This window comes from Phaethon aethereus, assembly GCF_964289735.1.
Source record: "Phaethon aethereus genome assembly, chromosome: 28".
In the NCBI taxonomy this organism is placed as follows: Eukaryota; Metazoa; Chordata; class Aves; order Phaethontiformes; family Phaethontidae; genus Phaethon; species Phaethon aethereus.
The window spans coordinates 850,344-992,274 of NC_138604.1; the positions used below are offsets into that span (position 1 = coordinate 850,344).

A 141,931-nucleotide genomic window follows, 5' to 3' on the forward strand; every position below is an offset into this window, starting at 1 on the left:
TAGGTGAACCTACAAACAGTTCCTGCACAACTAATCTGTATCAGTTCAAATAAACCCCATAGATTTAAGGAAACCAAGCAGGAATGGTTCATCTGGTAATCACCAGCAGTAGATTCCTGATTTTCACACCAGCACAAACCTGCCCCAAGGTCACAGTATGCAATAACTGGAATATTGTGGGCCTGTCTGTAAGAAACATGAGCCTTTGAAAGCAATGCTCTGAAGTGCTAACTGGCACCCAACCTAACAGACTTTGGAAGGACCCTTACAGGCTCTCCACATTTAAGTCACCTCCAGCCAAAGTTGAGCCATCACCTTCAGAAAACACCTCCAGGCTTCTTTTCCTCTGTAATTTAAACAAGTATTGGAGAAAGAGACACCTCTCCAGCTATTCTGTTGAGGCATGCTTCCAGTAAACCTTTAACCCTCAGCACCATCAGCCTGACTCCGTCAGACAAGCCTTCCCCAGAATGCAAAAACAAAACGCATCCATGCCTAAGGACATACTAAATACCCTGCCCAAGCAGAAGGCTCACCCTGCCTTCACCAGAAGGCACACAGGGAACTGAGCTCCCCCTCAGCTGAGCCTCCAGAAACCCACCTCATCTCAGGCAGCGGCTGCACTCAGGACCTCTGTGAGAAATGTAACACTAGACTAGCCCCTTCCCAGCAGCACCACCACCACTCAAAAAGACAACCCGCCCCCCCCCCCCCCAAGGTGGCCACCCACAACCTTAGGCAGAGAGCAACAATATCGGGGGCGGGAGGGAAGGGGCAGCAAAACCCCGCAGGAGGCGAGGAACAGAAGAGCACCCTCGCACCCGGAAAGTGCAAGCCCGCACGTACTGACACACCCACCCGCGAAAACCGCCAGCGCCGCCAGCACCCGCCCTCCCCCTCCGCTTTTATAAGGCAAGGCGTCGTGTGCAAACAGAGGGGCGGGGCTCCCCCCCCCCCCTCCCGGCATGAGGGCCGTGCGCAGCGCCGCCACATAAAGCCCCCTCCCTCACCACCCCCACCACCCCCAAGCCAAGACGGAATGGAAGTCGGCGGCGGGGTTGGGTTTAACCTACACAGGCGCGTTAAAGCAATGCGTTGTGGCTCTCTTACCGCTTTAGCCCAACTAAATACAGAAGTGATTCACAGCAGGTGTCGTTCACTAAAGCATTTTTAAGCCAGCGTGTAGGCCTTATGTCAATGTAATTTATGCTTCAATGTAAAGAAAAGGTTTTAATGAGATTGCAGTCTCAACCAACACTTTATACATGAAGACCTTTTTTCCTTCAGAATTGGTTTTATCTCCCCGTTCGAGGCAAGCACTGTACTTGATCGCAGGTTGTGCTGTGTGGGTGCGATGGCAGCTGAAAGTGCCAGTGACAGCATCTGTATTTCAGTGTCACGACCACCAGAGCTTGCATCAATGTGAAACCACGGCCAGTGGCTACTTTCCCTGCCCGCACTTTGGCAGCAGCGGGATGGTCCATATCTTCCACTCCCAAATAAGAAACAAAACAAAAATAAAGAGCAGCCAGCCTGGGTGAGGGCCTCAGTGGGATGATGGGAGGCCAGGACACTTGGCCTCCAGAGACACTGTCTTCAAGGAGATGAACCGCGCCTGAAGCTCTCCTCCAGCAGCAGGAGATGTGTGCAGAGCTTTGTGATCACCCAGTCAGCTCAGGGGATCTAGGCCCTGCTTCCTAAATAAACTAGACATATTAAATAGTGAAGGTGTGGGAGGGAAACATGGTTTGTGAGAGGTTTCCCACCTGGGGGAGCCCTTGAAACACCATCCTTTTCACAAGCAAATGTTTCAGTCCTGCTTTTTTAGCAAGAAGAATTCACCATGCCACAGGCAAGCAAACTACGGCATAGCTGCCAGGGACAGCAAACGGGCAAATTTGAGCGTCAAACAGCTGGGCTGTATGAAAAGGGAGCTGAAGCATTTTGTGAAAGGTACCCACTTGGGGGAGCACCGCTAGATGGCAAAGTACCAGCTTAGAGCCAGGCCAGCTGGAATTCCCTCTGCCACCTATTCCTGCCTCCAGATACACATACAGGATTTTCAGACAGTGAAAGTGATCTTTAATTCTTCAGCGAAAGTCTACAATTCCATCAACAATGCACAGAGGTAAAGTGATTTCTGTCTCATGGTCACAATACTCAGTACTGAACTGGAGGGAGGAAAATCAGAGAATCACAGAATCATTAAGGTTAAAAAAGGACCTTCAAGATCATCAAGTCCAACCGCTAACCCAACACCACCATGCCCCCGAAACCATGTCCCGAAGCGCCACATCCACACGTTTTTTGGACACTTCCAGGGATGGTGACTCCACCACCTCCTTTGGGCAGCCTGTGCCAATGCTTGACCACCCTCTCAGTGAAGAAATTTTTCCTAATATCCAAACCTCCCCTGGTGCAACTTGAGGCCATTTCCTCTCGTCCTATCGCTGGTTACTTGGGAGAAGAGACCAACACCCACCTCACCACAACCCCCTTTCAGGTAGTTGTAGAGAGCGATAAGGCCTCCCCTCAGCCTCCTCTTCTCCAGACTGTACACCCCCAGTTCCCTCAGCCGCTCCTCATCAGACTTGTGCTCCAGCCCCCTCACCAGCTTCGTTGCCCTTCTTTGGACACGCTCCAGCACCTCAATGTCTTTCTTGTACTGAACACAGTATTCGAGGTGCGGCATCACCAGTGCCGAGTACAGGGGCACGATCACTTCCCTACTCCTGCTGGCCACACTATGTCTGATACAGGCCAGGACGCTGTTGGCCTTTTTGGCCACCTGGGCACACTGCTGGTTCATGTTCAGCCGGCTGTCAACCAGCACTCCCAGATCCTTTTCCGCCGGGCAGCTCTCCAGCCACTCCTCCCCAAGCCTGTAGCGTTGCATGGGGCTGTTGTGACCAAAGTGCAGGACCCGGCACTTGGCCTTATTAAACCTCATACAGCTGACCTCTGCCCATCAATCCAGCCTGTCCAGATCCCTCTGCAGAGCCTTCCTACCCTCCAGCAGATCAACACTCCCACCCAACTTGGTGTCCCATCTGCAAACTTACTGAGGGAACACTCCATCCCCTCATCTAGATCATCGATAAAGATACTGAACAAGACTGGCCCCAGAACCGAGCCCTAGGGAACACCGCTTGTGACCAGCTGCCAGCGGGATTTAACGCCATTCACCATGACTCTCTGAGCTCGGCCGACACATTTCTTGTGTCCAAGAAATGAGCAATGTGGTGCAAAGGTAGCTACTATCAATCTGGGTAAGAGAAATACACATGGGGAGGGGGACACACTTTTTTCTGTACTGATGCTTTCAAAAGGAAAGACTGATACTTGAGTATGTGAAGTACCTCAGATCACTGAGTTCTCCTCACATTTACAGTTTTCATCTCAAAAAATGGGGATGGAGAGGGTAGATTAAAGCTGTAAGGGACCAGAACATCAAGTATTTGTCCCTACCTAGTCAGTCTGATCTGCTTGGTATGGCAAGGGAAGGAAAGTCCTTGGTCTTCCCTTGGAGAGGCAGGAGAATTCATGGCAGGTTCTCGCTTTGGGAAGGACGGCTTGATGTGTGATAGCTGGAGTACTGGAGTGGCTGCAGGCCACTGGGCTGTACAGATCCTCCCCTGTCTGCACTAATGCATGCTTTGGCCTCCTGACAAGGCAAAGGAGAGGCACTGGAGCTCTGTTGGTACCAACTGCCGAGCAGTCTGAGCTGGAGTAGCTCTGAAGGGGGGTGTCACATGCGGTTGGGGGGAAGGTCTAATGCACTGACAGTATTCAGAGCTGCTGGAGGTGGATGCACTAGCCCAGATGTGTTGGGATCACCCTGCATGGCTCGACCTTAAGGAGAAGGAGCTGTGGCACTGAGAAGCTGGTAAACAGCTGGATATCTGCACGGCTCGGCCTTGAGGAGAAGGAGCTGTGATAAACAACTAAGAAGAAGCGAGGAAAACAGGAACACCTGCAAGCAACAATCCTGACTGTGTGAGGGGCGCGTGGACAGCGCGTGATATTTTGTATATAGCCAATTGCAATAGTGTGTGTAACAAGTTGTAACCAATCATGAGTGTGTGCGCAGTGACTAAGCGAAAATTATGATATATATTGGAGTCAGACAAGACAATAAACGGCTTCGGAATATAACTCTCATAGAGTTGTGAAGTCCATCCTTCTCCCGCAACTGGTGACCCCGACATGATACGATCTCTGGGATCTCATCGTTGAACACCGGTCGAGCGCAGAGGACGCCGCAGGAGAAGCCCGGTTGGAAGAATTGCAGTCAGCGGGACTGACGCAAGGAAAAAGAAAAAGGAATACGTTGCAACGGAGAAGCACCCAGCGAGGTGAGGTGAGCAACCGGGGCGGCATGGGGCAGAACACATCGCGTGAAGAAGGGGCGATAGTCAGACTCCTGCTGCATATGCTCTCTAAGAGAGGACTGAAATATGATGAATATACACTTAGAAGGCTTCTAATTTGGAGCCGAAAGAAAGGGTACCCCCCCGATCCGTCTGTGGCGTTTAGGGCAGAGACGTGGGAGGAGATAGGAAAAATGTTATGGGAGCATATTGAGAAAACTGCTGCAGAGTTAGTGACGGCGTGGAAGTTGATATTAACCACATTAAAAACCTTAAAGGCAGAGAGAAAAGCTGCAGCTGATGTGGAGGAGGCTGTTAAACTGCTTTCAACCAATCCCTTCTTAACCGAGTCAGAGGGTCCGGGACCTTCAGCGACTCCGAATGCACCGCCTGAGGTGCCAGATGCACCGGGTGAACTGGCCGCATTAGATAAGTCAGAGAAACAGATCTACGATGATATATGTGAGGGCAAGACGGGACAAAGCTGCCCAGAACAATGTACTCAATGTTCCTCTGTGTGCCCATGTGAAAGATTGATGGGGCGGGCTTCACCACCCCCGAAACCACCCAGACTTAACCAATCAAAAGCCGTAGTTTTGAAGCCCTCAGCCGAGCCCCTGCCACCTTTACGGCCCCCGTTGCCTGATAGCAGCGACGAAGAAGAGCCTGTTGTAGAGACTATAGGGAGGCAAGAGCCTAGAATGAAAGGCGACCCTAGAGAGCGGTGGAAAGACGTTTTTTTAGGAGCGATGAAAGACGAGGAAACAGAGTTACCGATGGCATTTCCTGTTAGTGTACAGCCTCACGGGCCCAATCGCTGGGACCCATTTCACTGGGACTTGATTAAGAAAGTGCGGAAGGCAGTACAAAATTACGGCTTGCAATCACCTTTCACGCAAGCTCTATTAGATAACATATTCACGGGAATGATTCTTACACCATGGGATTGTCGGCAGATGATAGATATGTTGTTGACACCAACCCAAAGGTTATTGTGGGCAGACAGATGGTATAAACTCTGTATGCAAGAAGCCCTGAGAAACCTGGAGCGTCAAGACGGCGATCCACTCCAGAACATTACTATGGAACAAATGACAGGCCAGGGACTGTTTGTGGATGTTAGATTGCAAGCTCAGCTGCCCTTAGAAGCCTTGCAATTAGTTGGGCGACTAGCATTGAATGCGTTGCGAACAGTCCCTGAGGAGGGAAAGAGGCAACCATCTTACACTCAAATTAGACAAGGGAGAGATGAACCATATATGTCTTTTGTTGATCGTCTGAGAGACACTTTGAATAAAGTGTATACCAATGAAGAGGCAAAACTAGCAGTGTTGTTGAATTTAGCAGTAGAAAATGCCAATGTAGATTGTAAAAGAATTTTGTTAACTTTGCCAAAAGAAGCAACGTTAGTACAAATGGTAGAAGCCTGCAACAGAGTAGGCTCTGCCACACATCAGGCAGAAACACTCGCAAGTGCCTTTGCAGCAGCAATTAAGCCATTTATAAATGGAAAAGGGGAGAAAAAATGTTTTAATTGTGGAAAAACAGGCCATTTTAGAGCTCAGTGCAAGGCCACAAGGAAAGAACCTAGGCAGATTGAGACAGGTCATAAATCCTTCCAACAAGGACCCTTTCAGCAAGGAATAGGCCCAGCAGGAGCACCGTGTGGTCGATGTCAAAAATTTGGTCATCAAGCCTCAGAACGTTGTTCAAAGTATCATCGGGATGGTATGAAATTGGGAAACGGGCGACCGAGCACGAAGGCACCCCACACGACGACACAAATGGGGAAGCACCACCAGGCTGCTTGGCAAGCCTCAGCGCCCAAACCAGAGGGAGCGCCGGAATGGACGTGGAAACAACAGTAGAAGTTACCTTATGGGACATGTCGGTTTATGATGTCCCGACTAACGCAAATGGACCATTAGGATATGGATTGAGTGCTTTGTTATTAGGACGATCTTCAGCAACAAAGTAGGGACTTTTTGTTCTACCTGGAGTCATTGACGAAAAAGGCCATATTGTGCCAACCACTAGTCCTTGGAACACACCTGTTTTTGTGATTCCAAAGAAAAGTGGAAAATGGAGACTATTACATGACTTGTGAGAAGTCAATAAGGTATAGTGGACATGGGAGCCTTGCAACCAGGGCTACCATCTCCCTGTATGATACTGAAGTATTGGAAGCTTTTGATCATAGATCTCAAAGATTGCTTTTTTACAATCCCTCTGCATGAAGATGATGCCAAACATTTTGCATTCTCAGTCCCAAGTACAAACAAGGCGCAACCCATGCAAAGATATCATTGGACAGTATTGCCACAAGGCATGAAAAATTCACCCACGATGTGTCAAATTTATGTAAATTGGGCTTTACAGCCAATCAGAAAAAGGTGGCCTCAATATCTCATCTATCATTATATGGATGACATATTGTTGGCCGGTGATCAATTAAATCCGGAAGAAATGATCAGGGAGCTCGTTGAGCTTTTAAGACAAAGTGGGCTGCAAGTGGCGCCAGAAAAGATACAAGCTGAAGCGCCTTGGAGGTACTTGGGGTGGATGATCACTGAAACGTCGGTAACCCCCCAGAAGGTTGAATTAAGAATTCAGATTAAAACATTAAATGATGTACAAAAATTGGTAGGAGATGTTAACTGGATTCGACCTATTTGTGGGATCACAAACCAAGATATGGAGCCCTTGGTTCAGCTCTTGCAAGGGGATAGCAGGTTAAACTCTCCTCAGCAATTGACCAAGGAAGCCTGGGAAGCAGTAGCAAACATTTCTGAAAAGGTAACTCAAGCATTTAGTTCTAGGATAGACCCCTCGATAGGGATCACTTTGGCAGTAGTCAATCATGAGCGACATCCCTATGCGCTTATAATACAGTAGATAACAAAGCTGGAATCAAAAGCTGAGAATTTTAGAGTGGGTCTTTTTACCTCAGTAGCACAGAAAAACCATCACCATGAAAGTAGAGTGTTTTGCAAATTTGATTATGAAAGGGCGCAACAGAATTATTGATATGTCGGCAAAGGACCTGAAAACGATTTTAATACCATTACAACAAGAATATTTGACTTGGGCTTTGCAGCACTCGGTTCCCTTCCAAACTGCATTAGCAGAATTTGAGGGTGACATTTAGATTCATTATCCATCACACAAAATGTTTACCTTTAAAAAAACCAAAAAAACTCCCCAAAAACCCCCCCAAAAACAACCCAAACATGAAGTAGAAGAAAAATCAAAGTGTAGTCAATATCCAGTTCAAGGTGCTACAGTATTTATGGATGGTGGTGGGAAAACACGCAAGGCAGCAATAGTATGGCGAGAGCATGGCGAATGGAAAGAACGGGTACTTGTCGTGCCAGGATCAGTTCAAAAGGTAGAACTACAGGCAGTAATTGAAGCCTTTAAATTATGGTCTGAAGAACCTGTGAATATAATTACTGATTCTTTATATGTAGTTGGAGTACTCCAAAGATTGGAAGGTTCAATCCTCAGACAGGTACAGCAGGAACAGCTATATCAACAATTCAGAACGCTTTGGGTTTTACTGCAGAAAAGACGACATCCTTATTACGTTATGCATATACGCAGCCATACCAACCTTCCAGGGGAATTGGTGGAAAGAAATGCAAGAGCTGATCGGCTGACTGCCGCAGTATGGGCTGAACCTGCTCCGGACCGTTTAGGTCAAGCACAAGCCTCTCATGCCTTTTTCCATCAATCTGCCAAAGTTTTAGCGAGACAATTTAATCTAAGTGCAGGTGACGCTAGAGCTATTATACAGACTTGTGCTGATTGTCAACAAATAGGCCCAGGAATCGCAATTACAGTTAGTCCCCGACGATTGCATTCGCTACAACCTATGGCAGATGGATGTGACACATGTTGCTGACTTTGGAAGATTTAAATATGTTCATGTTTCAATTGATTTCTATTCTGCAATAGTTTGGGCCACTGCACAAACAGGAGAAACTAGTAGATATGTACAAAAGCATTTGCGAGCTGCATTCGCAGCCCATGGTATACCCCTACAAATTAAAACCGATAATGGTCCTTGTTATGTAGCCCAGTCAACCCAAAGTTTTTTTGCTCAATGGGGAGTGACACATGTTACTGGAATACCACATTCCCCAACTGGACAAGCTATTGTTGAATGAATGAATCATTTCCTGAAGTGTTTATTGCAAAAACAAAAAGGGGGAGAGGCTACCATACCACCCCAAGAACATTTGAATAAAGCCTTATATGTGTTAAATTATTTCCGTCTAGCAGAAGGAGAAACATGTAAAAGGAATGACAGGAAGTCTGTTTGAGTTAACACAAAATGTGCAAGTAAAAGTTAAAAATTTGGAAAAGAATATGTGGGAAGGACCTTTTCAACTGCTAACCTGGGGACGAGGTTATGCTTGTGTCATTGCAGATTCTGGAACTCGTTGGGTACCCACAAAATGGGTAAAACCATGGGTGAAACAGTCACCATCGTCATCGTCGGACACATCTTGACACTATCAGGTGTCATCGCAATCTGGATGCCACCTCAGCCAAAAGAAAATGTATGGGTAAATCACACTGAAATTAGCAGTATCATGAGAGGAACATGGAAAGCTTTTAGGGCAAACCGCTCTATAACTACAAATCCTTTGGTAAGATATAATATTGGTTTTCATAGCTTTATACAAGCACTTTTTCCATCACTAGAAGTAGCTTCTATCGCTAGGAGTAGTACAGCTAGAATTGTTTACCTTGTAACATTCTGCTATTAATTTAAGCATAGTTGATATGTGACTGCTGGATTATGGTAAGATGCCGTGTGAACAAAGCCTTACGAACCAATAGACGGGGTGGCTGTGGCGCGTGCAGCACGTCTGGCCAGCGGGCACATGCGCCATAGGTTCCCTGTGTTGAAAGGTGACAACCGAGGCGTGTTCCGACACTCGCTGGCCACGTGTGTCGAAACTTGTTCCTTGGCAAATGTATAAATACCGGGATTTCCCGAAGAGCAGGGGGATCGGTGTATGGCAAGGCCATCGTTGCCTCCGTGGGGACGCCCACGTAAAGCTGGCACCTACTGACTGCTGGGCTGAGTTCACGGCACAGGACAATACAAGCATGTACAGATGGTCCATCTTCCTCACAGTCCTTAGGTTGCAAATGATCCATCAGGTTTTGTTTTTAGATAAACAAAAAGGGGGAGATGTTGGGATCACCCTGCATGGCTCGACCTTAAGGAGAAGGAGCTGTGGCGTTGATCTGCATGGCTCGACCTTAAGGAGAAGGAGCTGTGGCACTGAGAAGCTGGTGAACAGCTGGATATCTGCACGGCTCGGCCTTGAGGAGAAGGAGCTGTGATAAACAACTAAGAAGAAGCGAGGAAAACAGGAACACCTGCAAGCAACAATCCTGACTGTGTGAGGGGCGCGTGGACAGCGCGTGATATTTTGTATATAGCCAATTGCAATAGTGTGTGTAACAAGTTGTAACCAATCATGAGTGTGTGCGCAGTGACTAAGCGAAAATTATGATATATATTGGAGTCACACAAGACAATAAACGGCTTCGGAATATAACTCTCATAGAGTTGTGAAGTCCATCCTTCTCCCGCACAGATGGCTTACTTCCACAGTGCTGTTGCTGCTGTAATAACAACTGCAACATCAGTTAATATATGGAACCATCCCTTTTCCCTCCTGTCCCCCTCATCTACCACATGTTCTCATCTTTGTTGTATCAGAAGCATCAGGGATGCTGGGCAGACTTACCACTGGAATACACCCCTCCCCACCACACAGCCTTCACTCAGCTGATACCTATTTCTAGTGGCCTAGCATAGGTGCTGCTTGATGGTCTTTTGTGAGTAGTTTGGGGCTCTTGCACAACTTGCCAGTGGTGTTACTGGGGTGGGTGGGTTGTGTTTTTAAGCTCCAGATTGTTTTTAACTTGTTACCAGGTTGACTCCCTAATTCAGCTTCATCACCTTGAGGACCTGTGGTAGGTAAGGCAGAGCCTTCACTACTCCTGCCTGTTCTCCACATTCCTTTAACAGCCACAGCGCTGCGGGGCCAGCTGGACAGCCAGAAAGTACAACCTGGCCTGCCTGCCATGTGCCCTTGCTGCTGCAGGATTCCCTGGACCAGTCCCTACTCTTGGCATAACAAATGGGATGTCCTTTATTACTGTAGGCACCACAGTTTTACTCGGAAAAAAGAGGTGGCCCTGCCTGAGCAGCGGGGTTAGATCAGAAGACCTCCAGACGTCCCTTCCAACCTCAACCAGTCTGTGATCATGTAATTCTGTGTCCCCGTTTCCACTATGTGGTGACATCTTGGAGGCTCTCCCTGCCCCACAGCCTTCTCAGGGAGTGAGGATTGTGTGTGTGTTTTAGGGAGCAGCCCCCTTCTTACTGCAGGACCAAACCTGGCCACACCAGTGGGTGTGGGGTCATGTGGGGACATCCCTCTGTGACCCCAGTCCGTGTCACAGAGCCCCTTCTCATCATAAGCCCCAGACCCTCCCTTCACTTCTCTGCAAGGCCCTGGCAACCTCTCAGATCCAGGGGACGTGCAAAGTCTCTCCTGTACCTCAGAGACTCAGAGGACAAAGGGAGAGAGTGGGATAGTGCAGGAGCTGTTTGGTAAAGCACAGGCAAGGACATTGGAGAGGGAGTGTTTCCCACTAGGAGACATCAAAATCCTTCCCTTGGCAGCCTTGCTTGCTGACCCAAAGCAAGAACATGACAAACGTGGAAGCGCTGATCACTAACATCGAGCTCTGCAGCAAGGTTGATAGCTACGGCATGGTCACATTTCCCACCCTCAAGAAGCTTTCCTTCAGTGGTAAGGACTTTGGGAGCTCTCCGACGAGCATCACCACAGACAAGCTGAATGGCACAAATAGTTGTGGGAAGTGGAGTTTGTCCCTAGGGGGGAGGCCCTTAAGGACACCCTGAGCCCCGCGGAGTCCGGTGCACGTAGCACCTTCCCCTTGCTGTGGTGGAAGTCCCATGGATGGGTTTCCCTCAGCAGTGGGTCACACCCAGGGCTCTGGCTCTGAAGGGAAAGATGTCCTGCTGGAAGAAGACCGAGGCCAAAGATTTGGGCTGTGTCACAGATGGGTTTATCCCATGAGCCTTGTTGAAACACACTTGCATCTACAATCTGCTTGTCTACAGATGTGCTGACGGGACGTGAGCTGGCTGACTTAGAGCTTGACGTGTCTTTCCCTTGCTTTCCAGATGTCGTTACTATTTGGAGCACTGTGTCTAAGCATGTTCGGCAACAGCTCCTGCAGAGAAAGGTGGGATCCTACCCTACTCCTCCTCTCAGCCCGATGGCTTCAGGGGTCACAGCATCCCTGTGCCAGCAAGTGCCATTGTTCTTCCCAGAACTGCATTGCCATTTACAAATTTGCCACAAATGTGCCAAAGACCAGCTTCTCCGTAAATTGAGACACATTAAATAAATAACTAAATAACTAAATAAATAAAATCAGTACCATAAAATACCTGTTTTATACATATGCAATATATAAATACAGAAATAAAAGTCTGGTTGAGGTGTGCAAAAGTGTTCTGCACCAAGAGTCGGCCGGGCACAAGGTGCGCCCCTTGCAAGCTCTCACAGGTCCTCACTTTGCTTTTCAACCTACAAATGCTTGCCCTTCTCTTCTTTTTCCAGCCTCAGGCTGTCAGCATAACAGGACTGGGGACGTTTTATATCCAAAAATGGCGCTCTCTTGAAAATGGCGAGGTGCACACATTTCAGAGACCTATGTTTTCACTGTCCAGGACTATTGCAGAGATCCGTGAGCTGCAACATGCTTCTGCACCTGTTCCTGGTAAGAACAGCAATGAAATTCTTTGTTTTCCCCTACGTCCATATATTTGGGGTTTATACTGGTTGCTGTTTAGAGGTGTGATAAATGATTTAGTCCCAAACAGGATTCCAATTCAAGTTTACAATTTATTAAACGAATAGAGGCAAGCAAACAGTGCTGGGTGCACCGGGAGTCTCCGCTCCACCAAGACGCACGCAGTACAGTTCCTGTTCTTGGTTTATATCCTGTCTGCTAATACATATTCATGAATAGGCGTGTCATCTTCTTCGGCGCATGCCCTCTTCTCCTTCTAGAGTCTTCTCGAATCTTCCTCGGCGTGCCCCCAGGATGACCCCAAACTTTATGCATGCACTTTACAAGTTTCTCTTTACACAATACTATGCGGTCAGTGGTCAAACTGGTTTGAGCTGATATACCAGCAAAGTAGTTTAACTTTCTCCTGTAAAATACCCCTTTTTATGGTGCAGGAGAAATCCATAAAAGTCCAGAAGGTTACACTTCATCACACGAATCAGATGAACATATTTCACAGAGGCAATGATGGACAGACACATCAGAGGCCTTCTGAAGGCCCCGAGAGCAACCTCTGTGGGATGACACAAACAGCCCACCAAGTAGTAATGCCTAGAAAGGGGCCATTTCTTTCGTACTAGTTTTTATTAAGGCTGTACAAAGTTAGACCATCTCTCCATGATCTGCTTTAGCAACTGGCTTCATGCCAGCCACGTTATTGATTTGTAGGATGCCTGCTGGCTGATGGTCATTTATTGGAACTGTTTAGCATAAAGCTGTTGAGGTGATGCTGATGCTTTGTTCTTGTACCACGTTGGATTTTGTTGAGGCAAATGCCCACAGGCCCATAGAGCTTTTTTTATGCAGAGAAGTCAAAAGAGGTCAAAGTCAGCTGTGAAGAGCCTTGAACGAGAGATGGAAATGATAGCTAGCACAGAAAACTGACAACAGCCAGATTTGCTGCCATTTCTGACCATTGCTGCCATTGCTGAATCTGCAGTGTGCCATTGATGAGGCCTGCACAGCATTAAGAGCTTGATGGTTTATTTGTGTTTATATCCAAATCTCCCCAGACCAGGAGTGTGCTACATGTGGGCTCAGCTCCATGGCCCAGCACGCTCCACTCTTCCCGTGGGAACCAGCCCCATTCTTCCCTCCTTGTCCTGCCCTCCTCTGCAGTGTGGACGCAGATGGCGAAGGTCCTTGGACACAGATGGCCAAGGTCCTTGGTTCCTGTATCTGTTTAGGGAATCATGGCTGCAGCTTGGCACATCCATTAATGGAGTGATTTGACCTTAACTTGAGGAGGGGCCTACATCAGCTCCTTTAAGGAGCTGCACCAGGTGGTTAGACCAGTCAGTGCTATAGCAGTGTATTTTGCCTGGGAGCTGCTGGCACTTTCTTTGAGTCTGTTCAACTGCTGCCTGAGTTACAGTCTTCCTCCTCTTTTCCAGGCGAGATTAAGAAAGTGTCTGTGAGCTACAAGAAGATCCACTCAGATGTCCCCTATTCTGAGGAAGTCGTGCAGAACTGTGTGCAGGAGACCCTGAACTTTCTCTACTTCATCCTAAAAAACAGACAAGACGTGAACTTCATTTTAAAGGATTTTGGCACTCTTGCTATCCGGGGAACAGAAGTGACAATGGCATTTTGCAAAGACTTTTTACTAAGCCTCAACGAGTCTACATACGTGGTAGAGAAGTTGCTCACTGTAAGTTTATTGTTTTTCCAGTGCTACTTAGGGTGGGTTTGACATCCCATGAACAGACTGAGGAACTAAGTCCTGCTGGCCAGCTGTAACCTGCTGGGTCACTTGGGCTAGGCATGGTCTGTAGCAGTGAAAGCTTTCTGTAGCTTCTTTCTTTTATTTGCTGTGGTTCAAGGTGCTGGACAGGTACGCAGTACTACTTTTGGTGGGCAAGGGAAAGCGCTGAAAGGGCCTTGCCATGAAATAAGAAAAAGGCTAAAGCAATGGCAGGGGTGATGGTGTCCACCCAACACTCTGGACATGAGGCTGAGGTGCAGAGACAGCAAGGCCTTGCTGAGACCAGCCCCTCGTGGCTACTGGCACGCTCTTGGTGTAGTTCTTCTGGCCTGACGGAAGAGAAGGAGCCGGTGGCTGGGTTCCTCCATACTGCAGAGGCATGCAGGCTCTTTGGAAGTCTTTGGAAGGATTCTGGGGATAAAACCAGCTCAGAACCATTTGCTCTCGGTTCAGCAATAGTTAAAGCAAGCCACCTCACTGCAACCAGCAGCCAGGAACCCAGGCTCATAATGGGTCTTCCCTTGTGTTTGCCTCCATTGACTTCTTCCCTGGTAAACAAGGAGTCTCCTGCCTGACACCATCAACTCTTGTCCTTGCAAAAGGGCTGGCAATGTTCCTCACCCTAGCAGATTCTATGCTGCGCAGCTTTTTTAGCAGGGGGCTGAGGCACTTGGCCAGAAGTTTGCTGAGAGGCCATTAATTCTTGGAGCTATGGAAAGGCCATTGTGAGCAATGAGTTAGTTTCCCTGGAGTCACATCAGATGTTCCTGTCCTTGTTGCAGAAGAAATGGGTGATATTGGACAAAGAAGTCACTCTTTCTCCAAGCCATTTTGGCCATGTCCACCAGTTTCCACAGTGAGTATATTTGTTTCTGCAGCCCTTGTCTGACCAAGCACAGATGTGCTCTTTCCACTGGTAGAGACTGCCAAAACATTTAACAGAAGTAAGAACCTTCTATTTCTGTTGTTCTGAATATAACATGGAAAGCTCCTCTTAGAGGGTGGATCAAAGACCAGATGCATGCAAGTCCTCTGTCTGTGATATTTCTGTGCCTTCTGTGAAACTCAGGTGAATCAAAGTATCTCCAAAACATCTTCCTGAGTCAAAATGGCACAGGAGGACTGAGGCAAAAAACCAAAACATCTGTCTAGCGAGGGGCTGCTGAGCCGTTCCCGAGGCCAGCACTGCTCGGTGGTTCCCTTAATGGCCTAGGACGTGAGGCTGGCTCTACAGAGAAGCCCTTTTCTCAGAATGGTGCCTTCCTCCTGCTTCCAGGTTTGAGATGAGGGCAGTGCCTCGAAGAGCTTCTCTCACAGATGAAGAGATATTTACAGGAGGCGAGAGTGCTTTGAGCAGCACGGGAGTAAGAGGTAATGTTAGCGACTGATTCCTGGCAGATATTTGTGCATTCGTCTGTCTTCATTACTGATAGGTGTTTAGGGCCCAGGCTACAATAGATGCCTGGGATGGCAGACGCACCCTGTGTGCCTCTGTTTACCTCTCTTGATTGTCTCAAGGGACTCGTTTTGGAGCAAGATCCCAGGGGGCCTCAGTACCACCAACTGCAGTTGATGGTGTTGAAGTATGTCTTACCCCTGCACTCCATGACCTGGAGGATACCTCTTCCATTTCAGGAGTTTGTTTGTGCAGGGAGGAGTAAATGTTTGCGGAAGTAGATCAGCACTGTGAATCACAAACTGCCTTGAGTTGTGGGATGCTGGGGGGGTGGTGTATCTCTTGGAAGCACTGTGGCGTGATTCAATAGAAAAATCACATAGAGAACAACTGTGCAAAGGTTGCTAAGCTGTGCCAAGACCTCACTTCTCTTTTAAAGTTGGGAAGTCTATCTCCTCAACCTAAATTTCTCAGGAACATCAGAGCTATAATGTATTTAAGTTGAATGTGCCAGGATAGCAAATTTTTTTATACCAAACATGTCTGCAACACCAAGAAATTGTTCCTCCAAAAGAGACTGTTAAGCACCAGGACCCGTCTCCCCCTGAAGGCCACTGTGTGCAGAGGAAAGACTAGCCACAGCAGGAGAAAATCACATCAAAGAGAATAATGTGGCTATCAAGTGCTGAACAGGATCAAGGGCTAGTGTCAGGAAGGGCTTAAGATCTCCCTCTGAGAAAACAGGTCTCAGAAGGAATGCCAGTGAGGCCTCAAACAGCTTCTAACATTGCAGAGCAGATCTGTGCCTCCTCCTGCCTGTTCTAAGAGGTTTTCTCCTTTCATGCTTGCAGCAGCTGTTCATCGCACATTGCACCTTCTGCAAAGGCGCGTTTCTCCAGACCACTTAGCCAGAGCTGAGATGGAGGAAGAAGCAGAGGAGAAGACAGAGGGAGGAGGGCCTCCTGGCAGGTGAGACTCTGAAAGGACTCAATTAGAGTGGTCTTGTGCTCTAGTGCTTGTGCGGGATGTTTTATAGGTTTATACAATAATGGAGGTTGGAAGGGCTCTTGGGAGGTCCTAGTCCAACTGGCTGCTCCAAGCAGAGTTAGCTATGAGCTCAGGGTCAGACCAGGTTGCTCAGGATGTTATCCAGTCTTTCTTCAAAGCTTTCAGGGACGGAGACTACCCAAGCTCTCTGAGAAACCTGTTCCCTTTGGACCCAGTGTTTGTATTAACTCAGGGCCGTTAACACATGTCACCACACAGTGCATTTCCTTGCTGGATGGGAAGTCCCACAGTATTTGGGACTGCTTTGCAGTGGTCCATGTAATGGCCAGGAGGGGGATGCCAGTATCTCCAGATGCCTGTCATTGCACAGGATGCAAATCCTCTCATCTTCCATCAAGAGGGACGCATGAGGTTGCGTGTCCCGGAGCCTTCCGTATGGAAAAAGCTCATCTTGATTTCCTTGGTGGACATCTGAGCATTACAGCTCAGGGTTATCCCTGTCTCTGTGGAGGGGAAGACAATTGGGTGAAGCTCTGCTGCTGAAGCAGGTGAGCAGCGTGAGTACAGGATGGAGAAGAAACTCTTCCTGCACTCACCCCAGTGTATACTTTCAGACTGTTGCCACAATGTGCAGGCACAGAAGGAAGGCAGCACAAAGACACTCCTTTCGAGAGCCCTGAATTGCCATTACCTACTTCTGAAGAACAAAGGCAGACAGGACAGGTATGTAGTATGGATTGAGGCAATTGTTGTGTCACTTGGTTGTAGAAAATCAAGTGGGAATATCTTAGGAGAAATAGGTGCATAAAAAAATACCCAGATACTGATGCTGAGTTGCTGTCGTACTGTGGCTCGTTTTCCCATTGTTACCTATGTTTGGTATTGTTGATCTCAGAAAAGGAACTGTAGCCCTTTTCAAAAGTTAGCTCTTTGGTGACTTAGTTCATCGGTCGTGGCTGTATCTGTAAGAACTGTCTGTCGACAGAAACTGCGAAAAAAGGGAAGATGAGGGAGAGAAGAGCATTACTTAAAAAGAAAAGGCAGGTGAGACTAACAGCTGCTATTGCATTTGTGGATTCCTGTAGAAAGGACAGTCTGTATTTGGGCTGAACAATAGAAGAAAACTGGAGGCGTCCATGGCCAAAAGGAAGGAGAAAGAAGAGAACACAAAAGCAGGAAGGGTCACCTTGCCAGCATTGCCTCAACAGCAAGCTGAGAGAGAAAGCAACAAGATGCAGAGGGCCCAGGTACGGGAGTATCAACAGAGCAGCCTTTTTCTGGTTGGGGTGGCACTGAGTTGGGAAGGTCTTCCCACGTCCCAGCAGCATCACTCCCTCCAAAGAGCACTGCGGCCGGCTGTGGTTTTCGTTCTCACCTGCTCACTGCTGTGAGGGAGAAACTGCCAGTCGAGGCCAAGGGGCAAAACAAGCAGCTGGCCATGGTGAGGGCATCAGTGGGCCTGCTCCATCCCTGGAAAGGAGGCCACCTCTGCCCGGGTGCCAACTCTGGAGCTCAAGCAGGATCTCTCCCAGTCACATGGCCTGAGCCAGCTCCAGACAGCAGTGTGGAGCGGGAGAGCTGTCTCTCCAAGTAGCATGGAGAGCACTCTGGCCATTCTTCATAAGTAAAATGGCCGACACGTTATTTCAGCTGCTCCTTGGTGTCAGGGACCCAGCATTCTGTGAAATGGCAGGACCCACCTGTTTTCGTGCTACTCTGATGGCCCTGTCTCCACCCCACCCCACCCGGTCCAGCCCGAAGCACGTCAGAACTGGAGGCCCCTGCCCACTACACACATGGAGGCCCCACTTTTGACCACATCCTACCACATGTGTTTCCCCACTGTTCTGTGATGGGCTTGCTGTTGTTTTTGGAAACAACCATACCCACCTGACTCCAACTCTCAATTCTGCAGGAAGCGCATCTGTCACATAAAGCAGCGGTGTTAGCTGCGAGGATGTGATTGAGGGTTTGACTAACGTCGGGCCAGAGGTGGTCTTGGAGCATGGTTTCCAATTACACCACTGGAGAAATATGCATCCAACTTTTCCCTTTAAACTGAAAGCAAGTAGGCCCCACAGGGCCATCCAAATCTAGACATCACATTCTTTTTGTTCCACCTGTGGCAAGACCAGCTTCTCCCTTTTTGAAACCAACTTGGGCCACAGACTTCTGTCATGTCTGTCTTGCAGCTGACCCACGAGGAAGAAGATAGCCTCAGCTCCCCCAAGACCACCTCTGATACAGAAGAAGGTCTACAAACAGCAGAGGCTTGGATTCAGGCGAGGAGGCAGTTTCGCACTGAGCTGGAAAGCTTAGGGGACATTGAAAAATGGCTGACTCAAAAACCTTCCCTCAGCAATCAAGAAGAAAGATGCTGGCAAAGAATAAAGGCACACAGAGCAGACAGGAGGGCTGCTGTCAAATCAGCCATGACTGACAGCCTGGACGTAAGTACGGAAGTGCATGGGAAGTAGCACCTGCTGTCAAATCAGTAGAGTGATGCTGCTTTACCCCAGCTGATGCCACACTGACAGGCATGGTGCTCCTGGATAATGGTGATCTCAGGGTATTTTATAAACCTTTTCAGCTCTCACCACCAAAGAGCAGCCAGCCTTGGAAGAAGGGTAGCATTCCCCTTGTTTGTGCACCATATCCCCAGGCTCTTGTCACACTGCATAACCTCCTGCAACAAAAGAAGCTGAGGATGGTGGACATATTCATAAAGGCTGGTATGGACAGGAAGAAGATCAAGAGAGTGGACTTCATTAAAATCATCAAGGAGGTACGTAGGGAACAGAAAAGTAATGAACTGCTGCAATTCTGCCCTATTTTCCTGCATGCCAACCCAGAGCAAATGGAAGAGCTTCAGCAAGGGGCGTTTTTGCTTGCCTTACTCTCAGAGAATGGCTCTGACAACCTCTGAAAAGCTGAAGGGCAAAGGGAAGGGAAAGCAGCAGAGATGCACCTAGAGCGAGTCCCAGGGGGGAGTGAAGAAATCCACTGCCTCACAGACTCGGAAGACAGTCACTGCTCAGTAATGTGGCTGTTGGGATCCTGCTGTAGGCTCTGAAAGTGGCATTGAGTTTCCCAGCATTGATGCTTGGTTCTTCCCCTACGAGGCTCCTACATCTCCCCACCGCTCTGCCTTTCAGTACATGTTTGCACAGCACGGCTCACACTGGGCCTCACTTTCAGTGAGGAAGCGTCACTGAACGTGCCGCAGCATTACAAAGCTGTGAAGAACACGTTCAGGTTTATTAGGGTTTAGCAGTTCAGATGTTAACTGATATTCTAGTCTGAGCCAAAACATCTTCCTGAAACCCAGAGGGCTGGGAAGTTTGTCACAGTAAAAGCCGAGAGCTCTGCAGGGGGCAGCAGAAGACCGGTCAAGTTGCGAATGCTTCATAAACCCAAGGAAAACTCAGCAGGTTGCCTTTGTGCCATGCTTCCCTGCAAAAGCATCTGGAACAACAGCAAAGCTCACCCCTCCCATGCTGGGGGCAAGCCTTGACCTTTTGGTGATTCCACTGTCATTTTCTGTTCTGGTTGCCAGACCAAAGTTCCCATCAGCGACAAGGATCTGGAGGATGTGGTCATCTTCTTGACTTCCTCAAAACCAGGGAATTTTATAAGCCCCAAAGATCTCATTGACTGTCAAAAGCAGTGGCTGGAAATGAGAAAAGGACAATCCCAAGAGACCAAAACAGGTGAGAGGAGAGCACTGGTTGGGAAAGCATCTCTATACAGACAGGAAATGCCAAAGTGAGTCCAGAATATGGCTTCTTGAGACCATTGTCCTAGAGCAGTGGCCAGAAGGAGACTTCTAGGGAAAAGCTGAAGAATCCGGAATATGTGCAATACTGTAGTCAGTCCAATTGCAGCAGACAGGTTATCCAATCTTTCAGGTTGGGATCAAAGTTTGAACCCTGCAGCTTAACATACTGTACTGCATTTTGTTTGTTAGCATTCATGATCCAGCTCATCCAAAACAAGACCCTTTCTTCAGCTGTTGATGGCAGCTGGAAAACACCAATTCAGAAGAGCTTATTCTTTAGTAAGCTCTGTTGGGAGTTCCAATGACCACAACGTGCCAACACCCTTTGTGTTAAATATGGATCAGGTGTTCCTTTCTGCTACACTCTAACATGGCTTCTCTGGGCTTTTTCTTTGTTTTTTAATCTCTGCTAGGAGTAGAAGCTCAGTTCCAGAAAGCCACCTGCAAAACTGCCACTTGTCCACCTTCTGCTGGGGGCACAGACAAAGGGATGAAGCCTACCAAGCCTGAGAAACAGTTAATACACTTGGAAGTTCCACCAGTCAACACCGAGCCAGAGCGACGACATCTGAGCTATGATGAAATGGAAGGGACTGGAAAACTCTTAAGAGACAGGAGACGGTGGGAGAAGGTACTGTGTATGGCAAGAGAACAAGCACACCTGCATGCCTTGGCAAATGTGGGATGGGTTAGAGGACAGTGCAGCAGTAAAGGAAAGGGCAAGGGGTTACTGTGAGTATTAGCTTCTCAGTATTCCCTTGGCCACATGGTGCCTTGCAGCTGAGGTGCTACAAGCCATCTCAAACGATTCGTTTGGCTTCTGAACACTCTGGTGAGATAAACACTTCCTCTGGATGACTGGCAAGAAGAAGAAGAAGAAGAGGAGGAAGAGGAGGAGGAGGAGGAGCTGAAGCAGTTTCTCTGTCTGGGGACAGAATCATTGACCTGTCCACCAGACTGTGATTTGTCCCTTAAGGTGCTGATAAGCACTTTTGTCCTGTTCACTTGCGAGGCTCAATGCAGGACAGTCCAATGGAAACATAACAGTGACTCACTCATTCACTCAGTCCCATATGTCTTCTTTGGAGCATCTTGTGTTGGATGAACTCTGGCAGAATCCAGGGCTACCTCCTCTTTGCCTGTGTGCTGCCTCACAGTCACCAGCAATGGCGAGAGCCTCCGGCTCCCTGACACAATCGGAAACGAGAAGGTGACTGCAAGGCTTCTTCATCTGAGGCACCTGTGCCCGGTGTGCTGTTCTTCTGCTAAGTCCTCCAGGAAGTATCTGTTTGAGGACCCAGCTCTGGCTGGGAACTGGACTCCCAGAGGAGTGCCTGTCCCTGTGATCCCATTGCAGGGTGCCGACTCCTGTTTGCGCACACTTTTGAGATGAATCCCTGCCTGTAGGTTCTCTGAAGGGAACGCAGCAACTCCAGGGCCCCACTGGATGCTAATCAGGACGTGCCCTTTACTTGCAGAACAAAGACAGCCTGATAGAACGGAAAGAAAAGTGCCGGATGGTGAGATCTGGGGATGGCCCCATTGATGAGCATTGCTTGCCGTCAACTGTAGAGGCTGACTTGGGAGAACTGGTTGACCGATATCGCAGGAATGCTTTCATAAGCTATCTGAAGAGCTCCAACCGGTGCAAAGAGCGCAGTGTTCACATCACTGAGCCAACGCTGCAGAAAGGTAAGGCAAAGACCAAGGGCCTGATCTCAATGCACTAAATCTGACAAGTTCGTGTCTCTTCCCAAGCCCAGAAGCATGACTAACGTCAGGGGGCACTGCTGATGGAGGATGTTTGCAGCCCTTGGAGGGCCATGGCAGATGCTGCTGGTTAGGATCAGCAATATCATCAGCAGGGCCAGAGCAGGGCTGAGATATCAAAGGGTGCTGCAGATCAGGCAGGACCGTCCCGCATTGCCCCTGGGATGGTAGCCAGGTTCAACTGAGAGTGCAGCTCACGAGACAGGTTCGTGGTAATGGGGCCGGGAAGGTCAAGCCGGGAAGTCAGACCAGTGCCAGGATCAGCAGGTCCATAGCCAGGAACAGACATGGCTGTGGCTGAGCTGCAGACTGCTACGGCTACAACATCTGAGCTGATGGGCTCCTGATCCCAGGGCGAGGCATGACTCTCTTCTCTGTGCACTTTGCCAACAGCCCTGCTGCATCCAGGAGACAAGATCATCAAGGAAGGAGAAGAGATAAGGAAGATCAGGCAGCCTGGAGGATACTACAGCACAGGACGTGATGCTCCATCATCTAGGCACACCTCCAGATCAGGAACTGCATCTGGCAGCCAGGCCAAGGAGGCAGACAATAGGTTTGTTCAAAGAGTGCTTAAGATCACTTCCCTCCTGCTGCCCTGCTGTGTATCACCCCTCTGTGCTCAGTCCCCAAGGCATCAGAGGCAGTACTGAGGTATTGGAGTGAACCATTAGGATGCTACACGGGAGCAGTGAGCGACAGCAAAGAGGCAGATCCTTTTCTCAGCTACATGGCCACTCCTGTGTTTTAGCTAAGTCATTGGGTTGCAGCGGTGCTGGTGAACAGTTTGCGGTGCCTGGCAGGAGCCTTGCAGACTAGCTGGGACTAGCTCTGTGCTCTGAACTACAGAGGTGACAAAACTTCTCCTCGGGCAGACCCAACACTTGTCTGAAATCTCCTCAGAGAAGTTTATTATTGTGGAAGGAAGACAATCCTGAAGATCTGAACTTTGGATGGCTGGAAAAACCTTTGGAGAGAAAAAAAACGTTGCAAAGCAGAGCACAATCTTCTTTGTTTCTCTCAGTTAAAATGTTTAGATACTACAGTGATGGGCAACATACCAGCTCTTAAGATAGCTTCACAGGCTGGCATTTCCACTGTCAGTCATGTCTAATAAGGACCGACACAGTCTGCATGGGTCTGGCAGATCTTCCCAGAGCCTGTAAGCCCAGAGAGCTGGTTCTTGTCAGGCTGACTTTTGCCCTTACTAAGAGAAGCAGTGAAACTGTTTATTTCTGTAAAGCATGCTATTCTCTCTTACATTTTTTTTTTCTTCCTTCCCTCCCTCCCCTTTTTATTGCACAGGCATCTTCAGAGGAATAAGATGCAAAAGTCAAGTGACAATAACTTCTGGCCAGGTCATCTCCTGGACAAGCTATGCCTTTACTTTCCTGAAAAGCAGCACGACAGGGCACATGCCTTGTTCAGCTATGTTCATCCAACCAGGCCTGCTTACCATGGCATCTAAAGCCCTGACTGCAGCTAGTTCCTCAGCGAGCCAGGACACTTGGCCTCCAGAAACACTGCCTTCAAGAAGACCCATTCCACCTGAAGCTCTTCTCCCAGCAGCAGCAGCAGTGTGCACAGCCTCAGTTGGCTCAGGGGATCTGGGCCCCACTTCTGGATAAAATAAAGATATTAAATAAAAAAAACGTATACTCAAGCTGAAGGTGTGGGAGCTGGGCTGGCCACAGAATACAATGCTCAACTGGGAGCTTTTCTGCTTGCCTCGTAACAAAAGTCCTCAGCACTTTGTGACATATAACGATCACCACGATTCCTGAGCCCAAGAGCTGCGGCTGAAGTAGGCAGGATCCAACCCTTCCCCTTGTGGCATCTGGCACTGCCAGTTCCCGAAGTCTGACCCTGTCTAGGGACAGGGGGACGCTGGGGGCTCTGTGGAGCAGCCATCTGCAAAACACACGTGGCAGGGCTCAGAGGGTCGCCAAGTTGCTGAGCCTCTAGTTCAGTCCCAGCAGAGATCAGACTGGAGGATCCTGGTGAAGGATTGCAGGAACCCCAGTTATGAGTGCAAAGAACAAAGCCATCATTAATTAGTTAATGCAGATAAATGACACTTCTGCAGGAGCCTGTCACAGCACTTGGTGCCACAATGGTCCCCTTCCCTTGTGGCACCTAAAGAGTCATTACAGGGTCAGCATTCATCAGTCCCATCAGGGGACAGGGCCAGCTCCCACTGCCGCCCTTGACATGGCAAGTCCCCAACTGACTCCTTCCTGGCTTTTTCCCTCAGGAATAGGGTAATAATTTGGAAGGAAACCATTTTTGTGGAGAGGTTTCGCTCATGGGGGAGCCCTTGAAACACCATCCCTTTCCCAAGGAAATGCTTCTGTCCTGCGTCTTGAACAGGGATTCACCATGCCATGGACAAGCAAACTATGGTGTAGCTGCCAGGGACAGCAAACAGGCAAACTGGAGCATCAGACACCACATACAGGATTTTAAGACTGGTCTGAAACTGATCTTTAACTCCTCAGAGAAAGTCTCCAATTCCACCCACATTGCACAGAGGTAAACTGGTATCTGTGTCATGGACACAGTACTTTGTACAGAACTGGAGAGAGCAAAATGGGATGCCCTTTATGACAGGACATCAGAGTTTTGCTTGGAAAAAAAAGAGCCCAAAGACCCTCCCAGTGCCCCCCAATCCCTCCAAAAGGCTCTCAGTACAGCCCAGTGTTGCGTTAAGAGGCAGAGCAATTTGGCAGAAACTAAACCCCCTTGCTTTCCAGTCGATCCTCAGATATCAGAGGGACTGGGGGTGGCTGAGCTTAGGTTCTGAGTGATGCCCAAAGTCAGCATTAGCAGTCCGGTCGCGCCCAACACCTTCGTTGGACTATCACGGGTCCGGATGCACTACTAACATCACACTACTTGCTCAGCCGGACACCTCCTGGACTAACACGGCCGCACTCAGAGCTACGGTCGCGTTCAGGGACAACACACACACGGCTGAGTCAATCAACAGTGCGATTTATTGAAGCAACAGATACACAGGTTCTTTGGATTGCCGGTGATAAATTCACTGTCTGCAAAGCACGTGCAAATACCAAAAGTATGAGTAACGCTACTTGGCTATAAACGCGTTAAAAGATGTAAAGTGACTCTATAGAGATTTCTAAGTTTCCCGGGGAGGCACTTGGTAGGACCAAGTGTTTGAATCTTACCCAGCGGCGTCCCGATGGGGGGGGAGGGGGTAGAGAGGCTCAGCCCATCGACTGATCCCAGAAGTTAGAATAGTACACGACGATGGTATCTTCCCTAACATCCAGCCCTTAAAACACTATTTTATAGTATTTTACTTTGCAGGTGGAGCTTGAGTGACTCTAGTCATACATACCTTTCTCAGGATTGGTGCAGAATTCTCTCGCTTCGCATTTAAAGGTACAGACTAGGAAAAATTCAGTGCGCACACTCATTGAGGAGGGGTCGCACCTTGGGAGGGTGGTAACTTTTGAGAGGGGTGTGCGTTTTAGTATTACAATGATATTATAATTAGCAAAGTTCACTCCAAGTACAGCACTTCATCAAAGTTGACAGGTCCTCGGCCCAGGACATCGCAAGCGCAGCTTATCGATGTACATACTGTGCATCCCTAAACTCCCCTGTTCACAGAGCGTGGCCGCGATGTCTCCACTTGTCCTGGTTTCAGCCAGAGTAGAGTTAATTTTCTTCATAGAAGCTAGCGTGAGGCTATGTTTTGGATTTGGGATGAGAAAATGTTGATAAGGTGCTGATGCTTTGAGTTGTTGCTAAGTAGTCAAGGACAGTCCAGCTTCTCATGCTGGCCTGCAGCGAGCAGGCTGGGGGTGCACGGGAAGCTGGGAGGGTACACAGCTGGGACAGCTGACCCAGGCTGGCCAAAGAGATATTCCATACCATATAACGTCATGCTCAGTATATAAAGCTGGGACAAAGAAGAAGGAAGGGGTGGAGGGACGTTCGGAGTTATGGCGTCTGTCTTCCCAAGAAACCATTACGCGTGACGGAGCCCTGCTTCCCTGGAGATGGCTGAACACCTGCCTGCCCATGGGGAGTGGTGAACGGATTCCTTGTTTTGCTTTGCTTGCGTGCGCAGCTTTTGCTTTACTTATTAAACTGTCTTTATCTCAAACCATGAGTTTCCTCACTTTTACTCTTCCAATTCTCTCCCCCGTGCCACCGTGGGGGAGTGAGCGAGCGGCTGCGTGGTGCTTAGTTGCTGGCTGGGGCTAAACCACGACAGTCCTTTTTGGCGCCCAACGTGGGGCACGAAGTGTTTGAGATAATGACAAGTTTGATTGGAATGTGCTAGATGATAATATTTATAGTTGTTATTGCTGTTTAGCCATTAATTGCCAGGCCCCTGTGCTTGCCATGGGTTTGCCTTCCCTGCATGTATTAGCGTCCAGTGCTCGTTAGTGGCTGCTTTTTGCTTTCGATGCTGCTGTACTGCTGATCGTCTGACTCTGCTGTGCCTGGGAAGATTCTGATAACAGCAATGGCCTTGGGCCTGGGCTGGCAGATGGCCGGGGTATTGCTGGTTTTTTTTTTTTCCTGTGCTGCTGTACTGAATAGGCTGGAACTCCACTGTGAACTTGAGTCGAAGGGACTGTGACCTGTGGGTGAGTCCATGTGGGAGCAGGACACCCCGAAGCGTCTGTGACCGTGCGTAAGCCCATGCCAGGAGCAGGTATATCTCGAAGCATCTGTGGCCATGGTTATGTCTGTGCCGCAGCAGGTATACCTCTGATGGGATTGTGGCACACGGATAAGTCCACGCTGAAGGTACATCTCGAAGCGTCTGTGGCTGTGGATAAGTCTATGTTGCAGCAGGTGCACCTTGAAGCATTATTGGTTGTGCATGAGGTCATGCTTGGAGCACCTCAAAGTGTGTGGCCATGGAGAAGCCCTCAACAGTGCAGGTATATTGCTGGAGGAACTGGAACTATGGGTAAGGCCACGTTGGAGCAGATTTATCTCTGGAGGTAGTGTGGCCCGTGGAGACGGCCGTTTTGGAGCAGGTGCACCTCGAAGTGACTGCAACTGTGGATAAGTCTATGCCACAGCAGATATACCCCTGGAGAGACTGTGGCTCACGGAAGGGACTGCAGTCTGTGGATAAGTCCAAGCTGGAGCAGGGGCAAGGGGAGGAGTTCATTGCAATGTTAAACCCTATGGTCCAGTACAAAGGGCCCAGGGGTGGAGATTGTAATGGAAGTACCTTTAAACTGTTGTAACCCACGATTTGAGTTGCATGTTATAGGAACTACTATAGCAGGAACCACCTGAACAAATGGAGGACAAGCCTTACAAGAAGCAGTGCCAGTGCAGCAGTGACCTGACCTGAGCCGGCTTTGGTGCCCAGTAACTCCATGCAACACCCCACCTCGCCTGTTCTGAGTGACCACCATAAGGAATGGAGCCCAAAGTCATGGACTAAATGAACTCAGCAGATATTTCATGGACATTTTGGAGGGAAGTCTATGGACTAAGGGGATGATAATCTGTGTATTATATTAAAGGATGGGAAAGGGGGGTGGTGGTTAATGAGGTTATATTGGATAGTGTGGTACCTGAGCATAACATAAATGGTATGGAATAAGGGGTGGATAATGTCCTGGTTTCAGCCAGAGTAGAGTTAATTTTCTTCATAGAAGCTAGCGTGAGGCTATGTTTTGGATTTGGGATGAGAAAATGTTGATAAGGTGCTGATGTTTTGAGTTGTAGCTAAGTAGTCAAGGACAGTCCAGCTTCTCATGCTGGCCTGCAGCGAGCAGGCTGGGGGTGCACGGGAAGCTGGGAGGGGACACAGCTGGGACAGCTGACCCAGGCTGGCCAAAGAGATATTCCATACCATATAACGTCATGCTCAGTATATAAAGCTGGGACAAAGAGGAAGGAAGGGGTGGAGGGACGTTCGGAGTTATGGCGTCTGTCTTCCCAAGAAACCATTACGCGTGACGGAGCCCTGCTTCCCTGGAGATGGCTGAACACCTGCCTGCCCATGGGGAGTGGTGAACGGATTCCTTGTTTTGCTTTGCTTGCGTGCGCAGCTTTTGCTTTACTTATTAAACTGTCTTTATCTCAAACCATGAGTTTCCTCACTTTTACTCTTCCAATTCTCTCCCCCGTGCCACCGTGGGGGAGTGAGCGAGCGGCTGCGTGGTGCTTAGTTGCTGGCTGGGGCTAAACCACGACACCACTCCGCTCCACCCTCCATGTAATCCCTCCCAGAGTCAGCACACCAGGTGCCCCCGATGTTGCCAACATCCAAGGCCGTCCAGGGAGTCTCCACGGCACAGACCCGTTGCACAGGAGTGCTACGTTCCACCTGGTTTCAAGGCTGTTCTTAGAGGGCAAATTTCCAAATTGCCCCTCAGCGATTACTCCACACCCAGGAAGTCCAAAAGACATCTGCTCCTGGTGACTTACAGCGACCTTTTCTTTGGAAGTGAAGCTCAAGAGAGAGAGGGAGAGACCAGGCACCTGCGCAGTCCCTCCAGCACCGCCTCTTCTCCACACCACCAGCACACGGGCAGGCCTGAAGCGTCTTGGGGGACCTGGAGCAGAGTTGGGGGCGGCGGGGAGAGGAGTTCACAGGCCCTTCGGCGCAACGTGGCCGCACCTCCCCCTGCCCTGACCGGCCCCGGCTTAGAAGCGGCAGCGGGCATGCGCCAGGCGGTAAGCGCGGAGAGCGACTCGCGCCAAGCCGGCAGCGGGCACTGCGCTTGCGTCAGCCTCCCGGCTGCAGTACCGGTGTGCGAACAGCTGACGGCGCCAGTGTGACGGACAGTGGTGCGCATGCGTCAGCCGCGCAGCTTACAAGTAGCGGTAGGCCGCCTGCTAGGGGCAACAGTGCGCATGCGTGAGGCCCCCCCTTCCCCCCGCCTGCAGTGTCCGGAGCGCGCGTGCTCGACGGCAGCCACCGTATTCGGTGACGTCATCGGCGGTAGCCCCGCAGTGTGGGCCCTCTCCGGCCTGTCTCGCCCCGCCTTTGCCGCGGTGCTGCGCGGTCCGTGGGCGGTTTCCCGCCGTCAGCCGCAGAGAGGACCGTCCGCTAGGAGAGCAGGGGCAGGTACTGCGTCCCGTCCCGGTCCTGTTCGCCCGTCCGGTGTCGGTTCTGTGGTTTAGCACCTGTTTCACAACCACAGTTTCAGGATGTTCTGAGAAGACAGCCAGCCCGTGTGAAGCCTGGGACCCCTGGGGCCAATTGTGGCAGGAGGTCCCAGGTCCTGGTTGCCACCTGGCCCTTCTGCGGGAGCTCTGAGACACGCTGCCCAACCTAGCTGTTGAAGAAGCATCAGTTGAGCAATGACACCTGAATGTGGGTTACAAGTGCAGGGCTTGGGATCTGCTCCCCAACCACCAGCCTCTCTCTTCAGGGAGATGCAATTCCCCCATTCAGGGGAGGGATGCAGGCCTGAGGACAGAAGCTTTGGTTTTGGGTGGGAAGGAGTTGGGGTCCCAGCAGGGCTTGAAGAGCCTCACTTACGGCAAGGCCTGAGTTCTGGCTGGCTACCAGCCCAGCTCCAATGGGAACATGTCACTGCTGGCCATTGTCTGCCAGCGGCCACCTGGGGCCAAGCCACTCCAAGAGCACAAGTCACAGTTTCACAGGATGTTGGCAAGGGGTATTTTTCATTGCTGTTCGTCTTTCCAGCACACTTGGCAGCAGCAGCTCTGCTCGTGCCAGCCCGGTTGCGCCAATGGATGCCATGTGCATCTTCTCCCCAGTGCTGAGGTCCTGAACTGCTCCCAGCCCACCAGAGATGTCACGCTTCACGCAATAAGCATGGCAGAACGCTGCTACCACAAGCATCCGCCCTGTCTGTGCAGCAGGAAAGCCCTTGGAATTGGATGGGACCAGCAAGCTGGCAGGATGCAGCTGACAATCACGCAGGATGGAAGGCAGGTGGCATGGGAGTCTTCGGCTGCCCAAGGACAAGGCGCTGAAGCTCAGCCTGGTGGTATTAAGGGGACATGCTCCTGTGCACTCCGCTGCCGGGACTTCCCTTCTCAGGTGGCCAAGAGTGGAGCTGGAGCCTGCGAGCCTGCAGGTCGGAAAGCATTGCTGGCACTGCAAGAGGTTTCCAACATGATCTTCCACTGGTGCTGACCTCGGGGAGCAGCTCTTTGCAGCGTGGCTGCGGCCCTGGGGGCTAGCTCCCCACAGGGGCTGCAAGAATTTGTGTGCAAAGGCTGCCATGAAACAGCTCCTCAGCTGCATCTCAAAAAGACAAAGCAAACCTGAGTTAATGGCAGCTCACAACAGTCACAACTGGGACAACTGGAGCTGGGAGCAGCAGCGTGATGCGGAGGCTCAGCACATCTCACCTGGAGCCCCAGCCGCACAGTGTCCCCCTCACACCCCTGTCCATGGAGGTCCCCAGGGGAAAAGAAGCAAGGAGTGAAGGCGGGGGAAGGTACCGAGAGCCTCGTCACAATCTTCAGCTTCTGCATGCTGCAGGGCTTCGCCCACACACGGCCTGAAAGAGCCCGGCTCTTCTTACCCATCTCCGTGACAACGCCAGGAATAACAGCCACAGCCAGTGCACACCACTCGGCCCTGCCACAGAGCCAGGCGCCGCACGAGCCCCAACATCAGACAGGTTGAGGGGGTTCTGGATGCAGGAGCTGAAGCTTTGCTCCCTGCAACCCTTGCATCATCTCAGCCTGCTGTCCTCAGTTCTTCATCTCCAAGTCTGCTTCCTTTCTGCCCAGCTGCAAATGCCACTGGCTCCCACCACCCTGCCTCTCTTGCACTGTCTGGGGCGCGCCACTGCACCCCATTGCTCACCCACCTCCTGGGCACCACTTCTGTGGCATCTGGCAGAGCCAACTCTGTGCCAGCAGCCTTATCACCTGCCAGCAGATCCTGGGCCCACCCACGGCAGTGCCTCTCATTGCATCCCTCCACCACAGGAGAGTGCCCACCACCTTCTGCTCAGCGTCCTCTACGTATGGGGTTTAATAAGGCCAAGTGCAGGGTCCTGCACTTTGGCCACAACAGCCCCATGCAACGCTACAGGCTTGGGGAGGAGTGGCTGGAGAGCTGCCCGGCGGAAAGGGACCTGGGGGTGCTGGTTGACAGCCGGCTGAACATGAGCCGGCAGTGTGCCCAGGTGGCCAAGAAGGCCAACAGCGTCCTGGCCTGTATCAGACATAGTGTGGCCAGCAGGAGTAGGGAAGTGATCGTGCCCCTGTACTCGGCACTGGTGAGGCCGCACCTTGAATCCTGTGTTCAGTTTTGGGCCCCTCACTACAAGAAGGACGTTGAGGTGCTGCCATGGCGGGGGGAGGGGGGGGGGGGGGAAGTACCTCCGCGCTCCCTCCGTGCCCCGCGCTCCCTCCGCTCCGTCCAGCCCCCGCGCTCTGCTCCAAAATGGCCGCCACCGCCCCCTAACGCCTCATCTGCCTGACGGACAGGGGTCTTGCCCAATGGGCATAGGGAGGCGGCCACGGTGGCATCATGCTTGACCAACCAGTGCCCGCGGGGGACGGGGAGAGTGGCGGGGCGGGGCCGCCCCAACTGAAGCGGCCACTTGCCAATGGGAAGTGAGTGAGCGCCACGTGGGCGGGGCACAGGGGCCAGGGGTTGCCGGGCCTGAGCGCGGCGCTTTCCCTGTGAAGGAGCGGGAGGCCGGGGCCAGCGGCACCCTCACGCGCCCCCGGCCTTCCTCCTCCCGCCGGTCCCCCACCTTCCAGGTTCCCCACCGCGGCCACCCCCAAGTGCTGCCGGGGCTGGAAGAGCTGCTGGGGCCTTCGGCACCCACAGCAGCGCGAAACCACCAGCGCAGGGCCCGGCGGGTGGCGGAATGGGGGTGAGGGCTTGACGCGGCTCCTGCCCTCTCCCAGCCCCGCAGGCAGCAGGGATCCCGGGCGGCAGGACGCTCTGCCAGCCGCAGGCCCCCGCCGGGCGCGTGTGTGCGACACCCCGGGACCACACTGCAGCACCGGCTCCCATCGAGGCACGGCAGGGGACAGGCGTGTGTGCGAGGAGGCGGCCACCCCTGCCCACGGATTTTGGGGACCCCCTGGCAGCATCCACATGCAAAGGGGATGGGATGACCCTCGGGAACCCGAAGCAGATGGAGGGCCAGGAGGGAACAGGCCCATAGGGAAGCAAATGGATCCCAGGGTGATGCCACCTGCAGCCCAAGGTGCCCCCCAGGCCTGGGCCACGCAGGATGCGGGACACAAAATGTCACTCGGCCCCGCTGCCTGCAGACACGGCACTTGGTGCAGGCAGGGAGCAGCAGCTGGGACCAGCAAGCAAGTTCATGACTCAAGTGCCACCGACACCTCTGCGGACCCAGAGTACTCCCTCCACCATGCCAGAGCCCTGCCAGTGCCCCTTCAAATGCAAACCCCGTTATTAGAAAGGGCAGCTGGACCCACCACAGCTACAGACAACAGATTTAAATACCCAGGACTCCCTCAGGCTGCACAGAAAGACATTTAAATGAACTACAGGAGACTGAAGTAGTGGAGACGGGGGGAGGGAGGGGGGGTGAAAAAAAAATAGTCACAGTTTAACTTTTCCCCTTACTAGAAAGAGTGGATGTGCGATGGGGGCACAGCCCGGGGCAGGGCTACATGGTCTTTGCAGAGCTGCTCCTCGATGGCGACACGTGCCAAGGGCTTTGGGCTGCCCTATGCCAGCCAGCACGTGGGGTGGTCCCAGCCCCTGGGCACCCCTGAACCTGCCTCCTGCCCACTCCCCTGCCTGTACCCTGCCCCAGGAGGACATCAGCGTGCTCTGCTGGGGATTCCGCGCTGCCCAGGCAGCTCAAAGGCAAGACCTGTGTGTGGAAGAAGGAGCCATGGAGACAGCTGGACAAGCTGGTGCACCAGGAGTGCAGGCTGCTCCACAGCCCCATTTCTGCTGGTGTTTGGCCCATCTGAGCAGCTCAGTTTCCACACGCAGAGGCAGGGCTGGGCTCTGCTACCTCCCAGCTCTGCATTGGCGCAAGAAGGAAACCAATGGGCAAGGAGCACCAGAAGGGGAACGAAGAGCCCACCTGCTGCTGCAGGAACTCCGTGCCCAAACAGCCCTAGCTTCGTGTCGAGGGGGTGAGGTTCCCCCACCTGGTTTGGGGGGTTCAGGGGCTTTTTAAGACTTATTAAAGGCTGCCAGGACAGCCCAGATCATCTCTGCACCCCTGGCTTTGGCAGCTTCCACCTCAGGGTCCATATCAAGGAGGTCCTTGGTCCTGTTCATTGCCACATCATACTTGTCATCTGCCAGGCTGGCAAAAACGTTCTCCAGCACGTCTGAGGAGTGGGCCAGCACCAGGAGAGCCAGCGTCCTGCGGTCCATGCGGTGGGGATCATTCACCCACTGCTCCAGCACGCTCTCCTGGAGCTTCTTCACCAAGCGTTGCTTCTCGGTGGCGTTGCTGACAGGGTGGGTGGTCATGTCGAAGAGCAGGAAGTTCTGCTTCTCTGTGGTGAGAATGCCCTTCTCCACCAGCGCCTTGGCGAGGCGCTCGCGCACATTCCTCAGCTGGTACTGCAGCTTGAAGGGGTTCCAGGTCTCCCCTGCAGAAGAGGAGACCCTGTTCGACACTGGGGCAGCATGGCTTTGCCACCCAACCCCAGTCCCAACTGCTTCCAGCCCAGGACCATCTGTGCTTGCATGGACACCAGTCCCCGCCGCAGGAACCCTCTCCCTCCCCTTTGCCTGACTCTGATCCACTTCTCCCATCAGTCTAAGCTGGCAAAGCTCCCAGTGGCCACAGGGCATAGCAGCCTGGGGCAGATCCCTTTGGAAAGCCCCTTCTACCCAGGACCTTGGACCCCAGACTCAGGGAAGACTCAGCACGAAAAAAGAGGCAATGAGGAGCAAGGTCCAAGTTTTCCACTGAGCTCCCAACAAAGAAGACCTGGAAAACCATTCTCTGCCCCCACATTCAGCCTTCCTCTGTTCTGCTGTCAGTATTCTGCCCACGTCCAATAAAGCAAGGGGATGGCAAAGCCATGGAGAGGGGACAGGCGGCAGGGACAGGCCCCAGGGGAGCTGGAAAGATGGTGGCTCTAACTGACCCTACCAGTGAGCAGCTCTATCCAGGTCTGCACCGTTTCTGCAGACTCTGTGGCCTTGATGTGTCGGAGGGTCTCATCCAGCAAGACATCACCAGTCGGCGCATCCGACTTCAAGAGCACCTGGAAGGACAAAGTGGAAACGTGTCACAAGGCTGGACACAGACCTGACACTCCCTCCCTGAAAGAATGCCACCAGCCCCGGCGTGCAGTGCTGCCTTGGCAAAGGTCTCTGCCAGCTTTGGCAAAGCTTGCTGCCAGTGGGCTCAGCTGGGGTGAACAGAGCCCTGAAGCCTGTCAGGCTGCCAGCCCGGCTCCTGCGGCACCTTCACCTTCCTCTCCAGCAGCCTCTTCTTCCTCATGGAGAGTGGCTCCAGGCGGATCCGGCCACGCAGAGCCAGCTCAATGAGGATGCCGCCCCGCAGGCCTGAAGAGATGCAGTCATTCCAGAAGGAGGTGTAGCCCTAGGAGAGAGGGGATGGATGGAAATGGGAGAAGAGACATGGGAGGGGGAGCTCTGCCAAGCCCCTCACCCCTCCTGGCCTGCTCAGGCGACTCTCCCAATTCCCATTAACAGCTCTGCCTCCCTGCTCTGCCTCCCAGGCCAAAGGGAGAAAAGGGCTTTTCCCACCAGTTGAAAAGTGTCCGGCAGCCCCAACTAACCCCCTCCCTGCCCAAAACCTACCTGTAAACATTGAGCAATTCAGGCTATGCCCTTCCTGCTGCACCCACAACCACACAGCACACCCCTGCACCGGCCAGGCAGCTGCGCCCAACCCCGATCGTAAAAAATCCAAGCGAGAGTGGGAAAAGCGGGGCCCCTGCCCCTGCAAGCCCCTGGCCACAGAAGGATATTGCTGCTGCTGTGGGGCTGCAACGAGCAACGTCAACTCTGCTCTGCCCTGCCTCAGCACCTGCTGCAGGCATGCCTACGGGCAACGGGAGGTGAAATCCGTCCTTTTCCTTGCAGAAAATCCCCACCAGCTCCAGGCATGCCCTGAGAGTAATTAGCTCTACGGAAAAATCACTCATCAGCCCCTGAAGAAGAGCTTCCCCACTACCCACAACGCTGCCCCACGGGGCACAGCGGTACCAAGCCCCAGCTCCCACCACAGGGCACAAAAGCTTCCCCAGCCCCTTGACCACCCCACCCTCATCGCAGCCCCCCCCAGCTCAAATCCGCCCGGAGACTTCTGCGAGGGAAGAGAAGATCTCCAGCCAGGAATGAAGGACAGGAAAATACACCCCACCACCCCCCCAGAGCGGGCACCTTGGGGCTGGGGTGCCGCGGGGGCAGTGCTAGGGCTGCTGCTGGCCAGATCCGCTTGGACTTGGCATGTTCCACACCTGGCCTCAAGCCCTGTTCTCCGAGTCCACCACGGAACAGGGTTCTCGTCCCGGGAAGCGCAAGCTCCAAAATCATTAAGGCATTTGACAAAGCAACAAGAAGGTGCAGCGGTCTGGAAAATACGACCCACAAGGAACCAGCAATTTAATCGGGGTTTTCAGTCCAGGGAAGAGAAGACGGAGGGAGAATAGCCTAAAGGGGGTCAGACACATAAAAGGTAGCAGCAAAAAGGAAGGGAATGGCCAGTTCCCACTTCCACCGTGCATGGGACAGAGTCCTGGGCTAAAATTGTAGCCAGAGAGATTGGAGCTGGTTCCAGGAAGAAATAACCATCCGGACAAGAAAGCCCAGGAACGGTTCGGCCCTGGAAGGAGGGGGCAGGGAAGGGAAGTCTTTGTCCCTTGAGGTTTAAATAACTGATTCAACTGATGCTTCTCAGGAGTAAGCTGACCCTGGTTTGAAGCAACAGGACAGTGTAGGCAACCTCTCTGTTTCCTTCTTCCACATGTCTTTTATCCCCTGGTTAGAACAAAGCCCAGTTGTTCCGGCCCGCTCACTGCTGCATCGTGGCACAGACGCAGGGCAGCAGCCCTTGGATTTCAGGGCAAGTGGACAGCAGGGAGAGGCTTGTCCAGGCAGGCAGCGGGTTTTTAAGATGGGCCCAAGGGAAAAGGGGAGCCAAGCAGCATGCAAAGTCACAACATGCTTGTTTGCAGGGGGACACCAATACACCAGAAATGCTACGGCCTGTTCGTAACTCCCTTTTCGTTGCTTTTTTTCCTCTGGAGGGAGTGGGGGAGGAGGAGAAAAAGGGCAGGTCTAAGAGCTACCAGGAGACTGCAGACAAAGCAACTTAACAAGCCCCCTTCCTAAGGAAAAAAAGCTGAGAACATGCAGTCCTCTTACATGGAAGTTTTTACAGTCTGTATGGGTAAACTCTTGTCCCCAGCATGTCTGTTTATACAGTGCATCCGGACACCGTATTGCCCAGCTCGCGTAGCACAGAGAACCATAAAATAAATTAAAATCTTTATTTGCTTTCTTCATTTCCTTGTGCGGAAAGACAAAGCAACCTTTCATCCTTGCCCTACTGATTTCCGTCCATGGGAGACGCACTGTTTTTTGCATGCACCCTTTAGGAACAAGTTCTCCAGAAAAGGGTGTGGAGGTGAACGAAAGTTTCAATTCACTGGGCTGAAAGGCACGTTACTCCTAGAAAATTTTAAGGGGTCTGAAATCAAACAAGTCAAAAGCTCCTGGGTTACTTTCAGCTTCTGGAATCAGATTAGTTAGAAATTACAGGCTAGTGTGCAGCCAGTTCATCCTAGACGGACATACTGGTTACTTAAAATAATGAAATTACACTGCGAGCTCATTGGATTTGGCTAAAATTGTCTTGGTTTTTTTCCAATCATCAAACCATGAGTGAACAACAGAGCTAGGAAAACCCAATGCCTGGGAGTCCAGCTCACGGCCAGGCTACTGCTGCCTCTGGTCTTCCTTTCGAGATGGAGGAATGTAGAAGGCCAGGGGGGGAAATTATGACATGTTTTTTTTCACAGCTGTTGTGCTCTCCTAACTTCCTGGTGGCTGAAGGACCGTTCCCAGGAATACGTTAACCAAGCCAAGAACACTAAACATAGCCCAGGAACAAAGCAGACCATGTCACGCTCCTAGGCTGCTCTCAAATACTTGCTCAAAAATTATTTGCATGACGTTCTCTTTATAGCCCTGCTCTCCTGTTACTTCCTATTCAGCTCAGCAAGTCCTAGATCTTATCTGGGTTCATTAAACAGGACAGCTACAAGCCTCGGTCACTCACACAACCCTCAGCCCTCCCCTGCCGGATCTTACAAGCGTGATCCACGTCGGAAGCCATGGCCTGAGCAGGTCTATGGGAGAGCAAGGCACCAGCTCAGACTAAGCCAGCAGCAGCAGGGCCCTATGTCAGGCACCTCGCAGGGGCTTAATTTCAACCCAGAGAAACAGATGAAGAGAAAGTGGCCCATCCACCACAGCTTTGACAACCACAGTCTCTCCTTTCCTCAGCGTGAGAGACGGGCTCATTGGAAGAGTGCTCCTGGAGCTGAAAAACCTGTGTTCAAGGCTCTCTGCCATTATATCACAAGAAGCACCCTGGGCAATTGGTTAGCTTCCCCCTGGTCTCGATTTCCCCATCTGCTTGACAGGAATAGCAATATCAGATTCTCCCAAAGGGATCAAGATGATGCATGCACTAAAGAAGACAAGGCAGGTAAGAGCCAAGCAGCTCAGAGAACTCAACACAAGATGTCTTCTCCTTTCCCCACGGCTCGTTCTAGGCAGAGTTGAGAAACGAGTTTCCACCGGCTGAGAAGCACGAAACAATTCAGTTTGATCAGGGTCCCGTTCTGCCAGAGAACAACCCCCTGAAAATAACTGCCTGTGAAGTCTGTCTGCTGCTGCCAAGGAAAGCCATCAAACCGGCACACGTGGGTGAGATGAGTGCCCAGCAAAGGGCTTCCCATCCAGCCCCACGCCCCGCAAGCCTGGAGCTGCACAACACCACTCTTGCCTGGCTAAGGAAACTACCGGCCTGAAAACAGAGATGCAGCTCCTACGTCCTTTACCATTGCTGTGTTCAGGCCTATCCTGCACCTACTTTCAACTCCCAGTCCAGCTGCCTTCCCTCGCCTTGCCCTCTTCTGCCCTTGCCGTTTATTCGCATCAATTTTTAACAAAGTGGAAACAGCGCTCCAAGCATCCCTGTGTTTCAGCTGATGGTTTCAGATAAGAAAGCGCACTTGGGCTAGGGAAGAGGACACTTACCATCTGACGCACAAAGGTGAGGCTCCTTTTACCCCATGTCTTTGACCCTGGCGAAAAACAAGCCCACCTTTGCTCTGCAAATGGCAGTCGCACAATACCATAAGGCATCCCTCGCCTCCAGCCGCTTCTCACAGTCCCTGTGGCAAAGCTGGTGGGACAGTACTTGCAAGCAATCTCCACAGATCAGTTTAAACTACAGACAAAGGGGGTCTGCACTAAGCAGGCTGGCTTTGTTGAAGCGGATTCAGAGGAAATCGTACAACCCCTTCTGCTGCTCACCGAGAACCTCACCTCCAAGTACACCAGCACAGCGCTACCACCACTGCACATGCAGCCATCAGAGACGCCTGCCTTACCTCCTTGTCCTTCAGCCCCAGAAGCAGCGCCTCCTCCATGAGCGTGAGGCGGATATCTTTGGGGTCCTCAGGATCATCCTCATTCAGGTCTCTGTCCACAGCTGCGTCTTCCTCACTGTCAGGCTTCTTGTCCGAGTTCCTTCCCACCTCAGCACGTCGTGCTCGGTGCGTTAGCGTTGTCATCTCCCCCCTCTGCCTGGGCACACAGAAAACCAAGGTCTACCCCATTTCTAAAAACCATGGAGTACGACAGTGCTAAGTCCCAAGACCCAAAACCCAGGCTCCAGGGAGGCACAGACAAGGACAAGGGACACTTGCCCCTTCTACCCAGGAATTTTCAGCTCCCCCGACAGCTGTACAAGAGTCACTCACAGGGAGCAGCCAGACCAGGTGCTTGAGGAGATGACTGCACATTGAAGGCGAGGGGGTAGATCTAAGCCACAGCCGAATCCTTTCACTAGGGGACCCCCCAGCCGTGCACTCGCAACAGAGATGAGGTCCCGCACCCAGACAGGACGTGGGACACCTGGCAGCGTCCCAGGGCCATGCAGAAAACCAGCACCCTCCTTGGCACGACTCTTTCTCACCTCCGCCCTGTGCAACCCGCTTGCAGCTGATTCCTTTTTACGGAGGTTAACGAGCTGCACATTCAGGTTCACACTGCCAGGCTGCCAACCCCAAACCTCCCACGAGCACCCGACACCCCACTCAGCAGTAACGAGATCCCACAACAAATTCCCTGCGACATGTACAACAGCAGCACGCGGAAGGAACAGCCGTGCCCCTCCCCGCACGGAGTTTCAGGGCTGAGAAGCAAAATACGGTTTCGCATCTCCCCCAACCTTACCCCTGCCCGGCGAGTCCGTGCCAAACCTCCCCCACTCCTTTCCCTGCGACCAAACTTCGGGGCCGTGCGGAGGAAAAGCTTCCTGGTGGGGCAGGGGGAGGGCGGGAGCGGCCCGGCGGCTTCCTGGGCTCCGGTAACCCAGCCCGCAGCGAGGCGCCGGCAAATGGGAGCCCGCACGGCCGGGAGCCTCCAAGGAGCGCAGCCAGCGGGGGGATTTCCCCTCCTCCTCCTCCTCCTCCCGGGGAGGAAGGCGGTGCGCGTGGAGCGTGTGCTGGCCCCGTGGGAGGCGGCGGTTGCGGCGGCGGCCGGACCGGGCAGTTCTCTGCTGTCGAAATAAACAAACGGGTTCGCAACCAGCCGCGGGCAGCGCCCGCCATCGCTCAGGAAATCCCAGGGAACCGGTTCAGCGCGGTGGAAAGAAACGCGAGCGCCGGCCTCGCACAGCTGCCTCCCCCCCCGAGGCCCGTTTCAACCTCTTTTTGTCCCCTCTCGCCTTGCTCTGGCGCGCTGCCCGCGCCCCAGCACCCCGCACAGGCGCGGCCCCAGACAACCGCTGGCCGGAACGGGAGCGAGCAGCCCGCGCCTGCAGAGCGAGAGCCCCCGGTGTCCGCCAACCGCCACAGCAGAGACACACACAGCAACCGGAATGGGCCCAGCGTTTTAATTAAGATAAAGACATTCTTGAAAGTAAAATGTCAAGAAGAGTCCAGCTATCCCCACCTGAAGACAGCAACAGCTCTTCATGCAGAAACAGCCTCACTCCAATTCACTTACAGTACAGAGAAAGTAACACTGTCTTGTTCGGAAAAGAAATGGCACCACATCCAACTTCTGCAATTAATCATTACATACACATTTCTTCAAATAATCTCACACCATTGTAACAGATGCCTGCCCGGTTAATACTTCATTTGTAATTACACATCTCACAGCTGTACAGAAATCCCTATGTTTTGGCATGAAATAATGTAACTGAAGGTATGAAGAATGCTTGTTTTTCACTTGAGTCTGGTGCCTTCAGCCTGGAAGAAATGCAAATAATCAAGCCCCCCCCAACTGTCCCAGTAATAAAAGCAAAAAATGTAGTATTGCTGTAACTATATGTAACAATATAGTCCTCCTGAACCCACTCAGCAAAGCTCTGGAAATCAGCCCATGACTTGAGGAGGTTCCAGACAAGGAGATCCTCAGCTTTGAAATACGGCCCAAAGTTACCCATGAAACCTCATGTGGTGGGTAATTAACATTATACAATCACCATCAGGCCTTAAACACATCATAAACAGGGCGTTCAATCCCCCAAATCCCCTTTGTTACAGAAATTATCAGTTACATCAGTAGTCAGGTACCTTCGGTCTTTCCTGATGGGGTACAACCTCCTAGAAGAAGTCAGTTCTGATGTCTTCAGCTAGGCTTCTTAACAGATTCTTTCATTAAAATACTCACTATTTTGACTACAAAAATGGAACAGAAAAGATACCTAAAAGATATTTAAATATGAACATTCACATTAAACAACAAAATGGCAGTGGTGTGCAGAACTCCAAACAAACAGCAGGAAGACAGGTATCTAAAACCGCTCCTTCGGTTCACTGATCTTTCTCCTTTTTGGCACCACATCCTGACTAGATGAGAGTTCAAACTGATGAACCTGCCAAGGAAAAACAAATATTGCATTACAGGCTGACACACAGCAGACTGTGGCCTGCTCCATGGCACTAGCAAGTTTAACATGAGAAAAGCCCACCCTGGACAAGACATCAAGAGCTGCATGTCGAGCATCCAGCTCAACCTTGCTATTACTTGGTCCCTGCCCAGACATGCTAAGCCTGGAGTAACACCTGGGTACTATTTTCTGTCAGAATTTACCTTCCCTCCAAACTACTGAAGGAGGGCTGGGATGCATTTATGCTGTAACAGCAGGACCTCATGTGTGTCACAACTTCAAGAGAACATAATGAAAGCCATTCCCCTTCCACAGAGGCAACACACCTCAAGTCCAATTCCATGACCAGCTGGCAGCCACCACAGTGGCCCCATCTGCAGAGTGCAGAGCCAGGCAGCACCAGGTGAGCTTCGCACAGCAGCAGAGCACCCCACACCAACAGGGGAGGGGGCTCAGCACCACACAGGCTCACCTGAGTTTAATCCAGTTATTTTTGACTTGCACACATGTGAGGAGATGACAATTCAGCCTTTAGCTCTGCTGTTGAGTATTTAAAGCAACTATGCTTTGTTTAAATTCTAGTATTAAGTTCATTAAAAAAACCCTTTTCAAAAGAAACAGTGATAGTGAGCATTTTTTTTTTGGCATCAGTGAACAACAAAAAAATACCGCATATGACCTTGGGCTTGGAAGTAAAAAACCCTCTATTCTGCAGTGAGCAGCACCTTTATAAGAAGATTGAATCTACTGGCTTTATTCTGAATTTTCACATCTCCACTCCATGCCTTTGTTGCGAACTCCGTTAGCCCTTTTCACATGCAGCTTCCATACATAGATATTTTTAAAACACAGACCAATTTATCTTTTGGATTTCTTTAGAGCATTCTGCTGAGGAATAAATTTTGCATGCTCCCGAGCCCAACTTCCATCAACCTTTACAGAAATAAGGCAACTATTAGTTTAGGAGAAAACTACTGGCAAAAGTTGAGCTGCACTTTACGAACCCTTACACAACAACTACTGCACTAAAAATGAAGGAAGGGCTTTCCTGGGCAGGCACAGGAGGGGTACCATTTTCCTTGGCCTTGACACACAACTTCCCATCCCGACTGTAAACGAAGAGCACTTATTTACTAGAACGGTAACATTCACCCCACATCTTCTGAGAAGAACCTACCAGTAACCCTGAACAGGCGCAAGCTGAGCGTTGCTGACACCTTGTCAGGGCCACCCAGAGCCTCACAAAGCTGAGGCCACCAAGCTCAGTTGGTAAAGGCAGCGACTTGGGGGCCCCCAATACCAGCCCCAAAGGCCAAGTTCCAGCCTGAAGACAACTTCTGCTCCACCTTGTGCAAGGCTGGAGGAATTTGGCTCCCTGAAAGGAGCACTGACTACAGGACTCATCTGCTGCAATGCAATTAAGCGAAGACAGACTGGATTTTTCTTGGTATGAATGAGTCAGATGAGGTTAGAATTTTGGCCTCATGTATTCCAAGTAAAATCACTAGCAAGCATATGGTACACCTGGCTGGGGATCTCTGCTGACACACACTCCTACCAAAAATGCCTTAAACCCGCAGGTAATTTGGCTAAATGCATTCTCAAGATGGAAGTCAATCCTAATGAATTTTTCTCAACCTGTGTTAACTGCATCAACACTCAGCTTTTAACTCTTTGGAACAGATTTTTTTTTTTGACACTAAGAATCCAGATGCATTGAATTTAATGGGAATTTTGGAAGTTATGAGAAATTCATTCTGTCAACATGAATTATAAAGCTTAGTGTTTTATTCACTGTTTAGAACAGGAAAAGGCTTAAAGAACAGAAATAGAAAGAACAGAACTAGATAAAAAACAGTACTAACAGTGCTGGTTTGAAATATCTTTCCACTTCTTGTCCTGCTCTCTGACACATTAAGTTCAGATGTCTTACTTGCCAAATGATCAACCTAAAAATCAGAAAATGTAAGTTGCCTTGTGACAGCAGTAAAAAAAAATATATTGGAGGCTACAGCAGGGTTCAGTGCTGTAGCATACAAAGAGCTCTGGCTCTGCTCACCACAGCATTTGAGCTGAAATTTAAATACAAGAGTATACCCACTGAAGTCAACAGCAGCATTTACAGCTGAATGTGTCAAAGAGCCCTGACAGATCAAAGCATCAGTTATTTTTGCACAGTAAGTCACTCAGTTACCTAGGGCTATTCCGTTTTAAGAAGTCTTAAGGACCTGCGTTTGAAGTAGTCCTCCACATCTATACACCATTTTGATATAGGCAGGGAATATAGCCCGAGTTTTAAGTCTGAGTAGTAAACCTGCATTTTAAGTTTTAATCAACCTTTAAACAAGGCTTGGTCTGTCAGAATTCACAGAGAAATTTCTATCAGGCAGAGTGTTTAGTTATGGCAGTTTATAAACATGGAAATTGCATTCACATTTTTCTTAATTCATCAGACCAGCTGTTTGGTTTGAAAACTGTATGACGGGAACAGCCTCTTGTTATTGCTTTAGAATATTTACAGTGTTTTACAGAAACAGTTAAGTAAAATGTAAAGGCATTATTACTGGCTGCGGTAAATAAACCTTTAGCAGATTACCTATTAATCACTCGAAGTAGGAAAGAAGCTTCACAAGAGCTCTAGTAAAAATTTAAGGTGACGGAGTGCAGTTTTCATACCTGAGGATTAGAAACACACAGATTCTGGTTCCCTCCAGCCTTTGTAACTTCATCTTCTTCACAAGTCAAACTTAGTTCTATAAAAGAGTTGTCAGTAAAGCACACTGTCAACACCAGACTAACAGCCTCTTAACTGCTGTTTTGCCACAAGGAGCACATGTGCTTTATAAACACGGGGAACTGGTGCTTCAAAAGGGCTCCAATTCTCTGTCTGCAAGTCATTAATTCCACAACTATTACACTCTTACATCTTTAATTCAGCGATTTCCTATCACAACTTCCTATCACAGGAACACAAGAGATGCTTATTGTTATGTAGTACAGATTTATGCACAGGATCTTTGGAAGAGTGGGCTTGATCCCCAGACTCATTTATATACCGTACTGCTAAAGGCTCATCTACATTGGGATTTGCTTCCAAGCTAAAAAGCCTCACAAACCCGTTTTGCACTGCAGAACGGGCAAACGGTGCCACAGGGCCACGCTGGCACAGCTTCTGCATATTCCGAACTCGCTGCCAGCGGATGGCTCCCATTTTGTAACCCAAGCGAGCACTCTGGCTGCAGTGCCTGTAGCTACAGTTCCCCTTGTCACTGCCTGCAGCTGCATGAACAGGCCACGAAGAATAAGCAGTCAGCTCTGGAGGTTTTTTGTTGTTTCTAATCCATGCTGGTTTTTCCTAGGACACAGATAAAAGCATGTATTGGTTATAGACGACTATGCTTCAGACTGAAGAACATCGGGGTGTCATGCTTTTTCCTGTGTCTTGTCACTCCTGTAAATAAAACATTACACCAACTCAATAAGACAAGGAATTTGCTGCATTTTTGCATGGTTTGGGAACTCCTAAGAATTTCTCAAAGCACCACATACAGCTTTATGGGGTTATTCCAGTTCTGCCTGGAATAACCTATGCCCACCAGCATCGTCAAGATAAAAATGCTCATCTACACATGCTGTTTCCTACACGTTTCCATGATTATTTTCAAACAGCGTGGAAGCGTTACCTGTTTTTGCAAAGCTGCACATTTCTAAAAAAACAAGATAAATGCCACTATTTAAACACACAGCACAGTGTTCAATGTTGGGCTTGAATGACAGGACAGTCCAACTCATTTTAAAAAATCCAGGCTCAACTTGCTTTGTCCAACTGCCTTCACAAGCACTCAGACACCATGGTAGCCCCAACAAGCCGCTAGTCTTGTTCAGGTTGAGAGGACCAAAAGCCTCAGCACTGACACAGTTGCCACTTTCATAGTTCTGTAGAAAGCAGCATGTCAGGAAGTTTCTGCAAAAACTTAGCGTTTCTGAAGTCTGCAGAACCAGAGTTGTATTTCAAAGTAGATGCAAGCATTCAGAAGAGCGAACAGAGCAAGCAGCAGCACTAATGGGCATTTCTTCTAGGAGTGCCATATATTCATTATCTCCACAGAAGCCTCAACCTCTGCTACAGAAAAAAAACATTTTATATAGGCTTCTCATCCAAATAAAAGACTGTATTTGGATTTTGGTCATAAAGCTTGTTTGTTTACTTCAGTCTTGAGAATTCTGTTCCTTTAGCTATCCTATTTACATCAGCATATCAGAGCACTTCTGAGCATACTTATCTACATCATCTCTACTTAATCTTCTTCCAAAAAGGGCACTTATTTCCTCTTTGGACCTTTCTTTGCTATGTTTGAAGTGCTCTATGTACAGCACATGGGTACCAGTATAGTCTGGCTGCTTCCTATATGGCCTCTCCAAGATGGGGAGACCAACAAGCAGCAATTGATTCTTCAGTTCATTTGGTAGCAAAGCTCAATCTTTGAGCTCCTGGGCTATCTTGGGGAATCTGAAGATAAATAATCTACTTTTCATCCTAGTGTCTCTAAAATCTTAGAAGGGAAGCTTCTGCTCGGAGTCCCTGAGGACAGTTTGCTGTCTCATGTTTTGACTTTGAGACGGTCTGGGTCTGCATCTTGGAGCACAGACAAAAACACAGTAGAGAGGTTCCAGAGCATGTTTCTGGTAGTAGCTGCAGTCTGGGTGGTGTAGCCAGGACAGTTACTTTATTGGCACTTCTGCATTCAGAGCTCAGTGGAGGACATTTATATGATTGTAAGCAAACAGTACAGAACCTATCTCTTTATAAAGGCAAAGAAAAATCCAACAAAACAGGTGCTGCTGTTTTTCATCAGAAAGGATGAGCGGGTACTTCCTAATGTCTGCACAGCAGGAAGGGCATAACGGTTTATTTGATAACAAGGGAGAAGGCAGCTTTGCCTTGCAGTGTTAAGAGTCCTCAGAGTGCTTCCAAAATAGAAGATTTCCTTTATACTCTCTGCAAAACTCAGTTCAATTTCTTATTGAAATTGTTACATGAAACTTTTTAAAATAAAAAAAAGAAAGTGGTTTTGGTACCTTCTTGAGAAGTGCTGCCTTACAGGCCTCCACCTGGAATTTGCTTTTTGCTGCTACAGTTTTACACTGACAGATTTTACAGTGTTGGGATTTTACTTGAGGAAACTCAGTTTGCTGAGATTCATACTAACAAAAATGCTTTGCTAGAACTTGTACTTATTAAAACTAAAGTTAAAAGAGTTCCCTTGCAATTACCAAAATGCTCCATATAACACACAGTAAGAGAGAAGGGCACACAGGTCCAGAGTAGGCTGTGAAAGCAAGCAGCTAGAAAAGGCACTGAAAAAGCCAGCAGCACAGACATAATCACACAATTATTCATAAAACAAAAATATTGAGCTTAAGTAACCAATTGTATTAGGAATAGCAAGCCACAGTAATCATAGAATCATTAAGGTTGGAAAAGACCTCTAAGATCAAGTCCAGCCATCAACCCAACACCACCCTGCCCACTAAACCATGTCCTGAAGTGACACATCTACACATTCTTTGAACACCTCCAGTGACGGCAACTCCACCACAAGTAATGAACACCTTCCTTTGTACAGAAGAACATGCATCATACAGATAGATATTTATACATGGTATCATTCAGTCTACCACAATGTAAAAACTCTCTGTACACAAGCCCTGATGGTCTCAGTTCCTCCACAACCACAGACTGAAGCACACGTGGATTGTAGAATCAGACCACGCGCCTACTGTAGTCAGAGCTTAAGCAAAGAAGGTGGCTAAAGTGGTATTTCTGCTAAACTTATTTAGTGGCTGAAGCTGTGAGCGTACAGTCCAAACAGCCGATTTAAACAAAAATACTCTTGGACCATTTTTTGCATGGAGAAATCTGCTTCCCACATCTGCATTAATGGAATTCAAGAGCACAACACCTCTGCAAGCTTTATGTGGAAATTAAATATATTAGTAAAATAACAGAAACAGCAAGAGAAACCAAATAAAATTTACTTCTAAATATAACCCATTAAATTTAGCTTATCTGATAAAATGGAACAGAAGATCAGAATTTTACAACAGAAGCATGAAAAGGTGCATTTGCTAACCAAGTGCTTCACAGAACAAAGCCACGATAGAAAATAAAGGCACAGCAATGTATGCAAAGAAAAAGTGAATAGCGATCTACATCAGAAAATTGAGTTTTAGTAACATCAGGAAAGAAGCACAAACTGAATAGACTTGAAAAATGTAAGCGTTACCTTGAGCTTCTGAAATATTTACATTATTCTTATCTTCTACTTTGTTATCCAAGACAGGATCCTCCTAGGTTAAGAAAAAGGTCTATCACTTACTGCAGTCAAGTAAGGAAGAGTGTTGGTACTCACACTTAGGGCCAGAGCTTATTACATGGATTCTCAGTGGAACAAACCGTTTTCAAATAATTGCATCTGACATGCAACGTACAGACTAGCTCAGTGTCAATTATTAATGCCAGCACACATTTAACTCACCAAGGAAAACATACGTAAAAAATACTAAAATTGGAACAATAGTATTGAAAGGATACATCAATTACCTCCATCCTATTGCCTATGGAACAGCAACTTAGAGGCATATGCAGATTTTGAGGGCCAAGCGGTTTATTTCCAACTCATCACCTACAGGGCTCCCTAGCAATGCTAACTGAGGGGGGACAAAACCCTGAAGCTCCACCTCTCTCACCTACGGACAGTATAAATTAGCACACATAGTTGCACATTCTCACATGATTAAAAGTATTTGCTGCCTGCCTCCACTGACCCTAGAAACATATGCCTCCAACTGCTGAAGCCTGCACAAGCACAGTCCCAAGAGCCATCTCGGGTGCTCCAGCATCCGCAGCAGGACACACAACTCTGACGCACTCGTGCCTTCAGCAAGCTTTGCTTTGTGCTTTTTTCTAGGCAAATTTCCCCAGGGAAAAATCCCAAAGCCGAACAGAGTTTGTTTTAACTTTAGCTGTGGCATCACTAGCTGTAGCTCTACATATACTGCTGTACAAGAGGATCCCAAAGCAAATTTATTGCCAGTCAATACTTTCTGGCTGCAGCAGCCAGAACTGGGACTGCCATGGGATACGTCCAGGGAGGTTCCACCCGTGTCCTGCGCGTGGAGCTGAACAAATGGCCCCGGCACCCACAGCACAAAGCTACCCCTCTGCTTTTCCTCTCAAGTCTGAGACATGACTACCAACAACACTGCTGCTGACAGGCATTATGCTGATACGCTTCTTCGATACTGCTTTAACAATGACAGATTATTAGCTGGAGCAGTAAAATTAAAGCAAAAAATGTCTCTAAGACATTGTCTTGCCTAAATGGATCTGGAAACAGAGTTTTTAAATAATGTTATAGTAAGACATGCAGTAAAACAATTAATGGCCCTTTTCTAGACCATAGGTCACACAAAAATTCAACAAGCTACACAAAACATTTGCACCCTTACATTCATGTCCTGGTTCTCTTCTGGATCATCTCTGTCAACTCTAACATGCCTCTCCAGGTGCTCAGTCTCTCTATGCTTTAGGATGCTTTTATCAACATTTTCCATTCGTTGTTTTTCAGTTGTAACTTTAACTTTCAGCATATGAAAAGGCGTTGGCACTTCACCCACATTCAGATACATAGGCTCCCCCTCAAATATCATCCCCTCACATTCACCCTCCTTAAAGCCAGGAGGTTGGTAATCAGATGGTGTAACTGCAGAAAAGAATTAAATGTGTTAGTTTTACAAGAACATGTTTCATTTTAATTTTAACTTGTGTGTCAAAGACTTTTCCCCTTTAAACAAAGGGCTACTCAAAGAACAGTGTGGGGAGGGGAATTACCAATATTCAACTTCTAAATGAAATTCTTTTCCCCCTACAGAACAGGCAAAACCCACTTAAAGCTATTTGAAACAGTTTTTACATGCAAAGAGATGAGCTAGCAGCTCTGATTTTGTTGTAAAGCAGTAATACATCCTGAAAGCAGAACTACATTTAAATAGTCATCCAGACTAGAACTAGTCTGGCAATCACGTTCTATACTAACATACTCAGGAAAACTCAGTTTGTTTTTAAAACACACTGAAAGCCTTGCTCCAACAAAGTCAGTGACAAGATTGTGTTCCTACAGCAAGACCAAATCCTTTCTCATGACAACTTTTAAAATCCAAGCAGAAAGACAGATGCAAAGTAACATCATTTAACAAGTCCCAGTAACCATAACGAATATACATTAAAATATTTCTTTGAACTTCTTTCCAATGTCTGAACACAGTTGATAAATTAAGGTAATATGGAAATACTACCTTCATCATAATAGAACAGCTTCATAGTCAGGCAAACATCATTTGGTAATGGACTCAGATTTTGCATCAGAACAAAAATCTTGCGAATAAGGAGGATACTGGCTTTCTTGGTGTCTGCACAGGTGATTGTGGAATCACTCCTTTTAGTCTTACTAAAAATGGACAAAGTATTCAGATTATTTTTTTAATGCAGAGTAAGCTGTTCCTCGTATTACGATACATGACCCTTTAACAGACTGTGAATGTCAGAAGCAGACATCACATTTATTGCCTGAGGTCTGAGATTACAAGCACTGCAATTCCTTATACTGTTTAAGTGACCTGCATGTTCTCTGCCCCTCAGAAGATCAAATCCTGAGACAGGGACATCACAAAAGCGTCATGGTTCAGCAGCTGTGGCCAACTTACTGTATTTTACATTACACAATGCTTAAAAAAACACCGAATCTGATAGAAAGAAAGAAGTAGGTACTTTTGAAAGCCCCAATTCTGCAAAGCCTTACGTACTTGCTCTCCCTTAAATAAAGCAAGTGACAAGAATGGTTACTGATAAGAAATGTGGGCCTAAGTGACTCTTGGCATCCAGCTCTGACATTTCCATGTCTCTGTTCTACCAGCAGCTGACCTAAACCCCATCTTATTGCCACTAAAAACACTCTCCCTCTACTCCCCTGCTCCTCAGCCACACAGCTCAGAGAGGGACTAGAGGACCTGAAGAGCCAGCACAAAGCAACTCAGTTATTCCATTGGATAACCCTGTGTTTCGGAAGCATGCAATGCTTATGGAAGCATGCACCTTAACTGCCGTGTTTCAAACGTCTCGCTCCTCTGCAGATGGTCATCTCCTTCCCTGCAGGGTGTCAGAAGTAGGCTCATGCCTTGTATTTTCAAATCAGTCTGGCATGACTTCATGCTAACGCACTAAGGCAACGTGGTGTGGCTGAGTCGCATCCCCTTCCACTAGTGTTTTTTTACATGACTTCGAACTTTTTTCAGAGGTAAGTAACTGACCTCAGCCCAAAGGGCTTAGGTCTGCAGCACTGCAGTCTTCTTTCTTTAATTTAAAAAGCATTTTACACAGGAGGAAAGTCAGGAGAAGTTTGTTAGGTATGAACTTGCTACATTTCAAATACTTGTCTTAAAATAAGCCATTTCCTTGCAGCCGTGACTGACCAACAAGCCCCTACAACGGAATGAGGCCCACTGGAGATGGGCAAGGGTGATGTGCTCATGAAGCTAGGGAATAACACAGGGCATCAACCACCACAGCTGTTGCAAAGGAAGCCAACTTTATCTCAACACACAGGGGACCCGAGCATGGCCTTCATTTTAGATAAACAGCTCTATGTCAGATGAGTGAATCAACTGGTGGTGTAACTGTTTCTTCCAGAATTCATTAAAAGCATGTGAATGTCTCCTTGAGTCAGCCAAACCAGTATGGGGGGGAAGTGAGTATGTGGCTCAGCCCCAAAAAGTATAAAAACTAAAAAAACAAAAGAATTCCAGAGAGCAATGGGCTGGAGCTGGCTTCAAGCTGCATATTCCTTCCCCACGACTGGGGATGCCCGGCATCACGGCAGTGAGCACATTAGAGACCAGTGACGGGAATCACATTGGTATTGATTCAACTGTGTATTGCAATAGCTATGCTTTGCTAAGCACAGCTTACATTTGTATTGTGTTTTCACTGTATTTTGTATCATCTCTGCTAAATAAGAAACCCCATGTAACATCAAGTATCTTCAGATCAGTAAATCTGATATTAAACATTTCACCCTCCAGGCATGGAATATCTTCGAGGACCTGGTCAGAGAGCATTGGACTCTGACACTAACAGTCATCTTTTGAGTGTGTATTTAAAAATACGAACATACTCTGACAAAGTTACCATTGTATTTTAAGAGTAAGTCTAACCTAGTAGTATCTGTTGATAAAATTAATCTTCAGATCCAGAATTAAAAAAGGAAACAAAGAGATCCAAAGTTCTTACTTTCAGCTGTATGCAAAACCACAGAGCAGAATAAAGTCTGTGACAGTACCTGCTGAAATCCAGGAGTGGCCCATTGTGGGTGTACTTGAATTTGAAGTGGTAACATTCCGTAATTGTCTGCAAACAAATCCAGTAATTAAATTATTAGCTGTCAAGCAAACTACTACTACTATTTCTGCCTAGTAATTATTAACTTTGCATTTAAAGAAAATGATAGTCCAACTCTTGATCCACTCACATGCGCTAAATACAGCTTTCCAATGCTACAACAACTAACAGTATTAATGTATATAGTTGTCATCAAATAAAATTAAGATCTACATTATTTTCCAGGAATCACCATGATAAACTCATGTTGCAAAACATTTTAAGTTTTTTTAATGAAACATTCATTCAAATTTTAATCACTGTGAAATGTTTCACCCACATTAACAGAGACGTAGTGACACCCAGTGGTTAGTTAAAACTTACTGCGTTTTTCAGAAAGAAGTTCCATAAGTTTGTTATGCAGAGTTAGGACAATGCATCTTTATTGGCCATTTAACTCTGCAACACCACCTTGGGTTTCTTGTACTGGCCTGAAAACAACCTGACACTAGATCCTCAAAGGCAGTTCACTACATGGCAATTCGGGTAAGCTCCTGTGATTCTTGTATTTGATATTTTAAGACAACATTCACATTAGCGCACACCAAAAGGACAAGTACTATTGCTTGTATACACATTTCACTATATCCATACTATCGTTAGTCATCCGGTAAAATATTCTAGCAGATTTACCTGAGGATCTTCTGGATGGGTATAGACCTGTATTTTTAAAGTAAACAGAGGAAACAGAGTAAGAACTGTACACATCTCTAAGCACCTACCTTAAAAAAACATGTACCTTACTTTTCAAGGATACTTACTGCTAGGACAATCATTCTTAGCTGTTGGAAACATAATTGAGGAAAAAGAACATTAAATGTATTCCATAGGCCATTTCTGTTTACCAAGTGTTCTGTTTCTATAGCTCTGGAAACCAATATAGACAACTAAGGCCTGTTTGAAGAGAAACCGCTTCATACACTTAACTCCTTATCTGTTTAAGAAAGGACTTAACTGGAAGAAGAAAATTCCTACATATCCCTGGCTTTAAGTGTTTCTGTTTACAAAGAACATTATCCTGAAATGTCTGTGCATCCCACATTGTAGCCAGCTGTTTAAACATATTGAAGCACAGCTATTCCCTAACCATAAAGTCCTATAACTACACTGGCAGCTAATGGACTTGCATAAATGAATGTTTCAATATTTTTAAAATAGCTAAATGATACTGGAAAACTTACGTATTTCTTCTGCAAGGCATCGTAGCATCCTAACATCCTGCAAAAATCAAACATTGTCCATCTACTACTAATCTCCATTTGCTTTGCTTCTGACTAAACAGTCCCCAAAAAAAGCCTTCTGATTTTATTAGAGCAATAAATACTCATTCCATTAGTGTCTTATTAGCAATGATAAGAAATTACTATCTCTGTAAACCAAATAATCTTAAACTCTTTGCAAAGTAAAAACATAATCTGTAAGTAAATAATTCATCAGTAAAAACATAATGCAAACGTACACCTACCATTTTCAAACTTTAACACGTGTATTCATAAACAAGTTTATAAATAAGTACTTCGGCTGAACATCCAACATCTCTGAAGCACAAAGGAATTATGGCCCTTATTTTGATGTTGCAATTTACTTTATGTAACATGCAAACAACAATCAAATAGTGAACCAAAACTTACCCTATTTTTTCCTAACATTTCCTTTGAATATAGTCAACAAGGAAAAATTGGGTTTGGTGTGTACCTGATGCTGAGTTAAAGGCTACTCACCTCTCAACTCCAAACAGGTAGCACACACCCTTCACAAAAAACAGGGAGCTTTTCCTTGTCAGCACCCATGCCACTGCCCTCACTAGTGTTTGACGCGTAAGAGTAAGGTGAAATGCACTTGGTGCCACTTCAGTTTCCTCTACCACAGAAGATCAATTAAGAAATTCCAGAGTACAGTAAAGGAAGTCTTCCCCCACCCCAGTGACAGCACATGGACAGAGTGGATGACTAATTTCACCTTTAACATCAGAACTCAGACCCACATCTCCAAACACCTCAAAACTGGCAGCAGCTGCAAACCCCTTCTGCTGAATGCAGCATTATTTCCAACACCCTACCTTGTACTACAACTAGTAAAAGTGTGGAAAGAAGAAAGCTGGTCTTTATACAGGTAAAAAAATAGGAATGTGCATAGAAAGCAAAGGCCTTATATACACCCTTTTTTAAAAAGCAAGAAGAGCAGCTGTGAATAAGTCTCACAATTACTGTGAGCAGGAAGAAAATAAAAATATCAAGTGACATCTTTACACTCAACTATGAGTTTACAAGTTGATAGACTCATTTGCAGACACAGTTCTGCCTTGAATATAAAGGCCAACAGTTACCACTTTCTTATACAAGTCTAAGAGCAAGATCTATAAATTCAAGATGCAAAATGGTAACACTGCAACTAGAGAGGATCTACTGGTTAGATTTCTGCATTTATGTGCGCCCTTCAGCACTCATACACCCACAGCTCACTCTCCAAACACACACTTGTGCTCTGCTAAGCACCGAGTTGTAAGTCTTTCTAATAAGAAAGGCAACTGTATAACTATTACATCTCTACTGAAAAACACACATTTTGACTTTCTTTAAAAAAAGAAAATTGTCAACATAGTAAATACCATGCACTAAAAGCACTGCCTGGGCAGTTGTTCACTCACAGCGAGTGAACTTTTCTATTTGTATATGCAAACAACCAAAAAAGGTATCTTTCAGAATTGACATGCTATGGAAGTGTTATACATGCACTGTAATTAACATACCATTTCACCAGCTGAGTAGAGCCAGGACAGTTCTTGTCCTCCCTCAGAATTTTGACAGAGACATCTCAAAAAAAGAATATATACATGCATATTTACTTAGGACAAAATATAGCTATGTGGCTAAGAAGGTGACGTTCATCCCCTAAAAGTATGTAATCAAAAGCAAACTAAAATTAACATTACCAGCAGATGTAGGCATGGTTTTAATTGCTGAGTTTGCATTTCGTTAGATAGCGGTGATGCTGCAATGAATGTATTAGTGAAGTTTCCATTACAATCATCGAAAATGGTTATTACCTTTAATGAAAAAGACCAAGCGGCTTTAAAAACACTCATCAACTTCATAACAACCCTATAATTTTGCAAAGAATCATGAAAACAGCTTGTTACCATCCATGTATCTTGTTCCGTAGGCACTTTCAGGAAAGATTCCTCTCAGGTATGTAATGCAGGATACTGCTACCGCCAGGAGCCTCTTCACTAGCATCAGGGATTGCTGTTCAGTAGATATTTTGTTAGGAAATACAACTGCACTCTGAAAGTTAGAGAAAAAAAGAATTAATCACTGCCCACAACAACAAGCTTGTACAGTCTACAGTCTGGTCCAACGCCTACTTAACATTTTAATTTAATGGAAAAGCATGACTCTTGTCATTTATAAAGTTAAGCTTATTCCTAACACTGGGCATTGCTATGTTTTTAGGACATAGCTGATTGCTACCAAGTGCATGACCACAAAGTTCAGACTCAAGCATCTTTATTCATAGTTAAAAGACTGAATCAGCCTGTAATTTTCAAATGAAAAATATTACAAAGCACCTGGGTGCCCTATTTCAGCTAAAATGCAGTTATTTCTCCAAATCAAATAACATACTGTGCTGAAATACACAAGAAAAATCATACCACACAATTCCTTTGCTTCTGAGCAGTTGCCATTTTGCAGATACTCTTCTATCTGCTAAGGAAAAAAACTGCATTAACACATGCATGGCCATCATTAACGAGTGCATACGAGCCCAGACCACAGCTATTCAGCTTCAACAAATCAGTAGGTGAACCTACAAACAGTTCCTGCACAACTAATCTGTATCAGTTCAAATAAACCCCATAGATTTAAGGAAACCAAGCAGGAATGGTTCATCTGGTAATCACCAGCAGTAGATTCCTGATTTTCACACCAGCACAAACCTGCCCCAAGGTCACAGTATGCAATAACTGGAATATTGTGGGCCTGTCTGTAAGAAACATGAGCCTTTGAAAGCAATGCTCTGAAGTGCTAACTGGCACCCAACCTAACAGACTTTGGAAGGACCCTTACAGGCTCTCCACATTTAAGTCACCTCCAGCCAAAGTTGAGCCATCACCTTCAGAAAACACCTCCAGGCTTCTTTTCCTCTGTAATTTAAACAAGTATTGGAGAAAGAGACACCTCTCCAGCTATTCTGTTGAGGCATGCTTCCAGTAAACCTTTAACCCTCAGCACCATCAGCCTGACTCCGTCAGACAAGCCTTCCCCAGAATGCAAAAACAAAACGCATCCATGCCTAAGGACATACTAAATACCCTGCCCAAGCAGAAGGCTCACCCTGCCTTCACCAGAAGGCACACAGGGAACTGAGCTCCCCCTCAGCTGAGCCTCCAGAAACCCACCTCATCTCAGGCAGCGGCTGCACTCAGGACCTCTGTGAGAAATGTAACACTAGACTAGCCCCTTCCCAGCAGCACCACCACCACTCAAAAAGACAACCCGCCCCCCCCCCCCCCCAAGGTGGCCACCCACAACCTTAGGCAGAGAGCAACAATATCGGGGGCGGGAGGGAAGGGGCAGCAAAACCCCGCAGGAGGCGAGGAACAGAAGAGCACCCTCGCACCCGGAAAGTGCAAGCCCGCACGTACTGACACACCCACCCGCAAAAACCGCCAGCGCCGCCAGCACCCGCCCTCCCCCTCCGCTTTTATAAGGCAAGGCGTCGTGTGCAAACAGAGGGGCGGGGCTCCCCCCCCCCCCCTCCCGGCATGAGGGCCGTGCGCAGCGCCGCCACATAAAGCCCCCTCCCTCACCACCCCCACCACCCCCAAGCCAAGACGGAATGGAAGTCGGCGGCGGGGTTGGGTTTAACCTACACAGGCGCGTTAAAGCAATGCGTTGTGGCTCTCTTACCGCTTTAGCCCAACTAAATACAGAAGTGATTCACAGCAGGTGTCGTTCACTAAAGCATTTTTAAGCCAGCGTGTAGGCCTTATGTCAATGTAATTTATGCTTCAATGTAAAGAAAAGGTTTTAATGAGATTGCAGTCTCAACCAACACTTTATACATGAAGACCTTTTTTCCTTCAGAATTGGTTTTATCTCCCCGTTCGAGGCAAGCACTGTACTTGATCGCAGGTTGTGCTGTGTGGGTGCGATGGCAGCTGAAAGTGCCAGTGACAGCATCTGTATTTCAGTGTCACGACCACCAGAGCTTGCATCAATGTGAAACCACGGCCAGTGGCTACTTTCCCTGCCCGCACTTTGGCAGCAGCGGGATGGTCCATATCTTCCACTCCCAAATAAGAAACAAAACAAAAATAAAGAGCAGCCAGCCTGGGTGAGGGCCTCAGTGGGATGATGGGAGGCCAGGACACTTGGCCTCCAGAGACACTGTCTTCAAGGAGATGAACCGCGCCTGAAGCTCTCCTCCAGCAGCAGGAGATGTGTGCAGAGCTTTGTGATCACCCAGTCAGCTCAGGGGATCTAGGCCCTGCTTCCTAAATAAACTAGACATATTAAATAGTGAAGGTGTGGGAGGGAAACATGGTTTGTGAGAGGTTTCCCACCTGGGGGAGCCCTTGAAACACCATCCTTTTCACAAGCAAATGTTTCAGTCCTGCTTTTTTAGCAAGAAGAATTCACCATGCCACAGGCAAGCAAACTACGGCATAGCTGCCAGGGACAGCAAACGGGCAAATTTGAGCGTCAAACAGCTGGGCTGTATGAAAAGGGAGCTGAAGCATTTTGTGAAAGGTACCCACTTGGGGGAGCACCGCTAGATGGCAAAGTACCAGCTTAGAGCCAGGCCAGCTGGAATTCCCTCTGCCACCTATTCCTGCCTCCAGATACACATACAGGATTTTCAGACAGTGAAAGTGATCTTTAATTCTTCAGCGAAAGTCTACAATTCCATCAACAATGCACAGAGGTAAAGTGATTTCTGTCTCATGGTCACAATACTCAGTACTGAACTGGAGGGAGGAAAATCAGAGAATCACAGAATCATTAAGGTTAAAAAAGGACCTTCAAGATCATCAAGTCCAACCGCTAACCCAACACCACCATGCCCCCGAAACCATGTCCCGAAGCGCCACATCCACACGTTTTTTGGACACTTCCAGGGATGGTGACTCCACCACCTCCTTTGGGCAGCCTGTGCCAATGCTTGACCACCCTCTCAGTGAAGAAATTTTTCCTAATATCCAAACCTCCCCTGGTGCAACTTGAGGCCATTTCCTCTCGTCCTATCGCTGGTTACTTGGGAGAAGAGACCAACACCCACCTCACCACAACCCCCTTTCAGGTAGTTGTAGAGAGCGATAAGGCCTCCCCTCAGCCTCCTCTTCTCCAGACTGTACACCCCCAGTTCCCTCAGCCGCTCCTCATCAGACTTGTGCTCCAGCCCCCTCACCAGCTTCGTTGCCCTTCTTTGGACACGCTCCAGCACCTCAATGTCTTTCTTGTACTGAACACAGTATTCGAGGTGCGGCATCACCAGTGCCGAGTACAGGGGCACGATCACTTCCCTACTCCTGCTGGCCACACTATGTCTGATACAGGCCAGGACGCTGTTGGCCTTTTTGGCCACCTGGGCACACTGCTGGTTCATGTTCAGCCGGCTGTCAACCAGCACTCCCAGATCCTTTTCCGCCGGGCAGCTCTCCAGCCACTCCTCCCCAAGCCTGTAGCGTTGCATGGGGCTGTTGTGACCAAAGTGCAGGACCCGGCACTTGGCCTTATTAAACCTCATACAGCTGACCTCTGCCCATCAATCCAGCCTGTCCAGATCCCTCTGCAGAGCCCTCCTACCCTCCAGCAGATCAACACTCCCACCCAACTTGGTGTCCCATCTGCAAACTTACTGAGGGAACACTCCATCCCCTCATCTAGATCATCGATAAAGATACTGAACAAGACTGGCCCCAGAACCGAGCCCTAGGGAACACCGCTTGTGACCAGCTGCCAGCGGGATTTAACGCCATTCACCATGACTCTCTGAGCTCGGCCGACACATTTCTTGTGTCCAAGAAATGAGCAATGTGGTGCAAAGGTAGCTACTATCAATCTGGGTAAGAGAAATACACATGGGGAGGGGGACACACTTTTTTCTGTACTGATGCTTTCAAAAGGAAAGACTGATACTTGAGTATGTGAAGTACCTCAGATCACTGAGTTCTCCTCACATTTACAGTTTTCATCTCAAAAAATGGGGATGGAGAGGGTAGATTAAAGCTGTAAGGGACCAGAACATCAAGTATTTGTCCCTACCTAGTCAGTCTGATCTGCTTGGTATGGCAAGGGAAGGAAAGTCCTTGGTCTTCCCTTGGAGAGGCAGGAGAATTCATGGCAGGTTCTCGCTTTGGGAAGGACGGCTTGATGTGTGATAGCTGGAGTACTGGAGTGGCTGCAGGCCACTGGGCTGTACAGATCCTCCCCTGTCTGCACTAATGCATGCTTTGGCCTCCTGACAAGGCAAAGGAGAGGCACTGGAGCTCTGTTGGTACCAACTGCCGAGCAGTCTGAGCTGGAGTAGCTCTGAAGGGGGGTGTCACATGCGGTTGGGGGAAAGGTCTAATGCACTGACAGTATTCAGAGCTGCTGGAGGTGGATGCACTAGCCCAGATGTGTTGGGATCACCCTGCATGGCTCGACCTTAAGGAGAAGGAGCTGTGGCACTGAGAAGCTGGTAAACAGCTGGATATCTGCACGGCTCGGCCTTGAGGAGAAGGAGCTGTGATAAACAACTAAGAAGCAGCGAGGAAAACAGGAACACCTGCAAGCAACAATCCTGACTGTGTGAGGGGCGCGTGGACAGCGCGTGATATTTTGTATATAGCCAATTGCAATAGTGTGTGTAACAAGTTGTAACCAATCATGAGTGTGTGCGCAGTGACTAAGCGAAAATTATGATATATATTGGAGTCAGACAAGACAATAAACGGCTTCGGAATATAACTCTCATAGAGTTGTGAAGTCCATCCTTCTCCCGCAACTGGTGACCCCGACATGATACGATCTCTGGGATCTCATCGTTGAACACCGGTCGAGCGCAGAGGACGCCGCAGGAGAAGCCCGGTTGGAAGAATTGCAGTCAGCGGGACTGACGCAAGGAAAAAGAAAAAGGAATACGTTGCAACGGAGAAGCACCCAGCGAGGTGAGGTGAGCAACCGGGGCGGCATGGGGCAGAACACATCGCGTGAAGAAGGGGCGATAGTCAGACTCCTGCTGCATATGCTCTCTAAGAGAGGACTGAAATATGATGAATATACACTTAGAAGGCTTCTAATTTGGAGCCGAAAGAAAGGGTACCCCCCCGATCCGTCTCTGGCGTTTAGGGCAGAGACGTGGGAGGAGATAGGAAAAATGTTATGGGAGCATATTGAGAAAACTGCTGCAGAGTTAGTGACGGCGTGGAAGTTGATATTAACCACATTAAAAACCTTAAAGGCAGAGAGAAAAGCTGCAGCTGATGTGGAGGAGGCTGTTAAACTGCTTTCAACCAATCCCTTCTTAACCGAGTCAGAGGGTCCGGGACCTTCAGCGACTCCGAATGCACCGCCTGAGGTGCCAGATGCACCGGGTGAACTGGCCGCATTAGATAAGTCAGAGAAACAGATCTACGATGATATATGTGAGGGCAAGACGGGACAAAGCTGCCCAGAACAATGTACTCAATGTTCCTCTGTGTGCCCATGTGAAAGATTGATGGGGCGGGCTTCACCACCCCCGAAACCACCCAGACTTAACCAATCAAAAGCCGTAGTTTTGAAGCCCTCAGCCGAGCCCCTGCCACCTTTACGGCCCCCGTTGCCTGATAGCAGCGACGAAGAAGAGCCTGTTGTAGAGACTATAGGGAGGCAAGAGCCTAGAATGAAAGGCGACCCTAGAGAGCGGTGGAAAGACGTTTTTTTAGGAGCGATGAAAGACGAGGAAACAGAGTTACCGATGGCATTTCCTGTTAGTGTACAGCCTCACGGGCCCAATCGCTGGGACCCATTTCACTGGGACTTGATTAAGAAAGTGCGGAAGGCAGTACAAAATTACGGCTTGCAATCACCTTTCACGCAAGCTCTATTAGATAACATATTCACGGGAATGATTCTTACACCATGGGATTGTCGGCAGATGATAGATATGTTGTTGACACCAACCCAAAGGTTATTGTGGGCAGACAGATGGTATAAACTCTGTATGCAAGAAGCCCTGAGAAACCTGGAGCGTCAAGACGGCGATCCACTCCAGAACATTACTATGGAACAAATGACAGGCCAGGGACTGTTTGTGGATGTTAGATTGCAAGCTCAGCTGCCCTTAGAAGCCTTGCAATTAGTTGGGCGACTAGCATTGAATGCGTTGCGAACAGTCCCTGAGGAGGGAAAGAGGCAACCATCTTACACTCAAATTAGACAAGGGAGAGATGAACCATATATGTCTTTTGTTGATCGTCTGAGAGACACTTTGAATAAAGTGTATACCAATGAAGAGGCAAAACTAGCAGTGTTGTTGAATTTAGCAGTAGAAAATGCCAATGTAGATTGTAAAAGAATTTTGTTAACTTTGCCAAAAGAAGCAACGTTAGTACAAATGGTAGAAGCCTGCAACAGAGTAGGCTCTGCCACACATCAGGCAGAAACACTCGCAAGTGCCTTTGCAGCAGCAATTAAGCCATTTATAAATGGAAAAAGGGAGAAAAAATGTTTTAATTGTGGAAAAACAGGCCATTTTAGAGCTCAGTGCAAGGCCACAAGGAAAGAACCTAGGCAGATTGAGACAGGTCATAAATCCTTCCAACAAGGACCCTTTCAGCAAGGAATAGGCCCAGCAGGAGCACCGTGTGGTCGATGTCAAAAATTTGGTCATCAAGCCTCAGAACGTTGTTCAAAGTATCATCGGGATGGTATGAAATTGGGAAACGGGCGACCGAGCACGAAGGCACCCCACACGACGACACAAATGGGGAAGCACCACCAGGCTGCTTGGCAAGCCTCAGCGCCCAAACCAGAGGGAGCGCCGGAATGGACGTGGAAACAACAGTAGAAGTTACCTTATGGGACATGTCGGTTTATGATGTCCCGACTAACGCAAATGGACCATTAGGATATGGATTGAGTGCTTTGTTATTAGGACGATCTTCAGCAACAAAGTAGGGACTTTTTGTTCTACCTGGAGTCATTGACGAGAAAGGCCATATTGTGCCAACCACTAGTCCTTGGAACACACCTGTTTTTGTGATTCCAAAGAAAAGTGGAAAATGGAGACTATTACATGACTTGTGAGAAGTCAATAAGGTATAGTGGACATGGGAGCCTTGCAACCAGGGCTACCATCTCCCTGTATGATACTGAAGTATTGGAAGCTTTTGATCATAGATCTCAAAGATTGCTTTTTTACAATCCCTCTGCATGAAGATGATGCCAAACATTTTGCATTCTCAGTCCCAAGTACAAACAAGGCGCAACCCATGCAAAGATATCATTGGACAGTATTGCCACAAGGCATGAAAAATTCACCCACGATGTGTCAAATTTATGTAAATTGGGCTTTACAGCCAATCAGAAAAAGGTGGCCTCAATATCTCATCTATCATTATATGGATGACATATTGTTGGCCGGTGATCAATTAAATCCGGAAGAAATGATCAGGGAGCTCGTTGAGCTTTTAAGACAAAGTGGGCTGCAAGTGGCGCCAGAAAAGATACAAGCTGAAGCGCCTTGGAGGTACTTGGGGTGGATGATCACTGAAACGTCGGTAACCCCCCAGAAGGTTGAATTAAGAATTCAGATTAAAACATTAAATGATGTACAAAAATTGGTAGGAGATGTTAACTGGATTCGACCTATTTGTGGGATCACAAACCAAGATATGGAGCCCTTGGTTCAGCTCTTGCAAGGGGATAGCAGGTTAAACTCTCCTCAGCAATTGACCAAGGAAGCCTGGGAAGCAGTAGCAAACATTTCTGAAAAGGTAACTCAAGCATTTAGTTCTAGGATAGACCCCTCGATAGGGATCACTTTGGCAGTAGTCAATCATGAGCGACATCCCTATGCGCTTATAATACAGTAGATAACAAAGCTGGAATCAAAAGCTGAGAATTTTAGAGTGGGTCTTTTTACCTCAGTAGCACAGAAAAACCATCACCATGAAAGTAGAGTGTTTTGCAAATTTGATTATGAAAGGGCGCAACAGAATTATTGATATGTCGGCAAAGGACCTGAAAACGATTTTAATACCATTACAACAAGAATATTTGACTTGGGCTTTGCAGCACTCGGTTCCCTTCCAAACTGCATTAGCAGAATTTGAGGGTGACATTTAGATTCATTATCCATCACACAAAATGTTTACCTTTAAAAAAACCAAAAAAACTCCCCAAAAACCCCCCAAAAAACAACCCAAACATGAAGTAGAAGAAAAATCAAAGTGTAGTCAATATCCAGTTCAAGGTGCTACAGTATTTATGGATGGTGGTGGGAAAACACGCAAGGCAGCAATAGTATGGCGAGAGCATGGCGAATGGAAAGAACGGGTACTTGTCGTGCCAGGATCAGTTCAAAAGGTAGAACTACAGGCAGTAATTGAAGCCTTTAAATTATGGTCTGAAGAACCTGTGAATATAATTACTGATTCTTTATATGTAGTTGGAGTACTCCAAAGATTGGAAGGTTCAATCCTCAGACAGGTACAGCAGGAACAGCTATATCAACAATTCAGAACGCTTTGGGTTTTACTGCAGAAAAGACGACATCCTTATTACGTTATGCATATACGCAGCCATACCAACCTTCCAGGGGAATTGGTGGAAAGAAATGCAAGAGCTGATCGGCTGACTGCCGCAGTATGGGCTGAACCTGCTCCGGACCGTTTAGGTCAAGCACAAGCCTCTCATGCCTTTTTCCATCAATCTGCCAAAGTTTTAGCGAGACAATTTAATCTAAGTGCAGGTGACGCTAGAGCTATTATACAGACTTGTGCTGATTGTCAACAAATAGGCCCAGGAATCGCAATTACAGTTAGTCCCCGACGATTGCATTCGCTACAACCTATGGCAGATGGATGTGACACATGTTGCTGACTTTGGAAGATTTAAATATGTTCATGTTTCAATTGATTTCTATTCTGCAATAGTTTGGGCCACTGCACAAACAGGAGAAACTAGTAGATATGTACAAAAGCATTTGCGAGCTGCATTCGCAGCCCATGGTATACCCCTACAAATTAAAACCGATAATGGTCCTTGTTATGTAGCCCAGTCAACCCAAAGTTTTTTTGCTCAATGGGGAGTGACACATGTTACTGGAATACCACATTCCCCAACTGGACAAGCTATTGTTGAATGAATGAATCATTTCCTGAAGTGTTTATTGCAAAAACAAAAAGGGGGAGAGGCTACCATACCACCCCAAGAACATTTGAATAAAGCCTTATATGTGTTAAATTATTTCCGTCTAGCAGAAGGAGAAACATGTAAAAGGAATGACAGGAAGTCTGTTTGAGTTAACACAAAATGTGCAAGTAAAAGTTAAAAATTTGGAAAAGAATATGTGGGAAGGACCTTTTCAACTGCTAACCTGGGGACGAGGTTATGCTTGTGTCATTGCAGATTCTGGAACTCGTTGGGTACCCACAAAATGGGTAAAACCATGGGTGAAACAGTCACCATCGTCATCGTCGGACACATCTTGACACTATCAGGTGTCATCGCAATCTGGATGCCACCTCAGCCAAAAGAAAATGTATGGGTAAATCACACTGAAATTAGCAGTATCATGAGAGGAACATGGAAAGCTTTTAGGGCAAACCGCTCTATAACTACAAATCCTTTGGTAAGATATAATACTGGTTTTCATAGCTTTATACAAGCACTTTTTCCATCACTAGAAGTAGCTTCTATCGCTAGGAGTAGTACAGCTAGAATTGTTTACCTTGTAACATTCTGCTATTAATTTAAGCATAGTTGATATGTGACTGCTGGATTATGGTAAGATGCCGTGTGAACAAAGCCTTACGAACCAATAGACGGGGTGGCTGTGGCGCGTGCAGCACGTCTGGCCAGCGGGCACATGCGCCATAGGTTCCCTATGTTGAAAGGTGACAACCGAGGCGTGTTCCGACACTCGCTGGCCACGTGTGTCGAAACTTGTTCCTTGGCAAATGTATAAATACCGGGATTTCCCGAAGAGCAGGGGGATCGGTGTATGGCAAGGCCATCGTTGCCTCCGTGGGGACGCCCACGTAAAGCTGGCACCTACCGACTGCTGGGCTGAGTTCACGGCACAGGACAATACAAGCATGTACAGATGGTCCATCTTCCTCACAGTCCTTAGGTTGCAAATGATCCATCAGGTTTTGTTTTTAGATAAACAAAAAGGGGGAGATGTTGGGATCACCCTGCATGGCTCGACCTTAAGGAGAAGGAGCTGTGGCGTTGATCTGCATGGCTCGACCTTAAGGAGAAGGAGCTGTGGCACTGAGAAGCTGGTGAACAGCTGGATATCTGCACGGCTCGGCCTTGAGGAGAAGGAGCTGTGATAAACAACTAAGAAGAAGCGAGGAAAACAGGAACACCTGCAAGCAACAATCCTGACTGTGTGAGGGGCGCGTGGACAGCGCGTGATATTTTGTATATAGCCAATTGCAATAGTGTGTGTAACAAGTTGTAACCAATCATGAGTGTGTGCGCAGTGACTAAGCGAAAATTATGATATATATTGGAGTCACACAAGACAATAAACGGCTTCGGAATATAACTCTCATAGAGTTGTGAAGTCCATCCTTCTCCCGCACAGATGGCTTACTTCCACAGTGCTGTTGCTGCTGTAATAACAACTGCAACATCAGTTAATATATGGAACCATCCCTTTTCCCTCCTGTCCCCCTCATCTACCACATGTTCTCATCTTTGTTGTATCAGAAGCATCAGGGATGCTGGGCAGACTTACCACTGGAATACACCCCTCCCCACCACACAGCCTTCACTCAGCTGATACCTATTTCTAGTGGCCTAGCATAGGTGCTGCTTGATGGTCTTTTGTGAGTAGTTTGGGGCTCTTGCACAACTTGCCAGTGGTGTTACTGGGGTGGGTGGGTTGTGTTTTTAAGCTCCAGATTGTTTTTAACTTGTTACCAGGTTGACTCCCTAATTCAGCTTCATCACCTTGAGGACCTGTGGTAGGTAAGGCAGAGCCTTCACTACTCCTGCCTGTTCTCCACATTCCTTTAACAGCCACAGCGCTGCGGGGCCAGCTGGACAGCCAGAAAGTACAACCTGGCCTGCCTGCCATGTGCCCTTGCTGCTGCAGGATTCCCTGGACCAGTCCCTACTCTTGGCATAACAAATGGGATGTCCTTTATTACTGTAGGCACCACAGTTTTACTCGGAAAAAAGAGGTGGCCCTGCCTGAGCAGCGGGGTTAGATCAGAAGACCTCCAGACGTCCCTTCCAACCTCAACCAGTCTGTGATCATGTAATTCTGTGTCCCCGTTTCCACTATGTGGTGACATCTTGGAGGCTCTCCCTGCCCCACAGCCTTCTCAGGGAGTGAGGATTGTGTGTGTGTTTTAGGGAGCAGCCCCCTTCTTACTGCAGGACCAAACCTGGCCACACCAGTGGGTGTGGGGTCATGTGGGGACATCCCTCTGTGACCCCAGTCCGTGTCACAGAGCCCCTTCTCATCATAAGCCCCAGACCCTCCCTTCACTTCTCTGCAAGGCCCCGGCAACCTCTCAGATCCAGGGGACGTGCAAAGTCTCTCCTGTACCTCAGAGACTCAGAGGACAAAGGGAGAGAGTGGGATAGTGCAGGAGCTGTTTGGTAAAGCACAGGCAAGGACATTGGAGAGGGAGTGTTTCCCACTAGGAGACATCAAAATCCTTCCCTTGGCAGCCTTGCTTGCTGACCCAAAGCAAGAACATGACAAACGTGGAAGCGCTGATCACTAACATCGAGCTCTGCAGCAAGGTTGATAGCTACGGCATGGTCACATTTCCCACCCTCAAGAAGCTTTCCTTCAGTGGTAAGGACTTTGGGAGCTCTCCGACGAGCATCACCACAGACAAGCTGAATGGCACAAATAGTTGTGGGAAGTGGAGTTTGTCCCTAGGGGGGAGGCCCTTAAGGACACCCTGAGCCCCGCAGAGTCCGGTGCACGTAGCACCTTCCCCTTGCTGTGGTGGAAGTCCCATGGATGGGTTTCCCTCAGCAGTGGGTCACACCCAGGGCTCTGGCTCTGAAGGGAAAGATGTCCTGCTGGAAGAAGACCGAGGCCAAAGATTTGGGCTGTGTCACAGATGGGTTTATCCCATGAGCCTTGTTGAAACACACTTGCATCTACAATCTGCTTGTCTACAGATGTGCTGACGGGACGTGAGCTGGCTGACTTAGAGCTTGACGTGTCTTTCCCTTGCTTTCCAGATGTCGTTACTATTTGGAGCACTGTGTCTAAGCATGTTCGGCAACAGCTCCTGCAGAGAAAGGTGGGATCCTACCCTACTCCTCCTCTCAGCCCGATGGCTTCAGGGGTCACAGCATCCCTGTGCCAGCAAGTGCCATTGTTCTTCCCAGAACTGCATTGCCATTTACAAATTTGCCACAAATGTGCCAAAGACCAGCTTCTCCGTAAATTGAGACACATTAAATAAATAACTAAATAACTAAATAAATAAAATCAGTACCATAAAATACCTGTTTTATACATATGCAATATATAAATACAGAAATAAAAGTCTGGTTGAGGTGTGCAAAAGTGTTCTGCACCAAGAGTCGGCCGGGCACAAGGTGCGCCCCTTGCAAGCTCTCACAGGTCCTCACTTTGCTTTTCAACCTACAAATGCTTGCCCTTCTCTTCTTTTTCCAGCCTCAGGCTGTCAGCATAACAGGACTGGGGACGTTTTATATCCAAAAATGGCGCTCTCTTGAAAATGGCGAGGTGCACACATTTCAGAGACCTATGTTTTCGCTGTCCAGGACTATTGCAGAGATCCGTGAGCTGCAACATGCTTCTGCACCTGTTCCTGGTAAGAACAGCAATGAAATTCTTTGTTTTCCCCTACGTCCATATATTTGGGGTTTATACTGGTTGCTGTTTAGAGGTGTGATAAATGATTTAGTCCCAAACAGGATTCCAATTCAAGTTTACAATTTATTAAACGAATAGAGGCAAGCAAACAGTGCTGGGTGCACCGGGAGTCTCCGCTCCACCAAGACGCACGCAGTACAGTTCCTGTTCTTGGTTTATATCCTGTCTGCTAATACATATTCATGAATAGGCGTGTCATCTTCTTCGGCGCATGCCCTCTTCTCCTTCTAGAGTCTTCTCGAATCTTCCTCGGCGTGCCCCCAGGATGACCCCAAACTTTATGCATGCACTTTACAAGTTTCTCTTTACACAATACTATGCGGTCAGTGGTCAAACTGGTTTGAGCTGATATACCAGCAAAGTAGTTTAACTTTCTCCTGTAAAATACCCCTTTTTATGGTGCAGGAGAAATCCATAAAAGTCCAGAAGGTTACACTTCATCACACGAATCAGATGAACATATTTCACAGAGGCAATGATGGACAGACACATCAGAGGCCTTCTGAAGGCCCCGAGAGCAACCTCTGTGGGATGACACAAACAGCCCACCAAGTAGTAATGCCTAGAAAGGGGCCATTTCTTTCGTACTAGTTTTTATTAAGGCTGTACAAAGTTAGACCATCTCTCCATGATCTGCTTTAGCAACTGGCTTCATGCCAGCCACGTTATTGATTTGTAGGATGCCTGCTGGCTGATGGTCATTTATTGGAACTGTTTAGCATAAAGCTGTTGAGGTGATGCTGATGCTTTGTTCTTGTACCACGTTGGATTTTGTTGAGGCAAATGCCCACAGGCCCATAGAGCTTTTTTTATGCAGAGAAGTCAAAAGAGGTCAAAGTCAGCTGTGAAGAGCCTTGAACGAGAGATGGAAATGATAGCTAGCACAGAAAACTGACAACAGCCAGATTTGCTGCCATTTCTGACCATTGCTGCCATTGCTGAATCTGCAGTGTGCCATTGATGAGGCCTGCACAGCATTAAGAGCTTGATGGTTTATTTGTGTTTATATCCAAATCTCCCCAGACCAGGAGTGTGCTACATGTGGGCTCAGCTCCATGGCCCAGCACGCTCCACTCTTCCCGTGGGAACCAGCCCCATTCTTCCCTCCTTGTCCTGCCCTCCTCTGCAGTGTGGACGCAGATGGCGAAGGTCCTTGGACACAGATGGCCAAGGTCCTTGGTTCCTGTATCTGTTTAGGGAATCATGGCTGCAGCTTGGCACATCCATTAATGGAGTGATTTGACCTTAACTTGAGGAGGGGCCTACATCAGCTCCTTTAAGGAGCTGCACCAGGTGGTTAGACCAGTCAGTGCTATAGCAGTGTATTTTGCCTGGGAGCTGCTGGCACTTTCTTTGAGTCTGTTCAACTGCTGCCTGAGTTACAGTCTTCCTCCTCTTTTCCAGGCGAGATTAAGAAAGTGTCTGTGAGCTACAAGAAGATCCACTCAGATGTCCCCTATTCTGAGGAAGTCGTGCAGAACTGTGTGCAGGAGACCCTGAACTTTCTCTACTTCATCCTAAAAAACAGACAAGACGTGAACTTCATTTTAAAGGATTTTGGCACTCTTGCTATCCGGGGAACAGAAGTGACAATGGCATTTTGCAAAGACTTTTTACTAAGCCTCAACGAGTCTACATACGTGGTAGAGAAGTTGCTCACTGTAAGTTTATTGTTTTTCCAGTGCTACTTAGGGTGGGTTTGACATCCCATGAACAGACTGAGGAACTAAGTCCTGCTGGCCAGCTGTAACCTGCTGGGTCACTTGGGCTAGGCATGGTCTGTAGCAGTGAAAGCTTTCTGTAGCTTCTTTCTTTTATTTGCTGTGGTTCAAGGTGCTGGACAGGTACGCAGTACTACTTTTGGTGGGCAAGGGAAAGCGCTGAAAGGGCCTTGCCATGAAATAAGAAAAAGGCTAAAGCAATGGCAGGGGTGATGGTGTCCACCCAACACTCTGGACATGAGGCTGAGGTGCAGAGACAGCAAGGCCTTGCTGAGACCAGCCCCTCGTGGCTACTGGCACGCTCTTGGTGTAGTTCTTCTGGCCTGACGGAAGAGAAGGAGCCGGTGGCTGGGTTCCTCCATACTGCAGAGGCATGCAGGCTCTTTGGAAGTCTTTGGAAGGATTCTGGGGATAAAACCAGCTCAGAACCATTTGCTCTCGGTTCAGCAATAGTTAAAGCAAGCCACCTCACTGCAACCAGCAGCCAGGAACCCAGGCTCATAATGGGTCTTCCCTTGTGTTTGCCTCCATTGACTTCTTCCCTGGTAAACAAGGAGTCTCCTGCCTGACACCATCAACTCTTGTCCTTGCAAAAGGGCTGGCAATGTTCCTCACCCTAGCAGATTCTATGCTGCGCAGCTTTTTTAGCAGGGGGCTGAGGCACTTGGCCAGAAGTTTGCTGAGAGGCCATTAATTCTTGGAGCTATGGAAAGGCCATTGTGAGCAATGAGTTAGTTTCCCTGGAGTCACATCAGATGTTCCTGTCCTTGTTGCAGAAGAAATGGGTGATATTGGACAAAGAAGTCACTCTTTCTCCAAGCCATTTTGGCCATGTCCACCAGTTTCCACAGTGAGTATATTTGTTTCTGCAGCCCTTGTCTGACCAAGCACAGATGTGCTCTTTCCACTGGTAGAGACTGCCAAAACATTTAACAGAAGTAAGAACCTTCTATTTCTGTTGTTCTGAATATAACATGGAAAGCTCCTCTTAGAGGGTGGATCAAAGACCAGATGCATGCAAGTCCTCTGTCTGTGATATTTCTGTGCCTTCTGTGAAACTCAGGTGAATCAAAGTATCTCCAAAACATCTTCCTGAGTCAAAATGGCACAGGAGGACTGAGGCAAAAAACCAAAACATCTGTCTAGCGAGGGGCTGCTGAGCCGTTCCCGAGGCCAGCACTGCTCGGTGGTTCCCTTAATGGCCTAGGACGTGAGGCTGGCTCTACAGAGAAGCCCTTTTCTCAGAATGGTGCCTTCCTCCTGCTTCCAGGTTTGAGATGAGGGCAGTGCCTCGAAGAGCTTCTCTCACAGATGAAGAGATATTTACAGGAGGCGAGAGTGCTTTGAGCAGCACGGGAGTAAGAGGTAATGTTAGCGACTGATTCCTGGCAGATATTTGTGCATTCGTCTGTCTTCATTACTGATAGGTGTTTAGGGCCCAGGCTACAATAGATGCCTGGGATGGCAGACGCACCCTGTGTGCCTCTGTTTACCTCTCTTGATTGTCTCAAGGGACTCGTTTTGGAGCAAGATCCCAGGGGGCCTCAGTACCACCAACTGCAGTTGATGGTGTTGAAGTATGTCTTACCCCTGCACTCCATGACCTGGAGGATACCTCTTCCATTTCAGGAGTTTGTTTGTGCAGGGAGGAGTAAATGTTTGCGGAAGTAGATCAGCACTGTGAATCACAAACTGCCTTGAGTTGTGGGATGCTGGGGGGGTGGTGTATCTCTTGGAAGCACTGTGGCGTGATTCAATAGAAAAATCACATAGAGAACAACTGTGCAAAGGTTGCTAAGCTGTGCCAAGACCTCACTTCTCTTTTAAAGTTGGGAAGTCTATCTCCTCAACCTAAATTTCTCAGGAACATCAGAGCTATAATGTATTTAAGTTGAATGTGCCAGGATAGCAAATTTTTTTATACCAAACATGTCTGCAACACCAAGAAATTGTTCCTCCAAAAGAGACTGTTAAGCACCAGGACCCGTCTCCCCCTGAAGGCCACTGTGTGCAGAGGAAAGACTAGCCACAGCAGGAGAAAATCACATCAAAGAGAATAATGTGGCTATCAAGTGCTGAACAGGATCAAGGGCTAGTGTCAGGAAGGGCTTAAGATCTCCCTCTGAGAAAACAGGTCTCAGAAGGAATGCCAGTGAGGCCTCAAACAGCTTCTAACATTGCAGAGCAGATCTGTGCCTCCTCCTGCCTGTTCTAAGAGGTTTTCTCCTTTCATGCTTGCAGCAGCTGTTCATCGCACATTGCACCTTCTGCAAAGGCGCGTTTCTCCAGACCACTTAGCCAGAGCTGAGATGGAGGAAGAAGCAGAGGAGAAGACAGAGGGAGGAGGGCCTCCTGGCAGGTGAGACTCTGAAAGGACTCAATTAGAGTGGTCTTGTGCTCTAGTGCTTGTGCGGGATGTTTTATAGGTTTATACAATAATGGAGGTTGGAAGGGCTCTTGGGAGGTCCTAGTCCAACTGGCTGCTCCAAGCAGAGTTAGCTATGAGCTCAGGGTCAGACCAGGTTGCTCAGGATGTTATCCAGTCTTTCTTCAAAGCTTTCAGGGACGGAGACTACCCAAGCTCTCTGAGAAACCTGTTCCCTTTGGACCCAGTGTTTGTATTAACTCAGGGCCGTTAACACATGTCACCACACAGTGCATTTCCTTGCTGGATGGGAAGTCCCACAGTATTTGGGACTGCTTTGCAGTGGTCCATGTAATGGCCAGGAGGGGGATGCCAGTATCTCCAGATGCCTGTCATTGCACAGGATGCAAATCCTCTCATCTTCCATCAAGAGGGACGCATGAGGTTGCGTGTCCCGGAGCCTTCCGTATGGAAAAAGCTCATCTTGATTTCCTTGGTGGACATCTGAGCATTACAGCTCAGGGTTATCCCTGTCTCTGTGGAGGGGAAGACAATTGGGTGAAGCTCTGCTGCTGAAGCAGGTGAGCAGCGTGAGTACAGGATGGAGAAGAAACTCTTCCTGCACTCACCCCAGTGTATACTTTCAGACTGTTGCCACAATGTGCAGGCACAGAAGGAAGGCAGCACAAAGACACTCCTTTCGAGAGCCCTGAATTGCCATTACCTACTTCTGAAGAACAAAGGCAGACAGGACAGGTATGTAGTATGGATTGAGGCAATTGTTGTGTCACTTGGTTGTAGAAAATCAAGTGGGAATATCTTAGGAGAAATAGGTGCATAAAAAAATACCCAGATACTGATGCTGAGTTGCTGTCGTACTGTGGCTCGTTTTCCCATTGTTACCTATGTTTGGTATTGTTGATCTCAGAAAAGGAACTGTAGCCCTTTTCAAAAGTTAGCTCTTTGGTGACTTAGTTCATCGGTCGTGGCTGTATCTGTAAGAACTGTCTGTCGACAGAAACTGCGAAAAAAGGGAAGATGAGGGAGAGAAGAGCATTACTTAAAAAGAAAAGGCAGGTGAGACTAACAGCTGCTATTGCATTTGTGGATTCCTGTAGAAAGGACAGTCTGTATTTGGGCTGAACAATAGAAGAAAACTGGAGGCGTCCATGGCCAAAAGGAAGGAGAAAGAAGAGAACACAAAAGCAGGAAGGGTCACCTTGCCAGCATTGCCTCAACAGCAAGCTGAGAGAGAAAGCAACAAGATGCAGAGGGCCCAGGTACGGGAGTATCAACAGAGCAGCCTTTTTCTGGTTGGGGTGGCACTGAGTTGGGAAGGTCTTCCCACGTCCCAGCAGCATCACTCCCTCCAAAGAGCACTGCGGCCGGCTGTGGTTTTCGTTCTCACCTGCTCACTGCTGTGAGGGAGAAACTGCCAGTCGAGGCCAAGGGGCAAAACAAGCAGCTGGCCATGGTGAGGGCATCAGTGGGCCTGCTCCATCCCTGGAAAGGAGGCCACCTCTGCCCGGGTGCCAACTCTGGAGCTCAAGCAGGATCTCTCCCAGTCACATGGCCTGAGCCAGCTCCAGACAGCAGTGTGGAGCGGGAGAGCTGTCTCTCCAAGTAGCATGGAGAGCACTCTGGCCATTCTTCATAAGTAAAATGGCCGACATGTTATTTCAGCTGCTCCTTGGTGTCAGGGACCCAGCATTCTGTGAAATGGCAGGACCCACCTGTTTTCGTGCTACTCTGATGGCCCTGTCTCCACCCCACCCCACCCGGTCCAGCCCGAAGCACGTCAGAACTGGAGGCCCCTGCCCACTACACACATGGAGGCCCCACTTTTGACCACATCCTACCACATGTGTTTCCCCACTGTTCTGTGATGGGCTTGCTGTTGTTTTTGGAAACAACCATACCCACCTGACTCCAACTCTCAATTCTGCAGGAAGCGCATCTGTCACATAAAGCAGCGGTGTTAGCTGCGAGGATGTGATTGAGGGTTTGACTAACGTCGGGCCAGAGGTGGTCTTGGAGCATGGTTTCCAATTACACCACTGGAGAAATATGCATCCAACTTTTCCCTTTAAACTGAAAGCAAGTAGGCCCCACAGGGCCATCCAAATCTAGACATCACATTCTTTTTGTTCCACCTGTGGCAAGACCAGCTTCTCCCTTTTTGAAACCAACTTGGGCCACAGACTTCTGTCATGTCTGTCTTGCAGCTGACCCACGAGGAAGAAGATAGCCTCAGCTCCCCCAAGACCACCTCTGATACAGAAGAAGGTCTACAAACAGCAGAGGCTTGGATTCAGGCGAGGAGGCAGTTTCGCACTGAGCTGGAAAGCTTAGGGGACATTGAAAAATGGCTGACTCAAAAACCTTCCCTCAGCAATCAAGAAGAAAGATGCTGGCAAAGAATAAAGGCACACAGAGCAGACAGGAGGGCTGCTGTCAAATCAGCCATGACTGACAGCCTGGACGTAAGTACGGAAGTGCATGGGAAGTAGCACCTGCTGTCAAATCAGTAGAGTGATGCTGCTTTACCCCAGCTGATGCCACACTGACAGGCATGCTGCTCCTGGATAATGGTGATCTCAGGGTATTTTATAAACCTTTTCAGCTCTCACCACCAAAGAGCAGCCAGCCTTGGAAGAAGGGTAGCATTCCCCTTGTTTGTGCACCATATCCCCAGGCTCTTGTCACACTGCATAACCTCCTGCAACAAAAGAAGCTGAGGATGGTGGACATATTCATAAAGGCTGGTATGGACAGGAAGAAGATCAAGAGAGTGGACTTCATTAAAATCATCAAGGAGGTACGTAGGGAACAGAAAAGTAATGAACTGCTGCAATTCTGCCCTATTTTCCTGCATGCCAACCCAGAGCAAATGGAAGAGCTTCAGCAAGGGGCGTTTTTGCTTGCCTTACTCTCAGAGAATGGCTCTGACAACCTCTGAAAAGCTGAAGGGCAAAGGGAAGGGAAAGCAGCAGAGATGCACCTAGAGCGAGTCCCAGGGGGGAGTGAAGAAATCCACTGCCTCACAGACTCGGAAGACAGTCACTGCTCAGTAATGTGGCTGTTGGGATCCTGCTGTAGGCTCTGAAAGTGGCATTGAGTTTCCCAGCATTGATGCTTGGTTCTTCCCCTACGAGGCTCCTACATCTCCCCACCGCACTGCCTTTCAGTACATGTTTGCACAGCACGGCTCACACTGGGCCTCACTTTCAGTGAGGAAGCGTCACTGAACGTGCCGCAGCATTACAAAGCTGTGAAGAACACGTTCAGGTTTATTAGGGTTTAGCAGTTCAGATGTTAACTGATATTCTAGTCTGAGCCAAAACATCTTCCTGAAACCCAGAGGGCTGGGAAGTTTGTCACAGTAAAAGCCGAGAGCTCTGCAGGGGGCAGCAGAAGACCGGTCAAGTTGCGAATGCTTCATAAACCCAAGGAAAACTCAGCAGGTTGCCTTTGTGCCATGCTTCCCTGCAAAAGCATCTGGAACAACAGCAAAGCTCACCCCTCCCATGCTGGGGGCAAGCCTTGACCTTTTGGTGATTCCACTGTCATTTTCTGTTCTGGTTGCCAGACCAAAGTTCCCATCAGCGACAAGGATCTGGAGGATGTGGTCATCTTCTTGACTTCCTCAAAACCAGGGAATTTTATAAGCCCCAAAGATCTCATTGACTGTCAAAAGCAGTGGCTGGAAATGAGAAAAGGACAATCCCAAGAGACCAAAACAGGTGAGAGGAGAGCACTGGTTGGGAAAGCATCTCTATACAGACAGGAAATGCCAAAGTGAGTCCAGAATATGGCTTCTTGAGACCATTGTCCTAGAGCAGTGGCCAGAAGGAGACTTCTAGGGAAAAGCTGAAGAATCCGGAATATGTGCAATACTGTAGTCAGTCCAATTGCAGCAGACAGGTTATCCAATCTTTCAGGTTGGGATCAAAGTTTGAACCCTGCAGCTTAACATACTGTACTGCATTTTGTTTGTTAGCATTCATGATCCAGCTCATCCAAAACAAGACCCTTTCTTCAGCTGTTGATGGCAGCTGGAAAACACCAATTCAGAAGAGCTTATTCTTTAGTAAGCTCTGTTGGGAGTTCCAATGACCACAACGTGCCAACACCCTTTGTGTTAAATATGGATCAGGTGTTCCTTTCTGCTACACTCTAACATGGCTTCTCTGGGCTTTTTCTTTGTTTTTTAATCTCTGCTAGGAGTAGAAGCTCAGTTCCAGAAAGCCACCTGCAAAACTGCCACTTGTCCACCTTCTGCTGGGGGCACAGACAAAGGGATGAAGCCTACCAAGCCTGAGAAACAGTTAATACACTTGGAAGTTCCACCAGTCAACACCGAGCCAGAGCGACGACATCTGAGCTATGATGAAATGGAAGGGACTGGAAAACTCTTAAGAGACAGGAGACGGTGGGAGAAGGTACTGTGTATGGCAAGAGAACAAGCACACCTGCATGCCTTGGCAAATGTGGGATGGGTTAGAGGACAGTGCAGCAGTAAAGGAAAGGGCAAGGGGTTACTGTGAGTATTAGCTTCTCAGTATTCCCTTGGCCACATGGTGCCTTGCAGCTGAGGTGCTACAAGCCATCTCAAACGATTCGTTTGGCTTCTGAACACTCTGGTGAGATAAACACTTCCTCTGGATGACTGGCAAGAAGAAGAAGAAGAAGAGGAGGAAGAGGAGGAGGAGGAGGAGCTGAAGCAGTTTCTCTGTCTGGGGACAGAATCATTGACCTGTCCACCAGACTGTGATTTGTCCCTTAAGGTGCTGATAAGCACTTTTGTCCTGTTCACTTGCGAGGCTCAATGCAGGACAGTCCAATGGAAACATAACAGTGACTCACTCATTCACTCAGTCCCATATGTCTTCTTTGGAGCATCTTGTGTTGGATGAACTCTGGCAGAATCCAGGGCTACCTCCTCTTTGCCTGTGTGCTGCCTCACAGTCACCAGCAATGGCGAGAGCCTCCGGCTCCCTGACACAATCGGAAACGAGAAGGTGACTGCAAGGCTTCTTCATCTGAGGCACCTGTGCCCGGTGTGCTGTTCTTCTGCTAAGTCCTCCAGGAAGTATCTGTTTGAGGACCCAGCTCTGGCTGGGAACTGGACTCCCAGAGGAGTGCCTGTCCCTGTGATCCCATTGCAGGGTGCCGACTCCTGTTTGCGCACACTTTTGAGATGAATCCCTGCCTGTAGGTTCTCTGAAGGGAACGCAGCAACTCCAGGGCCCCACTGGATGCTAATCAGGACGTGCCCTTTACTTGCAGAACAAAGACAGCCTGATAGAACGGAAAGAAAAGTGCCGGATGGTGAGATCTGGGGATGGCCCCATTGATGAGCATTGCTTGCCGTCAACCGTAGAGGCTGACTTGGGAGAACTGGTTGACCGATATCGCAGGAATGCTTTCATAAGCTATCTGAAGAGCTCCAACCGGTGCAAAGAGCGCAATGTTCACATCACTGAGCCAACGCTGCAGAAAGGTAAGGCAAAGACCAAGGGCCTGATCTCAATGCACTAAATCTGACAAGTTCGTGTCTCTTCCCAAGCCCAGAAGCATGACTAACGTCAGGGGGCACTGCTGATGGAGGATGTTTGCAGCCCTTGGAGGGCCATGGCAGATGCTGCTGGTTAGGATCAGCAATATCATCAGCAGGGCCAGAGCAGGGCTGAGATATCAAAGGGTGCTGCAGATCAGGCAGGACCGTCCCGCATTGCCCCTGGGATGGTAGCCAGGTTCAACTGAGAGTGCAGCTCACGAGACAGGTTCGTGGTAATGGGGCCGGGAAGGTCAAGCCGGGAAGTCAGACCAGTGCCAGGATCAGCAGGTCCATAGCCAGGAACAGACATGGCTGTGGCTGAGCTGCAGACTGCTACGGCTACAACATCTGAGCTGATGGGCTCCTGATCCCAGGGCGAGGCATGACTCTCTTCTCTGTGCACTTTGCCAACAGCCCTGCTGCATCCAGGAGACAAGATCATCAAGGAAGGAGAAGAGATAAGGAAGATCAGGCAGCCTGGAGGATACTACAGCACAGGACGTGATGCTCCATCATCTAGGCACACCTCCAGATCAGGAACTGCATCTGGCAGCCAGGCCAAGGAGGCAGACAATAGGTTTGTTCAAAGAGTGCTTAAGATCACTTCCCTCCTGCTGCCCTGCTGTGTATCACCCCTCTGTGCTCAGTCCCCAAGGCATCAGAGGCAGTACTGAGGTATTGGAGTGAACCATTAGGATGCTACACGGGAGCAGTGAGCGACAGCAAAGAGGCAGATCCTTTTCTCAGCTACATGGCCACTCCTGTGTTTTAGCTAAGTCATTGGGTTGCAGCGGTGCTGGTGAACAGTTTGCGGTGCCTGGCAGGAGCCTTGCAGACTAGCTGGGACTAGCTCTGTGCTCTGAACTACAGAGGTGACAAAACTTCTCCTCGGGCAGACCCAACACTTGTCTGAAATCTCCTCAGAGAAGTTTATTATTGTGGAAGGAAGACAATCCTGAAGATCTGAACTTTGGATGGCTGGAAAAACCTTTGGAGAGAAAAAAAACGTTGCAAAGCAGAGCACAATCTTCTTTGTTTCTCTCAGTTAAAATGTTTAGATACTACAGTGATGGGCAACATACCAGCTCTTAAGATAGCTTCACAGGCTGGCATTTCCACTGTCAGTCATGTCTAATAAGGACCGACACAGTCTGCATGGGTCTGGCAGATCTTCCCAGAGCCTGTAAGCCCAGAGAGCTGGTTCTTGTCAGGCTCACTTTTGCCCTTACTAAGAGAAGCAGTGAAACTGTTTATTTCTGTAAAGCATGCTATTCTCTCTTACATTTTTTTTTTCTTCCTTCCCTCCCTCCCCTTTTTATTGCACAGGCATCTTCAGAGGAATAAGATGCAAAAGTCAAGTGACAATAACTTCTGGCCAGGTCATCTCCTGGACAAGCTATGCCTTTACTTTCCTGAAAAGCAGCACGACAGGGCACATGCCTTGTTCAGCTATGTTCATCCAACCAGGCCTGCTTACCATGGCATCTAAAGCCCTGACTGCAGCTAGTTCCTCAGCGAGCCAGGACACTTGGCCTCCAGAAACACTGCCTTCAAGAAGACCCATTCCACCTGAAGCTCTTCTCCCAGCAGCAGCAGCAGTGTGCACAGCCTCAGTTGGCTCAGGGGATCTGGGCCCCACTTCTGGATAAAATAAAGATATTAAATAAAAAAAACGTATACTCAAGCTGAAGGTGTGGGAGCTGGGCTGGCCACAGAATACAATGCTCAACTGGGAGCTTTTCTGCTTGCCTCGTAACAAAAGTCCTCAGCACTTTGTGACATATAACGATCACCACGATTCCTGAGCCCAAGAGCTGCGGCTGAAGTAGGCAGGATCCAACCCTTCCCCTTGTGGCATCTGGCACTGCCAGTTCCCGAAGTCTGACCCTGTCTAGGGACAGGGGGACGCTGGGGGCTCTGTGGAGCAGCCATCTGCAAAACACACGTGGCAGGGCTCAGAGGGTCGCCAAGTTGCTGAGCCTCTAGTTCAGTCCCAGCAGAGATCAGACTGGAGGATCCTGGTGAAGGATTGCAGGAACCCCAGTTATGAGTGCAAAGAACAAAGCCATCATTAATTAGTTAATGCAGATAAATGACACTTCTGCAGGAGCCTGTCACAGCACTTGGTGCCACAATGGTCCCCTTCCCTTGTGGCACCTAAAGAGTCATTACAGGGTCAGCATTCATCAGTCCCATCAGGGGACAGGGCCAGCTCCCACTGCCGCCCTTGACATGGCAAGTCCCCAACTGACTCCTTCCTGGCTTTTTCCCTCAGGAATAGGGTAATAATTTGGAAGGAAACCATTTTTGTGGAGAGGTTTCGCTCATGGGGGAGCCCTTGAAACACCATCCCTTTCCCAAGGAAATGCTTCTGTCCTGCGTCTTGAACAGGGATTCACCATGCCATGGACAAGCAAACTATGGTGTAGCTGCCAGGGACAGCAAACAGCAAACTGGAGCATCAGACACCACATACAGGATTTTAAGACTGGTCTGAAACTGATCTTTAACTCCTCAGAGAAAGTCTCCAATTCCACCCACATTGCACAGAAGTAAACTGGTATCTGTGTCATGGACACAGTACTTTGTACAGAACTGGAGAGAGCAAAATGGGATGCCCTTTATGACAGGAAATCTTTTTTTTGCTTGGGAAAAAAGAGCCCAAAGACCCTCCCAGTGCCCCCCAATCCCTCCAAAAGGCTCTCAGTACGGCCTAGGAAGTCCAAAAGACATCTGCTCCTGGTGACTTACAGCGACCTTTTCTTTGGAAGTGAAGCTCAACAGAGAGAGGGAGAGACCAGGCACCTGCGCAGTCCCTCCAGCACCGCCTCTTCTCCACACCACCAGCACACGGGCAGGCCTGAAGCGTCTTGGGGGACCTGGAGCAGAGTTGGGGGCGGCGGGGAGAAGAGTTCACAGGCCCGACGGAGCAACATGGCCGCACCTCCCCCTGACCGGCCCCGGCTTAGAAGCGGCAGCGGGCATGCGCCAGGCGGTAAGCGCGGAGAGCGACTCGCGCCAAGCGGGCAGCGGGCACTGCGCTTGCGTCAGCCTCCCGGCTGCAGTACCGGTGTGCAAACAGCTGACGGCGCCAGTGTGACGGACAGTGGTGCGCATGCGTCAGCCGCGCAGCTTACAAGTAGCGGTAGGCCGCCTGCTAGGGGCAACAGTGCGCATGCGTGAGGCCCCCCCTTCCCCCCGCCTGCAGTGTCCGGAGCGCGCGTGCTCGACGGCAGCCACCGTATTCGGTGACGTCATCGGCGGTAGCCCCGCAGTGTGGGCCCTCTCCGGCCTGTCTCGCCCCGCCTTTGCCGCGGTGCTGCGCGGTCCGTGGGCGGTTTCCCGCCGTCAGCCGCAGAGAGGACCGTCCGCTAGGAGAGCAGGGGCAGGTACTGCGTCCCGTCCCGGTCCTGTTCGCCCGTCCGGTGTTGGTTCTCGGCCCCCCCGCCTTAGGGGACGCCGCCCGCGGGCCGCGTCGTCTCTGTGGCAACGTCCGGAAGGGGCGTTTGGGGCGGGGGGGGGGGGGCTGGCTCTAGGCCGGAAATGACGTTGCGGCTGGTGCGGAGGCGGTGGAGCCGGGCCGGAGCCATGTCAGCGGGTGGTGGAGGGCAGCGCGACGCTGGGGCCGCTGGCGGGTGAGGCTGGGCCGCGGGCGCGGCGGGTTCTCGGGCGCCCCTGGAGAAGGGCCTGAGCGCGGCGGTTCCGAGGGGCAGCAGGCTGGGAGGCGGCCGGGACTGAGGCCTCTCTTTTTCAGGCGCCGCAGTAAGTGGGACCAGCCCGGCCCAGCCCCCGCCTTCCTTCTCCCCGGCACGGCGCCGCTGCCCGGGCGCTCCTTTCCCGGCGGCGGAGATGGCGGCTCCGCTGTGGCGGGCTCTGAGAACTCCGCAGCCCCTTCGGGAGCGCTGGATGCGGCCGCGGCTGTGGCCGCGAAAATCAACGCGATGTTAATGGCCAAAGGGAAACTGAAGCCGGCGTCCAGCACGGCGGAGAAGGTGAGTGCCCAGAGGGGCGAGCAGGAGCCGTGCCGGTGGGGCCGCCGGGCCCGGAGGTGTTGTGTGGGGGTCGGTGTCACGTCTGTTTTCTGGAGACCTGCGACCTTTATTTGTCGGAATAGCTCTCAGTAAGACGGGAAATGATGGAGGCTTGCTTTGTAAAGTAGGATGTAACAAAAAACAATCGGAAAGCCTTTTTAAAATTATTTTCCAGAATCGCAGAAAACAGTGGCATAGCTGTGAAGTCAGTCCTGCCACTCTTCTGTAAGGCTTAACCAAAGCGATCTGTAAGAAGATGATAAAACTTTTTCCTGAAGTATTTTCGAAGTAGTACAGCTGATGTAAAAAATGCTGTATAAAGCAGACAGTTTAAAATATAAGACCAAATTATTTTCCCACTTAAACAAGTTATCGATAGGAGCCATATCTCCAAGTTCTAAACAACTTGGTCAGCTTCTGGTCAGCCCTGACCTGAGACTTGGTCAGCCCTGAAGTGGTCAGGCAGTTGAACTAGATGACTGTTGTAGGTCCCTTTCAACAGAACTTTTCTATTCTAAAGCAAGTGTAACTTAAAGCCTGTTTTCCAATATCGGTAACCAGAACAGTCTTGCTCTTCTGCATGTTCGTAGTCTATGCTAGAGCCAAGTTTAAAAGGGTGTTTCAAGTTTCCGTCCAAACTTGTTCAAATATAAAGTTAAGAAGAGTATGTTTTCACGGTGTATTGTATGTTCTTTTTCACATACATAGTATTGGTGGGACTGCCAGTTACGTTCTAAGGGTTTGTCTTGTGAGGCAGCATCAAAATGAGTGTTCATCTTGTCATTGGGTTTATTCACAAATAACGTAAGACAGTGCCAAATGTGCCCTGCCATGTATTCACCGTCATTGGTTCTCTTTTAGGTTCTGTATCCAAAATGATCGTTACAGCCTTTTTAATATGTGAGGTTTAGTAGTGAGCGTTTCTTTGATCGTTGCTATCAGCAGTCCTAGGTAGTTGTACACATTGTTTGGTGCATGATGGTGTCTGCTTCTCAATACTGAACAGCCACCTGAAGATGTGAAATTTTCAGTGTTCAGAAACACGTGGCTTGATTTCAGGTAACCTCCATAGTCATACCGGATGGAAGTAAAATCTATTCACTGACTGGCAGTTTGAGCTGCCTAAAAATTGGAAAGTACTGTGATATCTCACTCTCCTGTCTGTGTTTTTTCCATAAGCTCTGGTGGCATTCTGGCATCCTGTGACAAGTCGTATTGCTGTGGACAGCAATTGCAAATTGACATTTGGTTAGTGACACAAGTGGCAAATTGCACTTAACCAATTAATTAATTTGCAAATGGGATATTTTTTTATTGCATATGTTGCTTTTGTTAGGAAATGTTCCGTGATCGCATTTCCGGAATAAATAACTCTGGTACTTTAGATTGTGAGCAAATTTTTAATTTCATAAAGAGCCTGCAGGTTAATGAATGTGCTTTTGTGGTTTTTTTTTTTGAAGTGTGGAAGGAATGGAGAAATAGATGTGTACGGTGCATATACGATGCATTAGGCATATCACTTTATAGCTGCCTTCTGGCTGTCATGCAAGTGCCGTGCTTCAGGTAATATTTGAGTGTGGATGGAAACCTTTTGGATGTTACTGGAAGGTTCTCTTTTTATAGAGTCTTGTTCTAAAAACAAAAGCATTTCAGAATTTTTAGAAGGAAGTACTATCTAACTGTCTATATGTGGAAAAAGCTGTAAGGTCTTTGTTGTGACTCCAGTTCTTCTGCTGTATCTCCCGAATCTGTTTGATTCCATGACTACTTCTTTCTTAGCACTTTGATGCTGACACAAAATGTTATGTCCTTTTTTTAAAAGAAAGAAGGGCGGGGAAAGTGTAGTCATAGTGTGGATGAGTTTAGATCTTGACCAGAAATTCTAAATGCTATGTCTGTGAAAGGGGATTTGAGAGAAGTATGAATTACATGTCTTATTAGTCTAACAGATTTCTGTCAGAAGTGCCAGTTCAAGTGTAAGATTCCTTGGTTTCCATTTGAGCAACTTTACTGCTTAGTTCTGTATCTGTTTCTCCATTTATAGAACAGAAACAGTAATTACTTATTATATTAAAACATGCTGAAGATAAAGCTAGTGGTTTTATTCAGGCTCGAAGTTGTGAAGTGGTAGATTATTAAGTAGTAGATGTAATGTTCTTTCTGCTAATATTTGTAAAGCTTGGGTTCAACAGCTGAAAGGGGAGAATGAAAAGGATATTCATGTCTAGAGTACTAGGGTCAATTTGTCTGTTACATCATTTATCTCTGCTTTCCAACCACTGGTCTTCTGCAACGGTTGTCTTTGAAGCTGCAGGCTCTGGGAAAAGGTCCATCTACAAGTAAAAGCAAAGATGACCTTGTGGTGGCAGAGGTAGAAATCAACGATGTCCCCCTCACATGCCGAAACCTGCTGACGAGAGGACAGACTCAGGATGAGGTATGTTCAAGATCTATGTCTGGTTTGTTAGGCTTGGTAGCCTGTTTGAACCTGTTTGTAAGGTTAAAACAGCTTGCAATAAACTATATTCAGTGGTTGTTTCCTCTTTTTACAAAATTTTTGTGTTTTCTAAGTCACTTTGTTCAGTAGGTTATTGGTTTGTTCAATAATATGTCATTATGATGAGGTAAGGTAGCACAGCTAGTATTCTTTAGCGGGCACCATTCATTCTCTTACCACTTTATTAATGACTTCTGGTCTCTTTATACAACACCATAGCTTAAACCACTTCAGGTTTTTTGTATGTGTTTTGTTTCTTATTAATAAACTGATCACTGGCTTTTTTAAATTGTTTGTAGATAAGTCGCCTGAGTGGAGCAGCTGTCTCTACTCGAGGGAGATTCATGACTGCAGAAGAGAAAGCAAAAGTGGGCCCTGGGTTTGTATTTCTTCTTGGAGGTTTCTGCTTTTTTTTTCTCATTGGTTGGCTAAGAGGTAGGGTTTTTGTTTGTTTAGTTTTTCATGAGCAGCGTCACCTTTGGGTGCCAGAGCAAGTTGACTATTGAGTGTTTCAAATATGTTTGCCATTATGATAGTACTGACTGCATAGCTGCTTTCCTACCCACTTAATATTGATAGGTTGAAATAAAAACAAACCACAACTGTGATAGATCAGACTGTGCTGAACTTCTGACTGAACGCTATACTCGATCTCTTGTGCATTTTGCTGAGAATGGGCAATTTTCCAATTACAAGAGAGCTAATATTTCATAGACTTGGTGCTTCTATTTAGTTAAACTTTCACGTGGAAAAGCAAATGAAAGTTTTCAGTTGTATAACTTAAATAAGTCACATAAATAACTTTTGAATCTTTTTTAGTTTTCAGTGCAAAGCTTTGCTTACTGAGCACTGTGATATTCAATTAATATGTATTTATTTCCTTATTTGAAGAGTATTTTAAATCTTTATGGAACACTTCATGTGTCTAAATTATAGAGTCTTTGGGTTGGAAGGGACCTTTCAAGGCCATCTAGCCCAACCCCCTGCAATGAGCTGAAACATCTTCTGCTAGATCAGGTTGCTCAGAGCCCCGTCCAACCTGACTTGGAAGGTTTCCAGGGATGGAGTGTCTACCACCTCTCTGGGCAACCTGTGCCAGCAGTTCACCACCTTCATTGTGAAAAATTTCTTCCTTAGATCTAGCCTAAAGCTACCTTCTTTTAGTTTAAAACCATTACCCCCTGTCCTGTCGCAACAGGCCCTGCTAAAAAGTCCATCCCCATCTTTCTTGTAAGCACCCTTTAGGTACTGGAAAACTGCAGTAAAGTCTCCCTGGAGCCTTCTCTTCTCCAGGCTGAACACCCCAACTCTCTCAGCCTGTCCTGATAGGAGAGGTGTTCCATCCCTCTGATGATTTTTGTGGCCTCCTCTGGACCCTCTCCAACAGGTCCCTGTCTTTCCTGTGCTGAGGGCTCCAGAGCTGGACACAGGACTCCTGGGTGGGGTCTCACCAGAGCGGAGCAGAGGGGCAGAATCCCCTCCCTTGCCCTGCTGGCCACGCTGCTTTTGACGCAGCCCAGGACACGGTTAGCATTCTGGGCTGCAAGCGCACATTGCTGGCTCGTGTCCAGCTTTTTGTCCACCAGTACCTTCCAGTCCTTCTCAGCAGGGCTGTTCTCAATCCCTTCATCCCCCAGTTTGTGCTGATACTGGGGGTTGTTCCGACCCAGGTGCAGGACCCTGCACTTGGCCTTGTTGAACCTCATGAGATTCACGTGTGCCCGTTCCTCAAGCTTGTCCAGGTCCTTCTGGATGGCATCCCGTTCCTCAGGCGTGTTAGCCGCACCACTCAGCTTGGTGTCATCTGCAAACTTGCTGAGGGTGCACTCAGTCTCCCTGTCTGTGTCATTGATGAAGATCAGTTAGACAGTTCTGGTCCCAGTACTGAATGTAGATGACTGTAATATAATTGTATTGAACCTATTATTGTATGTTCTCTGTGGGTTTAATGCAATATTTGACACTTCCTTTCCAGAGATCGTCCTTTGTATCTTCATGTCCAGGGTCAGACACGAGAATTGGTTGACAGTAAGTATATAAAGCATTCTGATTTTTCTCTCATTATTTGTGATAAAGGGGTTTTACTAAGGGTCATTTTGTTATGACCGCTACGGATTTGTACTATAAATATCTCTGTGTTGATAATAGGCACTATTTAAACATTGGTGTTTAGATCTCCGCTCTACCTAAGGTGCTGTGTACTGCATTAGTTGTGAAACTAAAACTTCTGATAGACTACAGGGAAGGTGGGGGAAGCGGGTAGGGTTCCTAGGCAGGTACAGCTCTTATGTACGAGTTTATTCTCTGATAACATGCTGAGATCCCATTACAATAGGCGCGTGACTGGGAGACCTTCCCTTTAATGTACAAGTATGAACATTTTTTGTGAAATATGTCTATTTCCAGTAGAAGCACAACAAACTCCTGTCTTGCCTATGCCTGCTGGAAAAAAAGGAAAGCTATAAACTGTTCAGGTGTTCATTTGTTTTGTGTATCAGTTCATGGGCTTGCCCTCAGTTGTCTCTTGAAACTTGAATTTTGTATCTACTTTGATTTTCCATAGTCACTAAACGATTTTTCACACGTTAGTTTGCTCATTCATGCAGATAGAAATTCTATACAAGGTTAATGTGAATGTTTCTACCATTTCCTAAAATGTATAGGCTGAAACTGCCCACCTGCATATATTAGCCTAGGCTTTATCAAGTTGGGAGTGGAAAAAGAACGCTGATGCTTCTTGCCATCCTTTGTGATCCAATCCCAGCATGCTAATATTGGGCCTGCTGTCAGATGCAATCTTTTTGTCTGTAGATCTGCTGTCACAGAACATGGGAAAGAAACCTAATTGTGAAACAACTAGGTTAATCTGGGCAGTTGACAAGGGACAAAATAGAAATTAATTTCATATTCTGTCAACTAGGAGCTGTTAACCGAATTAAAGAGATAATTACTAATGGAGTAGTGAAAGCAGCCACAGGTTCTAGTCCAACTTTCAACGGAGCTACGGTTACTGTCTATCACCAGCCAGCCCCTATTACTCAGTTGTCTCCAGCAGTTGGCCAAAAACCTCCATTCCAGTCAGGGGTGAGTAATTAATTTATGTGAATTTTATTGAATATCACTGATTACAAGATTTACCTATTAAAAAGTATACATGTAATATGCTGTTTATTTAAAAACAAAACCAAACACACAAACCCACCCAAAAATAAAAAAAACCAACCTTGCATGTTGTGAAAGCTGGAGGATTAATCGGACTGAGTCTGAACAGTGAGACTCAGATGACAATAGCCTCCTAAAAGAAAAGGGATGGAGAGAGCAGTCCTACTTACAGAAAAGCAAAGGGCTGACTGCGCCATCTGACACTTAACTGTTCTGACTGTCACAGAAATAAGATTTCTGGCCTCCAGTGAAATGAACATCCCAATTCTTAAAGTGAAATAATAAGCTTTTACTGTTACATTTACAGATGCATTATGTTCAGGACAAGTTATTTGTTGGTCTGGAACATGCTGTACCTACATTTAATGTGAAGGAGAAGGTAGAAGGGCCTGGCTGCTCCTACTTGCAGCATATTCAAATTGAAACGGGTGCCAAAGTCTTTCTTCGTGGGAAAGGCTCAGGTTGCATAGAACCGGCATCGGGCAGAGAAGCTTTTGAACCCATGTACATCTACATCAGGTATGAGGGTTAAAAAAAGAATTTAAAAATCCCAGTGACCAGTCATGAATGTAGCTTAATGTTTAATCAGTGTGGGGAATTCTTAATTCTGACTGACAATGCACATGAAATAGTTTTTGAACCTGACTTATTTTAGTAGAGAGATCTCTAAAGTGATAAAGTTATCAACCATATGGTGATATGGTATAAAGGTATAACCAGAAGGTATTGCTTTTGTTTGGAACACAGTAAAGCTGCATTCTTTTTGGGGTTGGGTTGTGATGTTGAGCTTGAAGGGAAAAATACGAAATGCATTGACCAATCAAGTCAGTGTTCTGTGCTCATTTCTTGCAGTATTTAGAATTTAATATGAATTTTCATGTAGAAAATAAATACTTACCGCTTTTGTTCATGATTGTGCAAAATAGCTGCAGAGCTGCTAGAGTCCTGTTGAGGTGACTGGTCACTCATTAAAGGAATCTGGCAGCGGGTTGCTAATGAAAGAAGTAGCTCCCAAATTTGGTGGAAACATTTGTGCTTATGAGGGGTTTTTTTTTTTGGTATATGTTTTCAGTCACCCAAAGCCAGAAGGTTTGGCAGCTGCTAAAAAGCTGTGTGAGAATCTATTGCAAACCGTGAGTAGCTCTTACAAATAGGAGATTTCAGAGCCTGTCATAGCTTTAGCACGTGCATGGCTAATGGGTTTTTTTTATGCTCTCAGCAAAACTGTCCATGTGTTCTGACTTGCTAATAGGTTTTTCCTTCTAAGTACTGCTGTCTAATTTTTGTACAGTGAATAAACATTTCTTGGGATGGAGCTCTAGTAGTGGAATTTTGGCAGAAAAAAATGCAAGTGGTTCCTGAGCAGAACTGGGGGTGGTGGTCAGGGGATTGACTATATGCAAACATAAAGGAATCCTGCTTTTTTCTGACTGCAGTAGCTTCCCTTGCTTTAGCTTTAAATGTTGTCCAGAGCCACGCTGTTTGCTTTATCTTTCCAAAAGTGATTGCTGTACCAAAAAATTTTAGAAAACCTCTCACATGTACACATGGAAAATTAATCTGTTTTTCTTAAATGAATGTAAATAGAGTAAAATACCATGTCACAGTCTTTCTGTTAGTATTGATAATTGAGTATGGGCTTCAAAGTCTCCTTTAAAAAATATATGGAAGCTTTTAGATTCTTTGAGTATTTTGTCTCTACTGAAGTAATTAGTTTTCCACTATTTCCTGTGAAAGATTATCCTATATTTTACACAAACCTGTCATGGAGACCAGCAGGATTAGTGAGGTGTTCAGCATGTTTTTGTGGTGGCTTTGGTCGGTGGGATTTTTTCAGTTTTTATGTTAGGATTGTTGCTGTCTTTGTGCATAGTATGTTCTGTAATCGAAGTCCCCTTACGGTTTTATGAGGATGTGTGCTAAGATGCCTTTTGCCTGCAAAAGGTTGCTATAGTAAATGGACATTTATTGTCTAATCTTTGAAAATTCTTTGTAGGTTCATGCTGAATACTCCCGATTTGTGAATCAGATAACCACTGCAGTACCCTTGGCAGGTAAACGTTAGCAATAATGAAGTCTTTGGAGTTGCATTCTGCAGAGCTGTACTTACAGTTAATTTTGTGGAATTTATTTACCTGTAGAAGTCTTCTAAGTCCTTCAGCTGTAAAGGAGTCCAGCTTCTTTTACATTTAGTTAATAAATTTGATATTTTTGTGACTCTGACTGAAGGTGACCTTTTTTTTTCCCCCCTTTCTCTCACCAGGCTTCACACAGCCTGCCGCTATAAATAGTGTACCTTCCCAGCCATCGTATTATCCTTCCAATGGGTATCAGTCTGGTTATCCTGTTGTTCCCCCTCCTCAACAACCAGTTCAGCCGCCATATGGTGTACCAGGCATAGTACCACCTGCAGTGCCATTGGCACCTGGAGTCCTAACAACACTACCTACAGGAGTTCCGCCTGTGCCAACACAGTATCCAATATCTCAAGTACAGCCTCCAGCCAGCACTGGCCAGGTACTGCCACAGATTAATTATTTGCCCTATAGTTTTCAACTTACTAATCTGTTTCTTTGCTAACAATAAAATAATTAAAGTCGTTCCAAATGGAGAATTCTTCTTTAGGACTTTTTTTTTTCTTTTTTATTGCTTTGCTGATGCTTATAAGCAACTAAATTGTTGGTATGGCTGCTTCATCCTGCGTTTGTCATATTATAGCCACCTGTTAACATAAAGGATATCTGCAGGGGGTGGTCACTTGTTTGTGAAAAGTGTTATCACAGGCTGTGATGCAGCTATGTAGGTACAGTGAGTTTGAGTTACAGATAGTGATTAGTTTGAGGTGGGAGCATTCAGTAAATTAAATACTTGTTTTATATTTAAGCTGTCAATTTCCTTTTAGCTTCGCTTAGGTTCTGCAAAGAGAAACTAGTTGTGTGTTCTGCTCCTATGTATGAAACTCTACATTGAATTAATACTTCATATGCATATTATCAAATTTTCTTGTGTTTTGTTTTCAACTTCTGCATGCCAGAGTCCACTGAGCAGTCCTTTTCTTCCTGCTGCCCCAGTAAAAACAACCATGCCGACTGGTACACAGCCACAAGTCCAACCCCATCCCCAAGGTCAGAAGAGACGCTTCACTGAGGAACTACCGGATGAGAGAGAGTCAGGACTGCTGGGATATCAGGTGGAATAAAATCGGCAATTTTACTTCACCATCAAAATGGAACCTAGCTGGAGAGAGATTGTTATTAGCACAATTTATTTGGCAGCAGTCATGCAAGACCTTTGGCACGTGGCAGCAATTGTTACAAAACATTGAGACCATGCTTTGGTTTCTTTGAGTGGATGCACTGTTCTTAAACTGTGACTTATTGATTCATTGGCAGCTTGCTTTCCATACCCTCAATCTTTCGTGAAGAATAGCGGTGCGTTCAGGTCAAAGAGATGACAATAGCGTGTTACTGATTAGTTTAAAGGGAGATTATTTGGGGTTTTCTGGGTCTTTTGGGTGGGCTTGTTTGAGGGGTGGGAGGGAAACGTGGTAATAACTTCCAGATTTTCCCATTTACCTTTCTTGCAGGTTGCCCTTGAGAGGATTTCAAGAAGCCTAGTTTTAAGAAATTGATTTTATTTTTTTTTAAATAGCAAATGTTAAACAGTTGATTTCACTAAAAATAATTTTCAGTTCTTCAGACTTGTATGTGAGAAAAGAGAGTTTCTGCAAATGCTTCTCTCATAATACACACCTGCTCACAGCAGAAACCCTTAATAAAAGCTTTGCCTAGAGGCAATAAGGAACTGACTATATGTTAGACCTAATATTAGTATCTTGAGCAGAGTTTACTGTGGTATGAGGTCTATACGGTATTCAAAATTAGCTGATTGAGGAGGTAGTAAGTTGATCTGTGAGCTAAGCAGCTATCTTTACTGTCCTGGGCTACTGAATAGGTGGAGTAGGTGATGAGGTGTCTTCCATATTGGTGCTCAGGTGTGTTTCATGCTACGTTACCCTCAGTATTTTTAGGAGAAAGCATTTTGTTTAACAATGGCAATTAGCGATTTCTTCTGCTAGTTGGCAATATGCTCTGAAAAGTTGGGTTTCCTATCATTATCATTAAGGAGCTATAGCTTATGTTGTAGTTGTAGATTTGCTAATGCCGTGTGTTTTTCTGCTCATAGCATGGACCCATTCATATGACTAATTTAGGTACAGGCTTCTCCAGTCAGAGTGAAATCGATGGAGCCGGATCGAAGCCAGCAAGTTCCTCAGGAAAGGAGAGAGAGAGGGACAGGTGAGTGATGAAAGAATTATTTTCAGGTCTCTTCTGATTCTGATGGCAAGCTTATCTCAGAGATGATCTGTGTTTCATGTTCTCTTCTGTAGGTTTGGAGGTGGTTTGTTTCGTTGCAGATGGCTTTTTAGTGGTTGTTTTTGTCTTGTTTTAAGGAGAAGGGATGCAAGGGTTACCTCTTCATGCTATATAATGAAAATAGGTTTCTTTCTACTCCTCCCTAAGTCTGTATGCTCTTACTTTGTCTGGGTCTGGTATTTTGCCAACTTCTTGAGATCTCAACATGATATTTTTGTGAAATAGGTTAGTGCTTACACTTTAAATTATTTCAATTTTAAAACAAATCTGAAAAAGTTGTAAACTTTAGACTTTGCAGCCTGAAGCTTCAGGGAAAGGTTTACTTGATGGTCCCTTTTGTTTTCTGGCCATTATGAAATACATTAAGGGTATTTGTGAAGTTTTCTATGTTCTCCATCTTGTATGTAGTCCTAAATTTAGCATAGCTATTTGAAGTCCTCAGGCATTACTGCTCTTCCTTAGGTACTCCAGTGCATTGAGCCACAAAACTGTCAGGCTTGCATGTTTTTTCATGGCATCATAGCACGGTTTGTGTTGGAAGGGACCTTTAAAGATTATGTAGTCCATTCCTCCTGCTGTGGGGAGGGACATCTACTAGATCAGATTGCTCAAAGCCCTGTCCAACCTGGCCTTGAACACTTTCCAGGGACAGGGCATCCACAGATGCTCTGGAAGCCCACTATCTCATCACCATTCAGAGAAGAATTTCTTCCTTACATCTCATCTAAATCTGCCCTCTTAGTGTAAAACCATTAGCCCTTGTCCTGTCACTTCAGGCCTTGGTAAAAAGACTCTCCCCATGTTTCTTCTAAGCCCCCTTTAGATATTTAAAGGCTGTAATAAGGTCTCCCTGGAGCCATCTCGTCTCCAGGCCAAGCAACCCTAACTCTCTCAACCATTTTTCATAGGAGAGGTGTTCTAGTCCTCAGATAATTTTTGTGGCCCTCCTCTGGACCTGCTCCAACAGGCCCATGTCTTGTGCTGGGGACCCCAGAGTTGGACAAAGTACTCTAGCTGCGGTCTTGAGAGCAGAATAGAGGGGCAGAATTACCTCCCTCAGCCTGCTGGCCACACTTTTTATGCAGCCCAGGACATGATTTGCTTTCTGGGCTGCGAGCGTACATTGCTGGCTCATGTCCAGTTTTCTGTCCACCAGTACCCCTAAGTCCTTCTCAGCAGGGCTGCTCTTAATCACTTCATCCCTCAGCCTATATTGATACTGGGGGTTGCTCTGACCCAGGTGCAGGACCCTGCACTTGGCCTTGTTGAACCTCATGAGATTTGCATGGACCCCACTCTTTAAGCCTGTCAAGTTCCCAGCATTCTTCCCTGTAATGTACAGGCTGCACCACTCAGCTTGGTGTTACCTGCAACCTTGCTGAGGGTGTGCTTGATCCCACTGTCTATGTCATTGCTGAAGACATGAAATACTCTTAGGTCCTGTGTGAGTCTTGCGTGACACCACTTGTTTCTGGTTTCCACTTGGACACTGAGCCGTTGACTGTGACCCTTCACATGCAGCCATCCAGCCAGTTCTTTACCCATCTAATAGTCCATCCATCAAATCCATTTCTATCCAATTTACAGATAAGAATGTTGGGGGGGACTGTATTGAAGGCCTTACAGAAGTCCAGGTAGGTGACATCAGTTGCTCTTCCTTTGTCCACTGATGCAGTCACTCCATGGTAGAAAGACACTAGATTAGTCAGGCAATTAAAAGTTAAACTCCTCAGGTCAAGGACTGAGTTATGAATTTGTTTGCTATTACCTCTGACTTTCTGCTTGTTTTTAAAAAAGAAAAAATAACGGCTTGTATTGGTTTAAATAGGCAGTTGATGCCTCCGCCAGCTTTTCCTGTCACTGGGATGAAATCAGAATCTGAAGAAAGAAATGGTGCAGGGTCTTTACCAGGCAACCATGGTAAGTGCAATGAATAAAATGCACTTGTATGTCAAGTTTCCTTTCCCGAATGAGTTTGTGCTGGTCTTAAAGTTCCTTTAAACCGGTGATTTTTTTGCCTGTTTATACTGCATTGTTAAAGTGAAAAGCAGGTCGTGTTGCACTGCTCTGGAATCTCTTGTGTTCACTGTGATTATACGTACATGGTGCTTCTCTTAAAACTTTGATAAATTACTGTACGAATGAGGAGAATGTAATTAAGTGAAGGACTAAAGACAGGTATTTTTGACCCATCAGTTAGCTGAGGCACAGAATCTCATAGGATTGTTTTGTAACACAGATATCATTGTGGCTTTACGCTCAACAGCTATTTCTAGAGGCACTAAGGAGTATCGGTGGAAGTTATGGTTCAGGTGTGTATTTACAGACATGAGTTATGTCTGCAAACAACATAAGTGCTGTCAGATTTCATCCTTTCATAGGGCTGTCACACATGAAGTATTTGCAGCTTGGTAAAACATGTAATCATTTTAACTCTCCTGGTAGTTCAGTGCATTTCAAGTCCATGGGTACATGATGTTAGCCTGTTTAACCTTAGTTTTTCTGCAGTATTGGTCCCAGAGATTGCTCTTCTGTTAGCTTTCTTTTGAACAAAATTTCTGCTTTTCTTTACATACTTGTCTCTTTAACGGTGAAATTGCCATCACTTAGACCCATTTGCTAACTTTACCTTTTTTTGTGTGTTTCTTTCTTCTTTCTCTGTTCTCTTACATGGTTCTGATGGATCACATGTGCTGTTGCTGGTGCTGTTTCCTGTGGCCTTCAACCTTGGATGACCATTGGCTTTGTGACCTCAAAATGGTGTCCAACTAACAATTTAAAATTAACGTCCTTTTTTTTTTATTAACTTGTTTTGGGGCATTTTATCTCTTTATTTTTGTTTTTCCTTCTTGGGGGCTGGGGGGATTGTGTTTTTTCGCCACCTAGATCATCAAGCTAAGAAGATGAAAACTGCAGAAAAGGGTTTCGGATTAGTGGCATATGCTGGAGATTCCTCAGATGAAGAGGAGGAACATGGTGGCCATAAAAACGCAAGTACTTTTTCACAGGGATGGAGTTTGGGATACCAGTACCCTTCCTCACAACAGCGAGCTAAACAACAGATGCCATTTTGGATGGCACCATAAAAGCTGCAGAAGGTTTTCATTCACTTTTTTTTTCCTCTCTAGCAATAATGCATGTATATTACAGAATGAACTTTGCAAATATGCGTTGTTTTTACATTTGCAGAAGCTAAAGGTTCAGTATTCCCCCTTGAAAGGGCTCCATTATTTTTAAAATCCTTATTTCTGCAGTGAATTTGTCAATTAAAAATGATTTTGAAGTAGTATTCTGACAGGGCTAGTCCCTTATACAATGGGGAAATACTGTAAAGAGAAACTAGGGAAGCCTGTCGGTCTGCATTTCCCATTTTTCCAGGATAATTTAAAAATTGAAAGAGTCAGTCATGCTGACTTCATGCTACACCTGGTGTTCATATTTTATTGAGTGTTCCTGCTGTCAGCCTGTGTTTGCAGTCCCGTTGAGCTAATGGTGACCCCGGCTTTGGGGTCCAGTGTTCGGACTTTCAACAAAGGAAAGGAATATACAGTAGTACTGAGAAACTTGAGGATCTTCCTAAAACTCTTAATTTGTTTTTACTTTAAGCATCTCCTGTAACTCGGCACTGTTTTTTTCTTTAAAATGTGGTTTTACTAACCCCGCAACTTCTTGTTCTAGACAGATGTTGGGGCAGGGGGTTGCTCAGCTTTTTGGATGGGTTCATCTTGCTCATAATCCCCAGGTGGACTTGGTGCTGTAGCACTGGTGTTTAATCTTCTCCAGTCACCCCTGGATTTGTTCCTGTTCAGCAGTTCAGATACGACTCCTCCTGTTGAGGTTCACCCCCATCTCTTAACTCATTCACTTACTTGATTCTACCCCTTCTGTTTCACGGTGGTTTAACAAAAAAAAGGCAGGTCCACGCAGCACCAGGACTCCAGCGCAGGCCTTGCTCTTGCCTTGAAGCGCAGAAGTGGAACCTGGGCATAAGTTGTTGGATTGTTTACGGACATGAACTGCAACACGGGCTTTCGTAGCGGGGCGGGCTGTTGCAGAAAGGACTCTTTTGTACGGAGAAGTGATGCGTAGGACTGTGAAGAGATGCCGGTCGGCTTTTGAAATGGGAAAAAGAGTTTTAAAAATTGGGCTGTGAATCGCTGCTGCACAGTGAAAGACGTTGCTGGCTCACTTGTACAAACATTGTCTTTCCTATGTGTTGTAAATAATTAGAACCATACTTTCATTATAAATAAATGTATAAATACTCTGCTGCTTTCTTTTTTTGGTGAGGTTTGACTTCAGTGCAGCCAGAATCCGTGGTAGGTAATTTCTCGGGGTGGAAAATTAATGATGAAAAAGAGTCCTTAGGCCGGGGCCTTGCAGCTGTACGCGCCAGCAGGTCGCGCTCGTGGGGTCTGAGCCCGCGGTCCGTGTCCCGAGCCCCCACGGAGCGGAGGGGCGCGGCGCTGGCACTGCGCCTGCGCTGGCCCCACCGGGCCGCCGTCCGAGCCCCGCCCCCTCCGCGCGGGGCAGGCGGGGCGCCGGGCGCTCGCTGGCGCTGCAGGGGCCGCCGCCATTTTGGTGTCGCTGCCTCGGCTCGGAGCGGCCGCTGGTCGGATGTGGCACGGAGGCGCCTGACGTGAGGTGAGAGGAAGGGGGTGGCGGCGGGGCAGGGCTGGGCGAGAGGCCGCCGGTACTTACGCTCTTTTCTCCTCCTCAGCGGTGGCAGCTTCTTCGGCGCTGAGGAGATGGATTCTGGAGCCCGCCCGGGCGGCGGCAGCGTTCCGGGGCAGTCCCGCGAGTACAAGCTAGTGATGCTGGGCGCCGGTGGCGTCGGCAAGAGCGGTGCGTACGGCTCCTCCAGACGCGGGGCCGATCCGCCGCCGGAGGGGGGACCGCGGGGGGCGGCCCTGAAGACCCTCTCTGCTGCTGCGGGCGGGGCCGCTTCTTTCCTCTCAGCTGCGCGAGAGCGGCGCGGGCGACTCCGCAGGTCGCGCTGGTGGCAGGAGCGCCGGAGGAGTCTGCTTGGCAGCTGCGAGATAACATGGGATTTTTTTCAGGAAACAGACCGGTTTTGGGCGCTATTCCGTGTGTGTCGTGTCCGTCCCCCCTCCCCCGGCCGTGGGTGTCTCGGGAGCGCGGTGTGTCATCGTCTTCCGTGTTTTGGCTGTGTCCAGCTTTGTTTCTGACACTCGTAACGGAGTGCTTTGTTGAAGACGAGGGTGTCGTTCTCTGTTTCTGAGTTATTTAGCCTATTTCATCTACTAGGTTTCAAGTCTTGCACGGCGTATGATTTTATGTCTTAGCTGTTAGTGAAATAATGTGCTCAGACATGTTTGTGAACTGAATGCTGAAGTGGCAGATGTTTACCGAGACTCATGCATTTGATTTTTGATTTGATTTTTTGTTTCCAGCCATGACTATGCAGTTCATCAGTCACCGGTTTCCAGAGGATCATGATCCCACAATTGGTAAGAAAAATCTCTTTACTGTCCACTCCCTTTCCTAGCAGGTTAAGCTGTTGTGGAGTCCATTGCTTTAAAGTACTCAATTTAGAGAAAGCAGTAAACTTGGCTGCGAATAGAGGACCCAAGTCCCATCTAAAGGGATTAAAAGTTCTGAGACTGCTGTGATGACAGGGATACATATCCTGAGTTTTAGATTTTTAATGGTTTTCCTATCCTGTATATTCAGGTCATGTGCTATCTAGTATGTTGGTGGACAAGAATGAAAAACTGCTGATAAGTGATTACTAGTTGTCTGTTCAAAAAATCTAGTCCCCACACTGTTGTTCAGCTCTCGGCTATTAATTTGCCAGGCCAAATTGTGCTCTGTGTTTTAGAAATTGGGAGGGATGAAAATACTTAGAGATGCTGCAAAAGTTAGGCAGCAATATAGTAAGAGAAACCTTAACCAACAGTTACACTGTCGAAGGAAAAGTGGGGAAAACAGCCAGCTGCTTGTTGAAAGCAGACTGTTGTGGTGTGGGAGTGCTGACATAGCTAATTAAATATTCTGTTCCTCTGACTTTTTAAGAAAATAGAAGTTAGTGGTGGCCAGTTCTTCTCTTGAATCACGGGTGTCTTCTGGTTTTGAGAAAAATGTAATGCTCTTTACTCTGTGCTTTCCACGAAGGTGTCCCAAATGAATTTATAGGATGTGGTCACGTGTCTGTCAGAAATAGCATATACAATAGCGTGATTTTAGCAAACAGTTGGGAGGATACTAAATCACACCAGAACAATTAAAATTTTAATTTGTTGTTAAAGGAAGATCAGACTAATTTAGTATAGTAGTATTACCAGATTCGGTTCTTCTTGTGTAACTTTTTCTTTGTGAATTGATGACTAATGAGTGTTGCAATTGTATTCCAATCTTGTTCTTTCTGATGTGCCATGAATTCACAGAGGATGCTTATAAAATACGAATACGCATTGATGATGAACCTGCCAATCTGGATATCTTGGACACAGCAGGACAGGTATGTGAGTAATAAGTGAATTGGGAAGATGTTGAGAAGTCTGCAATGGTCAGGTGTAGACAGAAATCCTGTAAAAGTATGCCTGTCTTTTTTTCCAAATTCTTTCTGAGCTCTCTTACTTCTTCTAAACATGATGTTGCTTCTAGCATCTGTAGCATGCTATCTGTATTCAGGCAGTTCAGGTGGTACTCTGGTTTCATGTTCTACCTTCTCCGTTGCACCTTGCTGTTCATGATCAACAAGCTGATGACATATTGGTATGATTTCTATAGCAAGGGAAACTTGGTGTTAATCCCAAGCGTATGTAATGTCTTGTCCTATGGGTAGCAGAAGGAGAAGATAGATGACCAGCTTGTTTACAGAGTTCCTAAGCATCTGGTTTTGGAATGCATATTGTGTTTCCTACTCTGAGCAAATTAGAAAGTCATTGCATTTGTGCAATTGAAATGTAATTGTCTGTTTCTAGGCAGAGTTTACGGCCATGAGAGACCAGTACATGAGGGCTGGTGAGGGATTTATCATCTGTTATTCAATCACAGACCGGCGCAGTTTCCATGAAGTGCGTGAGTTCAAACAGCTAATCTATCGTGTTCGACGCACTGATGACACTCCCGTGGTCCTGGTGGGAAATAAATCTGATCTGACACAGCTACGGCAGGTAAATGGAACAAAAGAGGCCCACAATTACAAGCTATTTCTGTTGTAAAATGCCATGATACAAGAGTCTATACTGCCTGCCTTAATTTTTTTACATGTTTACTATAGAGTAGTACTTGTTTAACCCAGAATGTCTTGAATAACCAAATACATATAGCAATCACAAAAGTAAAGTTTTCAAGTTGATGCTTTGGGTTTCAACTGCTCTTGAGCTTTGCTTTTTCATTCCTGAAAGGAGATCCTGTTAATAGAGATTTAGCATTCCATAACCCACTTACAGATACTAGTACAAATTGCAGATGCCAGTGTGCTGAGAACAGATGCATAATAATGGTGAACTTGGATAAGAATGGACAGAAAAGAAAATACTTTAAGCTTAAGGAAACAGTAAATACTATCTGTGGGAAAACAGCTTGAAGCAGAGGTTCACTTGAAGGAAATGTACTTTGGAAAACAAATTCCAGAGGTGCTGTTTGTATACCTGGAATTAAAGGAATTTGCAGTGTGTGTTGTAGCAGGAAAATTATGGTAGCTGTGACGTGTAAAGTATAGGATGAGGAGTGGGTGTTGCTTTTGTTTGGCCTTGGTAAGACTGTTTTGGTTTGGTTTTTTGGAAAGGTTTTGCTTGGTTCTGGAAACTAGTTTGACAAACGTAATAGATTTTGACCAGGAGAAGGGAATAGCCTTAGCTTACCAAACTGACAAATGCTTGTGTTAGGGCTGAGGTCTGCTCATGTTAGGCAAATTAAGCTCCAAGAAAAGAATATTCTTCTGAAGGACTTTGTTTCATGAATGTCCAGAGTGTCTCTTGCAGATGATTGCATTGCTAGAGAAGTGATGAGTGAAAGAGAAAGAAAAGCAAGTTTGTAGAGAAAGATTTAGAGATCAGTAGAAATGAGCAGTTCTGGAACTGGGAGGGTGCACGCACAGTTACAGAACAAGCAGAACAAGAAATGGTAAAGAAACTTCCAGGTTTGGCTTTTTGACACGTGTGAACTTTTTTTTTTTCCTCAGGTCTCCAAAGAAGAAGGCTCTGCTTTAGCACGAGAATTCAACTGCCCCTTTTTTGAAACTTCAGCTGCATACCGTTACTATATCGATGATGTATTTCACGCTCTTGTGAGAGAAATCCGCAGGAAAGAAAAAGAAGCAGTAATGGCAATGGAAAAAAAATCAAAACCTAAAAGCAGTATGTGGAAAAGACTGAAGTCACCATTTAGAAGGAAGAAGGATTCAGTTACTTGAACAGAGATAATTCCTCTGGAAAATAAAACGAAACCTGTGAACAGCCATTTGTAACCAAAGCGGTTTAGTGACAACATTTTGACAGCATATTTTAAACCTGATGGGACTTTATGAGGGAATGCATAACTTTTACCAATTGTTTTTGTTTAGAATGATATTCCCTTAATTTCGGATATTTAAGTTAAGACACAGTAACAGTTGTACTTTTGTTTGTTGTCATTTTTTTTACTGGATCCAGCAAATGTTGCTTGTATTTTGTTGGTTACAAATGCTGATAGGTTTATGTCCCTGCACTTTTGAATGTTTGTCTTCGGTCACTGCATACTGGAAGCTGAATTGTGTAAAATACTGCTGAAGTTCTACCCAACCTAATTTAATTAAGTTTTTTCCTAGTTGTTTGCACAAGAAAATTTTGCTGCTCTCCGGAACAGTAACCTGCATCACGAGAGGCAGCTTGTCCAGGTCGTGCTGAAAAGTAGTTTACAAAGCGTATGTCATGACCTTTATACGCAGCCTTGGCTGTATATAGAGGTCACTGAAAGGAGTTGTACTAGAGTTCTTGTGTTCTCATTGAGTAGACTTTTTCCAGCAAAAGTAATGTGGAATATTTGTATAAGTTTACCTAAATTGTCAGTTAATCAGCAGTGTTGTAGGTGGGATTCTAAACAAGTCAGAAAAAGCAAATGACGGTTCCTGTGGCAGCTATAACTTGGCAACAGTGCATGAAGGTGTAGCATTTTCCTACTGTATATAGCATTTACTGTGTTGCCATAGCATGTGTAATGTCATGATGCTGTAGAAACCACAGCTTTGAATTTTCTGACTTGCTTGTTAAAAATCGTAGTTGTAATGGTGCGCTGGCTTATTTATTTACATTTAATTTTATGTTCTTGTCTTAAAGGAGCCAGTATCTTTGTTAAGTAGAAGTCTCTAACATAGTCATTTCAAATTACTCTGTGATAACTACTTGGTAGAGAAAATAACTGATGCTGAGGTATCTGGGACCAGAATTAATATCCCTAAGACTGGTAAGATTCTTCCAGTGCAGTCTTTAAAAGTAGAATTGCTGGTGCAGTGGAAGGAAGCAATTAGCTGGGCACAGTGACAATCCTGACGGATACTCACCCTGACTTTACATGTGTGGGTGGTCAGGCAGTGCAGGTACAGGTTTTCTTACACTCAGGAAAGAATGATTTCATTAAGAAAGTGCTTCTGAGGCAGACCCTCCATATGCAGAGATACTCTCTGCTTTCAAGCCGATTGACATACACATCGGTTGTAGAATTTAAATCCAGCGGAGAGGCAGGGGTCTGGTGTTACTCCTCTTGATTTTGTTTTTTAATACTAGAACAAGTCATAGTTAGGTAACTCAGACGTGGTTAAAACAAGTTTCTCAGAGAACTAAGTGCCTAGAATATTTCAGTTTAAGAGTGAAAATGTCTAGTAGCCTTCAGCGTAGTATAGCTTCTATTATTCTTCAATCATCTGTGTTAGTAACTTTGTTCATCTTGCTGATGAAAAATCAGATCTGTACTGTCAGTCTTAGTGTGCTGCATGTGATAGTGCAGTCCAGACTGAAAATTCATATGTAAAAAGATTAGTACAAGAAGCGAGGATAGCAAATATATAAACGTAAGTTTTTTTTCTTGCTGAACTCTTTATTGCTTAAGATAGGACTGGAAATTCTGTGCCTATTGGTTTTAAGAGTATTTTCTTTGTGTAAGATTTTTTTTTTTTAAACTTAGAATTTTGGAGGGAGGTAACATTGTATTTTGTTTGTGGCTGAGCTAAATTTAAATTGGTTTCTGCTGCTCACTTCCTTCCAGTGCTCCAGTGTTAAGTTACACTGGTAATAATCACACATACATTGTCTGAAAAAGGCTGAGAATAATTCAGACTGTTTAGAATTTTAAGACCTCTTTTACCTTAACTGTGTGAGCAGTTGTGTGCATCTTTTCAGTAGTTACTGCATCTTAACAGTAGTTACCCTCCTAATCATTCCTTGTTGGATTAAATGCTGTCTATGACTTGTATAAAAATCCTAGGAAAATCATCTAGCAGGAAAATTTGAGGAGAAGGAGAGGGCAGCAGCTAAGAAGTTGCTCTAAAAGCAGTCGCTGATTCTGTCATCACAAAAATTCTTTCAGACCGGCCTTCTGGAAATACTGAACAGGGGCCTGATGGCGATTACTAGTTTGCCCTGTGCTTTTTCCTTGATACAGTAAGTTAACATAAAATATTAGTCAGCTTCCTACGTTCAGAGTTTTCAGATAGTATGTAAAGGTAACCTGTCAGTAGTACTGAAAGCTGTATGGGACTGTGTTCACCTTTAAATAACTGATGTCTGTGCCTTACGTGATTCCTTCAATGCAATTTAAGTGTTTACTAATGTCTTTTGTGAGCCTGTTGCTTATAGAATTACTACATCAGAACAGCAGCATGCACTTTTTTTACACAGTATTATTCAAAAAGAGTTCTATTTTTGTCATGTATAAATTTGTACACAGAATTATTGTTCTATTTGACACAATATATAATTTTTAATACAAACATTTGCATTTGTTTTCAGCTGTGGTGTCTAGCATGATGGGTAGAAGGCCGTTCAGCCTGAGACTGCTGCAGAAGGAAAGCTCGTGGTGTCTTAGTAAATTAGTTTGGAAAATGTTTATCCTGCTCAGGGAAAAAAAGGCGTTGGTACTTTCTTGTCTGGGGTTTGTGCGGCACGGCTTTGGTAGTGGTGGAGCTTGCAGGGGTGGCTTCTCCAAGAAGTTGCTAGAAGTTTCCCCCATGTCCAATACAGACCGGCCGCTGGCCGAGGCCAAGCCCATCAGAAATGGTGGCAGCACCTCTCTGTTGACATACTTAAGAAGGGGGGAAAAGCAGCGTGGCGTTCGCAGCTGGAGAGAGGAGTGTGAGTATGCGAGAGGGACAGCTCTGCAGACACCATGGTCAGTGCAGAAGAGGGGGAGGAGGTGCTCAAGGCACCTGAGCAGAGATTCCCCTGCAGCCAAGGAGCTCCACGGGGAGCAGATCTCCACCCGCACCCAGGGAGGGCCCCACGCTGAGCAGGGGGATGTCCGAAGGAGGCCGTGACCCTGTGGGCAGCCCGTGCTGGGGCCGGCTCCTGGCAGGGCCTGTGGCCCTGTGGGGAGAGAGAGGAGCCCTGGCTGGAGCAGGTTTGCTGGCAGGACCTGGGACCCCACGGGGGCCAGGCTGGAGCAGCCTGTTCCTGAAGGACGGCACCTGTGGGGGGCCTGGGCTGGAGCAGCTCATGAAGAACTGCAGCTCATGGGAAGGACTCATGTCAGAGAAGTCCGTGGAGAGCTGTCTCCCATGGGAGGGACCCCACGCTGGAGCAGGGAAGAGTGTGAGTCCTCCCCCTGGGGAGGAAGGAGCAGCAGAAACAACACGTGATGAACTGACCACAACCTCCATTCCCCGTCCCCCTGTGCTGCTCAGGGGAAGGAGGGAGAGAAATCGGGAGCAAAGTTGAGCCCAGGAAGAAATGGGGGGGGGGGAGAAGGTGTTTTAAGATTTGGTTTTATTCCTCGTTATCCTACTCTGATTTTGATTGGCAATAAATTAAACTAATTTCCCCAAGTTGAGTCTTTTGCCCGTGATGGTAATTGCTGACAGATCTCTGCCTGTCCCCATCTTGACCCACAAGCTTCTTGTTATATTTCCTCTCCCCCGTCCAGCTGAGGAGGGGAGTGATAGAGCAGCTTTGGGGGGCTCCTGGCGCCCAGCCAGGGTCAACCCACCACAGTTGTGTTTAAGTGCTACAAAGCCAAAAAAAAAAAAAAATCTGTGATGCAGGTCTGGCACTAAATCGTTTAAGGCTCTAGATATTTTGCAACCGTATTACTTTGCCTTTCTGTGCCCTGTGGAAGGCGTGTTGCCTTGCAGAGTTTTAGTTATGAGTGGGGCAATAGCAGCTGCATGAGATAAGGGTCTAAATCTTTGCACAGACACCTGAGTATTGGGGCTGCCCAAGGCAGTAATCCTTTTGCGTTTGCCTTGGTTTCTCTCTGCATTGGTTGATTGCATTTTATGATTTTGTACTAGTACAAAGCAGCTGGATTTAGACTCCTTTGGGGCTTTGGTACGGTTGTTTTTTCTTCCCTTAAGGGGTTTATCCTGTAGCCAGATTTGCAATGTAACTCTTGGTTTATGGCTACTGAAAGGCTACTGTTGTCACTGGTGTTGGGTTAGGGAGGATCTCTCCTTGTAGGACCATGTGAACGACGATCTAGTGCTACCAATATCTAGAGGTGCGGAATGCTTCAGCTTCTTCTGCGCACAGCATAAATGTCTCCTAGTGCCTTCACCAGGCGTTTGGGCGCAACTGCCCCAACTACCATCTCTTGTAACCAAGTCTTGTAAGAGTCATCTTGTTGTGGCGGTAACTCAGGTACACATTTTTCTAGTCTGGAGGGACGTGCTTACATGGTAGTGTTGTGGCAATAAGGTCCCTAATCGCGTTTACAACTATAGCTGTTTTGCCGTCTAAACAGATGAGTCGGCAGGTAAATCTTCCCCTGGTTGATAGCCTGATGTGTGTTACTCGCTTCTGCTTCCCTGAGAAAGCTTCCTGAACTGTAATTTTGGACTAAGTGCAAGATTCCTAGAAGATTAACTCTTACATATTTTTGTTCGACACGTCGTCCAGTTGACAGCCATGAATCACATAGGTGGCACGCAGATGTTGTGGTTCTTCCTTTATTATACTTCACTTAACGAGTATCTTTGTCCATCACCACATAGCTGATGATTAGGAGTGAGCTTAAAGCGCTTTGGAAGCCGCTCTTTATCCAAGAACCTTTGAAAAACTAGAAATTAATGAAAACTTGGTAGACCTGTAACACATTTGTAGCAAAATCAAATTACTTGAGGATGTTTTCTAAGTAGTGGTAAGTAATACACGTCATAGCTTTGTAGTGTTGTTTTCATCCTGTGTGCAGTTTCCATCCAGTCATTTAATAGTAGAGCTCCTTTCTAAGCCTGCTAGGAAATCCTCCAGCTCTATCTAGCTGTTAATACCTCGAAAGCCACGACACATTACGGCTTGCTTCATTTTGCAGACTAGTTAAGAATATATTGAACAACACCGACTCTTAGGCATGTTCTCTTAGGGCTTCCCAGTAACTCGTTTGCTGTGAAGGGTGTCACCCTGCTTACGGTCCTTTTGGTTTTTACTGTTTTTCAGAGTTGACAACATTCCTTCTTATTCCAGGACAGCTTTGCTTAAGAGTCACAGGTGAGATACGAAATACCTAAATACAGTTCACCAGCTGTTTCACCCCTTACGTACTTAATCCTTCGTTATATACTGAGTAAAGATTGAAACACAACTACCTTTTTCCAATGCTGTGCTGTTAGTGATCTAATGATCCTGCTGTTGCTCGTGTTATTTGCTATGGATTGGGCCACTTTATCCAAAGTCAGCGTGTTAAAGTGTATTCATTCTTCATTAATTTTGCTATGGCCCTGTTGTGTTCTCCATAAATCCAGGAAATGTAATTTAGACCAAAAGAAAAGGCTATTCTTGCATCTTTGTTGGCTATTTGGCTTTCAAATGTAGACCGAAACAAATTACTTTGCAGACATTCATACTAAAAATTCCTAAGTATGTCGGTACTGTAGTAAACTCTAGAGATGAATTGGGGGAAATTCATCTAATTATGAAATTCATCTAATTAGAAAACCCTCTAATTATCTTGTTAGAAGCAGATGACTAAGAGCTTAATTTTCCGGCTTTTCCCTAGAAACTGAGAAGCTGTTTCAGCTATTCTAGTGGTGACCCCTTTCTTAAAGGGCACGAACAAATCTGTGGAATGAAAAAATTCCTACCACTGCATTCTTACAATTCTTCCTCCAGTATGATTGTTAAGTGCCATTTATCGGTCATCTAAATAGTTACCGGAGTGGGGTTTTTGTATAAAAGCTTACTGTAATGGAGACCTTAAATAAAAACTACCTTACGGATGAAAGAAGTGGGTACCATTGCATACTGGTTGCCTGGGAGTTCACGTAGGCGTCAAGTGTATGTGAAGAGAGAGCTTTTCAGTGTTCCATCTCCCCAAGGCAGGCTCAAAGGTGTTGAAGGTCGTCACCGCCAAGGTCTGCCCAAAAGGAGCGTATCCATCACCAGGAACGAAGAAATCTCAGGGAAGAAGGCTCTAACTGTAACAGCCAGCACGTGTGTGTAGTTGAGCACATTTTGCTGTTTATTGTCTGCTTGGAGCGTGCGAGGAAAATCTTTCATGTAGCGTGTGGTGCTGATGCAGATCCGTGTTGTGTGATTGTGTTAGAGGAAAGCAAAACTGTAACGCCTCCTCGCTGTTCGCAAAGCTCCGTCTTTTGCAGAGATAACAAGAAGTTGTTTACAAAAGTTCAAAACTGGTAGAATTTAAGATACGTGGAGGTTAACTACATGTAACTGAGAACTAAAAAAAAAAAACAAACAACAAACCCCAACAAAACCCTTGCCAAAATTCCTGCTGAGTTAAAGCAGTGTAACAAGACTGGAGGAGTGAAATAAAACATTACATAGAAACCAGATGATTAAATCAAGCATCTGGGTCGTGGGCAGCTTGCTGACATGACGCCTGGTTTACACCTGTATCAATCTGGTCGCCAGGAACCTTGGAAGACTTCAGATGAACGCTCTCGAGCCGTACTTTCTTCTCTGGTGCAAGCCAGCTATTTTCTGGTTTGTGCTCGCTACAGCAAACGAGCGAAACCAGAATGTTTCCCTTGGTGTAGGCTGAGGTCATTTCTTCCAGTGAGTCTGTGCGTTAAATTGACAGAAGACGCACGAAAAGCGTCCGACTTGAACTTGCACTCTAGCAGCTAAACCACTAGATGGCCAGCGGTGGAGGATCGAATTATCACTGACTGGGACATACAGGTTAATTCTGACAAACGCTTTCTTTACTAACCATCAGCTTGAAACCCTGCACGTGATGTGAATGCCATACAAAGAAACAAACCCTAGAAAATACAGGAAAAGCCTCCTCTGAAAACATTACCAAAAGTCAGTACTGAGAAACGTGACCTTAGGATGACCAAGAAGAGATGAAAAGGAAAAAATATAAAGCTCGTGACAGGCCTAAAGGTAAGTGTATGCATAAACATGGTCTGACTAACATGCGTGAACCATTAATATCGATATTCCCATGAGATCTCAAAGGACACTTGGATGAACTTGCTTCAATCTTTTTATCTTGTTTACTTATTGGTCCTCCCCTCTCCCCTCTTCCCTCTTCCCTCTCCCCTCTCCTCTCCGCTCCCCCTCTCTTCTCTCCTCTCTCCTCCGTCCCCTCCCCTCCCCTCCTCCTTTCCCCTCTCTTCCTTTCCCCTTTCCCCTTTCCTTTCCTTTCCCTCTTCTGTATGACACATAGAGTGCAACACTTGGAAGATAGGATAAGAAAAGGTGGAATAGTTCTCCTCGAGAATCGTTGTGTGACCACGATGTGGGAGTTATTTGGAAATACAGAAGTTCTCTGCAGAGAATATTGGTAATAACAAATTTTTTAAAAAATTCTATAGACTGGTGATGGCCAAGACACTGCTTCAGTCTGACAGCATCCAATATGATTAGATGATTCTCCATACAGGATTTTTCTTTCTGGGCTGTGCAGCTCTTGTGTAAGGGCATCTCTCCTATTCAATCCTTCTATACTTTTTTCCCCAGCATTCCCAAACTTTATTTTTTTCCACCAGACCTGTTACTGCTATTATTATTGTAAGAAAAAAAAAATTACTTGAGAGCATCAGCTCGGGCTTTGTGCTGTAATGCCTGGTAACGTGTTGATTTTTCTCTTGTCTACACGCCTGGTGGTCCTTTCAGAGACCTAAGCATATATCCTGAGGTGTGACATACGTATTTCTTTTAATTATAAGAGGATTTTAGTACATCGATCTCAGTGTTGTAATTCATTCTTTGAACGAGCATAATGCTGTGAGACACTCGGTATTTGCTTTGCTGAACTCCTGTTTGTCTTGTTACATTCATTAGCAGGAAGGAACCAGACAAGCTTTTACATTTCAGCTTTCCGGATGTAAAATGAAGCCTGAATTTTTATGTCTGTCTATTAACATTCTGTTCAGGAGCCAAAGTCAAGGTGCTGAGCTCCCAGTGCTCCCAAGTTGCATTGCTTGTTTCAATTTTTAAAAAGCCAAGGTTATACAAACTGAACGTTCCCCAAATAATTTTGCCTGTGCGTTTTTTATGGTTTTCTGGGTACGGATGGGTCCAGCCCATCCCCTGTCCCAACTGAAATCAGAGTGTCCTGTCGTGACTCAGAACATACCTTTCCCTTCTCAGACCAAAGGCGCTCAGCATTCCTGTGCCTCCCTGCAGCATTCCTTTGGGGGCGTAGGGAGGGGAACGTGCTCCCCGTGCTCTCGTTTATTTTGAATCACAGAATCACTAGGTTGGAAAGGACCTTCAAGATCATCAAGTCCAACCATTAATCCAGCGCCACCGTGTTCCCTAAACCATGTCCTGAAGTGCCACATCCAGACGTTTTTTGAACACTTCCATAGACGGTGACTCCACCACCTCCCTGGGCAGCCTGTTCCAATGCCTGACCACCCTCTCAGTGAAGAAATTTTTCCTAATATCCAATCCAAACCTCCCCTGGCACAACTTGAGGCCATTTCCTCTCGTCCTATCGCTGGTTACTTGGGAGAAGAGACCAACCCCCACCTCACCACAGCCCCCTTTCAGGTAGTTGTAGAGAGCGATAAGGTCTCCCCTCAGCCTCCTCTTCTCCAGACTAAACAACCCCAGCTCCATCAGCCGCTCCTCATAAGACTTGTGCTCCAGACCCCTCATCAGCTTCGTTGCCCTTCTCTGGACACGCTCCAGCACCTCAACGTCCTTCTTGTAGTGGGGGGCCCAAAACTGAACACGGGATTCAAGGTGCGGCCTCACCAGTGCCGAGTACAGGGGCACGATCACTTCCCTACTCCTGCTGGCCACGTTATCGCCGATACAGGCAGAACAGGGTACAAGGTACCCTTTGGATTATTTCTTTTTCCCAACAGCTGGCTGCTTTTCCTCAGCACTAACAGGATGTCCCTAAGCAGCTATTGAGTTCTTTGACTTGACCTATCTCAGGACCAGATGAATTAATATGTTGATGGATGCGACGCAACAGGTTCCGTGTTGGTGTAGAGCCTAAAAATTGCCTATCCGGACCCTTCCACGTTGGAAAGGAGGGTAGAGCTGTTGTGCAGTATAGCAGAGGTAAAGGGAAGGGTTGCTTTGGTTTTTGGGGGGTTGAGGGTGTGCGTTTGGTTTTTTCCTTGGCATTGCCTTTTAGGCCACTTCCTTATGTTCTACTTATTTCTTGGTACATTTTTCCTTTCCCGTCCCACTTCCCGTTTGGCCCCATGAAGTATCGCCCCAAGAATGGTGTGCTTTCCGTAGCACAGGAGCGAACCCGGGAGTTCAGACGCAGCCCTTGCCGATGTCCAGCCAGGCGCCACATTATGGACCTGTGCCGCGCAGGCGCGGCGGCTTTCTGGTGCTATAGGCTCCAGGAGGGACTAACTCGGCTTTAAATAGTTATTGGAGAGGGATTTTCAAGTCTTGACGATCCCGGTGTGAACGCTGGGGCCCTGTGATCGGCCCGACGTGGTGGAATGGCTCGTCGAATGTTTGGGGTCTGGTTGTTGCATTTTAATGAGGGTGAAATAAAGGCGCTCCGAAGCCCCGCAGCGGGACCCGGCGGATGGCAGCTTCTTCCCTCTCAGCATAATCCCACGTATTTGCAGCGCTGAAAGGAGACAGAGCTATTCCTGACTCGGCCTGCTCGAAGGAAATGCTGAAAGAGCCGTGACCCGGCGTCTGCCATCAAAAGCGAATTGCATTGCTGTGGCAACACGACTCGCTCCCACGCAGAACGAGGTAAGGCAGAAGCTGCCGGGGGAGGAAAGACCCAATTGTGCTGAAAGCAGCGCAAAATCCTGCGGGTTTAAATGGCACCAGCGGCCAGACCCAAGGAAGGTGGGAAGAGAGTCGGAGCTGAGCTTCCATGCTCTCCACAAAACTCTTTCTCTTTTCATGGTTTGTCAAACCCATTCTGTTTGCCTTTTTTTTTTTTTTCTTATGCAAATTATTTTGTTTCTGCTTCAGCTGAATGGCGTAAGAACCTGAAACGGGGCGTTCGTCAAAGGCATGCGGTACTGGATGCAGAAGCCAAGCGGAGAAGGATGAAGAGGGGTTTTCTTTCCCATCTTGCACAATAAGGAGAAAAATCAGTGACTGTGCGCTTTGGCTGAGCGCTTTTAGCCAACTGCTCTCGTAACTGCAGTTATTAGCACGATAAATAACTGGAAGTGGTTAAACACTGCCATCAATCACAGTGAACACCGTAATTAATGGCAAGCGTAAAGTAAGTTAAAATAAACCACTGCGTCTTGAAATCAAACGCACGCACCAGTTGCGCGGATCACCAGCTGCGCAATCTCAGCGGCTTCCGATGTTTTTGTGTGTTCGACACCTTGTCTGGCTGCCCCTGCTGGGCGATACGGTGGAACTGAATCACCAGAGCCGGAGTCAAATCAAGGCAATTCAACTTCTTGAGTGCTTCAGTCACGCAGTCCTCGGTATTACTAAAATAGCTGAGAATGTTACTGGTGAACCTGGTGACGGGGACGGCATCTGTCGCAGTTTAATCGTTTTCATCTTTGTCCCAGAACGAAGTCGGAGAGAGTTGGTTTTTAGGGTTAAGGGGGTGTATTTGTATGAGAGAGGGCATGCAAGGTTCTCCGGAGAGTGCGCCTTACACTCGCTGTGGAAGGCAGCTTGTGTGCGAAGAGCTGCAGCACTGGCCACGTGCCTTTTTCTGGGACATCAGGCAATCGCCTTGTAAAGCTTGGGCTGAAACCGTCTGGTTCCTTTAAGATGAGACCTGAAGCTTGTTTTGAGACACCTAAAGCACCTCTGGAGGTTGGTCCTTTGCTACGTGGGAAGCTATCAAGAAGAGTGAAGTACAGAATGAAAGTGCTCGCTGTAGTCTGTGTTGCTGGGGAAACACAGCTCGCGGCTCGGGACTATTTGGCATTTTCTAAAGATGTGGCTTTGTGCCCAGCAATATTGTTTCACATTGTGCTGACGAGGAGCCGCAGAAAAACAAGTCACAGAAGGCAGATCACTGAACTTTTGGAGAGACTGTTGCATCTTGCACAGAGCGAGATGGCCAAAAGTGTTCCCGGAGAATTCCGTTTTGACTAGGAATCCAGGCATGCCCCTAAATTACAAATGTTACAGTCAAATTGCTGCTTTTCTGCCCATCTAATGTCCTCTTTTTTCCACTCAGATTCAACTTAGCCACTCAATATCCATTCATGCCAAATTATAATGCTGTGTAGATTACTGAGCGTTTTTGTATGTGTTAACGCTTAAGTAATAGTGTTATACTTAATTTGCCAGGATTCCGTTATGTTCCTTTATTTCTTTGAGATATGTGTGTGCTTTTCCTGTGAATTGTCATAGCAGAAATGCACGTTTTTAGAAACAAACTGTCAAAGTATTCAGTATAGTCACGCATGTGTTGCCTTACGGTCAAACATGGCACAGTCAGCAGCTAAAGTGATTTAATTTTTATTTGCACGCTCAATGTGCGTTAACAAATTCAACATACAAGATAGCATTACATAATGTAGATTAGCTTATAGCATTATGCAGTTTCACACGTTGAGTTAGATTTTTTGCCTTTTTTTTCCTTTTTTCACACAAAGCTCTAACTGTCCAAGTTAATTTTACAATAGAAGACACAAGGTAAAGAATAACCACACCTGGGAGATTTTACAGTGAGTCTGCTGCCACTTACTGTCTATGTTTTAAAAAATATATATATCTGCACATCTTAAGTCTCATATTATTCCAGAAGAGTGTTGGAGCTACTCCAATCTGCCCGATAGCCTAAGTCTATTTACCCTGAGCATGTTTCCTTGACAAGAAGTTCATCTTTCCTTTTCAGCTAAAGGAATCTTAAAGAGATCATCTAGGCTTAAGCATGCTTTTCACACCGGAGGGGAAAAAAAGGGAACTAGGGAACTTTTTGGTTATTGTTAGTACGTCCTGTTCAAGTGTTTGGAGCAGCGTTGGAAAGCATGTTCCAAGGAAAAGTTGTGGCTAAACTTCAGCAACACAATTGCTTAGTGCAAAAACTAGGATTGAAATATATCTACACCAACTTCCAAGGGAGAACTCGGTCTCTGTTTTGTAGCTGTGAGACACTAATAGAACAGGAGCTAGAAAGCATTTAAGACAAAGATAAAATCTACTATAACCTCAGGCAGAAACCTCATAATCGGGATCGACAGAGCACAAACGGAAGTCCCCGCTTCTGTCTGCCATGCACGGCTGAGAAATTGGGAGCTTCAGCTTCAGTGGCACTTCTGTTGCTAAAAAGACAGTCTGCCTGGAAGGAAGTTTCAAGGAGTAACTTCTGCTTTCCAAAAATAATTTCTTAGGAAGAGACGCCAAAGTATTGCCAACTAACAAAGTGCTGACTGTTTGCACAAAGAGCCCTCCAGGTAGCTGTTTCTTTACGTGGTGGATGGAGAGGAAACTGAGTAAGAACTTGTTCAATTATTCTACTTTCATTAGTACGAAGGTGGAAAGGATCATTTTTCTAATAGGGCTCTAAAATTCAGTAGTCAAGTCCTGCAAGTAGTTAAATTATCTTAAATTTTTAAAAATTATAATACATTATTTACATTCCACAGAGCACAGAACAGACTGGCTGCCTAGAAGCAACTACACATTTACTGAAAATTCGCCGTTTTCTACGTGCCTCTTTGCAAGCTTAGTTCTGCTTCATATTTCCATTGAAGAGTTCAGAAATAATTGGAATTTCTACAGCCCGTTGTAACTATTTCCGCTCAGTTTACCAACAATCTTTATAATCAATTATTTGCTGCCAATTGTCATCCTTCTCTCTTTCCTGGCTTGAATGTAATAAAAAAAAGAAGCCAACTCGGGTTACTTGCCAGGATGCTACTGTCTTGTACAGTTTGTAGGCTACAGTGTGTTTGCCACGAGATCTAATGCAGCTACTTCAAACTTCACTTCTATTTGTGGAACTTTATGAACTTCTGCTCAAAACTACTGACTATTCAGGGTTAATAGCCTGAAGTGCTCCAGGTCACACTTGTCAAGCAACATTTTTACATTTCAGAGGTGACGGTAAGCCTATCCTGAGACTCAGAAGTCATTCACAATTTAAGATCTAACTCAAGCTGTCTTGAAACTCTGAAAATTAAATCCTTGAAGCATTTGACACGTTTTGCAGTGACAGGCTTTGCCCTGTGTTTACTGCTTTTTCGAGAACTGGCTTTTAGGTAACTGCAAGATCATCTATAATGCAAATTGACTCAAGTATGAATGAAGAGAAGCTTTGTAATTTTTTCACTTAAAACCTCTTCCCCCCAAGATATTTTCCTACCTCAGATATGTTATGCCACTATAACAGAACTTACCAATCATGTAGAATTTCACATTTAATGTTTAAAAGAATCAGCAAGAGTTTCCTTACCAATCAATGATGTGTCAGTGTTTAGTTTTTTTTTCTTGGGCCCTTCACAGACAAGGTTAAATAAAATGAAATAGTGCAGAGTTTCCCCAATCCTGATAATCCGTGAGATCTTGCCTGTGCTAACTTCCGTGTGGCAAAAGCAATGTGACGTTTGTTGCCGTTTGAATTTTACATGCAAATCTTAGATGTTGTGACCTTATAGCTCCACAACAAGTCCATCACAACAGCAAGTATTTCGGTACCTGACAAAAGAATTTTTTATTTCTTCTCTGAAGGAAAGTGCCATTTTCCCTGGTATTTGCCTTTTGTGCTAGTGCAGAATTCTAAACCACCTTTACATGGAAATGCGGTTGGTATTCCCAAACCAGCCAAGAACAGAACTGCAAGAACCAAGGGGCAGGCAAACTAACAAGAAACTAGAGGTTAAACACCAGAATTCAGAAACTTTGGGAGAAGCCTAATAAAGACAGGCCAATCTTGGTGAATACCAGCAAAGACAGTTCGGCACAAACACAACTTCCATAGTGACAGATAATTGTATTAAAATCTGCAACTTGATAGTGGTAGTTATACTAATTTCAGTTTGTATTAGGCATGCAATAGCGTGATTACAGTGTTATATATATTTGTGGTAGGTTTTTTTTTTTTCCACTTAATGCTCTTTAGAATTTTAGTGCCCTGCAAAATCACATCACTAGAGAACCAATCAGCTGCTGCTGCTTACGAAAGTTTAGTTCTACAGCTAAAACAAGGTTTAAGTCTGTTCTACGAGTCAGCTGTCGCTGCCACAACCTCTGCTAGTATTCGCTCAGGCTGTGCCATTTGGCAACTGGCTTTCTAGGATTCTCACACACCTCTCGCCAGTGTTCCACGCCACCTGCAGTGATGCTGTGTGCTCCCAAAATCAGCCGTCCCACCACTTCGTTTTTCGTGGTACGGTCAAAATCGATAACTAGGAATTCAATGCTGATGTCAGGAAGGAGATCGATAGGGATATCGTAAATGAAGGATTCGTTGAAGACGGGATTCAAAGTGCACTTCTTCACATGAGTCTTCTTTTTTGCTATGCGCTTTCTTCCATAATAAACATTCACCTTAACGTACGGATCTGCTGGAGAAGAGAGAGAAATAAACTAATAACACAGCCCAGTGATGCTCCTGGAAGTAATGGATAGGGTTTAGCTTGCTGAACTTGAGCCAGCTCAAGTAAATGGTGTGAATCCAGGCTACTCACTACAGGAAGGGGGGATTGTTGGTGTATTTTCTTGTTGCAAAGCAACCAGCTATGTTAGTGCAAGTTCTTTATGAGCTTCAACATTGCATGGGGATTGGAGGCAAGCAAGCTGCATGTAAATTGCGGTAATTAATCCTAGAAATACCAATTAGGTAGCTTTTTGGTGAGGTCAGTGCCCAACTGGCCAAAACTTTTCTTGTAATCTGTAACAAGAAATATTTTTACCCTCTTTCAGAAATAGCCCAACAAAGTGTCAAAACGGTTTTAATAATCTGCAGATGAAAAACATTTATAGCGGAAGGTACTGAAAAAGAAGAAAGTTTAAAACGAAGCCTTTGTTTTCCCATCAGGCTCGGTTTGTTATTTTATCAGTTAGCTTGCTCTTCATGCAGATGCTTGTTTAGGATTAAAATTAAGTTATCTGGCACACAGTGCTCTTTTTTTTTCACTTAATGCAAGTTTTGAAGCTGGAAGTCACTTTCCCAGCTGACGTTGGCTCATTTTCTCTTTTTTAATCCAACTGAAATTATGACCTTATGCATAATATAAAGATCATATAAAGAAATTATGTTAGCCTTGCAAGATTCAGCAGGTAGAAGAACAGTTACTAGAAAATGTATCCTGTAGTTGGAGGCCACACATGGAAAGCTTTTTTTTTTTAAGAAAGAGTAAAATTTAAGGCCTACAACAAATAATTAAGCTTAGTCTGCATTCTTTCTGAGGTGTACAGGAGAAAGCTGCAAAAACAGAATTAAATTTGCTATCAGGAGGGTTGTTACTGAATCTCGAGTTGATTCCAACCATTTTCCCATAATCCTGAAGGAAATTTTGCTAAGGGGATTCAAGAGTCCGAGAATCTGTGACTGCGAAATAGGAAAGCCAGAACAGCTGCTCTTCTCTTCAAATAGCAGAACAACAAAGCCAGCAAAAACACCACAAAAGAAAAAAAAAAAAGAATCGTTTCTAATGTCATACGAATTTACTCCTCTCTATTACGAGTCTGTCCCTCCTTTTTTTGACACTCGGTCTCTTCTACCCTCCTCTTCTAGGAGCAGGGTTTGAGGTAGATACAGTAAGCGGCAGTCACGACACGGAAAAAGTGCTGCTAAGGGCCATGAGATGTGACGGCGGCACAAAGGCACAGAGCCTGTGGTCTGGCCAAAAGCAACATCGAAATTTGCTGAATTCGGAAAATGCTGTCTTCATGAACAAACCGGGTGATGCCAGAAAGACGCAGCTGTTGGTCTCGCAGTAGGAAGGATTTGGTCTTGTTTGTACAACCATCTGTTGGTGAGTGATGGATCACTCATAGTGACCCATCGCCCTTAGAAAGAGTTTGAGGAAAAGTGTGCAAACAAAGAAAATGTTCAGATAAGACAGGTGAAAAGATCTGAAAGTGAAATTAGAGATTTTTTTAATACACATTTAGAGCTGGAGAAAATAGCTTCTACCTGAGAGGCCAGTGATATCCATCTTTGGCAAATGTCTGGCTTTCAGCACCACAACAGTCATTCTCTGCGCCACAGGCTGGTAAGACAAGGAGACTTGCAGCTCCCCTCTGCTAATGCATTTCTGTGAAAAAGAAACCGAAAGAACTTATTAGGACAAGATGGTCTTATAAATAGGAGCAAACGTCAGAGGTCACCAGAATTTCCTTTCCCTATGCTAAATGCCTAAAAAGTTGGAAAATTAGATGCAGGTCATTTTAAGAGCCTCAGGCAGATAGAGCCTCCAGAAGAAGGAGCGAACGAGCAAGCGGCACAACGTAAATCCTGCTGTGCTGTTCACCCTAAGCCTGTTGAGTACAGTAAGCATCGCTACAGCCTCTCCCCTTGAACTCTGTGTTTCCATGAGGGCAAACCTGGTGGGCGCCTTCTGAGAGAACAGCGTCTCTGGCTGCCTTTTGAGGTCTGCTACTAGAGGCATCTGTGTTCTTTATGAGCTTAAGCTTCATTGACTTTTGGTGAAGCTTCGATGGCGGAGCACCTCAAGTTCTTTAGGTATGCTTTGACAGTTTCACCATCGGTTTAGTCTGCAAAGGTAAAGACGAAGATAAAAGAAGATAAACCCAGATCTACTCGGTTAAACTTGCTGTACATCCTTTCAAAGAGTAATATAATGCTAAGATAATTAAGTTTGGCTTCCAGATGGCGTTCATTAACTTTCATTGAGATGGCACTAATTTAGATTAAGTTTATTTGCTATCAAGGCAAACAGTATTAGCAACGGGTATGAAATCTTGTGGTGTCACTAATGCACTGATAGCAGAGCTACTGCAACAACTTGAATAGCTGCCTGCCAAGCACCTTGCCCTCCTCCTGCGCCTGTCGACATCTGGTTCTGTTAACTCTGCAGAGCGATGGGCGTAGGAGCGGTCCCAAAATGAAGGATTTTTTTCTCACCTCAAGCCAGGAAAATGCTACAGTAAGTATCACACTAAATGCTCTGGTAATGACCCAAGAGGTGAAGCTGTTCTTTCAACTGCTATTAATCAGCTTCACAGGGAAAAAACTGTGCATGTAAAATTAAACACGGAAAATGTTCATGATAATTTTGGTGGTTTGATTTTATCTGAGCAGTTCCTATGTGTTTAACTGTAAGACAAGTTTTCAAATGCAAGGAACGAAGCCTATTGCTGCTCATGCAAAATTTTGGGAGGAGAGTAAACGTATGAGGAAGCTCCTGGCCCCAGAAAGGAAGTGTTGAGAACTTTGGCTCTTTGGATATACCGGAATACAATGGCCAGACAGAGTATTGGGGGTGTGTATGTTGTTAAGAGTTTTGGGATTCTTTTGGTCTGAAGTAATTTAATGCAGTTACTTCAAAGTAATTTGTATTATTAGATTGTCTGTTAGAAATTATTGGGAATGTTCATTAGGATGGGATGTACACCTTTGCTGGCTTGGATCAGTGCAATAATTTACGGGGTTTTAAATGCAATTCTGTATTCCAGATTTTGAAGCTTCCTGAAATTAAAAACTTTGTTCAGTAGGGGCTGTTTTGACATTGTGGAACAATGCAGATTTTCAAGAATGCACACCTGACACTAAGGTAAATCTATTTTTGATTACTAATAAATGTTAAATATTTTGCATCCTTCATTAAATCTATTTTTATTTAGCATGACCTTTTTTCCTCTATTTTTAATCTATTCTAAGAGATATGGTCAATGTACTGAAAAGCATACTATTAAAAGAACCTGAATCAGTCGCTTGTTTTATCATAATGTAAAGCGTCCCAAGAACCTCAGAAAAGCAAAGTAATCACCAGAACGCTGGTTTGGTTGGGATTCTCTTGCTTTGTTTTGGGTTGTTGACACAGAGTCTCCTTTAAATATTTAACACTCCCCCCCCCCCAATTAAATGCCCTGTATAGTAGAAAAAACTTTTCAAGTAAAATACTGCCACTCTAGGATGTAATGAAGTATTTTATAGTGCCCAGCAACAATTTCCAACACATTAAGGCAAAAAGTGAGCTCAAATGCCATTTTCTACCAGGACGGGTAGCAAAAATAAACTAAGGAAGAAAATAAAAATCTTAAGTACCACCTCATCCTCCTACCTGAGCATAGTGTATTTTCTGAGGACAGAAGACATCTTCCCCAATGTAAGCCTTAATATATGGATTGCTCATCTCTCTAGTTTACAGCTGTATACACTAAGAGTGGGATTAACTTCACCTACATTTTCGATGTCTACATTCGACAAAACCATCTTAGACACACTTTGTTCTCAAGTGAGAAGAAAATAGCCACCTAGGGTGGGATTCATCTGAGCTGGTTTAGATATCTGCTCCAGGACAAAAGGAATCACATCAGACTCCGCTGACTGTGTCGATGTATTCCCACTTACTTGCGGCTTACGGTAACAAAATCAGACGTAGGTAATTACAAGTATAGGTGCCCAAAATGGTTAAAGCAGACAAATCTCCCCCTCTAAGTGAGGTTTGTCTTTGCAGAACACAATATGTTATTATGGGAATCCATAAAAAACCTGTTCAGAGCACCCTTCTATCTACCTTCCGCCGCCACATGCTCAAGAAGGCTGGGTACTGATGAACGTCCTGTTATCACATCGGCTCTTCTACTTGGAGATGGGGACTTTGCCTTTTTTCTTGGCATCATCAGTCATGCCATTCATCATCTCTATGCCTAAATAGCGACTATGCCTTGTCAAATCGCCATAACCACACAGCAAACAGCTGCCTAACTAAAAAGAGCACAGCCACACAATATCAATAACACGTATCTGTGGAAAAATGGATTTCATGGCTAAGGATTTGCAGTACTCCTGCTTATTAGACCACGGAGGCTCCTGATAAAATACAATGCAAGGAGTCTTGTGTCACACTACATGAAGTGACTTACTTGTATGTTCCTTTTGAGGATCTCCCTGGTCAGCTGAACCTTTCCAGTGCTTGGATCCACCCCTGCAAGGGGCACCATGACCTCTCCAATAACATCATCTCGAGAAAAACGATCAAAGCTCAACACGAGGAAGTGAAGCACCAAATCCTGCAGCTGGCTGTATGGGATCCCATAGAAGGTAAAGGTTTCATCAAAGACCGGGTCTAGCGTCTTACGAAGTACACGAGTCTTCACTCGATGCCTTTTATCTGGAAGAATTGTCATCTTGATATAAGGGTCAGAGCTGTGAGTGTGCTCATCCATCACTGGCAGCCCATGAGCCTCCTGAATGGTAACTACCAGTGCTTTTTTAGGGAAGTTGTAGTCCACGGAGAAAGTCAGTTCACCCAACATGACATCATCCCCTGGAGAAGACGGGGAGGAGGTTTTACTTCCTCCTGGAGTGAGGCTCTGATCTGGACTTAGTTCATCTCCATAATCTACTTTTATTGGGAGCTGGTCAATGTGTGGGGCTGCATTTGGCCCATCTGGAGCCTTATCGGAGCCTATTAAACCAGATTCAGCAGCATCCACCAAGAGGTTTCCCCTTCCAGTCTCCTTAGGAGTGCCATTCTTGTCTCTCTGTATTCGGTTAATTTTCTTCTTGTTACTCAAGGTCTCCGGATAGATACTAATGCCTTTCAACATATGAATGAATTTATACGGTGGGGTTTTGTGCTTCTTTTCTGCTTGCTGGTGACAGCATGTCCACACAAAAACTGTTACTGAGACAGAAACCACAAGGACAGTAGCACCAATGAGGCCTGCCACAACTGGAGAGACATCTGTGGAGAAGACAAGGCAGTCAGGAATGAGCTTGTACCTTTGCGGTGGCCATGACCCCACAGGGCCAAGCACATTTGGGCGGAGATCTATACGGTACTATTATGTTCTTCTTAATTCAATAATCCTGGTATCAAAGCTTCCCCAGAACAAAAAGGCACTTCCTTTAATTCTTATTTTCCTATGTGGGAAACATTTTACACTACCAACACATGCTTGACCTATGTTTCATGTGCTAAGAATTTCAAATAGTTACTGCCTTATCTTGCCAAATCAAGCTCCCGCATTACCAGCACCTCCACAGCTCCACAGGAATAAGGTTTCTTGACTTGCAGGAGGTATTTTTTTTTTTTATGCCCTGTTCAGAAACAGTACACAATTCTATTTTAACAACAGGAAGGAGTAATAATTGTGGCCATAACACTGGATCTGGAGTTATCCTTTATTAACAATTTTTTAAAAATCACTTTGTCCTGAAATGGGCAATTGTTTTGTCCTAGTCACTTACGACAGATACAGGGACAACGGTATACACACAAAAAATGGAGAGCTGTCATTTGGATGGTTGACAATTTTTTTTTCCAGTGGGGGTGAATATGGCCCTGACCCAAGATGTCCAAGGGAAAGAAGGGCAGTTGCATATAACATGACAACGATCTGTATCACACTGGTGGACGACTACTCCCCTGGTGCTCGTTCCGACCATTCCCACAACCTCCCCTGGGAAAGTATGCTGAGCACTAATGAAGTGATCATGCAGGTCCCTCTCTGTGTCTCACCCAAAAGCTGAGGTTGCTCTCTGTAACTACTCCTCAGCTTTTTCATCCCAGTATTGCTACTGATGTTCTTACAGGTTTCGATCAGCTGGGAGCTACTGACAAAAGTCTGTCCACCCCACAGTAACCACCAAGACTCCTTTTCATGTGAAAATCCAATATTCAAAAACAACAGACAAATCCTGTATTTAGATTTAGAGATTATTTTATATTTTCTAGAGCTTAATGTTGACTGTGTTCTTCAGTAATGACAAGCCAGCACAAAAAAGCACCATGTTCATTTTTAGCAACCATGCTATTTAGAACAGTTGACTTCAGAGAATTATTACCAAGACACAGAATGAAACCAGTGTTGAGCTCCCTAGTATATTATATCAACATACTCAGGCAATTCCAATCAAGGGCCGACAAGATGATTAGAAAGTTGGAGTGGATGGAGGATGGAGAACAGATGGAAGATATCGAGAGACCAAAAGACCGGGGTTTGTTCAGTCTTAAAAGGGAAGGAAAAGGAGAGATCTTTTTGCTGTCTCTGATTTCTTAGTGGGAGGTTATAGGGAAGGTAAAGCCAGGTTCTTCTTAGAACTTATTATTGTATTACTGGTTTAATCATCATTAAATAAATGTTTTGGGGGGTTTTTTTGGAAGCAAGCAAACAAAATAGCCCTCCAGCCCTACGTCTTTTTCTTTACAAATCGTACAAATGGCTTCTATAGTAAAAGGGAAAACCAAAACCATTGTCATGACAATCATGGCAATAGCTAAATGGAACAGCTACTACAAAAGGTAAGCTTGTCTGATTTTCGTATCTTCATTCTGTACCACAAAGAGGAGAAAATAATCTTCCAACCTCATGCCTGAAGCTACAGAGAGCCCCTTAATTTTGTACTTTCTCTGATCTTCCGTATTATTCTTTATTGGTGTTAACACGCAAGAGGATAAGACTGCCAGACTATAACCTGAATATCTGATTGGCTCAGGGAAAACTGTGATTTTCAAGTGAATACGTCTCCTTTTTGCAAAAATAGCAAAATCACTTTCAGTTTCAGAAGTCTTCCCAGACTGAAGCTGGAAGTATTTTGCACTGGAGACTGACTCCACAGATAAATCTGTCTCAGGCCCCGCTGCAAGTATAGCCTTGGCTTGAATTAACTAAAGCAAGAAGAATTCACAATACTAACAAAAAACCAACTCTGTTATTTAATGTTCCCTCTTTGAAATGAAGCAAGTGACCTTTAGCAGCTAATTTGAACACAATTCAGCCATACACAGATATGGAAAGCCTCAGTGGATATGCAAAAAAAGGACAAATGCTGAAACTCTGTTCTGATTCTGATCTCATTTTTTTGTGTTTTGTTTGTGTTGTGTCTTCATAGAATCGGCTCTTGTACCTTCATTTCCCGCAGATCCAATGGACAATTTTAGAAGAAGCAACCAACAGTCACACTAGAAAGCATCAAATAAGTCTTTGTGATCTTTCTTGCATCAAAATATCTTAAATTTGGTTCCCTTAATGTTCTGTGGCACAGAGTTCCTCAGCTTAATTATGTGGAACGACAAAACAAAGGCTTTTATTTTGAGCCCACCTTACCTTGTTTCATTTGATGCCTGTTCTTGCGTTCGAAGAAACAGGCAGCGATCGTTCCCTGCTCTGTGCTGCTCGTAACACCCCTCTTTTCCTGGCTGAAGACTCCTCTTATGTAATCATCCCATACATTCATTAATCCTGTCTCCATTATTCCTTACAGTTGTAAACTACACCGATGTAAAGCTGCCTAATAGCAATTTTAGTTAAGCTTTTGCAACTTTGTGCATAGTGAAGTGCTTTGAATATCTATTTTAAATGGTACTGGAGCCTGTCTCCTCCCTCAAAAAGAGCAGAACTCTGCTGTTTTAATCAAACTTTGCAAAAAAAAATCTTTGTTCTGATGTGATGCTAAGATTTAACTGAAACAAAATCAACTTTTGGGGATATGGAATTATTTTTCAATTAATGAAAAATCATTGAAAACTTCCTTTTAAAACTGATGTTTGCTAATTATGCCCTAATAGCTAATGGTGGCCAGTAGTTAAGGTATGACAGTGTGTGGCTCCTGTATTCCAGGAAACACCACAGAACATAAAAGGTAAGTAGATACGTTGTACATTGGATAAATTATATAGCATGGAGAATTATTACTAAGTGCTTCAAGAAGTTAAAGGGAATGTAGTAACTATGCTTTAACTACGGGGCCTTATGGTCTGAGGGGAAGGAAGGTCAGTCAATTGCTGGAGGACAGAAAGAGGCAGCAATTCGAATCTTCAGGACTAGAGAAACCCAACCAACAGAGACACCCAACGCTGCGGCACCAGCCCTTGTCACCCACTGGACTACAAAAAAAAAGCATCTTAAAAATAATCGAGCACCAACCCCGAAGAATAAGTTCGTTGGTGACCCAGGGAGCCGACCCACGTCCGTGACTGGAGCACGGCCCCACAGGCATAGCTTTGGGCCTCTTCGCCTCGGATGATTTAGCAGGGTGTGTAGTTTCTCCATCGCCACCGAGGAGCTCCCGGCAGCCCCGAGACCGGCTCCCGACACCACCGGCGCCCGGCCAGCGCTCCGGCCCGGCTGTGCCGCCCACCGTCCCGCCGGCGCGGAAGACGGCGTGACACCTCCGGCGCCCCGCACCCCCGGCCAGAGGCCCGCGCTGCCCCCCCCAACCCGCCGCCGCCTGCAGACCCCCTCTCCCGGCTGCTGGGCCGCCGCCGCGGGCCCCGCCTTGCCAGGCCGCCGATGCCGGTGCCGCAGCCGCCTCGGCCCGCGGGGAGGCGCGAACAAAGGCCTGGGCGCGGCGCGGCCCGGCACAGACATCACGTCATGCGGCGGGGGACCGCCCGGCCCAGCGCCGCACCTGCTCCCCGCGGGCCCGGGCCCCGCTGCCGACGGCCAGGCCGCGGCCCGCCTCCCGCGGTGGCTCCAGGGGCGAGCGCTGGCACCGCCCCAGTTGCGGGCGACGAGCAGTGGGTGTTGGCTGCCGCCGCGGGGGGGGGGAGGACGACCGGACCGCGGGGGCGGAGGGGGACGGTGCCGGCGCGGCTCGTCCGCGCGCGGAGAGCGGGGCAGATGACGCCGCGCAGGGCCTCGCCTGGACGCTCCTGGGGTGGAGGAAGGGACCTTCCGCGCGGCCCGGCCCGACTCACCGAAGCCAGGGTGGACACTGGTGATCTCCGCCATGGCCCAGCTTAGGCCGGGGCAACCGGGATGCGGAGCCCGGTGCGGAGGCGCCGCGGTGCCGGCCCCCGCCCAGAGGATGCTCGCAGCCCGGGATGCAGGAGCTGCCGACTGGTCCCGATGCGGCGCAGGCCCCGCCCGCCGGCCCGGCCCGCCCCTCCCGCGCCAGCCGGCGGCCGGCCCCGCCCCGCAGCCGCCCGGCGGTGACTCGGCAAGTGTCGGGGCTCCGGCCGCGAATCCCGGGCGAGGAGCCGGGTGGCACCGGCACGGGGCGTGTGCGTGGGCTTATGGGGCCGGTGATCCCGCTCCCTCCGTGAGGGGACGGCACCGGGGCCAATGGGCTCCGCCGGGGAGCTGTGGGGAGCGGAGGCACCAACACCGGGCAGGCTCTCCGTCCCTCACAGGAAGACCTTCCGAGGCGGCGGCGGGGGGGCCGGAAGCTAGGCAGCGGGCGCAGCGCCCGGCGGCATCGCCCAGCAAAGATGGCGGCGGTCGCGCTCGCCGCCCCCGCCGCCCCGCGTCGTCACGGCGGGGCTGGCGGCCTCCGCGCCGCCAACATGGCGGAGGCTCGCCCCGCGCCCGGCCAACATGGCGGCGCGGCGCCTGCGCGGCGGGCGGACTCCGCGGCGCTTCCGCTTCCTGCGGAGCGAGCGGGACGGGGCGCCGGGGCCCGGTGGCGGTGCCCTGCAGCCAGCCGCTTTCCTGTTTTACAGGTGGGCGCCGGGATGTCGCTCTCGCTGAAGATGCTGCCCTGCAAGAAGAGGAGAGCGACGGTAGCGGGGTCACAGAGTCCGCGGGAGCGCGGCGGCGCCGGGGAGGACGGGGAGCTACACGGCGCTGGCGGCTCATCCTCGGCGGGCGCTGCCGATGGCGGCTCCGCTAAACTCGCGCCGGCGGCCCGAGCCATTGGGTCGCCTTCCTGCGGCCCGGGCGTGTGGATGGGGCCTGGGGAGGCCTCGCTGAAGGGCGGGAAGAGGTCCCCCGCCAGGGCGGCCCCAGGCTCCGGTCAGGAAGCTCCGGGCGTGAAGGAGGCCTGCGCTGCCGCCGAGCCCCCCGGGGGCCTCAGGAGCCCCGAAACGGTGGCGGAAGGTAAATGCGTGCGCTGCCCGTCACGGTGCGTGTTACGGAGTGTTCGGTGTTTCTCCAACACGCCGTCACCCCGGCTGCCGCCTCAGCTCCTGCCTGCAGCCGGTCTGGCCTCCGTCCTGTCAGCTCTGCTCATCGCCGGGTCAGTTAAGGGAGAGCTTCACAGGCGTGTTCATATAAAGCTTCTCCTTTGGGTAATTGGTTTTTGTGGTGGTGGTTTTTGGTTTTTTTTTTCCCCTCTGAAGTATTACAGGATAGCAGGCATCCCATTTTCAAAGTTTGGGGGTTTTCCTCTCTTAAAACATGAGAACAATAATGGAGAACTTAAGGCGCTTGCTTCTAGCGCTGCTGGATGTTAAGTCCTTTAGAAGTTGCTTTTTTTGCAAATTTCCAACCTAAAATGCCCAGTTTCACAAACGTGCACACATTTTCCCGGTCTTGCCCCTGTGTTTAATCTTTTATGGACAGTAATAGCAATCAGTCCTAGCAGTAACTTTCATAGACACATTTAACAGGTTTTAAATAGCACAGAATATGTTGCTTTCAGCTAGTCTTTAGACAAGTCTTTGTAAATCCAGGCTTTGATTTGTAACAGTCACCTTGCATTTAGTTTTTAAAAACAAATGTTTGGTTGTTGAGTTGTGAGACTGGTAAAAGTGCAACCTGCTGCTTCCAAGGATACTGATTTTCAGAGGTTTTTGTCCAGAAAGTAATTCTTTCAAGCATTTGGCTGTACTGTGATCCTTTACAAGAGCTGATGCAAGTAGAACTTGTGTTAATATCGTTACAAATTTGTTGTGGAACGTAGGTATTTTGGAAGTTTGTCTAAAAAGCCCAGGTGAACTTCGCTTGCTCTGAGGTTCACTCGGTGAAAGTGTGATTTGTGAGCTTGTGAGGGAGACGAGAGATATTAATGGTCAAAGTGATGCTCATTTTGTATCTCTGGTTATCTTTAAGTCTACTGAAATAAGTGGTTGTTCCCTCTTTCCCCAGATTGCCCATTCTACACTTTTTTTCTGGCATACATCTTTGCCTCTGAGCTCAGTGAAATTGGAGAATTGATCTGGCAAAAGTGGGGGGGAGGGGCCATGGGAAGTGTTGGGGTGGTGGTGTGTTCTCCTCTCCATCTGGATCAACTCCCTGATCTGATTTTCTGTGCAGTTACACAAATAGCTGAGCCAGCCCAGAGCAGCAACTGCTGTGGTGTTGGGGAACTGGTTTTATTGGGTGACAATGCGTTTTCATACTGCCTTAAAGTGTTCATGAAACTTCATGTTTCAGCTGCTTTTTCATAATCATTGTAAGCCCATCTAACTAGAGGCTGCCGCAAAAAGGGGCAGTGCTTCCTTGTTCCCTGGTGAAAAACGTCTCTGGTTCTTGTGCTGCTGTGATTAGTTCACTGATTTGACTGAAAGCTCATTTTGTGTTGGGAGGAAGGGGAGTGAACAGGAGTCAGTTCACAGCTGTTTTCTAGGTCTGTGTAACTTCTAAGACGGTGCATAATAGGAGTGGGAAGGGTATGTAACTACCCCTGTCAGTGGTAGTGTGGTTTTACTTTGGCCAAAGGTGGCTGTGTATCTGCATCCTAAGGTTGCAGTGAACTGCTGTTCAAGATGTGAATGGCGTGCATGTCCCTTAGCTGTTGATTTCTGTTGTTGCAGTTGCATTTATGCAACAGAGAGTACAACCCTGTTTTAAACAAATCATCGTTGTTTTGCAGTTGGATCATTTGACAGGAATGTGCAAAACTGATAGTGGAGGTGGGGATCTCTTCGCCTGGATTTGTTTCCAGCAGGATGGAACTGCTGCTGCGGTGTTCAGTGTATCTGGGTCACTTTCACAGGCTAGGTTAGACTTGTGCAGTTGATTTAACAGATTTGAATGGGTCACTATAGGCTTTTGTAATTGCAGCAGCCTCTTAACCTCACTCAGCTGTGTCCATGTGACTACAGCTTAGTGTATACTGTTTTACAGGGAAAACGCCGAAGCTGTATACAGAGGTGGAAGTGAATGCACAGAGAGATCCGTATCTAACTGAAAACCACTCTGCAGTGCAGGAGTCTCCAGTGAGAAGTTCTTTGCAGCTGGCTGTTAGAAATCCTACCATCATGAAACCACTGAAGAACACCAGAGCTGGTGAGTGACCCAGCAGACTGATGAGGAAAATGAGGATTTGGGGCTGTTTATTCAATTGAGTAAGCTTTGTGCAAGGAACAGACCTGTGGCTTGATACAGTAGATGCAGAACCCTGGAATTGTGTAGACCACGGCAGGGGCTGTCGAGGTGCAACGTTCTTTTAAGTTTTTATCCTGTTCTCCATAATTCAGTGGCTAGATAAACTACAGGTATCCAAGTGAAACTTGCTGGAGCTGATATCTGCAGTTTTTGGTTACTTAAAAACACTGCTTTCTTCATCTGAAGTTATGATTCCTTCATTTCCCTCAGTCAGCAAAACAGCATCACTTGGGAAACACTTTTAAGTCCCAGAAATCTGCTCTTGCTGTATGGTGCCTGGAGTTTTGCAACTGTTTTAATGTTGATGGCATTATTAAAACACCTTTTTCTGGAAAAAGTCATAAAAAGGCTGCTGAGACCATTCTGTAAAATAAATCTAGTAACCTTTATTTGCTTGACTAATGTGACTCACTTAGATCTTGCAGAATTTGAATCCATTATTCAAAAGACTGTTTCTAGTTCTTGTGGGCATTACTATTTGGGTGATCTCCTTATCAGCTGTTGAAAAGCTGCTGCCACTTCAGTATGTGCAGAATTGTAGCTTTTTCTTTTAAACTCATACCGTCAGAATGTGCTGGATGTGAAGTATGTGAATTTTTAGATTCCATTTTTTTAATTTTCAGAGGATCAAGATGGAGAGGATATTGAGAGAAGGAAGAGGAGGAGGAAGGCAACCAAACGGAAAAGAGAAGGGAAAAGTCAAGAAGAGGAGGGCTCTTTGTCTTGTGACATCAAGCTAGATGATACCCTTGATCGCACCTTAGAAGATGGAGCCAAACAGCATAACCTGACAGTTGTCAACGTGCGAAACATCCTGCATGTGAGTGCGGTGGGACTACGACAGGGAATGGAGAACTGCCCAACTTTTTAAGACAGTGCAGTCTTGAGTATAGTACTAGTGGTAGCACTTGATTTCATGAACAAGGAAGGCTTGGTAGGCACCCACGTCTTCATCCCTCCTATAAAAAGCTATAAGGAGGGAATCGTGTGGTGTATGTATAAGTTACCTGGACCTGGCTTTGTTAGTAGGTATTGATCCTTGATTTCCATTTATTTACAATGGCAAATGGGTTTGTTTTACTGTGCTGTGATAGCAGTAGCAGGAGTAATTGAAGTAAAATGTATGCTTCAGCTTCCAGGTGAGATGTAGACTGTGAACTGACTGTTTCTTGTTTTGAGTGAAATGTTTCATGATAAAGTTCCTGATGGACTTCTAGTGGTGCTGACAGAAACGCATTAGTCTTAGTTAATGCCCCCAGCCAACCTTTTAGTCCATCACACAACATCCAGTTAGAAAGAAACTGTAAGAAGAATATCTGTGCTGTCACAGCTGTGTAGTGAAACTCTTAATTCTACACCTATATTAGGTGTAGATTTCAGTTTATCCCATGAGCCAGGTCTGGAAAGCAATAGTATTTATTTTCCCACAGGATTAAAAATTGTACTTCCTCTCCCCCCCCCCCCCCCCCCCCCCGCTTTTTTTTCCCCCTGCAGCTAGTGTTGTTCTAATCCAGGTGATCTCGTATAGTTTCCCTTTTTGCCATCCATGTGGCAAACAAACTGGAGACTGCCACGATTTTTTGGGGCAGATTCACCAGCTGATTTTGTGCAAGTGCCATAATTAATGCCTTTGTCACATGGCACTGTGGAAGGGCTGTAAATATCTCAGGCACCTACCTTCCCTTAGGAACCTTATGGTGGCATTCACAAAATGTAGTAATGTATACTGAGTCTCTTCTGCTTTCCCCTGTTTCTTTTAAATATATACAATGTTTTTTGAAATGATGTAGCACAGTGTTTCAAAGAGTAGATTATTATGTACTTTACATGCGTTGCAAATTCTCTAGAGAATTATTTTGGAAGCCTATGAGTGCTTAAGGACTTAAGTTTCCTTGTTGCAGCTTCATAGCAGCATTTCTCATGTGGCTGGGACCAGCACATTTTATTGACTATGTAACAGGAGGGAAGGGAAACTGGTGTGAGCCTTTGTTTTGACTATTTTCTTTCCTTCTGCTGGAAGCTTATTCTGTAGAACATTCACAGAGAATGTAGTGCAGATGTTTTTATCGCTGTTGTACTTGCTTTATATTTTCTTGTTCGATCACTGAACAATCTTTTTTATTATAGTATAATTACAAAGTATATTGTACACTGAATATTTTTCCATCATGTTTCCAACTAGTTTATTTTAACCTTAAGTCTGTTTCTTTTTAACAAACAACATAAAGGATACTTTTTTGTGTTTTCCTGTAGGAAGTGATCACAAATGAGCATGTGGTTGCCATGATGAAAGCAGCCATCAGTGAGACAGAAGATATACCTTTGTTTGTAAGTAAAAAGCTTTTTCAGCTTGGTTTTCAGTTGTTCCAAATGCACAATACCTTCACCAGTCTATCTTCTTGGTCTGTGATGTGGTATGGAGAGAATAGGTAGAATAGGGAGTACCATAATTTACATTTCATTACCAGATTTGCCACCTGGATGAAGTGAGTAGTGTCTGTGTATGAGTGTAAATTATGAAACAGAATTATGAGGGGTTATTTTTGATGTCACTCTGATCATGTCTAAAAGGTAATGAATTTTACTACAAGAGTTTTCTCTTTTTAAAAAGAATTGCTGGGGAAAAGTTTGCAGTTATGGAAAATAGCTCAACAGGTTGCTGTTGTCTTGTTTTAAACTCTAAGGAGCCCAAAATGACTCGTTCCAAACTGAAGGAAGTTGTGGAGAAAGGAGTGGTAAGTACGTCATCTAGCTTTTACTATTGCACCCTTCCCCTCCCCATTTTGATTGTTGGGTCTTCTAAAAGAAGCGTAAAGTGTGCTTTTAAGTGATTTATTCTTAAAATGAAAAAGTAAATTAAAACAATGTAAAAAATAATTCATTTTAGAATAGCACCAGGTCAGAGTTAGAAAATGCAGTGGATTGACAGTATCCCATACTAAAGTTACTGCACGTAGAGATCGCATGGGCAGTTCAGAAAGTGTTTGTCTGAAGTCTGTTGTTACTTGACTACTTTGGAGAACAAGGCCTCAAGCTCAAGTACTCATTTGATTTAATAGATTGTCTAAGCTGTGCAACACTGCGCTTTTCGGAGACAGAGTGTTTTTGTTATCTTTAGGTGATTCCAACATGGAATATTTCTCCAATTAAGAAGGCAAATGAGGTGAAGGTAAGTGAACTACTGCTGGGAAATCGGAGGCCATACTAGAGGCACCCTGCTGAGCAGGGAATCTTTTGGAGGGGTGGAGCAGACTCGTGTCTAGCATATTGGGAGTGTCGGTGACCAGGAGCATTGCACACAGGGTATGCAGGGCAGGACGAGGCAGTTAATGCAGCAGCATGTGCACAGAGGGCACAAAAGAGCTGCCTGCAGGGGGGGACAGAACATGATGAGGTGATGACGTGCCGTAGGGAGCGAGTGGTCTGTTCTTCTGGATGGTCCAGCTTCCCATAGTGGTATTGCAGCAGCCTCTACCTGGATGAAACTCCTGGCAGTGAATGCTACTGCTGCGAGGTTCTTCTCTGTGGGCCTGTTTTATATGTTTTAGGACTGCCTGGAAATATGGCCTGGATCTCAATTTTTTTTCCTGCTCCAAAACATCTGATATCTAAGTGTAGGCAGGATTCAGCAGTGTAACAGGAGTGAGTGGCCATTCAAGAACTAGAAGCATGTCTTTGAGATAGTGTCTGCTCATGCTGTGTTTCCATCATATACGTGCTAAACCATTTGTGCTCATTCTTGCACCTGTTCAAACCACTTACTTTGCTTTACCACTCTAATTTTAGTAAATTCTTTAGTTTCCTCAGCCTTTTTCAATTGTCTCCTTCCGCTCTGAGCTTCAGGGTATTTCCTCAGTTAGAAATCTTTGATCTAATAGTGCACCATTAGAGTGCAAGTCTTCATCTTGCCTGTAAAAAGTTGTCACCTTTCTTCTGTTCTGTTGCAGCCTCCTCAGTTTGTGGACATTCCTCTTGAGGAAGATGATTCATCTGATGAAGAATACCAGCCTGAGGATGAGGATGAGGATGAGACTGCAGAAGAGGTAAATGCAACTTGTACAAACATCTGTTCTGTTCAGCATGGAGTTGTCTGCATGTTTGAGGCAGCAGAATGCTCTATTTATTTTAACACATGAAAACTTGTAAGTTGTCCTGGACCTTCTAGTAATCTTTCTTCAATGCTGTATTGTTCATTTGGCTAAAAAAGAGTCTTTGGAATGTTAGTTGCAGCAGTGTTTGATTGTGGCATTATTGCTTGCTTGCATTCTGCATCTTTTGCACTACAGAGCTTACTGGAAAGTGATGTAGAGAGCACTGCTTCTTCTCCTCGGGGAGCAAAACGATCTAGGACAAGGCGATCATCTGATGAAGAGGGAGGGACATTTTGCGAGGTAAACTTGCGAGAGAGTTTTTGCTTTCTTTAGAAACAACTTTCAGTCATTGTTCCTAAAGTATTAATGCAAAAGGAAAAATACATACTGTTGCTTAAAGTCGTGGTGACATTCCAGGTGATAGGTGGATTTGACATCCCACTGCAATGGTTCCTGCATAAGCAATGAAGGGCAACCCTTGCAGAAAGAGCTTAGACTAAAATAAACACAAGTACTTAAAAAAGCACTGGCAATGGAAACAATCAGCTCTTCTTCAGATAATTATTATTTTTCTGATTATTTTTGAGAGGAGTGCAGGAGAATTGCTTGATGTCCTTGGCTTAGGAGGAGCAAGTGATTCTGATAAAAGCATAAAGGTGTTTGAGATGACTGTATACACTGTCAAATCAGTAGGAGTATGTGCAGTGCAGCTGAGTATCGGCAGACAAGAATGAGAAAGCAATTGTGAGAACTGACCACTGACACTGGGAATCGGAGAAAGAGCAATAATGTATTGATCTTTCCATGTTCTACTCACCATGGATTTGTTTTTGGGAGTGCATCACAATTACTGGTGTTCAGGTTTATCAGCTCTAGTAATGTTGTGACTGATACTCAAATCTTCCAAAAGTCTCCTTTTCTGCAAGTCTTTCGAATAGTAAATTTCTTTGTACTTTCTGAAAACCAAAGTGAGTGTAATATGAAGAATCTATTTCCTTTATGAAGCATTTCTCTCATTTCTATGGTGCTAGACTCTGGTCAAACAGAAAGAGACCTATTTCTGTCCTTGGAAAATTATGTTCTAAATAAAACCTTTTAACACAAAGGCCTTTTTAATTAGATGGAGAAGGTTACTACACCTGTTGTTAGACATATTAGTGCTGAAGTAGTTCCCATGGGACCTCCACCACCTCCTAAACCAAAGCAAAACAAAGACAGCACATTCATGGAGAAGCTGCATGCAGTGGATGAAGAATTGGCTTCAAGCCCAGTATGCATGGATTCTTACCAGGTACCGTTGTTGGGGATGCTATGTACTGTTGTTTTAATTTGAGTAAAATGTGTTAGAAAGGAGGTAGCTTTCTGCTCTGTTCTCTTTTACTGCATTCTGCTCTCCTTTTGTAACTTTAAACAGCAAGTTGAATCTCCATAGCGTGTAGGATGCTAGTTCTGTGAGAGAATAGAGGTAGCTGTTGGTAAAGTGTTGTTAGGGACATATCCTTTTAGTTTCTTGTAATTATGCTTTCTATTTATGCTCGTAAGTCTCTCACTGCCATTGTTTTGGCTGTTAAATGTAATTCTGTGACATTTACATAAGTGAAAATAGTTTTCATTTTGAAAGATACCCTGTCAGCTTAGTTGTGTTTTGCAGGCAAGGATACTATTAACACCTGAGGAAGTTTGGTTGTAAAGAGAACCACTATTTCATATTAATAATGAGAAAAATGTTACTGATCTGTGTTACTATGCAAGGATGAGGAGTCATGAAGAAAGAGTCCTGTGCCTGCTGCTCAAAATTAATTATAGATAGTGAAGAAGGCAAATGGAGCAAAACACACGTGAAAGAATCAAATATTCAAGTGGAGATTGCTTCTTCGGTAGCAGATAAGAGTTCAGCATGAGATAAATGAACAGTAATATATTTATAACCGATAACAGTTTAATAGTGAGAGTAAGGAACGTTCAGCTTTCTCAGGCTACTGAAGTAAATGATTCTTTGTGGCAGGAATGTAATATTTTGGTACTGGACTTTTTTGGCTGGGCTGAAAACCCTGCTGCCAGAGAAACTGAGAAAAGCAGAGACACTGTAATTCTGTTGTGCCTTTCCTTCACCTTTCAGTCTCTTGAAGACAGCCTTATTGCCTTCCGAACTCGATCTAAGAGACCACTGAAGGATGTTCCTCTTGGTCAGCTGGAGGCTGAGCTCCGAGCCCCAGATATCACACCTGATATGTATGATCCCAATACTGCAGATGATGAAGAATGGAAAAGGTGGCTTGGAGGACTCATGAATGATGATGTGGAGAATGAAGGTATATGACATGTTTTATAGTTCGCTGGAATTGGGGGTTACATTGAAAGCCTGCAGCTCTTTCTTTCTATTTATACATGATCTTGGCTGCAGCCATTATTTTGTTTAGTAATATATATGTTTTTGCATGCCATCAGCTTTCCTCATGTCCATGGACATTTGTCAGGGTTTTTAAACCTTAGATGTCTCACTTTACTAGCCATGCAGTAACTGGCAACTGTAAATTAAAGTTATGTTTCAGCCCTTAATCCATTGTGCTGTGTCATGAAGCTGACAGCATTGATATACCTGAATCTGAGCGTGTCATGCTCTTTGTTAGGGACATGACTTGTTTTGGTAGAAACTACTATGTTGTTCTTTGAGAAGAAACAAGAAGCAGCTTTGGGGTTTGACTTCCTTTTGTCGTGAATTTTACCGGTTGCTTACAGTTGTGCAAATTGAATACAAAACACAAATTGAAATAATACTACTTCACTCTTCCTAAATTTGGCTGTAACTCAGGACACAAAGAATGAATCCAGCACTTCCAAATCGGAATGGCTACAAATAAGGATGCTAATAGCTCAATTTGAAAAGATGATGGGCTTGATATCACTGCCATAAAAAGGAACATACAGCTAATTTCAAGCAGTAATCCTAGCTCGCTTTGTGCCAGGTCAGGCAGTAAACAAAGCGCTTCTGCTCCTGGCTACTGATTGGTCTTGGGGCAGGGTAATGACATTTCAAAACACGCGTCTTATTAGATGAAGCAGATGATGATGATGACCCTGAGTACAACTTCCTGGAAGATCTGGATGAACCAGATACAGAAGACTTCAGAAATGATCGTGCTGTGAGAATTACCAGTAAGTCCTTTGGGAATACCACCTTCTTTCTTGTTAGGATTACTAATTTTTTTTTTTTTTAAAAGTGAGTGGTTTGTTGTAAAGATTTTTTGCAGTGTAGGCTAATTAAAAAAAAAAATCTGCATGCTAGCTTGAACATTTTTTCTATGCAAAACTGGCGTTCTGCGAATATGTGAAAGGATCTAGCCAGAGCTGGCAGCTGTGCTATCAGATGCAACTTTACTCCATAGCAAAGACTGAAGAATAATACTTACGTGATAGTACAGTCTTTCATAAAGCTTCAGCCAATTCAGAATTGAATGCTTGCCTTATGACTTGAGTGTAATTAAACTTTCTCCAAGTCCTTACAATCTTTGAGTTAGTTTTATAAAAATACCACTTTCATCTTGTCAATAAAGCACAATTCTTTTAGTTCTTATTACAGGTTAACATAACTTTAAATTTAATTCTGAAAATTGTTTTTTATATTATATTTTTGAATCAAAACAGTCTCAGCTGAAGTTTATTGGGGTCCAGCATTAAAAAAGGATATAATATCCGGGACGTTTCCTTCTTGGCCCTCTCGTTGCAAGAGACGGGTTTCCCTTTGCAAGAGACGTTCCTTAAGTGACTTAATATCATGACAGGATTGTTAAGTGTTTCTTGGAAAAGGAATCTTCATACTTCTTTTTAATTTTACTTGCAGAAAAGGAAGTGAATGAACTGATGGAGGAGCTGTTTGAGACAGTAAGTAATAAATTTGGTGTAGCACTGAAGAACAGATCTTTCTCTGATCTGACCTGAAATCTCTAAAGCCGTAAGTGGGTGGTCTCTGTGAGATGCTTAGTGCTGACTATGTGCAAAGGGCCCTGGCGTAAAGGTGTAATTTCATCCTTGAGAGGGAATATATATAGGAACTTCCATAAGTCCCTGCAGAGATGAATGCCTGTGCTGAGAGGATCATCATGAGCTTTATTAGCTAAAGACAGTTGCTGGTAAATATACTACTTGAGTTTTCTATTACTGACTGTTGCTACACATTTGCTATCAGTTTCAGGATGAGATGGGTTTCTCGAACATGGAAGATGAAGGTCCAGAAGATGAAGATAATGTTACAGAGTCACGGCCGAATTTTAATACACCACAAGCACTTAGGTAGGATCGTTTGATTTGGGTCATAAAATTAAAAAAAATAACTCTGTTATGTTTAAAAAGCAGGTACCTGCAGCTGTACTATGCCATCCACCAAGGAGATAATGCCTTTACAGCATAGGCTACTGTTTTGAAAGCTCTGAGCCATTTTGGTTTATGAGATTGACCACTGATCTTGACCCTCTTCTTTCTGTCTGCCATCTTTGACTTCATTGATCGTGATGCATCTGAAGAAGAGGACAACAATGAAAACGTAACTGTTCAGAAAGAGACAGCAAGAATGCCTGCACTAAAAGATTGGTGCCAGCTGTTCTGTACCATAGGTGAAAACAGCTGTCAGAATGGTGATCTATTCCAATGAGCCAGCATCTCCAGTGGAGGATTCTGTTCCTGCTTCTTTAATCTCCATGCTGTATATACTGTCCCTGTGTATTTAAATTGTGTTTATTTCTCAAGTCCGTCTGCATATCCTCCCTTTATTAGACTAATTGTTCTGAAAAAATTGCTTCACTACCTGCTAAGTCACTTCAGCTGTTAAATTAATGATAGTGGGCTGGGATATTGCAGGACTGGCGATGATACCTCAAAGCAATGGGTAGAGAAACAGTGGACACTGGGGTGTTGCTGCATATGTGATCAAAGCTATATAGGATATAGGTCCCGACCTCAAAGTGATAGCCACTCTAGCTCTCTTAATTGTTGTGCTTTACACTGTGGTGGTGGGTGTAGTGTTCTGAAATAATTTCAGAAAAAATAATAGTTTTCTTGCCTTTTTAAAAAAAATTACTTTTTTTTTTTTTTTTATTGTTAAGGAGTGGGGTTCACTTACTGCCCTTACATTTTTTTTGATGACAGGGAATGCTTGAGGAGCTGGTTTGACCAAGTGTGTCACCTTATCTTTTAAATAAATAGCTTGGATGTAATGGACTTTTCTAAGGAAAAAGACTGCATAAGATAGCTGAGGCCTAGGTCTGAAATGCCTATAAAATTTGGAAATTGTCTTTTGATGATTTTTGGTATGGATTATACTTGAAACAGTGCCTTGAAGAAGAAAGGGTCTAAAGTGTTTCTGTCTAGGTAATAATACATCTCTATTTAACTCATTACAGAAATTGAGGTATAAATGGTGTCTCCTTGTTTATGGGGCAGATAAGCTCAAGATCAAGCTGTATCTGTTTGGGAAAGGAGCTAAAATGAAGGCTGGAGTTTCTTGATACTCCCTCTGGGATGAGCAGTACCAGAGGGGAGCGCAGTAATTCTTAAACCAGCTACAGACTAAAAGCAGGGAAACTTTATGCTTTCTCTTACTATTTGTATGCATTTGTCTGATAACGGCTAATTGTATTCATTTTTCTTTGGTGAGCAGTTCTCCCAATTGTTTCTTCCCCAGTTTCATCTGTATACAGGATTCTTAAAGTTGTTCTGTGGCAGATCAGCCATTTGCTAGGTTCATTGTTGTTTTTATGAAACATCATGGAACAACTTTACTTATAACTGACTTCAGGCCTATTACAGAAGCAAAGCTGATAACTAGCAGAAATCAGAATATTAACTGTTGTAGCTGAAATAAATAATCTATCATAAGGCAGGGGATAATTGAAGCCATTTTTGAAAGGTTGGTAATATGTCCATTTTTTTGTGCTACCAGCATAACTCTTACTATAGTATCAGCAGATGTCTAGTAGAGTACTCTGCAGGAAACTAGAAAATACTTCAATTTTTAATTTTTTTTAAGTAACAGCATGTGAGTCAGTGTGTGATCTTTCTGGAGACCCTCATGGTAAAATGCCACCCCTAATACCTTGGTTTCAGACACTGCCTGATGATGTAAGTTAAATAGGATTGGTTCTAATGTATTCTGGATTATCTTACTCTCAACAGCAGTCAGGATCTATCTGAGCACATGGAATATGATTGGGAATGATGGACAAAACTGTTACCTGTCTTTGGAATAAGCGGTTGAAGCATTGCATCCCAGAACTACAACAGTGCTGTGGTAGATTGAAAGATTGGTGTATAAACCGACTCTATAAATAACTCTGTTTTTTCAAGTTGAATTATACTGTCAAAGTGTTGAGTAGTACAGGGATGTTAGTTCTTAAACTGTGCATCCCAGACAGAGAGTAAAATGTTCTAAATAAATGTGAATGGTTATTAAGTCATATGCTTATTATATTTTGGCCTGATCTCAAACAGATTTGAAGAGCCTCTGGCAAATTTATTGAATGAACAACACCGGACAGTGAAGGAACAACTTGAGCAGTTGAGAATGAAAAAGTCCTCCATCAAGCCACCACAAGAGATAGAAAAATCAAAACCTCAAAATGAGAAGCCTCTCCAGAGTCTTGTTCTGGACACTATGCAAAGAAGGAGGCTCCAGCAGCAAATGCAGCAGGTAATAAAATGTTATTTGGTCTGACCCCATGAATATTTGCTGTATATTGTGGGGGGCAGGGAAAGCCAATGGTACAGCAAGTGCTTTGGCATACTTCCTTAAAGAAATCAGTTGAAAAAGCTACATTTGAAGCTGGAGCTTGAATAGATGATCTTTACCTTCCTGATTCCACACTGAAAGACAATTTGATTTGAACGTGCAAAGTAGAGCTTATTTCTTGGCATCTGTATTGTTCTTATGTGAGATTGCTGCCTTGGCTGTGTTTTGAATTATGACTGTAATCTGTCAAAATCCTCGGTTTTCACCAACTTCTTTATTACTTTCTGAGAATATTACTCTTGATGTAGTTTGGATTCTTTTTTTTCTTCCTCCCACCATGCAAAACTGTGTAGAAATTCAGTTTGAACATTTTAAAAGCTGTCAGCAGCATAAATGAGAAGCTGTACCTAGAGAATTTTTTTCCACGTCCGTACAAAGTTCAAGAGGACTTATTCTCAAAACTTGAAATTCACTGTCAACTCAATCTCATGAGGACAAAGTGCACTGATTTTGTGTGAACTTGATACAAGTCTGGCTGAGTAGTCATTTATTATTCTGCGTATCTCATACAGTGTCATGTCTTGGTCTGTGGCAGCAAGAAAGGACAGAGACCGCTCAAATACAAGCTGAAGATCTTGCATTAGATGTGTAGAGTAAATGACCTTTTAAATTTTTCAGCTGCAAAGCAAGATGTATGGTGTTTGTGTGCATATGGGGAGTTCTGATAGCTGAAGTCATTGTTTCTGAAGAAATACTTAAATATTTAATTAGGAAAAAAGGTCTGTTCTGCATTGATCATTATGGTATGAGACTTTGGCACAAAAGCTGGGAAACTGCCCTGAGACTGAAACAGATGATGTGTTCAAAATCTGTGTAATAAGCTTCCTGCCAGTGGATATTAAAGTTTCCCCTCAGTGTTTTGTTGGGGTTTTTTGTTGTTTGGGTTTTTTTAAGTGATTTTGGGGTGCTCAGGAGGTACATCTTGTGCTTCTACACTTATGCTTTCCAGTTTCTTGGATTTCTGATACACTGAAAAAAAATTTGTCTGCTTTTATTCTTCAAGCATGTTCAGCTTCTGACTCAAATCCATCTTCTCGCAAGTTCCAGCCCTGCTTTAAGTTCAGAGGCCAGTACTACCAGGATGTTTTTGGTAAGGACACATCTAAAATCAGAGCTACAGGAATTTTTAATGATTGCTGGTCACTGGAGATATTTAGAGAGCTTAATTTATTTAATTGATGCCGTTAAATTGAGAGAGAATACCACTCAATAAGGGAATTGCGGTGTTAGCTTACTATGAACATGCTTGGTACTTGGAGAGATAATTCACATTGTGCTGACTAATAACAGTGCTTTGAATTGGCATGTCTTAGTATTATTTTTATTGTTTTCTTGGAAATAGTGAAAACAAAGTTCAAGAAATGCAGCTTCTGTGATCAGTGAACATTCTGTGACCTTGAAGGGTCCTAGAAAGTGGGGGAATTTAAAAAAAAGTTCCTCTGATTGTTCCTAGATTTGTAACGCTCAAAAATAAGACCTGTAATACTCCTACTTTTTTTGCTTGTCGCTTCACCAGCTTTTATTTTTTGCATTATTGCATTACATGTACTTGTTCTTTACCGTCCATCTGAAGGCATGTTCTTTTACCTTTTTCTGTGGTTGACTTTGCAGAGCGAGCTTAGTAACTTTGCTCGAAGCTCTACACTCTTTCGTCAGTCATTCAATCCTAAGTTTCAAACAATGTTCCAGCCGTGTAACTTGAAGGGAGCACTGCAGCTCATTGAAGATTTTCATGCCCAAGTCCAAGTTGACTGGAGCCCTCGCAAAGCTGTGAAGAAGAGTGGTATGTATTTGAAGGGACAAGAGGTTGGAAATCATTTACAGGGGGAGTCATTTCATGCTATGCACCCTCCAGATGAGGTATGGTTCAGACTGCTTTATTTTTTTAATGTTGCGAGGTATTTTTAGATAAAACCATCCACTTAATTGACTGCCTTTTTTTCTTCTTAAACTGACAACACAGTAAAGCATGATATACGAGCTGTTGACTTTTGTTTGACATAATTCTGCCGTTTATTGTTCTGTAGATGATGTTTTGAGGTGCAGAAGTTCAAGAAACTATGAAAGTGGAAATAACTGTTCCAAATGTGTTGATTAACACACATCAAGGAGATACTCACTTCATAGGAGTATTTTAGTTAAAAAAAAAAAAAACAAACAAAAACCTCCAAACTGTTGGTTTCAAATATTTGGTTTGTGATTTTTCTGCTACCTAGAGAGTGAACTCACTTGAAATCAACAGCTTTTTACAAGTGCTTTCTCATTATAGAGCAAAAGAAAGGATGGAAAGGGAAAGTAATTTTACCTTTTGCTGCTGTAAACTTCAGGGAAAAAACTAGGAAATATGCAAATTCTAATAACCGGGGAAAAAGTCTCTCTTTTTGCAGGGAAGGGAGTAAATGACACAGTGTTTTCAAGAAGTCACTTGCAAAAAACATTATTTGTCCGTGTATATGTCTGTCCTTATCTGTTAATTCTTTTCACAGCCAATGAATTTCCATGTTTGCCAAAGCAAGTGGCATGGATTTTGGCAACAAAGAGAGTCTTTATGTATCCAGAGTTACTGCCAATATGTTCCTTGAAAGCAAATCCTCCCCGGGACAAGATTATCTTCACCAAGGCAGAGGACAAGTAGGTGCTTAGAAGTTTTGAATAAAAAGCATAAAAATGAGACTTCTTTGTTAAGGAGAATTTCTAGGGCACACACTTTTGGGATGTCTGTTTATTGTGCAACAGCACATCCAAATAGCAGTCTGCCATACTGTCTAAAAGACTTTATCTTTTTTTTTTTTTTCCTCTCCCCTCTTTCTTCCTCCTCTAGTTTATTAGCTTTAGGTTTGAAACATTTTGAAGGGACAGAGTTTCCAAAGCCTTTGATCAGCAAGTATCTCTTGCCAACAAAAACTGCCCACCAGCTTACAGTACGAATCAAGAATCTCAATATGAATCGAGCTCCTGATAATATCATCAGAGTAAGTGATGCATTCAGATTGTGGTTTGGTGTGTTTCAGGTTTGTCTGTCTGATGTTTGTTACACAATAAGAGACGTGCTGTTTGATCCAAGGACCTTTTTGTATATGTGCTGACACTTTCTTAAAAGAAAATGTCATCCTTTCATTAGCAATGAGGATTTCTTTAAAAAGACCTTATCCTCTGTACTTCGCAAGTACTTGTGTTACAATTTTGACTCTTTAGAGCCCAGCACTTGCAGACAGTCCTAATACAACTGTGGCTTCAGTAATCCTGACAAATTTGTACAAACAAACTTTGAGTAGTGAAGCTTAAACAAAAATGCTGTCTCCAGTCAGGCTGAGGGTCCAGCTGGCCAAATCTCCTGTCCCATAAGTGAAGGGCCACTGCTGAAGAGAGAATTAAGAACCAGAAACACTTAAAGCAAGTATGCCTGTGTATCTGCTACAACTTCATGCTTTCTTTCGAGAGAAACCAAGATGGCAGTGAGCTCTAGTTCAGCCTTTATTATTCTGTTTTAATGTTTCTGTGGGTAGTACCTTATTAAAGTAGTAGTGGTGAGAATTGCTTATTTCACATGAAGACTTTTACAGGGCACAGTTGTTATCCTACATCCCAGCAGTTATTTGAACACCACAGTCATCTTGTCTTGCATTCTCTCCTGTCTCCACATAGTACTATAAAAAGACAAAACAGTTGCCCGCACTGTTCAAGTGCTGTGAGGAAATCCAGCCTAATGAGTGGAAGCCACCTGTGGAGAGAGAAGAGCATCGTTTGCCATTTTGGCTAAAGGTAGTTTCTGCTATTCTTTGTCCAGCATAGGGGTTTTTGTTGCTGTTTCATTGATTTCTTTTGGGTTTTTCTTTGTGGGTTTTTTTTTTTTCTTTCTTTTTCTATACAGCCTAGGCCCAGAGTGAGTTGTCTGGTTAGCATACAGCTCTGAAGTCAAAAGGTAGTCTGATTGTATTGCATGGGGACCCACGTTCTCCTGAGTCTAGCTAGTAAATGTGGCAAGAACAGTACTTAGCAACCCGAAGTATTATACTCTACTCTTGGTGCTTCTCTGCCCAACTGCAGTACATGATTGAAGTTACCATAGACATAGTGTTTGTTGTCACA

The 141,931-nt window shown here is 46.2% G+C and overlaps 8 protein-coding genes across 8 annotated transcripts in view; 5 read left to right on the forward strand and 3 right to left on the reverse strand.

Annotated features, from left to right (window-relative positions):
- Positions 1–11,006: 11,006 nt before the first annotated feature.
- Positions 11,007–23,577, forward strand: LOC309414221 (uncharacterized protein; the record flags this gene model as incomplete). The annotated part of the gene is given in 13 exon segments (XM_082011518.1): positions 11,007–11,215; positions 11,614–11,675; positions 12,056–12,215; positions 13,682–13,938; positions 14,775–14,848; positions 15,269–15,363; positions 16,240–16,357; positions 17,011–17,119; positions 17,482–17,643; positions 18,589–18,846; positions 21,653–21,866; positions 23,250–23,515; positions 23,518–23,577. Coding segments are annotated over 13 exon segments (1,938 nt in total). The 5' UTR covers positions 11,007–11,112.
- Positions 23,578–33,060: 9,483 nt separating this feature from the next.
- On the reverse strand, positions 33,061–38,684 carry LOC309414106 (Golgi phosphoprotein 3-like; the record flags this gene model as incomplete). Its single annotated transcript, XM_082011372.1, has 4 exons — positions 33,061–33,488; positions 33,998–34,112; positions 34,322–34,453; positions 38,502–38,684. The coding sequence occupies 4 exons, from the start codon at positions 38,682–38,684 to the stop codon at positions 33,061–33,063; spliced, it is 858 nt and encodes a 285-aa protein (XP_081867498.1).
- Positions 38,685–40,918: 2,234 nt separating this feature from the next.
- On the reverse strand, positions 40,919–55,194 carry LOC309414176 (HORMA domain-containing protein 1-like; the record flags this gene model as incomplete). The annotated part of the gene is made up of 13 exons (XM_082011466.1): positions 40,919–40,999; positions 42,880–42,963; positions 43,691–43,767; positions 47,302–47,365; positions 48,527–48,780; positions 49,373–49,524; positions 51,412–51,479; positions 52,143–52,169; positions 52,271–52,291; positions 52,691–52,727; positions 54,259–54,322; positions 54,649–54,793; positions 55,162–55,194. 13 exons carry the CDS (start codon positions 55,192–55,194, stop codon positions 40,919–40,921), a joined length of 1,107 nt encoding a protein of 368 aa, XP_081867592.1.
- An 11,121-nt stretch (positions 55,195–66,315) lies between these two features.
- On the forward strand, positions 66,316–78,886 carry LOC309414222 (uncharacterized protein; the record flags this gene model as incomplete). The annotated part of the gene is given in 13 exon segments (XM_082011519.1): positions 66,316–66,524; positions 66,923–66,984; positions 67,365–67,524; positions 68,991–69,247; positions 70,084–70,157; positions 70,578–70,672; positions 71,549–71,666; positions 72,320–72,428; positions 72,791–72,952; positions 73,898–74,155; positions 76,962–77,175; positions 78,559–78,824; positions 78,827–78,886. Coding segments are annotated over 13 exon segments (1,938 nt in total). The 5' UTR covers positions 66,316–66,421.
- Positions 78,887–80,775: 1,889 nt separating this feature from the next.
- On the forward strand, positions 80,776–94,717 carry KHDC4 (KH domain containing 4, pre-mRNA splicing factor; the record flags this gene model as incomplete). Its single annotated transcript, XM_082011501.1, has 14 exons — positions 80,776–80,867; positions 80,987–81,224; positions 83,572–83,700; positions 84,060–84,139; positions 85,736–85,788; positions 86,681–86,844; positions 87,230–87,441; positions 87,995–88,055; positions 88,919–88,976; positions 89,186–89,439; positions 89,957–90,112; positions 91,108–91,220; positions 93,127–93,218; positions 94,185–94,717. The coding sequence occupies 14 exons, from the start codon at positions 80,776–80,778 to the stop codon at positions 94,382–94,384; spliced, it is 1,902 nt and encodes a 633-aa protein (XP_081867627.1). The 3' UTR covers positions 94,385–94,717.
- Positions 94,718–96,046: 1,329 nt separating this feature from the next.
- RIT1 (Ras like without CAAX 1) lies at positions 96,047–99,681 on the forward strand (the record flags this gene model as incomplete). The annotated part of the gene is made up of 5 exons (XM_082011597.1): positions 96,047–96,143; positions 96,713–96,769; positions 97,706–97,779; positions 98,246–98,437; positions 99,451–99,681. The coding sequence occupies 5 exons, from the start codon at positions 96,047–96,049 to the stop codon at positions 99,679–99,681; spliced, it is 651 nt and encodes a 216-aa protein (XP_081867723.1).
- Positions 99,682–113,615: 13,934 nt separating this feature from the next.
- On the reverse strand, positions 113,616–123,652 carry SYT11 (synaptotagmin 11; the record flags this gene model as incomplete). The annotated part of the gene is made up of 4 exons (XM_082011692.1): positions 113,616–114,348; positions 115,923–116,043; positions 118,838–119,661; positions 123,619–123,652. 4 exons carry the CDS (start codon positions 123,650–123,652, stop codon positions 114,035–114,037), a joined length of 1,293 nt encoding a protein of 430 aa, XP_081867818.1. The 3' UTR covers positions 113,616–114,034.
- A 722-nt stretch (positions 123,653–124,374) lies between these two features.
- The window catches only part of LOC309414380 (GON-4-like protein), a gene marked incomplete at both ends in the record, with an annotated part of 28,141 nt that continues 10,584 nt past the window's right edge, over positions 124,375–141,931 (forward strand). The window contains 19 exons of the mRNA XM_082011690.1: positions 124,375–124,738; positions 126,710–126,871; positions 127,594–127,790; positions 129,224–129,298; positions 129,655–129,705; positions 130,089–130,139; positions 130,918–131,013; positions 131,257–131,361; positions 132,182–132,352; positions 133,181–133,373; positions 134,116–134,217; positions 134,903–134,943; positions 135,248–135,351; positions 137,545–137,743; positions 138,846–138,932; positions 139,454–139,625; positions 140,329–140,473; positions 140,664–140,814; positions 141,488–141,604. Of these exons, the coding sequence (XP_081867816.1) occupies positions 124,375–124,738; positions 126,710–126,871; positions 127,594–127,790; positions 129,224–129,298; positions 129,655–129,705; positions 130,089–130,139; positions 130,918–131,013; positions 131,257–131,361; positions 132,182–132,352; positions 133,181–133,373; positions 134,116–134,217; positions 134,903–134,943; positions 135,248–135,351; positions 137,545–137,743; positions 138,846–138,932; positions 139,454–139,625; positions 140,329–140,473; positions 140,664–140,814; positions 141,488–141,604 (2,583 nt within the window). The remainder of the gene's footprint in view (positions 124,739–126,709; positions 126,872–127,593; positions 127,791–129,223; positions 129,299–129,654; positions 129,706–130,088; positions 130,140–130,917; positions 131,014–131,256; positions 131,362–132,181; positions 132,353–133,180; positions 133,374–134,115; positions 134,218–134,902; positions 134,944–135,247; positions 135,352–137,544; positions 137,744–138,845; positions 138,933–139,453; positions 139,626–140,328; positions 140,474–140,663; positions 140,815–141,487; positions 141,605–141,931) is intronic.